We start from the raw sequence: 144179 nt of genomic DNA, 5'->3' as shown, positions 1-144179 counted from the left end.
CTGACATGAGAATCCAGGGTGAGAGCTGGGTCAAAGGTCACGCCAAGATTCCTGACAGAAGGTTTGGTGTGAGAAGCAAGCTGACCAAGAAAGTCTCTGACTTTGGGAACCAGCTTGTCTGGAGCACAGATGAGGATCTCAGTCTTATCTTCATTCAGCTGAAGAAAGCTCCCACCATCCAGGTTTTGATAAGAGTCTAAGCAGGAGGAGCTCAGGATGTGCTGAAGAGGAAGCAGATAGATGAGGAAGCGCAGAGACCCCAGCACAGAACCTTGTGGGACACCATGGGTAAGGGAGGTGGTGGAGGACCTAAATTGGAGACAGCCACAGAAAAGGAGCACTCAGAGAGATAAGAGGAGAACCACTCCAGAGCAGATCCTGATAGGCCTACCCAGTCTCTGAGCCTCTCCAGTAGCAGGTGATGGTCAGCAGTGTCAAAGGCTGCAGTCAGGTCCAGCAGGACAAGAACAGAACAGTCCCCTGCATCACTGTGAGTCAGAAGATCATTAGAGACCCTAAGAAGAGCTGCTTCAGTAGAATGAGCTCTACGAAAACCTGACTGGAAGCTATCATAGATGTTATGTTCATCAAGAGCAGCTGTGAGTTGTTTAGCCACAACCTTTTCCAAGATCTTGGAGATGAACGGAAGTTTAGAGATGGGTCTGAAGCTGCTATGGAGAGAGGGGTCGAGACTCGTTTTTGTAAGAAGCGGGAGGATTACAGCGTTCTTAAAGTAAGCAGGGACCTGACCAGAGACCAGAGAAGCATTAATTATAGAGAGCACGCTAGGACCGATGGACTGAAAAGCACTTTTAAACAAAGATGAGGGTAAGATACAGCGCCTTGTTTGGTTGTAATGCCTTGTGAATGCGCTTTATAAATAAAATTGGATTGGATTGGATTGGATAAGATGTACTGAGACCCTCAGTACTGCTGTTCCCCGTGCTACCACTAGATGCTGCTCCTACGCACAGTCACAGCTGTTCTTATGTCTAGGAACATGTTCACGCACAAGTACAAGTTGGTAAGTACCACACAATGCGTAAAATCGTGTTTACGCATGAATTTGTGCACAGTTCTGTGCGTGAGTACAGTTGATAAATGAGAGCTCTGGTTTTTCTCCACAGATGCAGTGGGAATGTGTTTCTGGGACTACGTACATTTTAAAGCCAGAGAGATGGAGAGTGACTAATTATCACCAATTTCACGACTCTTCAGTGGATTTTGTAGAGTTTTTAAACTGAAATGAGAATTGGATGATTCATATTTGAGATGATTTCTAAATGTCTGGCCTGGACTGGATGTTGTTTCATCACTGAAGTACGTGGTCGATGTTGCACTGTTAGTGAGACCTGTTGAGGCACTGACAGACTGCAGGTATCGTGTTACTCAGCAGCAGCTCACCTCAGCAGAGCTGGTCCGGGTTCATTCCACCGGCACCGACTGGATGTGTCTGCATCTCATCTGAACGGTACCAGACTTTGTCAGCCAAAGAACCAGAGGATGAGGTCAAGACTGTTGTTCTCTACTGCAAACTGAATTGGAGAGTAGCAGTTCTGGTTAGGACCCATGAGAGGACCCATTCTGAGCTGAGGACTACAGCCGAACATCTAACAGGTAAATCCAGCATTTCTGGTACTGCGCTGTGTCTCCTACAGTGGGTCGACCCAATGGCTGCTTCTTTATCCTGCAAAAAACAAAACAAAACAAAAAAACATCTAACCAGTCAGCATGTTGGCTTTCACAGGCCTGTCTGTTCTGCCAGTTTAATAGGAGCTCATCAAACCTAAAGCTATTAAAATGAGTAAAACCAACAAGATCTATTCAAGTACTGAAACAAGAACCAGAGTCTGGTCCATATTCAGACACCAGCAACTCTGACACAAAGGCTGAATCTGAATGAATCCCTAGTTGTCTTTCTTTATAATCTGAAGCAGTTACTGAACACACTCAGCTCTTCTTATAACACCAGAGCATAACTAATAAACTCTATTTGTAACACCAGAGCATAACTAATGAACTCTATTTGTAACACCAGAGCATAACTAATAAACTCTATTAGTAACACCAGAGCATAACTAATAAACTCTATTTGTAACACCAGAGCATAACTAATAAACTATTTGTAACACCAGAGCATAACTAATGAACTCTGTAACACCAGAGCATAACTAATAAACTCTATTTGTAACACCAGAGCATAACTAATGAACTCTATTTGTAACACCAGAGCATAACTAATAAACTCCATTTGTAACACCAGAGCATAACTAATAAACTCTATTTGTAACACCAGAGCATAACTAATAAACTCATTACACCAGAGCATAACTAATAAACTCTATTTGTAACACCAGAGCATAACTAATAAACTCATAAAACCAGAGCATAACTAATAAACTATATTTGTAACACCAGAGCATAACTAATAAACTCTATTTGTAACACCAGAGCATAACTAATAAACTCTATTTGTAAAACCAGAGCATAACTAATGAACTCTATTTGTAACACCAGAGCATAACTAATGAACTCTATTTGTAACACCAGAGCATAACTAATAAACTCTATTAGTAACACCAGAGCATAACTAATAAACTCTATTTGTAACACCAGAGCATAACTAATAAACTATTTGTAACACCAGAGCATAACTAATGAACTCTATTTGTAACACCAGAGCATAACTAATAAACTCTATTTGTAACACCAGAGCATAACTAATGAACTCTATTTGTAACACCAGAGCACAACTAATAAACTCTATTTGTAACACCAGAGCATAACTAATAAACTCTATTTGTAACACCAGAGCATAACAAATAAACTATTTGTAACACCAGAGCATAACTAATAAACTATTTGTAACACCAGAGCATAACTAATGAACTCTATTTGTAACACCAGAGCATAACTAATAAACTCTATTTTTAACACCAGAGCATAACTAATGAACTCTATTTGTAACACCAGAGCATAACTAATAAACTCTATTTGTAACACCAGAGCATAAATAATAAAGTCTATTTGTAACACCAGAGCATAACTAATAAACTCTATTTGTAACACCAGAGCATAAATAATAAACTCTATTTGTAACACCAGAGCATAACTAATAAAATATTTGTAACACCAGAGCATAACTAATGAACTATTTGTAACACCAGAGCATAAATAATATACTCTATTTGTAACACCAGAACATAACTAATAAACTCTATTTGTAACACCAGAGTATAACTAATAAACTCTATTTGTAACACCAGAGCATAACTAATGAACTCTATTTGTAACACCAGAGCATAACTAATAAACTCTATTTTTAACACCAGAGCATAACTAATGAACTCTATTTGTAACACCAGAGCATAACTAATAAACTCTATTTGTAACACCAGAGCATAAATAATAAACTCTATTTGTAACACCAGAGCATAACTAATAAACTCTATTTGTAACACCAGAGCATAACTAATAAACTCTATTTGTAACACCAGAGCATAACTAATAAACTCTATTTGTAACAACAGAGCATAACTAATAAACTCTATTTGTAACACCAGAGCATAAATAATATACTCTATTTGTAACACCAGAACATAACTAATAAACTCTATTTGTAACACCAGAGCATAACTAATAAACTCTATTTGTAACACCAGAGCATAACTAATAAACTCTATTTGTAACACCAGAACATAACTAATAAACTCTATTTGTAACACCAGAGCATAACTAATAAACTCTATTTGTAACACCAGAGCATAACTAATGAACTCTATTTGTAACACCAGAGCATAACTAATGAACTCTATTTGTAACACCAGAGCATAACTAATAAACTCTATTTGTAACACCAGAGCATAACTAATGAACTCTATTTGTAACACCAGAGCATAACTAATAAACTCTATTTGTAACACCAGAGCAAAACTAATAAACTCTATTTGTAACACCAGAGCATAACTAATAAACTATTTGTAACACCAGAGCATAACTAATGAACTCTATTTGTAACACCAGAGCATAACTAATAAACTATTTGTAACACCAGAGCATAACTAATAAACTCCATTTGTAACACCAGAACATAACTAATAAACTCTATTTGTTAGCCTAGTGAACTAGACCAAATTCTTGCTTTGCAAAGTTTGGTCTAGGCACGCTCCATTGGAACCTCAGCAGCTCCTACCAGGACTCTGGCTAGCCAATCACAGCTCTCTAGAGGGGTTTCAAACACATAAAGAGCTGTGATTGGTCCATAATGGTGGGCCAATCATAGTGCTCTATCTGCTTAGTGAACAAATCACAGAGCTTTATCCGCTTTGTGGGCCAATCAGGGCACTCTATGTGCCTGGTGGGTGGGATGATGCAACAGAGTGAAACAAGAGTATGTCACATTCATTGTCCAGTAGGATGCGGAGATCATTTGAAAGACAACGGTAGAACCCGCCCCACAACCGAGAGCCGTCAATGGAGCGTGGCCAGACTAAATAATACATTTATTTAGTCTGGCTTGCCAGGCTATCTATTTGTAACACCAGAGCATAACTAATAAACTATTTGTAACACCAGAGCATAACTAATAAACTATTTGTAACTCCAGAGCATAACTAATGAACTCTATTCGTAACACCAGAGCATAACTAATAAACTCTATTTGTAACACCAGAGCATAACTAATAGACTCTATTTGTAACACCAGAGCATAACTAATAAACTCTATTTGTAACACCAGAACATAACTAATAAACTCTATTTGTAACACCAGAGCATAACTAATTAACTATTTGTAACACCAGAGCATAACTAATAAACTCTATTTGTAACACCAGAGCATAACTAATAAACTCTATTTGTAACACCAGAGCATAACTAATAAACTATTTGTAACACCAGAGCATAACTAATGAACTCTATTTGTAACACCAGATCATAACTAATAAACTCTATTTGTAACACCAGAGCATAACTAATAAACTCTATTTGTAACACCAGAGCATAACTAATAAACTCTATTTGTAACACCAGAGCATGACTAATGAACTCTATTTGTAACACCAGAGCATAACTAATGAACTCTATTTGTAACACCAGAGCATAACTAATAAACTCTATTTGTAACACCAGAGCATAACTAATGAACTCTATTTGTAACACCAGAGCATAACTAATAAACTATTTGTAACACCAGAGCATAACTAATAAACTCTATTTGTAACACCAGAGCATAACTAATAAACTATTTGTAACACCAGAGCATAACTAATAAACTCCATTTGTAACACCAGAACATAACTAATAAACTCTATTTGTAACACCAGAGCATAACTAATAAACTATTTGTAACACCAGAGCATAATTAATAAACTATTTGTAACTCCAGAGCATAACTAATGAACTCTATTCGTAACACCAGAGCATAACTAATAAACTATATTTGTAACACCAGAGCATAACTAATAGACTCTATTTGTAACACCAGAGCATAACTAATAAACTCTATTTGTAACACCAGAACATAACTAATAAACTCTATTTGTAACACCAGAGCATAACTAATAAACTATTTGTAACACCAGAGCATAACTAATAAACTCTATTTGTAACACCAGAGCATAACTAATAAACTCTATTTGTAACACCAGAGCATAACTAATAAACTCTATTTGTAACACCAGAGCATAACTAATAAACTATTTGTAACACCAGAGCATAACTAATGAACTCTATTTGTAACACCAGAGCATAACTAATAAACTCTATTTGGAACACCAGAGCATAACTAATGAACTCTATTTGTAACACCAGAGCATAACTAATAAACTCTATTTGTAACACCAGAGCATAACTAATAAACTCTATTTGTAACACCAGAGCATAACTAATAAACTATTTGTAACACCAGAGCATAACTAATGAACTCTATTTGTAACACCAGAGCATAACTAATAAACTCTATTTGTAACACCAGAGCATAACTAATAAACTCTATTTGTAACACCAGAACATAACTAATAAACTCTATTTGTAACACCAGAGCATAACTAATAAACTATTTGTAACACCAGAGCATAACTAATAAACTCTATTTGTATCACCAGAGCATAACTAATAAACTCTATTTGTAACACAGGAGCATAACTAATAAACTATTTGTAACACCAGAGCATAACTAATGAACTCTATTTGTAACACCAGAGCATAACTAATAAACTCTATTTGTAACACCAGAACATAACTAATAAACTCTATTTGTAACACCAGAGCATAACTAATAAACTATTTGTAACACCAGAACATAACTAATAAACTCTATTTGTAACACCAGAACATAACTAATAATCTCTATTTGTCACACCAGAGCATAACTAATAAGCTCTATTTGTAACACCAGAGCATAACTAATAAACTATTTGTAACACCAGAGCATAACTAATAAACTCCATATGTAACACCAGAGCATAACTAATAAACTATTTGTAACACCAGAGCATAGCTATTAAACTCATAACACCAGGGCATAACTAATAAACTATTTGTAACACCAGAGCATAACTAATAAACTCTATTTGTAACACCAGAGCATAACTAATAAACTCTATTTGTAACACCAGAGCATAACTAATAAACTCTATTTGTAACACCAGAGCATAACTAATAAACTATTTGTAACACCAGAGCATAACTAATGAACTCTATTTGTAACACCAGAGCATAACTAATAAACTCTATTTGGAACACCAGAGCATAACTAATGAACTCTATTTGTAACACCAGAGCATAACTAATAAACTCTATTTGTAACACCAGAGCATAACTAATAAACTCTATTTGTAACACCAGAGCATAACTAATAAACTATTTGTAACACCAGAGCATAACTAATGAACTCTATTTGTAACACCAGAGCATAACTAATAAACTCTATTTGTAACACCAGAGCATAACTAATAAACTCTATTTGTAACACCAGAACATAACTAATAAACTCTATTTGTAACACCAGAGCATAACTAATAAACTATTTGTAACACCAGAGCATAACTAATAAACTCTATTTGTATCACCAGAGCATAACTAATAAACTCTATTTGTAACACAGGAGCATAACTAATAAACTATTTGTAACACCAGAGCATAACTAATGAACTCTATTTGTAACACCAGAGCATAACTAATAAACTCTATTTGTAACACCAGAACATAACTAATAAACTCTATTTGTAACACCAGAGCATAACTAATAAACTATTTGTAACACCAGAACATAACTAATAAACTCTATTTGTAACACCAGAACATAACTAATAATCTCTATTTGTCACACCAGAGCATAACTAATAAGCTCTATTTGTAACACCAGAGCATAACTAATAAACTATTTGTAACACCAGAGCATAACTAATAAACTCCATATGTAACACCAGAGCATAACTAATAAACTATTTGTAACACCAGAGCATAGCTATTAAACTCATAACACCAGGGCATAACTAATAAACTATTTGTAACACCAGAGCATAACTAATAAACTCTATTTTTAACACCAGAGCATAACTAATAAACTATTTGTAACACCAGAGCATAACTAATAAACTCTATTTTTAACACCAGAGCATAACTAATAAGCTCTATTTGTAACACCAGAGCATAACTAATAAACTCTATTTATAACACCGGAGCATAACTAATAAACTCTATTTATAACACCAGAGCATAACTAATAAACTCTATTTATAAGGTTGGGATCTGTCTGCTTATTTAACCTCCTCGGATGTCTCCTGTGTCCCACACCGTATCAAACCTATAAATGATCTACCAGGATCATGTCAGATAATAGCAGTTTATGTCACTCACTCACTCACTCACTCACTCACTCACTCACTCACTCACTCACTCACTCACTCACTCACTCACGTTAACCTGACATGAATAATTGTGCTTTGCATCGCCATGACCATATATGGCAGACAGAGGGCATGTAGGAGCAGCAGGATGTGATCAATAACACCTGAAAGTGTTTCTATGAAGAGTGGGATAAAGCAGGAATTGTGGGAGCAGTGTGTTATAGTTTAAACAATAGTTAGCATAAGAAGTTTTTTCTTTAGCTGACGTTTTAGTGAGAATTCTACACCAAGTTTTATAAATGAGGACCCCGGTCCTTAAACAGTTCCAATACCGTGGTGTCTTGTTGCTGAGTAACGGTAGGATCAGGGGCGGCGTTAGGCCCGGCTACTTGGGCTCAAGCCCCGAATGTTTTATGAAAAGCCCCAGATCTAAAACGTGGAAGTAACATGCAGTACCAAAGTCCAACAGAGAGGGAGCAGCTGGCAGTAGTTTGTATACAGCCTGCCTGAGCCGCCACCACTGAAGAAGCCCTTCAGCAGTCGGCTTCTTCTACAGTCTCTGTCTGAAACTCATGTGTGAAAATGGACATAAGGACGTTTTTTAGACCAAAAAAACCGCGACAGAACCCCAGCTTTGATGAGACTGTTGTTGACTCAGGTTTGTGAGTCTTATTTGAAAATATTTGTGATTTTTAATATATATGATGTTGACCAGTGCGTGTCACGTATGTGTGTGTGTGTGCGCGCGCGTGTGTTAAGCCCCGGTTCTTCTTCAGTTCTAAATCCGCCCCTGGGTAGGATGAAGGAGAGGTGGACTGATCAGGACTTCATATGCAGAATTTAAAGCATTGATGGTCTGTGGTGGTGAAAGGGGGCAGAGCTAAATCTTTGTGTATGGTCATGAGAACTTGATCTGGACCATTAGAACCAGATCCTGAGAGGGGGGTCAGAGTACAGCTGCTGCTCCTCCTCATTGAAGTTTCCTCTGAGGTTGTTCTAATCAGCATGCCCTCTGATCTCCTCCCTCCGCCACTGGGAGGAGATCCAGCAATAACTGGGGTTTATAACTTTGTGTGGCAAGGTGGAGAAACGAGGGCCCGGGTGGGATTCGATCCCCAGACTCCCGGGTGAGAGTCATACGCTCTAACCAGTCAGACAAAGGGACATCCCCTTGGCCAAGTAGCCAGGGCGCATGATCTATCGGGACACTGTGACAGGACACTCACACTGCCTCACTTGCACAGTCCAACTGCTTTGTGTTTTTTCAGGACCAGTCAGGTTGGACCATGCAGTCTTTAACTCAGGAGATCCAGAGCTTTTCTCGGTCACGGCTGAGGAAGCAGTGCACCCGTGTGACATCATTAAGTGGTCGTCGCATCATAGAGACCTGGAAAGGTTCAACCATTACTGTGATGGAGGACCCCGTACCCCCTGAGAAGATGCTGGGCTACATTCCTGATACATCCTGGGACCTGCAGGTTGGCGTGGTTAAACCCTTCCTGCTGCTGGGTGAGTAAACCACACCTCAACTTCATGATCCTCTAACATCAAAGCCAGAGAACCACACACAGCGCTCTACTGCCCCCGCTGCTCCTCTCCTGTTTCACGAGATTAGTGCACTGCTTCCTGTCCTCGTTAAAGCAGACAAGTCCCAGTCATCTAGAGGCAGAAGAGTTCATAACTGAAGAGTTGCAGGGTGGAGCCCTGCACAGTTTGTTGCAGTCATTGTGTCTTTGGGCAAGACACTTCACCCAGAAACAAATTTGTCCACTAGAGGGGGCTGTCACATGTTCCACGTTGAGTCACATTTTTACGTGACTCAAGGTGGTACAGCTTCTTAAAAGAACAGGAACGCTGCCAACCTACACGTCTTTTCATTTTTTAATTATCTAATTCATTGACATGGGAACAATGATCAGGATAAGACTCAGAAAGTTTGATAACGATAAATTTTCGATTTATTGCCCAGCCCTACAAGGAGCTATATAAATACAGGCCATGTACCACCATTAAAGTCCTTCTTATGGGATATTCAATTCAATTCAATTTTATTTGTGAAGCGCCAAATCACGACAAGAGTCGTCTCAAGGACCTTCCCACAGTAGACATTCCAATACAGGTCATTAAGCCAATCAGTAAAAAGCTTCCTATATAAGGAACCTAGCAGGTTGCGTCAAGTCACTGACTAGTGTCAGAGTCTTTACAGCAATCCTCATACTAAGCAAGCATTTAGTGACTGTGGAGAGGAAAACTCCCTTTTAACAGGAGGAAACACCCAGAGGATCCTGGCTCAGTATAAAGCTTGGTTTATGCTTGACGCATTCACTTTCCGCTTGGTGATGTGGCTCGCGGATGGAACGCGCTTCACAACTCGCAGCGTTTATGGTTCATGCGGCTTGTCTCTGCAGTGAGCCAATATTCTCCCAAACTGTAGGGGGAAGCATGGAGCTCTACGGCATGCATCCAACACTACACCGTAGTAGAAGTAGAAATTACTGTTGTTTACAACATGGCATTCCAGCATTTTTTAACAGCGTCCTCGTCTTTTCCGACAGTGTGAGCTATTTCTCTCCAAGAATTATTAACAACATGTTGATCACGGTGATCTCTGAGAGCTGAATCATACAAATGTCTGTATTTACGAACCTCTGCCATACTAGTTCTTGCCGGTCTGCTATGTTTTTCCGTGTTCGACCGTCCGCGTGGTTAGAAAATTTCCTAGGTGCGCAGTGCGGAAATTTTGGGCCGTGCGGAGGCGCGGTGGAGGGGCGTGGTTGTTAAAATGATGCAAAATGACGCAACTTTTCCGCGCGGAGCCGTGCAGACCTCGCAGAAGCTTCAAGCATAAACCAACCTTAAGTAGCCATCCACCACGACTCACTGGGAATGGAGAAGACAGAGCAGACACACACACACACACACACCAAGCAATGTGTCTATGGTTACATTGTGATTTCTTAGTAAATATTCTATTTGGCGAGAGATAAACTTTATTGTATTTATCCTAGTGAATCTATAATTAAACAGGTAAACTAGCAGTAGCACATCCAATGTCATAGAAAGTTAAATGTTATTATCAGGAGAGGGAGAATGTTTAAGTGGTTAGCAGCAGTGTGCTAGATGATGGCCCCCTCCATGAGGCCACCACAGCTCAGCAGAACATCATTGTAGCTTCTTCTGGGGAGAAAAACACTTAGAGAAAAATAAAGTTAACAGCTGAAATAGCAGGAAATAATACAGTTAAAGAGCAGATTGTAGAAGAAAGTAGTAGAGTGTGGAAAGTGGTCAGTGGGAATGGTGCTCCGAGATGACTTCTCTTGTGACCTGCTCTCTCCGAACAACACAGCAAGAATCCCTGTTAGCCCCGAAATAGTCAGGATATGAACCTGATGGAGGTGTGTGTGTGTGTGTGTGTGTTTTTTCTCACAGGTTCACAGGATGCTGCTAATGACTTTGGCACTTTGAGGAAACACAAGGTGAGTATGAGGTTGTTTAGATGTTGTTATTTATCAGACACACATGAAAGTTAAGAGTTCTTCTCCAGATAAGTTCATTTCATTTATCCGTCAGCTCCTTCTCCTTTGCCTACAGTCACACACCTCAGGGTGTGCTACTTCCTTTCTTGGTTTAAATCCAGCTGACTTCACATCCACAGCAACCCAGGAGAGCAGATGACCTGATGTTAGGAAACCTTTAGTAAATGCCAGATTTCTGCAGCCTTAGAGGAAAATAAGGCTAACTATAATGAATTCCTACAATATGACAGTGTCACATCCTGAATATTTTGTCAGTGTTTCATGTTTCCAGCGTATTTTAACCACAGCCTAAATCCTAGAAAAGCTTCATGTGCTTTGTCTCAGGTTTCTCACATTCTGAATGTGGCTTTTGGCGTGGAGAATGTGTTTCCAGACCTGTTCGTCTACAAAGTCCTCAGTATTCTGGACCATCCGGACACGGACCTGCTTGTACATATGCAGGAATGCTGTGACTTCATAGAGCAAGCTCGATGTGAGGTAAAGACGTTGTGGTGTACACAGCATTCATCTTCTACCTATTGTTCCAGTTCTGGGCCACAGGGAGATGGGCCTCTGGTCCAAGTGTCCTTTTCTATGCAAAATATCAGATTTATAAGCAGTGACCCGACTGTAGAAAGGTTCTAAACATGACATCTACTACCTGTCTGGCTTACGAACCTTTTAGACCATTGTTCTGTTGGAGACACTTAAGCTTAGTTTCTACGTCTCCATCAGCACGTTTGTACTCACACACTCACGTATGGACGGAGACGTTTTCCTGTTTCTTTCACGTGTGTATTGAGAGACGAACATACATAGAAACTAGGGACGTTACCATTACGCTTTTTTGCTCCGGATCCGACTCCGAGTCATTTGATTTTGAGTATCTGCCGCGATACCGAGTCCAGATCCCATACTTTTCAGCAAAGCATTGAAATAATAAGAAGACACATCCAAAGTGTCCTTTAAGTTTCACTTTCATGTATCAGGAAGTACACAATTAAAAACCTGTTAATGTTGTGAATAAGCAGCAGCGTTGCTCTTATTTCTCGTTGTTTACTCCCTCAATATGCAGCTGTGAGCCATGTTCACACAGGCAAGCGGAGCATAACACCTGTAGCTCTAGCACCGGGAGCACGGTCCAGCCAGCAATGGGGCGTATTAAGCACCGGTGCTGCAGAACTAGCAACCCTGATGTTCTGCAGTCTGTTGGCAATTTCTCTTTGGTTATTAGCGTAACTTTCTCTGTGGGCTGGTCCCGCGGATTAGTCTGACTTCACTGTGAACTGTGACTGTTAGAGGCAAACTGGGGATTAATGGAGACTTTATGCTTTGTTGATGCTTGAAGGGAAAAGCCGACAGTGAAAGTAGCTTGTTTGAATGCAGCGAATCAAGGAGCTGTCCTTAACCGCATGTTGAACACCTAGATTGCACACGTTACAAGTGTCTGCAGCTCTTGCTGTTCGATTTAAAACCACAAAGCTGCAGATATTTGAGCTCTCCTGAGGAAACACGTTAGCTCTGTGTTAGCAGGCTTGCTAACAGCGACACTTGGTGTCTGAGTCCTTGCCTGCTGTAAATTGTGTGTTGTTACTTTGTTTTCCTACAAGAAACAAATATTATTGATTTAGAGGGACTTATTGAAATTAAAACCAAGACATTTTTATTCTATTTGAAAATCTGTGTCTCAGGATGAATTTTAAATGCCACGTTTGTTGTTTTAAAAGGTTAAACCTTTCCTTTCAAAGACACGTGATCTAGCCTGATTTCCGATCATGGGATCAGATCGGAGCATCCTCGATAAAACACTTGACCATAGAATTGGTTCCACTTACATGTAGATTCTTTTCCTTTTCTTCCACAGCAATAAAACAAAAACATTCAATGGTAAATGGCCCGTATTTGATATAGCGCCTTCTAGAGTCCTGGAACCTCCCAAGGCGCTTTACAACACAATCAGTCATTCACCCATTCACACACACATTCACACACTGGTGGGGATGAGCTACAATGGTTCCACAGCTGCCCTGCCAGTTGCCAGGCGAGGCTGCCGAGCACAGGTGCCACTGGTCCCTCCGACTACCACTAGCAGGGCAAGGGGGGTTAATTGTCTTGCCCAAGAACACAACAACAGCGTCAATCTGAGCGGGGTTCGAACCTGCAACCTTTCGGTTACGGGGCGAGCACTCAACTCCTGTGCCACCATCACCCTACCCTACCTACGTACTTCCCTAAAGAAAATGGGGTGGAAAAGCATGTTAATTTGGCACAACACTTGGTGACCTGTAGTTATCCACAAAGGGGCTCCATGTGAGAGCAAATGTTCCAGAAGCGTCCTTTATCTGTTTTTACAAAACAATGCTGTCAGTTTTGCTCAATGCCATGGCGGCATCAGGGAGCCTTAAGTCGTTTATGAGTGGTCAGATCGTGTCTGTCATGTTGTGGCGTAGTTTCCTGGCTCAGAACATGCAGAATCACAAAACGGAGTCTAATTAACATAAGAAGAAAAGTTTTAATAAGGATAATAATCCAGATGGTTACGGTCGGAGGAGAGTTGACAGTGGGGAACCTGAGACAGCACAGGAGGTGTTATCACTGGAGAACAAGAAACTGCAGATCAGGAGGTGAGTGAGTAATTCCAAAACACCGGTAGCAAAAACACTAGCAACAAATCCTCAAGGAGAAGAGTTGCACAAGTATAACAGGCTATTGAGTTCACTAGAAACACTAGAAACTGTGTGGCTGGTACTAACCCTAACCCCCCTCAAAGGTGGTAATTCCATGATGGGCATATGTATAATCAGTGAGACCAGGAGAAAATAAATGGCTTACAGTGATGGGCATGTGAGCGGATGGGGAAGTATATTTAAACTGATTAGACTAGCTTGTTCCACAGGGTTAGTTGTAAAGCGAGGCAGATTGAGTGGCAACGAACACACTAATACCTCTAAGGAGCGCTCTAACTTACATAGCCGTTCGCAGGAATCTAAAAATTATTTTAATGTAAATCTTTCCCCCCACCTCTTCCTTTCCTCTACCCCCCTTTGCTTTCATTTCTGTCTCTGTGTCCATTGGGATTTAAAACAACCAAAAATATTTCTAATAAACAGAGGTGATGTGTCACAGCTGAAGCTTTACTGCTCTACCTGTGAGAGTAAAACTGTAAGGCTTGTCTTCAGCGCTCAGACATCAATTCTGATTGTTTTAGGCAGGACAGGACATGGGAAAAAACAAAAAAAGGAATCTAGTCAATATGATAACTTACAAATATAAGTGAACCAATAATAAAATAAAAAGTTAGGCTAGACAAGACCACCATCACGTTTCATTCCACGTAATAATGATTTTCTTACCCTGGGATGTTTCCCTTTCCACAAAAAAAAAAAAAAAAAAAAAAAAAAACTAGCTGATCTAATTGTCACTGGCATACTGGGAGGCATTGAAGCAAAAACAGCAACTGGAGCAGGACATTCATCTTGACCATATTAATTCGGCCAATTGAAGACAGAGGTAATGAAGTCCAGCTTTAGAAGTCAGTTTTGAGCTGGGTGATCAGAGGTGAGAAGTTGGATGCATGTAATGAAGACAAAATACGAGTTACACTGACTCCTAAATACTTTAATTCAGAGGGGCTACCTTTAAAAGGAATATCAGCTCGTTTGATTACAAGAGCTAAGGGATTTATTGGGAAACATTCACTCTTGGAAAGATCAATCCAGACAAAGAGCCAAACCTTTTTAACAAAGACACTATCTGTGGTGTACAGGACAGAGGATCAGAAACAAAAGCAGATCGTCTGCATATAAGGATAATTTTATTTCAAGGTCTGATCAAAAATACCACTAAAATGAAAAAGAGACTTCAAGGTCACAGAAAAGGGTTCAATAGTGACAACAAAAAGTAAAGGGGATAATAGACAACCATGCCTAGTACTGCATAGGGGTGGGAATCTTCAGGAACTTCACGATTCGATTACGATTCAGGGAGCTCCGATTATTGATTCATCTTTCTCCTCCCTCACCTGGCTGCCAAGTGATTACGTGGTACTTAAGAAAAACATTTGTAATGATGAAACATTAATTTACATCCAATGTTTTAAAGAAAAGAAGTGCTGTCATTAACAGCTTCCAAACAAAATAATGCTGGATGTCCAATTCATTTGAACATGAATAACTGTTCTTTAAAAAAAAAAACGATTAGACAACAACATTTTGAGTATAAATTCCCTTGACAAGAACTTCAATTAAATGTATAAATAAATGCATAAAACAGGAACAAAATTGCGTACAGACGCTAATCTTTCGCGATAAAACTTGCTATTGTATTTCTGTTCATCTTTTCCGAGTTTGGTGGAAATTTTAACACCTGCTCCATAGTTCCCTGGTTGGTGGCGTCAGCTGCAGCTACCGGCGTCTATTTCTCCTCCTCTGGGTGAAAATGATCAATGTGGTTTCTCATGTTTGTTGTGTTTCCAAAATATTTCAGTTTTGTTTTTACAACTTGAATACCGTATGTCTTTTGTCCAGGTCCCTTTTCCCCTCAAACTCATAAAAAACAAAGTTATTCAATGTGCTTGCTTTTAACGTTGGTGGCGCTGGCCGTATTCCTCAGTCAGCCATGTTGTCCTGTGCATACTCACATACATATTCATCTGGACAATCCCAGCTCATCAGGCTTCCTGTCACTAATGTCATCGTTTGATCTAAAATTAGTTCAAAGTCCTCCAACTCACAAAGATGGAAAAGCACTTGACCTCATTTTCACCAGAAACTGTGCCATAGACACAATCTCTGTCACACCGCTGCATCTTTTTGATCATTACTTCATCCATTTCAGCTCGACTCTACAAGGGAGGTCCACTGCTTCCTCCCCAATGGTCTCATTCTGCCGCAACCTCCGCAATCTGGCACCCAACCACTTCTTCTCTCTTGTTGCCTCCACTCTTCCATCTCCCAGCACATTCTCTGCTTATGAAGTGAATAATGCCACCGAGTCACTCTGCTCCACACTCTGCTCTTGTCTTAACAACTCATGCCCTTTAGCCATTAGACCTGCTAGATCCTCTCAGTCGCACCCTTGGCTGAATGATACCCTCTGGTCTCTACGCACCAATCTTAGAGCTGCAGAACAGAAATGACGCAAAACAAAAGATCCTGGTGATCAACTGAAATTTCATGAATTACTGTCCTCATTCTCTGCCAGCATCACTGATGCAAAGAAAGCTTTCTACACTGACAAAATTCTCAGCTCGACTGACTCAGAAACTCTTTTCAACATTCAAAACTCTGCTCAACCCTCCTTCTCCACCTCCTACCAACAATCTTTCAGCTGACACCTTTGCCTCATTCTTCACTGACATAGTGGCAGCTATAAGCAAACAGTTTACTCAACTGGCCACTCCTGAACATTCGCTACCACAAACTCCTTCTAGCCCAACCATCTCAAGCCCTACTGCTTCACTTTCCTCTTTTTCCCCTCTCACTGAGAACTGTGTGTCCAAGCTTCTCACGTGCAGCCGCCCTACTACATGTCCACTTGACCCCATTCCGACTAAGCTGCTCCAAGCTATTGCTCCTACAGTAGCCGCAGCAGTCACACATGTGATCAACGCTTCACTGACATCCGGTACATTTCCCACCTCTCTCAAGCATGCTCAGGTTAAACCGCTGCTAAAAAACCATCTCTTCCTCCAAGTCATGTGGAGAACTACCGACCTATCTCTCTCCTCCCTTTTCTGTCCAAAATCATTGAAAGGGTGGCTTTCAAGCTGATCACAGAATAACTCTCACAAAACTGTCTGCTTGACCATTACCAATCTGGGTTCAAAAAGGGCCACTCCACTGAAACTGCTCTGTCAGCAGTGATGGAATCCTTAAAAGAAGCTAGAGCGACTGCCAAATCCTCAGTGCTTATCATGCTCGACTTATCGGCTGCATTTGACACTGTCAATCATGGCTTCCTTTTGTCCACACTCTCTAGCATGGGCATCACAGAGAAAGCACACACCTAGTTTGAATCGTACCTCACAGGACGATCATTCAGTGTATCTTGGCTTGGACATCCTCTACCGTGCACCATCTTGCCACAGGAGTCCCCCAGGGCTCTGTACTAGGACCTCTTCTCTTTGCCATATACACCACCTCACTGGGTGAGATCATTCGATCACATGGCTTCTCCTACCACTGCTATGCAGATGACACCCAGCTCTATCTGTCATTTCCACCGGACGACCACACTGTCTCTGCACGAATATCAAACTGTCTCTCTGACATTTCAAAATGGATGAAGTCCCACCCTCTCCAACTCAACCTCTCTAAAACTGAACTGCTTGTCGTCCCAGCAAAACCATCCATACAGCACAATATCTCAATCCAAAATGACTTCCTATCTCTGGCTCCTTCAAAGGCAGTTCGAAATCTGGCTGTTGTGATTGATGAACACCTGACCTTTAAAGATCATGTTGCCTCTGTTGCTTGTTCATGCCGCTTTGCGCTGTATAACATACGAAACATCAGACCATACCTAACACAACATGCCACCCAGCTCCTGGTGCAATCTACTGTCATCTCCCGCCTCGACTACTGCAATGCCCTTCTAACTGGTCTTCCAGGCTGTACTGTGAGACCTCTTCAAATGGTCCAGAACGCAGCGGCGCGTCTGGTCTTCAATCAGCCAAAAAGAGCACACGTCACCCCTCGGTTCATTGAGCTCCACTGGCTACCGCTAGCAGCACGCATAAAATTCAAATTGCTAACACTAGCATACAAAGTACGAGATGGTACGGTTCCCATCTACCTGAATCCTCTTGCAAAGGCTTCCGTCTCGGCCCGGCCGCTCCGGTCATCACAGGATTGTCGGCTAGCAGTGCCTACACCACGCTCAGGACAATCCAGACTCTTCTCATGCATCGTTCCACAAATACATTCATGTTTGCATCTCAATTAATCTAAAAAACGAGTTTATCTCCCTAGTACTGCCTGACTATGTGAAATAATTGGAGAAAACACCATAGGGGCATTCACTGGCTTGGGGTGATTTATATATCGGATCCATGAAATTAAATTTTCACAAAAATCAATCTTTCGCTAAACCGTAAGGAAGTTCCATCCCGCGCAATCAAAAGCTTTTTCAGCATAGAGACAAATAACCACATCTGGAGTAGTGGTTGATGTCACACTCTGTCCTGTCTCCCCGTTCTGCTCAGTCCTGTGTCCATGTTAATTGCTCCCACCTGCCTCTCGTCTCCCAATCACCCAAGGTCCCAGCTCCTCCTGTATTTAAACCCTGCCAGTCCTTTTTGTCTTGTCGGATCATTGTTTCTATGTCCAGCGTGTTCTTAATTAAAACCTTGTTAAACCATTCCTGCCTGCCTTCTTCACCTGAGTTTGGATCCTCACCTCTGCTCACCTCACCTGCGCGCGTTGTGACAGTTGAGCATTGGGAAAGGATCCATGTTGGGAGTAACGGCATTTAAGTATAACTGCATTACTACAACGGTGTTATTTTTTTAGGTAATGGAGTAATCTAAGTACTTTTCCCATCATTGCAACACCGTTACTGTTACTGGGCATGTAACAGTACTACTCCATTACTATACTATGTACTTTATGTGGTTAAATAAAGCAAATAAAACTGAGCAAAATGTCCAGCAACACCACAATTTTTCTGCTGAGTTATGTTTCTGTGGCGCATACATGTTACCTTACACTGATTACTGATGACTTCATGTTATTTTGTCATGAGTAAAAATCACGCAAAGTAATTTGTAACTAAAATTACCTTTTTAACGTAAGATGTCCAGCACTAGAAAGGATCGCATTTAAAAGCGTATGAACATTAAAAAATAGGTGACGGTCTTTGAGGAAACCATTCTGGTCATCTGAGATGATCGCAGCAACAACCTTTTCAACACGAGTTGCCAGACTTTTAGCTAAAATTTTAACATCTACGTTGAGAAGTAAAATAGGCCCTTATGAAGAACAAAATGTAGGGTTTTCATTGTTCTTCAGAAGTGCCGGAATATGTGCTTGAGATAGTGTAGGGGGCAATAGAACACATTCAAACGATTTGTTGTACACTGATAAAAGCAATGGAGTCAATTTATCTGCAAATGCTTTGAAAAACTCAACTGTACACCCATCTGGGACCCGGGCTCTACCGTTATGCATGGTCTTCATTGCATGTATAAGTTCATCTGACCTAAGTGGCCAATCTAACTGCTCAACTACATCAGGATTAACAGTGGAAATATCAAGAGTGTCCAAAAAAAAAAAATCCACAAACCCAGAGAGGTTAGCAGTTGATTCAGAAATATACAAACCTCCTCAAAATCGGAGACCAAATTGACCTCTGTGTTTCCCACCCAAACTTGTGAGAATGTCGTTGCCATTAAATGTTATAAAGTCATTGAATGTGTATTTAATAAAGGTGACAAAACTGTCATCTCATCCATGGACATCTGAGCTTAGCACCATCCTTTCTCTGTAGTTGGGACTCTTGTAAAAACAACACAAACTCCTAAGCCAGAGACTTTGGCTGCCTCGCCTCTGTCAGTGCGCCCCAGGGCAGCTGTGACTACATCGTAGCTCATCACCACCAGTGTGTGAGTGACTGTGTTGTGAAGCGCCTTGGGGGTTTGTAGAACTCTAAGAAGGTGCTGTACAAATACTGGCCATTTAAGCGTTTTAAAATGAGAGAATGCTTTATAATTTTTTAAAGGGCCGTTCATACCCCTCACATTCCAAGTCAATAGCCACAAATTTAACTCACCTCAATAATCTCCAGGTCTGAGTCCTACTTGGCTGCGGAAAAATGAGAAAAAGAATAAACACAGACACCAACCATATCTCTATTTCGGAACCATAGTTTTGATATAATCCTCAGCATCCTTTGGTGAGATAAAATCACATTGCACTCATTGGTACACGATGCAAAGTTTATCAGTAGCTGCCATCAGTGTCTGTTAGTGTCTGTACCTCCATCCATCCATCCATCCATCCATCCATCCATCCATCCATCCGCCCACTTATCCGGAATCGAGTCGCAGGGCAGCAACCTAAGCCTAGATGCCCATACTTCCCTCTCCCCAGCTACTTGGGCCAGCTCTTCCAGGGGCATCCCAAGACATTTCCGCCGAGAGACATACATATGTACCTACATATATTGTTGTTTTACTCGCCCATACCTCTGGTGGCATCCCCAGGCATTCTTTGGCCCACATGGAGGTATAATCCAGACCAATGAGTCCTAGGTCAGCCTGGGGACATCCGGCTAGCAGGACATGCCTGAAACACCTGTCCTGTGAGGCATCCAAACCCTCTCAGCTAGCTTGTCTCCACATGCAGGAGCAGCAGCTCTACTCTGAGACTCTTCCAAATGTCCAAGCACTTCACTCTATCTCTAAGGCTAACCACCTGAGAGGTTTCAGGTACTTGTATTCATAGTCTTCTTCTTTTGGTCATTACCTACAGCTTGAGATTACAGGTGAGGGTTGGGATGAAGATCATCTGGTAAACGGAGAGCGTTGCTCTCAGTCTTGGCTTCTCTTCAACACAACGGACGGGCTTAGAGCCTGTGCCATTACAGTTTCTGCCCGATCCTCCAGTCAATCTGCTGCCCCCTCCTTCCCTCACTATTCAACAAGACTCTGAGATACTTAAACACCATATCTTGAGGTAGGAGTTGACAATCAAATCACGAAAAGTGCCATCTCACGGCACTCCACACAGTAAACATTCCAATACAGGTCAGGTCATTAAGCCTATCAGAAAAAAGTTTCCTAGATAATGAACCCAGTAGGTTGCATCGAGTCACTGACTAGTGTCAGAGTCTTTACAGCAATCCTCACACCAAGGACATAAGGGTTCCTTCCATCAGACCTGCAGCACCTGATCATCTCAACTCTAAACGGGAAGTTCTGTTTAAATTAAACATCCTGTTGGCATCAAAGTCAGAATGAGCTAACAGAACAACACAGATCAGCTCAGAGAGCTGGAAAACCTGAGCAGATCGTACAGAAACGGTTCAAAGAGTCAAACTCATGAGGATTACACATCTCCTCATTTTGTTTCCTCCTCTCTTTTTCTGCTCTAAATAATACATATTTAGTTTTGTTAATGTTTTATTGAACGGCACCTAGATCAGATCTCAGTGACATACAAGCTTTTAGCGGCGCAGCCTGCTGCTCACCTTAACATGACACCACGCACACACAGAGCGATTAGGCAGTCATTAGAGGTGTATGTTTACAGGAATTGTGTTTTCTTTTCTACCCTTTGTGTGTGTGTGTGTGTGTGTGTGTGTGTGTGTGTGTGTGTGTAGTAATTCCAGCCCTTATAATCAAACTAAAGCTTTTGCTCTGAAATGCAGGTTCAGATTACCTAGCAGGCCATCTGACCAAAAGATATTGATGTTGCCATGCCAATAGCAGACAACTCAGACACACACACACACACACACACACACACACACACACACACACACACACACACACACACACACACACACACACACACACACACACACACACACACACACACACACACAGGAAAGTTAATTAATAGCTATTTTTTCAATTCAATTCAAGATTATTTATAAAACGCCAAGTCACGACAAAAGTAATCTCAAGGCACTTCACATAATAAATATTTCAATACAGGTCAGTTCATTAAGCCAATCAGTAAAATGTTTACTATATATGGAGCCCAGCAAATTGTACACTCCACCTCTCTCTTCTCCACCACTTGTCCACATCTAGGATAACACCAGATTTTAACCATAGGCCCTATCAAATAAAAATGTTTTAAGCAGAGTCTTAAAAGTAGACAAGGTGTCTGCCTCACGGACTAAAGCTGGGAGCTGGTTCCACAGGAGAGGATCCTGATAACTACAAGATCTGCCTCTCATCCTTTTTTTAAATATTCTGGGAACCACCTGTAAACCTGCAGTCTGAGAGCAAAGTGCTCGGTTAGGAACATATGGAACAATCTGATCACTGATGTATGATGGAGCTTGATTATTAATGTATTATGGAGCTTTATGTGTGAGTTCCCTAACCCTAACCCTTAAAATCTATTCTGAATTTAACAGGTAGCCAATGTAGGGAAGCTAAGACAGGAGAGATATGATCTCTAGTTCTCATCAGAACTCTAGCTGCAGCATTTTGGACAAGCTGAAGACTTTTAACTACATTCTGTGGACTTCCTGAGAGTGAGTTCCTAAGAGTGAGTTCCAGTCCATAGATGAGAACATCAGTCTTGTCTCAATTTAAAAGCAAAAAGTTTAGAGTCATCCAATTTTTTATGTCCTCAAGACAAGCCTGTAATCTACCTAACCGATTAGGTTCATCAGGGTTAATGGATAGATATAAGTGAGTATCGTCAGCATAACAGTGGAAGTTTATCCCATGCTGTGTAATGATTTTACCAATTGGGAGCATATATATAGTAAAAATAATTGGTCCAAGCACTGAACCCTGTGGTACTCCACAAGTAACCCTGGAGTATGAAGAAGATTTGTCATGTACATTTACAAAATGAAATCTATCCGACAGATAGGTTTAAACCAGCCTAGCGCTGTTCCTTTGATCCCTACAACATGTTCAAGCCTTTCTACAAGAACATTGTGATCTACTGTGTCAAAAGCAGCACTGAGATCTAACAAGACTAAAACAGACACAAGATTCTTATCTGAGGCCATGAGAATATCATTTGTAACTCTCACTAATGCAGTTTCAGTGCTGTGATACTCTCTGAAACCAGACTGAAATTCCTCAAACAGATCATTAGTGTTTAAATGCTCACATACTTGGATGGCCGCTATTTTCTCCAGGACTTTGGATAAAAATGGAAGGTTAGATATTGGTCTATAATTCATTGGGTCATGTGGATCCAGAGAAGGCTTCTTAAGTGAAGGTTTGATTACAGCAACCTTAAAATCCTGTGGTACATATCCATTTACTAAGGATAGATTGATTATATCTAGAATGGGGGCAGTAACCAAAGGAAATGCATCTTTAAATAATTTGGTTGGGATTGGATCCAAAATGCAAGTTGAAGGTTTAGATGAAGCTAATATTTTTGCTAACTCTGAAAGCTCAACTGGATCAAAACGGTTCAAACACAGATGAGGTTCTACAGTTACCTCTGATGCTGCCTCACTTACTGAGGAAGAAGAAATCGCGTTAGGGAGGATGCAACTGGTTTTATTTCTAATATAATTTATTTAACTCGTAAAAAAAATCCCATAAAATCGTTGCTGCTGATGTTTTTTACATTTTGGAACTTCAAGCTGTTGTGTATGCATTTTAAAAATAATATTCTTAGCACCAAACATTGATTCATCGACTGAATTGTAACAAACACTTGACCATCCCTTTAGGCAGGTTCCATGATTTTATAAAATGTTATCTCTTAATATATATCTGAAGTCCGATTTTATTAAAATCAACAGACTCATTTCAACATGCATTCTTTGTTAGGTTGTTTCTTTCTGTTTCAAAATGTAGACAAATATTACACACACACACACACACACACACACACACACACACACACACACACACACACACACACACACACACACACACACACACACACACACACACACACACACACACACACACACACACACACACACACATACACACACACACACACACACACACACACAGAGGAAAGGTAACAATGGTCCATGATAGAGACACAAGCTCCTCTGCATCAGAGCAGTTATTTGAGGTGGGGAGAGGGAGGGAAGGAGAGTTTGTTTGGAGGGCAAGCAGATTGACTGGGCTGTGCATTTCAAACCAACAGCTCACAAGATGCCTTGCTATTCCAACTCCAACTGCTTTTATAGCCCATAGTAGCAGTGTAGCTGAAAAAATATGGTACTGCCTAATGTCACAGGGTACCTCTTCACCAATGGGGATGGCTGACTCAAATTCAGTGTAGGGTTTTACCCTAAAGAGGGTGCCACATTGATGACTTTAGGCTTAATTATTACATTTTAAGTAAGATGAACTAAAATCCCCAAAACAATTATTAAACACATTTTCATTAACAAACTCAACATAAAAGTGTAGCATAAACAAAAAATGGTAAGTTTAGCAGAATATATATTCCTCAAATAATGTATGCTCCCAAGAGGTCACTGAGGTGATCAAAAAACTCCTCAGTGACAAGGCTCTGGGGGTGAATGAGATCCGCCCTGATTTCCTTGAGGCTCTGTATGTTGTAGGGCTGTGTTGGCTGACACCGCTCTGCAATATTGCATGGACATCAGGGGCAGTTCCACTGGATTGAGAGACTGAGGTGGTGATCTCCCCATTTAAAAAGGGAGAGGTGTCAGAGCTTGGTCTGCATTGCTGGCAGTAAGTCGAGCTTGCTTCCTTTGAGAGTTGGCCTCTGCCAAGGCTGGCCTTGTGGACAGGATTCAAAGGCACAGCCAAGGTGTTGAGGGGATCCGTTTTTGTGGCCTGAGGATCAGGTCTTTGTGTGTTGCAGATGATGTGGCCCTGTTAGCTTCATCAGGCAGTGATCTCCAGCATTTGCTGGAACAGTTTGCAGCCGAGAGTGAAGCAGGTTAATCCAAGACCATTGCCTCGAATCAAAAAAGGGTAGAATGCCTTCTCCAGGTCAGGGATGAAGTCATGCCTCAAGTGGAGGAGTTTAAGTATCTCATGAGTTCATGAGTGAGGGAAAGATGGAGCACGAGTTTGAAAGGAGGATTGGTGCATGCGTTTGCAGTGATGCGGGAGTTGTACCGATCTTTCTTGGTGAAGAGAGAGCTGAGCTGGAAGACAAAGCTCTCGAGATACCAGTCGACCTACATTCCTACCCTCCACTAAGGTCACGGGCTTTGGGTAGTGACCAAAAGAACGAGATTGCAGACACAAGAAGCCAAAATGAGTTTTCTCTGCAGAGTGGCTGGGCTTTCCCTTAGAGATAGGGTGAGAAGCCCGGTTATCCCAGAGAGGCTCGGAATAGACCTCCTACTCCTTGTCCAGGCATGTCCAACTGGGAGGAGACCCAAGGGAAGACCCAGGACACGCTGGAGGGACTATGTCTCTCAGCTGGTTGGGGTGCGCCTTGGGGTTCCCCCAGAGAAACTGGCCCAGATGGCTGTTCCCATGACCCGATTCCGGATAAGTGGTTGCAAATGGATGGATGGATGTGTTCCAGCTACAGGAGATCACACTCCTGAGCCTCCCTGGTAAAGTCTATTCAGGTGTTTTGGAAAGGAGGGTCTATCGGATAATAAAATCCCAGATTCAGGAGGAATGACGTGATTTCCGTCCTGGCCATGGAACACTGGTCCAGCTCTATATTCTTTAGGGGGTCCTGGAGGGTGCATGGGAGTTCACCCAACCAATTTACATGTTTTGTAGATTTGGAGAAAGCATTTGACTGAGTTCCTCAGTATGGGGTACCAGGCCCTCTGATATGGGCTATAGGTCCCTATATGACCAGTGTCAGAGCTGGGTCCACGTTGCAGTAAGTCGGCTTGCTACTGGTGAGAGTTTGATTCTGCCAAGTCTGCCCTTTATCACCAATTCTGTTCATAACATTTAAGGTGTTGAGAGGATCCGTTTTAGTGGCCTGAGGATCAGGTCTCTGCTTTGTGCAGTGGTCCTTTTAGCTTCATCAGAACGTGATCTCTGGCCTTCGCTGGAGCAGTTCGGGGCTCGGAGTAGACCTGCTGCTCCTCCACACTGAGAGGAGCCAGTTGAGGTGGCTCGAGCATCTGATTAGGATGCCTCCTGTACACCCCCCTGGTGAGGTTGTCCAGGCAAGTCTAACCAGGAGGAAACATAAAGGAAGACCCAGGATATGCTGGAGGGAATGTCTCTTGGTTGGCCAGGGAATGCTTAAAGCTTGATTTATACTTTTCCATTCACGGTGGTCTGGCGACACACAATGTCATTGTCGAGAAGTCTTAAGGGAAACTGTCTTTGTCAATGCATGTACGTGACTCTGCATTGAGCTGTTGAAGAAATATCCATTAGGTTTTAGATTCCCATGGAGGAGCTGGCCCAAGGGGGTGGGGAGAGGGAAGTTTGGGCCTGTCTTCTGCTGCTGCCCCCATGATGCGACCCCAGATAAAATGGATGGATGGATTCTCCAAGAAGTTCCTAGGATCAACCAAACATATCTCCATCGCAATTGTATTTATTATTTTTGTGTGTTTTCACTCAGAAAGGCGTTGTGCTGGTCCATTGCAATTCCGGTGTGTCACGTGCACCGGCTGTGGTTATTGGCTACCTGATGTCATGTGACGGCCAGTCCTTTGATGAGGCATTGTCACTGGTTAAATCGGTTCGACCTGCCTCTGACCCAAACCATGGCTTCTTGGAACAACTGAAGAACTACAAAACAGCAATGGTGAATGGATCCAAACACTAAAGGATGAGTGTTCAGGGTGGTTAATCACAAGTTGTCCAATTTGCTCAAGAATTTATTAGAAATAACAAAAAGTTTTAGTGTAGGGTCTGATTGTGAACGGAGCAGGACAAGTGTACAGATGTGATTTTCTGATTTGTCCTCTATCACTTTCTGTCCATTTTTGTAAATTATAAGATATTATTAATCTCCTCTGTGTGTTACTTCTTCCTATTCAGCAATGTGTGTATTAGCATTTAACTTTGTGACAAAATGATGCTGACAATAAAACTAAGCAGCACCAGAAGTGATTGTGTTGTTGAAATGTCTGTAAAAATTAAGCTCCCTCATAACCGTGGTTTCAACATATGTTGGGATGGTGTGTACCTGTAAATAAAAACTGACAATCAGCAGATCGTTTGGTCTAATTGTTCTGATAACAAAGAAAAAACAAACAAGAAAACAGAAAAATGAAACAATGAGACTCAAAATGTTTAAACATATTTTAAAATATGACCCCATAATCTAAGAGCCTAATACATGCACACACAGACAGACAGACAGAGACAGAGAGACGTATTAACTAAAACAGATAATTGCTTGCACACACACACACACACACACACACACACACACGAGAGTTGGTTGAGTCGAGGTGAGTATATCCAGGAGAGGGAGCATGGGGGAAGCAGGGGAGTGGAGTGACTGGAGAGATGGAGAACACTGGGGAGCTGCATCCAGAAAGTTATGTAGAGGCGGTGAGTATCCTGACGAGTTTAGAAAATCCAGAAGAGTTCCTTCAACAGAGATTTTCCAAAATTCCTGAAGCAGGTGTGAGCATAAAAAACACAAAGCATATAAATCCAGAAGAATTACCAGAGGCTCAAGAAAACAAAGTACTAGGAGGCTGGAATCTACCGGGTAGTAGTAATCATCCCGCGTCAAGGTGTGTTCTCCAACTCCTTAAGAAGCCAGTGCTGTTGATTGCTAACCTGAAGCAGCTGGGAGCCTCCCTCTCCTGAAAAACAACTCAAAGATGGAATGTGCGACAGGAGTACTCACCCCGACTCATGACATGTGGGTTCAACTTTCATTTTGGAACAATTTTTCAAGCAAGGGAAGGGAAGCTCTGTGAAGCTGACGGACTGACCCATCTTAAACCTTTGTCGGCTGTGCTGAAGAGAAAGGTACAGAACCAAATTATTTAATTAATTAGCTGCATGTTCTCCTGTCCTCTGTCCTCCGGGCCACACACACACATGCACGCACGCACGCACGCACACACACACACACACACACACACACACACACACACACACACGGAGTTGACTGTCTCAGCTGTTATTTTCGTTAAGGAGTGTGCACGTACAGCATGCGCGCCTCGTGCACAAGCCTACTATTGAAGCTGAACAAGTGAGTCTTCAGCTGCTTTTTGAAGGAGACCACTGAGTCCACTGATCTCAGGCTCAGGGGAAGAGAGTTCCAGAGTCTGGGGGCCACAGCAGCAAATGATCTGTCACCTTTGGTCTTTAGCCTGGTGCGCTGCACAACCAGTAGACTTTGATCACTGGACCTCAGGGACCTGCTGGGGGTGTAGGGACTAAGAAGATCACCAATGTAAGATGGTGCTTGTCCATGTAAGGCCCTATAGACCAGAACCAGGATCTTGAAATGAACCCTGAAGTTGACTGGCAGCCAGTGAAGCTGGAGGAGAAACGGGGTGATGTGGGTGTGTTTGGAGGACTTGGTCAGAAGCTGAGCACAGGTATTCTGAACCATCTGTAGACGGTTCAGGGAGGTTCTGCTCAGACACGTGAAAAGAGAGTTACAGTAGTCTAAGCGTGAGGAGATGAAGGTGTGGAGAACTGTCTCAAGTTCAGAGTGAGACAGAATGGGACTCAGCTTAGTAACGTTCCTGAGATGGAAGAAGGAAGAGCGAACAAGAGAACTGACATGAGAATCCAGGGTGAGAGCTGGGTCAAAGGTCACGCCAAGATTCCTGATGGAAGGTTTGGTGTGAGAAGCAAGCTGACCAAGAGAGTCTCTGACTTTGGGAACCAGCTTGTCTGGGGCACAGATGAGGATCTCAGTCTTATCTTCATTCAGCTGTAGAAAGCTCCCAGCCATCCAGGTTTTGATAGTCTAAAGGTTGGTTTATGCTTGACGCGTCCGCGAGGTCCGCACGGCTCCGCGCGGCGAAATTGCGTCATTTTAACAACCACGCCCCTCCACCGCGTGTCCGCACGGCCCAAAATTTCCGCAACGCGCACCTCGGAAAATTTCTAACCACGCGGACGGACGGACGTGGAAAAACATGGCGGACTGGCAAGAACTAGTATGGCAGAGGTTCATAAATACAGACATTTGTATGATTCAGCTCTCAAACATCACCGTGATCAACATGTTGTTAATAATTCTTGGAGAGAAATAGCTCGCACTGTCGGAAAAGACGAGGAAGCTGTTAAAAATGCTGAAATGCCATAAAATGCTGAAATGCCATGTTGTAAACAGTAATTTCTACTTCTCCTACGGTGTAGTGTTGGATGCATGCTGTAGAGCTCCATGCTGCCCCCTACAGTTTGGGAGAATATTGGCTCACCGCAGAGACAAGCCGCACGAGCCATAAACGCTGCGAGTTGTGAAGCGCGTTCCATCCGCGAGCCGCATCACCGCGCGGAAAGTGAATGCGTCAAGCTTAAACCAAGCTTAAGCAGGTGTGTAACAGCTGCAGCTTAGACATCTCATGGGGCTTAAAGGAGATGTACATTTGGATGTCATCTGCTTAAAGATGGTAGGAGATTCCTTTGAAGGAGCTCAGGGTGTGCTGAAGAGGAAGCAGATAGAGGAGGAAGAGCAGAGGCCCCAGCACAGAACCTTGTGGGACACCATGGGTAAGAGAGGTGGTGGAGGACCTAAACTTGGAGACGGCCACAGAAAAGGAGCGCTCAGAGAGATAAGAGGAGAACCACTCCAGAGCAGATCCTGATAGGCCTACCCAGTCCCTCAGCCTCTCCAGTAGCAGGTGATAGTCAACAGTGTCAAAGGCTGCAGTCAGGTCCAGCAGGACCAGAACAGAACAGTCCCCTGCATCACTGTGGGTCAGAAGGTCATTAGAGACCCTAAGAAGAGCTGTTTCAGTAGAATGAGCTCTACGAAAACCTGACTGGAAGCTATCATAGATGTTATGTTGTATATGTATATTCATGTCTTGTAGTAATTTGTTCCATTTTGTAGACTTGTCTACCATTGTGCCATCCTTGGGGGTTCTTTGTCCAGCCATAAAACTGAAATGTACTTCTTGGCAGTCATGAGCAGAATTCTTATTAAAGAGCAAGTCACCCCCTACAAGGAACTCACTCCACTCCCAGTTCATTTTTGAAATATGCAACAAATGCTGTGGCCTGGCTACTGGAGCCACTAACAAATACGCACTGGCTAACATCATTGTGACATCATAATGTACCAGCTAACGTCAGTGTACCTCTTAAGCAATAGCGACGGTAAATTTAAATCAAGTGTAGTGCAGAGTTTTTACCTGACAGTTTTAGGCAGAATATTAAAATTTTAACAAAGATGCACTAAAGTGCCAAACTATTACTACATGTGTCTACGGCACGATTAGACACTCATTTATATAGTTTATCAGAGAAAAAAATAAATACAAGTTCATTTGGGGGTGACTTGTGCTTTAAGTATGTGCCAGTTCTGTGTGCAAGATTTTTGGCCAGCATTCCCAGTACAAACCATTTGTCATTTTGTGGTGTAAATATTTAACCCACGACATGCAGAATCAACATGGAGACTTGGATAAAAGGTTTAAATAATTTATTAAAAGGGGAACCAAGGGAGCAGCATAATCATAGCTGAGATCTTCAAAGAGGAATCCGGTGCGGGGATCTGCGGACAGATAGGAGTTAGGTCCAACTCGAGGTTGGGAACAAGGAATCAGAATTATGTGGAGGACTTGCATGGAGAGAGGGAATCGCTCGAAGGGGGAGTGGTCCGGTCTGGGTTGAAGGGGTTATCCTGAGGCTGAGATCCAGAGAGCGAGACGTGGAGGGAGCTGAGCTTTAAGACGTGTAAATCCAGGAGGGCATAGGTGAGCTACTGGAGGTGGTTCTGGCCAGGGAGAGACTGAGGGATGAGCGGGGTTGGAGTTCCAGAATGCTGCCAGTCTGAGATGAGGGTGTAAGTTTGTCTGGGAACAAGAGCAGGAAGGTAAAAATGCTAAAATCCAATATTCAAAAAAAAAAAAACACATCAAAATCTCAAAAGGTCTAAGAGCTCGAATCTAATACGCGAAGTGGCTGTTAGAAGGTACCCAGGTACCGCAATCATCCAGCGAAGTGAAGGTGTCTCTCAGCTGCTTAAATACTCCCTGGCCGGCTGATGAGCAGATAAGTCTGCAGCTTGGCCACCTCCGGACACGCCCACCTGCAGAAGGAAACTCAAAACCAAAGAGTGATGGCAGAAACAACCCAGACCGTGACAATTTTAACTTAAATTGTAATTCCACCTGTAAGGTTCTTTTAATTTCTCTTTGGACACCTTCCCAGAACAGTATGATCTTTGGGCAGTCCCAAAATATATGTGAGAAGTCTCCCACTTACCCGCATTTTCTCCAGCATTAGTTAGAAACGTGACTATATTTAGACATGATAAGTGGAGTTTTAACGTAGCACATCTTCACCTTCCATTCAAATTCCCTCCAAGACGGACTACTAGTTAGTTTATGACTTAAAGCGCTTTTCGTTTGTGAGAGTAGCACAATCGTTAAGATGACGTGACAGCACAGTTAAAATACACAAATTTATTTCAGATTTAAGAATCAGAAAAAAGTTAAAGGGTGAGCAGTTACAGTGCAGAAGGTGCGGCATAAGAAACATTCATTCAAAGAATTGATTGATTCAAAAGTTACTAGAGCACACGCCTCATAACTGGGAGGTTGTGAGATAGAGTCCCGCTCGGTGTGTGACTGCCCTCGTGTCCTTGGGCAAGACGCTTAAACCCACCTTGCCTGCTGGTAGTTGGAGGAGAGACCACCAGAGGCCTCGCCTCTATCAGTGCGCTCCAGGGCAGCTGTGGCTACCTTGCATCTCATCATCACCAGCGCCTTGGGGGGTTACAGAACCCTAAAAGGTGCTATATAAACACAGGCCATGTACCATTTGTGGGTGTGCCTGACTTTAGATTAATTATATGTATTTCTGGATTTATAAGAGCCAAACAGGCCAAAACCGCGACATCATTGTGTTTCACTGGTTTGATTTTGTTTATATGCTGGGATGTTGTGAAAACACAATGCTCCAAATCTAAACTAATAACTTCTGTTTAGTTTATTTCATCTGCTAAGTCCTTTTTCTATCAACATTCTGGATTTTCTGCAGGATCTAGTCTGTTTGCAACAGATTGTTTTTGGAAATCAGACTTTTTGCAGTGATTTTCTACACTGCAATTGTGTTTACCTTTCCCTTGTTCATACATGCATAAACAATGTCTTTGCAAACGTAAGAGATCATTAAAATGTATCCTAATAACGGTTTTTGATCTAGTAGACTAAGGTGATTTTCTCATGGAGTGATTATCTTTTCTAGGAAAAGTTTTTTAAAATTATTTCTAGATCACTCAATCAACTTTATTTATACAGCACTTAATCCTACAATGCATGCAACTCAAAGTGCTTAACAAATTTAAAAGGCCCCGCGTACCCACATTCCCTCCCATCCCCAGAATTTTAAAAACAGTCTGACAATAAATAACCCTTCACTACACTCATCCTCCAGCACACATGCACGCACAATGGACTGAGATCAGATAATCCAGACCTGCTAAGATAAGGAAACGCCATCAGGGGAGCCATCCGACCCGACAGCAGCAGATCCACAGCAGCAGCCGAGGCACCGACACAGGGCGCCCAGGGCGGGGAGGGCAGAGACCCCCACCTCCACCCAGGCACACCTGGAAAGCACCCAGGCCACCACAGCCGACCACCGCCCCCAGGGCAGAGGGCTCCCACAGAGGAAACACTGGAAAAAGGTTAAATTAAGGTTAAAATATAAAATAATAAGAGCTAAAATGAGAATTGTAATGTAAAAAGTTATATAGATATTAAAATAATGTTGATCATAAATCTATGGTAAAATACTCTGTTTAAAAATTGCACGTATAAAGAAAGAATACATAAAATAAATAAATAAATAGATAAATTACCTAATTTATTTATTTATTTTAAAAGTGATGGTAATCAGTTAAAAGCTAAGCTAAAAAGATGGGTCTTGAGCCTGTTTCTAAAAACATGAACGTTCTCTCCGGCCCTGAGGTCCCCTGGCGGCTTGTTCCAGAGGCGAGGGCCGTAGTACTGGAAGGACGCTTCGCCGTGAATATGTGTCCTCACTTTAGGGATGACCAGCAGACGGCTGCCAGAGGAGAGCAGAGACCGCGTGGGTTCATACGGTAAAAGCAGTTCTGAAAGATGAGAAGGCCCAAGATCGTTAAGACACTTAAAAACCGTCAAAAGTCTTTTAAAATCGATCCTGAAACAAACGGGATAGAAAGGGCTTGACCACATTAGAGTTCAGAGTTACTAAAGAATCATTCTGAAATTGTTTGTTTTGCATTTCTAAGCATTAAAAACTTCCTTACTGAAGTGTTTTAGAAATATCTGTTTATGTTTTTATTTTTACCGTCTGCTGGACTGCTCTTATTTATAAACAATAACGTACATTTGTTTTACTTTGATAATTTACCCAGAAGGCATGCAGAGGTTCAGTCAGATCCTCACTGAGACGAGTCCGATCAAAGATACTAAGTGATTTTTGTTTTCATCTCCTCTGCAGGTGACATCATCCCTCCTGACTCCATCCTCCACTTTGATGTCCTGCTGCTGGATGTGTGGAACCCAGATGATGGCGTCCAAATCAACACCTACCACCAGCCTTCCACCTATAAGCATGTACAGTGTTAGTGGAAAAGCAAATAGATGTTCTATGTAAATGTCCTCAAATGTTATTGAAGTGCTTTTGACAGCTCACACAATTTTTAAACTGGAGGCCAAGAAGAAAATAACACCTTTAAATGTTGGAAAAACGACTTGGAGATTTAAGAAATTAGAAAAAAAATGCTTTTAATAATGTCAGGTATAGTTGCATCTTGAACACTTTTTAATGATCTTTTTTATTTTATTTTAGGGAAGCTAGTCATCAAGCAGGAAGAAGAGGAAGGAGAAGCACATGGATAAACCTGAGACATCTGCCTAAAAGTTCTCTTTTTAGTTTTTTTAACAGCAAGATTTCTGACCAATACTGGCCGTCGGCAGCACATCACTCCAATTTTAGCAAGACTTCACTTGCTTCCTGTGCACTACCGTATACGTTTTAAAATTTTATTGTTTGGTTTTAAGGCGCTGAATGGCTTAGCACCACCCTACATATCCGAGTTACTCACTCCTTATGTGCCAGGCAGGACTCTCCGTTCAGGTGACCCACACCTACTACAGTTTCCCCGTCAACGCTGCAAAACCCGTGGTGAACGAGCTTTTTCTGTCTGCGCTCCAAAACTCTGGAATGATCTCCCGCTGAATATCAGACTCTCCCCCTCCATTGGGGTTTTTAAGTCTCACTTAAAGACTTACTTTTATTCCCTTGCTTTTACTGCCTAGCTATTTTATCGATGGTTTATTTACACTGTTCTTTTACTGATTTTATTGACTTCTCATGGTTGGTTCTTTGTGTTTTGCTCTAGTTGTTTTATTCTTTTATATTATTCTTTTAACCTTATATGTTTTTACCCCTGTACATCACTTTGGTCAGCTCACATGCTGTTTTTAAATGTGCTTTATCAAATAAATGGAATGGAATGGAAATTCAATATACATGTATTTTAGATCTGAACTTAACAGCTCTGACTGTGTTGATGTAATGACCAGTGAAGCCTCAAGATGGCGCCCACATATCTGACAGTTCCACTTGACTGGGAACTTGTGACTCTCATTTTCATGAACATTACATCATCAGTGTTTAAAGCCTACACACACACACACACACACACACACACACACACACACACACACACACACACACACACACACACACACACACACACACACACACACACACACACACACACACACACACACACACACACACACACACACAGCAAGGGTGGGGAAGGGGGCGTTTGATGTTTTCATCAGAGCTGAAACATAAAGTTATGTGCATTTGGAACTGAGAGGTGATGATGAGGAGGAAGAGGAGGAGGAGGAGGAGAAAGAGGGAGGTCTGTTGATTGCAGGATTCCATCACTCTTGGCAACCGTTGAGTTTCCACGGAAACGCTGGGCAATGTTCTCTGCTTCTTCTTTGTCCTCCACCATCACTCTGCTTTCTCGCTCACACTTTCACTCAGTCCCATCTATATCACTGGCGACCTCCCCCTTGTGTTGCCACGGCGATGCTCCGAGCCCGCCGCAGTGCAGGAGTCCAGCGCTGAACTGTGGGCTTTTCAATCAGGTCATCAGCTGATCGACTGGCTTTTCCTTGACTTTGTGTTTTGAAGTTCTGGCGAACTTTAGCCTTTCTTCTCCGTCACAAACCAAAGGCTGGGATTGGTGGAGCTCGTCTGGCGACATCACAGGAAGTTGGATTGAGTTGCAGAAATTCAAGCACTCTGTGCTGCAATCAGTGTTGATGTTTTCAAAACTCTGTGTTGCTGAGAGACATTAGGACACCTCCCAGGGAATTGATTCTGCTCCGTGAATACTTTTACAAACCTTCAACAGGATGAATGAGGAGGCGGAGGAGGCACAGCTGCCTGAGTGGGTGCCAGAAGATGAGGAGCAGCAACAGGAGGACAGACTTTGTGAGAATTTGTTTAGGAAAGAGGAGGATTCAAAGCCACTGGAAGAGGAGACAGAGGGGGTTATGCAGGAAGAAAAGAAGGAGCAACACAATGAGGAACAGGAGAAGCTGGAGGAGGTGCAGAATGGAGAGGAACTGCAGCAGGAGGATGATGAGCAGGTGCAGGGTGAGGAGATGCCACTCACAGAGGAACAGCAGATTGACAAGGAGCAAGAGGAGGTAGGAAAGATGGAAGATGTAGAGGAGAAAGAGGAGGAGGAGGAGCAAAAAGAAGTGAAGGAGGAGGTGCAGTGCGAGGAGATGTCACGGACTGAAGAACAGCAATCTAAAGAGCAGCAGCTGCAGACAGAGGAGGTGCAGCAACCTGAAGAGACACAGGACTTTGTTGACACTCAAGAGCAGAACCACAACAACCAGGTCCTGATCCGACTGAGAGGAATGTGAGTAAACACGTCAGCTGATGGCTTCTGCCTGCTGGTGATGATGATGAGGAGGAGGAGAATGGGGATCAACATGCCGCTGAGCTGGGAGACCATCAGTGTGGTTCCCTGGTTGCCGTGGTGATGTGATGGAGGGAGGAAAAATGACAGAAAATTGGTGTGTAGTGATGGGTATGTGAGAGGAGAGGGATGTGTGTGTGTGAGTGTGTGTGTGTGCATGCATGTGTGTGTGTGTGTGTGTGCTTGTGTGTGTGTATGTGCTTGTGTATATGTGTGTGTGGGTGCGTGTGTATGTGCTTATGTGTGTGTATGTATGTGTGTGTGTGTGTGTGTGCGTGCGTGTGTATGAGATTGTGTGTGTGTATGTGCTTGTGTATATGTGTGTGCGTGTGTGTGTGCTTACGTGTGTGTGTGTGTATGTGCGTGTGTGTGTGTGTCTCACAGATATTTTCACAGCGGTGTCTACTTAACATCACATCACAGCGACACATCTGCCTGCATCTCAACCTATGACAGCAGAGGCTGAGAAAAAAAACGTCTTTTTGTTCTCCTGTGTTGCCATGGTAACGACAGGGTGTTGCGATGCAGCAAAATCTATAAAGATTGACAGATCAGCAGCACGATGAGAATATGCTAATGAAGGTGGGACACAAACACAGGCTGTTAGACAAGTTGATGCTTCGACCTCAGAAACAGAAGCTCCTTCTGTTCCAGCTCTAGACACTCAAGGTCTGCTGTCTGAAACGAAGGATTTATTTGGATTTTTGGTGTAATTTTTGTTATTTGAGGGTTTCAAATTTGTTTAATTTGTGTAAGAGAAGGTATGAGAGAGAATCTGCTGCCTGGTGTTGAACAGGACTTGATGTTCCTCTACGACAGCCTAGATCCGCTCTGAGGATCTCCTGTGGCCTCTGACATGGAGATCTTTTGCAGGTTGGAGTCTCTGTAGGCCTGGAGCTCCACAGGAATGCTCAAGTAACAGCAGAATAGTTTGGATGTCAGAACCATTTAAACACAGTTTCTTCACTGAAACAAGACCTAGACATGTAGACCAAGTAGACTTCAGAAAGCAGACATCCAAGTAGAACAGCAACAACACACTATCTTGTCTCTGACTGCAGGGAGACTTATGACCCACCCCCTCCTAACGAGCACCTCATATCGTGTGGTTCACCTTGCTGCTGTGGTTTAAACAAAAACTTTTGTAACCTGGTTTAGCTGAAATCAGTTTTGAATGATTAAAATCACCATGAGTGTGTGTGGGGTCAGTAGGTAGGGCTCGCAGGCACACTCATACAACATGACAGCATCTTCAGTGAGGGGCTGGAAATATGTGGAAAGTTCACTCCGTGTTGACAGTGAGCCTTCGGGTTTTTCACATGGTGGTGAGGTGGAAATCTGGTTCAAACCAGTTCAATCAGGTGCAATTAGCACATGTAGAGAGCAGAGGCGCTGCTTTGTGACAACAGGCAGGGCAGGCGATTGCTTGGATGCCCCAGGCCACAAGGGGCTTCCAGGGGGCCAACAAACTTCCATCTCCGACTAGGAAGTGTGCTGCCGTTTCTCCATCAGTGGGGGTGCTATGGGTTCAGCTCCCTGGAAAGAGTAGATATTAACCTAATGATCCCTTTCTGGACCCATTGCACCAGAACCAGAACCACTTAAGGCAAGGCAGTTTCATTTATAAAGGACTCAGGGTTGTGAAGCTTTGCTGGTTTTGTCATGCACAACGAAACTCTTTTTTTGCTGCCCAACCGGATGCCAATGAACAATCAAGAATGTAAACTGTGCAGCAGTGATGGTGTGGCTGGAATAAACTCATGTGTCTGTCTGCTTTACGGGGATCTGATTTACTTTTGGAGTGTTTAACCCCAGTAAGGTCAAAAATAGATAAAAAATAAACAATGAAACAACTTCCTGCACCCTAGTTTCAGAACTCAGTACAGATTTAATATTTTATTTACTTGTAGCCTCCCTATAAAGGTTGGTTTATGCTTGACGCGTCCGCGAGGTTTGCACGGCTCCGCACAGCAAAACTGCGTCATTTTAACAACCACGCCCCTCCACCACGCCTCCGCACGGCCCAAACTTTCCGCACCGCGCACCTAGGAAAATTTCCAATCACGCGGACGGTCGGACGTGGGAAAACATGGCGGACTGGCAAGAACTAGTATGGCAGAGGTTCGTAAATACAGACATTTGTATGATTCAGCTCTCAGAGATCACCGTGATCAACATATTGTTAATTCTTGGAGAGAAATAGCTCGCACTGTCGGAAAAGACGAGGACGCTGTTAAAAAAATGCTGGAATGCCATGTTGTAAACAACAGTAATTTTTACTTCTACTATGGTGTAGTGTTGGATGCATGCTGTAGAGCTCCATGCTGCCCCCTACAGTTTGGGAGAATATTGGCTCACCGCAGAGACAAGCCGCATGAACCATAAACGCTGCAAGTTGTGAAGCGCGTTCCAGCCGCGAGCCGCATCACCAAGCGGAAAGTAAATGCGTCAAGCATAAACCAAGCTTTAGGAGCTGTCCACCAGATTAATGTAGATCCACATCCTCAACTTTTTGGAAGTAAGTGGCTTGTGTTTTAAAACGTAGTTCTCTTCTGCTTCATCCAACATTATAACTGGAACAGAAATCTCTCGTTTGGCTCACAATGAGTCCTACAATATTCTTCCCCAGTGAAGGTACAACAGACCTGTCCTTGAAATTTTGGGAAAATAAGAACGAGTTGGTAGTACGTTTTAAAGCTGCTATAGACCCATTGAATGTTATTGTTTACACCCGGGTAACTGCGCACACAAGATGGATAAGAGGTTTTTTTAAAGGGTAGGGCGATCCAGGTGAGGGTGGGTTCCACCCTTTTTTTCTTTTTTTTTAGCTGTTAAATAAAATTTTTATTTCATCATGTTCAGTTCATTCTGAAGTAAATATAAGATCAGATGAATGAAAATAGAAAATCTCTTCATCTTGTCAGAAAACCTTTTATCGTTAGGATGCTAAAAGAGAAGAAAGTTTAAAATAAAACATCTAAATGTGACTTTTCTTCTTCAGCCAAACATCAAACTTCTTTCTTCTCTTCACCTGTAAGAAGAAAACGGGAGTGATGAAGATGAAGATGTGACTGAAGTTTTTTTTTCCCGTGTCCTGTCTGGCTGTGAAGCAAACATAATTGATGTCTGAATGCTGGTGACAAGCCTTACAGATTTACTCTCAGGTGGAGCATCAAAGCTTCTGCTTTTAATGTCATGCCTGATATACTTTAAACTTTATTGTTTTTGAATGCTTTGTAATTCCGAACAGACAGAGACAAAAGGTGGTGGTGGGGATGGGGGTGTTCCACAAAAATAAACAATAATGAACAAGAGTCTGCTTCTAGACCTGCAGAAAGAAAGAAAACAAAAACAAAACAAACAAACAAAAAAATGGGACACAACTGCAATACAACTAGAGCAAGCTATCACTGCGTCAACTTGATGAGGAAATATATAATTGACAATGTTTTACTGAACAATCACACGATAATAAATCACAGTGCATTTAGTGCCAACCACAGCCTTAAGACATGTGTTGAATTTGCCCAAGTCCATACTTATAAGAGCACCATGTGAGCACCTGTGTGTGTACACGCGCTTGTTTATGTAAGGTTTATCTACAGGAGCGTCCAATAGAGAGTGTGAGGGGCCACAGATCTGCCCCCTAAAGATGTGCAGGAGACCGAGGGAGCTCCAAGTCCCAGAGATCCAGGAGTTGCCCCAGAACACAGGAACCCCAGGGAGACTGCGACCAGAAAAGCCCCTTTATATACTAAAGGCCCCCGGGGGGCCACAACCAGCAGCCAGCAGAGTCCCGGGAGATAACGGCGGCAAGCCCACAGGCCTGCCCGCAGCCTCCCACCCCCTAGCCGGCCGAGCCCGGGACACAGCGTCCCGGGACCCAGGGGTGACACCCCCGCCGGGGACCCAGCAGAGCCCAGGGACCCAGACCCCACCAGACAGCCACTGGGATTGATCAGGCAGAAGCCAAAAATCTTAAACTCCCTGACCCGGGAGCCATGACCCAGGAAGACCAAGGCACAGCACTCCACACCAGGTATGGCAGGGGGAGGGGAGACAAAGATCTATATCATCAAAAGAAGTCCCAGGAGAAGGGAGGAGTCAAAGTCCCCACCTGACATATATAGTCATACAAAGGTACAGTCACACACTCCCTCCCTCATGCTCACACATACACATACAACCAAAGACTTAAAAAAAATACACGCCGGACACCCATTCATACTCCCCATACACACCCTATTCACTCTGGTCCCGGTACTGCATCACATGGGGTACAACCATTACCGGTTCCCAGAGTTCAACCCTTTCTGCTGGGGTGCTGATGAGCAGGCTCCCCCGCCCGACGCTGAGCACAACAACCCACCACCCCAGACTCCAACCGGACAGCCGGATCCCCCTCCTAGCCTTCAGACCCAGGAAGCCAAGCAACAACAGAGGTGTGCTAAGACCCCTAGTCTCCCTCCGCCTGCTCCAATATGGTGTTAGTGAGTGTTGATGAGGTGTATTTCATGGCTGTGGTGAGTGGGCAGTGCGGGCATCGTCTGGCCTATGCCAGCTGTTGCCACCACACCACTCCACTTGCACCCACAGCCCTCAGTGTCTAAGTGCAGTTTAAAATTGGAAGTGGGCACTGACACTTGGGATGAGGTTGAGAAATCCCCCTGCCAAATGCCGTTGAATGTGCTCACTCCCAAGGCCCTAAATGTGTGTTTGCGTGAAATGTCATTGGTGGAAATGTTTAAGGTGCAAATAAAATTGGGGGGCAGGTTGCCACAGGAATGCAGAAATGGGGTCCATACACGCACTCCCTGACTTGTCCATCCCCCAAGGTCCTATGTGCATATTTGTGTGATAATGTGAGGGGCCAGGAGGAGAGAAATGTGTGGGGATGGGGAGGAATGGCTGGTTGGGCTTAGCCCTCCAGGGAGCCAGCTCCCCCATTGGCCCCAATAGGCACCTCTGTTGTCAAAATGCCACCCAGGGCATGGAGACCCCAGCCCATCCTGCCAGAGCCCAAAGCAGCAGCATCACAGAGCCTCACGGAGTCCGACTGCACCAACCCAGCCCCACCCCAGCAGAATATCTATGCCCATCCCTGCATTTGCACAACTTCCAGATCACATAAGACATAGGACATTTAGGTAAGGTTGGGTCCTCCCCCTCCCCTGTGATGGGACAACAGAGGAGCCAAGGTCTACCTAAGGCCCCAGAACCTGAGCTAGGCACTGCCGCATGTTCCTGCCGTCTCCCCGGCAGCATACATGTCAGGACCCGACCCCCAAGGCCCCGCCCAGATCCCCCCATGGGGCCGGCCACTCCCACACCCCGAGCCCCCAGGCCCCCACCCAGACCCGCCCAGGGGCAATGCAGCTGCCGGGCAGTGACGCATGGCCACCGCCAAGACCTCCAAGGGGCTCCACTCACAACCGCCAGTAGTCCAACCCCCGAGGCAACCTAAGCACCTCCAGAGGGGGGCAAGAGCCCCCCAGTCCCAGACACCCCCAGTGAACCCACCTCCAGGGAATGTCCGGATACTTCAAACTCAGACCCTCCATCCCCTCACCCGCATCATTCCGCAAGACAATATCAATGGTCCCCCGTCATCGCTATGTGATGGAACCGATCAATGAAGCCCAGAGAGATTGATTTGAAGTGGAAGTAGAGGCTGTATCATGTGTAATATGATCTAACAAAAGATTTCTATACTGGTTAATGCAGAGAGTTTCTCTATTTTTCCAAGTCATGAGGATAGTTTTCTTAGCGATGCATATGGCAGTCATAACCAAGTGAACCAAATATGTTTCAATCGGGACATCGTCCAGGTTTCCCAGTAAACAAAGAGAGGGGGGAAGTTGGGATATGACATTTCAGACACTTTGACAGGTCTTCACATACTCTACCCCAAAATTCCTGGACAGGTGTACAGGACCACAGTGTTTGGATGTACAGTGGGGCAAAAAAGCATTTAGTCAGCCACCGATTGTGCAAGTTCTCCCACTTAAAATGATGACAGAGGTCAGTAATTTACATCATAGGTACACTTCAACTGTGAGAGACAGAATGTGAAAAAAAATCCATGAATTCACAAGGCAGGATTTTTAAAGGCCCAATGTGTGATATTTCATCTTATAAGTTATCAAATTTCTTGTATCACATTCTCAAATTTGTTTTTTTTTTAATGATAATTCAAACAAGCATTTATTCTAAGCATTATTATTAGCTTTATATTTTAATATTTTAGACAAAAGAAGCAGACCGGTGCTCCATATGGCATGCGCCATCTTAAAATACAGTGACCTTTTAGGGACATACAACATATTAAGCTTCGCATTTGATGTTTGCGTTTTTAAATGATGTAACCTCAAAGAAACAGCAGGGGGCAGAAGTGCGCCTTGTAAGCATGCAGTCTGACAAAGTAACTAAGAAGAAGAAGAAACTAGCCACACCGTACTTCTAGGGATGGAGGATCACACATATTCTACAAGCAAACTTGAGAAACGGGATAGTTTGTCTCATCCAAGTAAAAGAAAAATGATTTTGAAAGCTCTTGAAAGCGCCGATCTTCGAGACTTTATTGCAGCTCTGCCTCTTCCTCTTGTGCATGGGACGTTGCGGCTGGTTTGAGCAAATTCGGCTCCTTCATCTTGGGATGCTTGCCCTGCTTCTGTCGCATGTCTAACACCTCTGCCTCTCTGTGCGCTGGCACACGTCTGTCCTCTCCCTCTTCCTCTCCCTCTTCCTCTCCCTCTTCCTCGCCCTCTTCCTCTCCCTCGTCCTCTGTCTGTCTCCACTGATGAACCATCGGATGATATCTGACTCTGTTTACGGAGAGAAAACAATTACAGACTACACTACCTTGTATATTTCCAAAATGGCAAATAGAAATATAACATTTCTCAAATAAAATGAACAAAATATTGTCATTTTTTGTAGTCAGAAGTCATCATTAACTAGCTGCCGTTTGCTATTAGCAAACATAACTGACATAAAAAAGTTTTTCTTATTCAAAACCTATTTAGATTAAATTAATAAAATAAGTTAGATGAAAACAACTAACCTGTTGGCTGACTTGAAAGATGGAATTAGATGATGACATGCTGCCGTTTACAGCAACACGATTTTGTATTGTATTTGTTATATTTGTTAATAAAGTTTTAAATAATGATAAAAAAAAACTTTTTGATCCTCGGGGGCTCCAATAGCTGCAAAACCGACTCTAAACTGCGTGGTGCTAAAGAGTCGGATCTTTTTACTATGATTTCTGTGAATTTCACACACGGGGCCTTTAAAGAATTTATTTGTAAATCAGGGTGGAAAACCACCAGTTAAAATACACAACTCAGAAGCAGGTGAGGACATTTTTCTACGTAGTTAAGAACTGTCCTGCGTGGCTCAAAAGTTTTTATGAACACTGAAATGAGAACCTGAATGAAATATGTTGGTTTAAGACAAACCTGGGCATTTTACAGCCCGCGGGCCACATACGGCCCTTTGGTTGACTTTGATCGGCCCGCGTAAGGTTAATTGGAAATTACAAAATAAATGTATTTTCTCATTTTACCTCATGCATGGACTAAGGCTGCATTGCTTTTATTTTGAAGTTGTTTTTTACGTGCACAATGACGCAATACGTATAGCAACAAGTGCCCGCGGTTAACATGGTGATTGTAGCCCCAGAAATGTCCGCTCATGCAAAAAAAAAAAAAAAGGAAAGATGCCGAATGCAGGATTTTCAACAAAGATTGGACTGCCAAGTATTTTTTTTACTGAAGTCGGAGGTAAAGCCATGTGTTTGGTTTGCGGGGAGGAGATTGCCGTGTTTAAGGACTACAATTTGAGTCGGCATTACGACAAGAAACACTCGGAAAAATACAAGAACTTGTCTGATGCTGAGAGGGCACGGACATCTGAAGCTTTGCTAGCAAAGTTGCAAAAGCAGCAAGGCTTTTTTACTAAGCTTCACACATCCAGGGATGCAGCAACCAGGACCAGCTTTGTGATATCCCACAAAATAGCTAAAAACAGCAAGCCGTTTTCGGAGGGAGAGTTTGTCAAAGAGTGCATGGTGGACTCTGCCGCACTAATATGCCCTGAAAAAAGGCGCATTTGAGCAAATCCCGCTGTCCAGGCGAACCGTGACCAGGAGGATCGAGGACATTGCGGGAAACCTGGAGCTTCAGCTGCAACGTGAAGTGGCAAGTTTTGACTTTTTCTCATTGGCCTTAGCTGAGAGCTTTGATGTCCGCGACACAGCCCAGCTGCTCGTATTTGTCCGGGGGATAACAGACTTCAAGCTCACAGAGGAGCTGGCAGCAATGCGGTCGATGAAAGGGACAACGACAGGGAGTGATCTTTTTACAGAGGTAAATGTGTGCACGGACACTCTGGGATTGAAATGGGAAAGACTGTCAGGTGTCACAACAGACGGTTGTCCAAATCTTACAGGGAAAAATGTCGGACTTTTGAAACGCATGCAAGATAAAGTGACAGAAATCGATGCAGATCAAAAGTTGGTGTTTTTGCATTGAATTATACACCAACATGTGTTGTGCAAGTCAGTGCTAAAAATCAACCATGTTACTGATGTTGTTACTAAAATAATAAACTTCATCAGGGCGCGGGCAATGAATCACAGACAGTTTGCCGCTCTTTTGGAGGACTCCACACAGCTGTCAGATGGCTCAGCCTGGGGAAAGTGCTGAAGAGGGTTTGGGACTTGAAAGCAGAGATTCGAGAGTTTTGCGAGAGGAAAGGCAAAGACATTCCAGAGCTCTCAGATGAGGACTGGATGGCAGATTTTGCATTTGCTGTTGATGTGACTGCACTGATGAATGAACTGAACACCAAACTGCAAGGCAAGGGCCTTTTTGTTCATGAAATGCACAGCCTCGTGAAGGCCTTCATGAGAAAGCTGCAGTTTCTTTCAAGTCAACTGGAGAGCAACACTCACTCACATGCAAACCCTGAACGAAGTCACACCATCAGCTGATCACCTCAGCAGGTACTCATCCATGTTAGGAGCATTACATGGTGAGTTTTCAAGGCGTTTTGAAGAGCTCAGAACAATCGAGGATGAAATGCACATGATTTCCTCTCCCTTTACCTGCAGTGTGGATAATGAACACAGTGATGTGCAGCTGGAACTCATTTACCTGCAGTCTGATGCAGTACTGGCAGAGCACTTTAAGTCAGGATCTCTGCTGGATTTATACTCTTCTCTTAAGGAGGAGAACTTTCCAAACCTGAGGAGACATGCTCAGAAGATGTTGGTTCTCTTCGGCTCTACCTACATTTGTGAACAAACATTTTCAATGATGAAGTTTACAAAATCCAGGTATAGATCCTCTCTTACTGATGATCATTTGTCAGCTGTGCTTCGCATCTCCACCTCAGACATTCAACCTGACTTTGATGCACTCGTTAAAGCCCAGCAGAGACTAGATTTCTCTCACTGAATAAGAAAAAAATTGCTTAAAAACACAAAATAAGGTGTTTGGACCAAAAATGTAGGCAACTAGCAGTGAACTGGGACACTTTTGTTTTAAACCTCTTTCTCAAGATCACAGTTCAGTGATTTTATTTTACAGACAATACTGTGTGTCTGTAGAATGCTAAGAACCTCTTTCCAACAATATTTGAAACTCAAAATGTGTTTTGGAGTGAATGTGACTGAAACTGTTAACTAATATAAGTCACAAATGTTTAACAAAAACCAAATGCGTACACTTTGTTTACCATTGCCTTGGGAAATTTGAATAAATCACATTTTTGTAAGCCAACCTCACTTTTTCCTCTTTGCTCATTTATAACATATAGTCTACTCTTACCAGCTTGAAAAAAAAAACAATGATATTTACTGCTTTTTATAAAGAAATACCATTAATATTATGCATAATTGACTTCAGCCTTTTGGCCTGGCCCTCCACAATATTTTCTGTTTCTCATGTGGCCCCATGGAAAAAATAATTGCCCACCCCTGCTCTAGCAGATGAAGTCGCCCCTCAAATCCCAGAAGCCATTTATCAATAGAATCTAATAATTCTAAAATGTCCTTACGGGGAGACGAGGCCTCAGGTGAGTCCTGAGGACGGCTCCTCTTAGTCCCAGGTGTTTCGGTCTCAGCTGCTGATTTCTTCGGACCCATAACAAAAAACTTAAAAACTTAGTGAATATAGTTTTGTAAAATTTCTAAATTTTCTCCACTTACCTCCAGGTTGAGTGAGTCATACTTACCAGATCATTTTTTTGCATTGTCAGTAAATAAATTAGGCGAAAATGTGTCTTAATTGTTTGTTGATGTTTGTGAATGAGCTGCTATCAGCTTCAAACGCTGCCGTGTATCCGGTGATTGGCCATCAGCGCATGCTCAGCTCAGGGTGGGTTCCACTCTTTCGGAGTCAGTTGAGGTGGAAAACTGGGTGCCGCAAGGCAGTGAAATCCTAAACATTTACCAGTAGTTCCACTTTCACACAATCATACTGTCACTCCCTCTCCAGTTACCATTAATATGAAACTTTTAAATGTCCGTTCTCTGCTGAATAAAACTTTTATTATTAATGATTTGATTTTAGATCACAACCTGGATGGTTTGTTTTTAGCAGAGACCTGGCTGAGTGCAGATGCCCCTGTTGTTCTCACAGAGGTTTCCCCACCAAATTTTAATTTTACTTATTCTACAAGGAGCAGCAAAAAGGGAGGCAGTACTGCCTTTATAATCTCAGCAACACTTACCGCCAAAGCTGTTTCTTTTGATAATTTTAGCACTTTTGAATACAATGCAGCTGTTTTTGGGACTCCTCAAGTTCTATGTGTCACAGTTTATAGACCTCTCAAAAATAGCACATCTCTTATAGAATTTTTCTTTATTCAATTCAATTCCATTCAATTTTATTTATATAGTGCCAAATCACGACAAGAGTCATCCCAAGGCACTTCACATAATAAACATTCCAATTCAAGTCAGTTCATTAAGCCAATCAGAAACAATGTTTCCTATATAAGGAACCCAGCAAATTGCATCAAGTCACTGACTAGTGTCAGTGACTTTACAGCAATCCTCATACTAAGCAAGCATATAGCGACATCAAATTTACACAACTCTTATGACCAAATAATTTTAGCTGGTGATTTTAACTTACATGTGGATAATCTTTTAGACCCTTTATCGTCAGATTTTAAAAATATTCTTAATTATATGGATTTTAGCCAACACGTCACACAGCCAACTCACAACAGAGGGCACGCCCTAGATTTGGTCATCACGTATGGCCTGTCTATCCGTGTGCTCTCTGTTGTTAACTTGGCTGTCTGACCACTATTTCGTGTTTTTAATATCACCAGTTTCACCCAGCGGGAGACCTCTGTGAGAATTGTCAGGAAACATCATCTAACCCCTGAAGTGGCTGCAGGTTTTATTGATATCTTGGAAAACATACCTCCTATTGCTTTACCTGCTCCCTGTGATTTAATAGTGAACGATTTTAACAGCAGGCTTCAGTCCACCCTTGACTGTCTGGCCCCACAAAAAAATTAAAAAGATACAGCCTAGACTGACATTCCCATGGAGGAATGAAACGTTCAGAATACAAAAGAGGAACTGCAGGTTGGCAGAGAGAAAATGGAGGAAAAACCAAATCACTATAAACTATCAGATATACAGAGAAACTCTTAAGTCATACAACAACGCAATAAGGAACTCAAGGTATGCATACTTTTCCAAACTCATCTCAGAAAATAAAATAATCCTAAAATCCTGTTTTCCTCTATCAATCAAGTTTTTAACAATACTCCTGATGTATCTCAGAAAACACCATCAAACTCTCTCTGTGAGGAGTTTGCAGACCACTTCAGAGGGAAGGTACACACAGTCAGATGCAACATTTTATCGTCTCACAGTGACATGGTTTTGTTAAAATCTGAGTGTGTACCTTTACCAGAGGAAACACTAGACAGTTTGTCCTGATTGAGGCTGGAACTCTAGATACAGTTGTCTCCTCAGTAAGGCCCACCACATGTCTTTTAGATCCAGTTCCTACTTTGTTTTTTAAGCCATTTTATGAATATTTTAGAGATGAGACTTTAACCATGATGAACTGTTCTCTTCAAACAGGGTCTTTCCTGCTGCCTTTAAAGGGGCGGTGGTGAGGCCCCTGTTGAAGAAGAGAAACTTAGATTTTAGTGATTTTAACAACTTCAGACCGATGTCTAACTTACCATTCTTAAGTAAAACTTCAGAAAAGCTTGTTAATACAGCTTAATGATTTTATTAATGCACATAATGTCCTTGAGAAATTTCAGTCTGGTTTTAGAGTAAACCACAGCACTGAGACGGCCCTCTTAAGAGTTTTAAATGACGTAAGAATAAATTATGATGCACAGAAAGTGACGGTTCTGGTTCTACTGGATTTAAGCGCAGTAGCTAAGTGCTTGCTTAGTATGAGGATTGCTGTAAAGACTCTGACACTAGTCAGTGACTTGATGCAATTTGCTGGGTTCCTTATATAGGAAACTTTTTACTGACTGGCTTAATGAACTGACCTGTATTGGAATGTTTACTGTTTGAAGTGCCTTGAGAGGACTCTTGTCATGATTTGGCGCTTTAGAAATAAACTTGAATGGAATAGAATTGAATTGATATCAATACCCACAATTTGCACCACTGACTGTTAGTGATGCAGTAAATGAGCTAAATATTTAAGAAAACAAATGTATTTTTCTGCTAAACTCTATTTGTTTAAGCCTTGAGTGTTTTCTTTTTGCCAAGTCCTTTTACAAACATTGGCAAGTGAACTGATGCTCTGTCAGCAGTGACTCAGTGAGACCCACTGGAGGTGTAAAAATAAAGATGAACTCCAACACCAAAGCTTGTCTACCATCCTGACAGATGAAGGGGATTCCGTCCTCGGCCGTAAACACAGTCCAGGATTGTTTTTTTCTCCTGCTCAGTCAGAAAACACACCATCAGCTAAAGTTGGTCATTTGGAGTTTAACACAGATCTGGTTGTGAATGAAGGGTGATGCTTTGGGTGGATTAAGGCTAGGGAGATCACATGTGCAGATCTGTTCTGGTAGGTTGGATATTTAAGTCCAACGAAGGAGAAAAAAACGTGTTTGAAACGATTACTGTTCGGAAGCTCAATCACATCAATGGGAGGAAAAACGAAGGAGCAATAGTTGGTAACAACAAAGTTTCTCATTCCACAACGAAATTTGTTATAATGGGAGTGTAACATCTGGTAAAAACGAGAAAAGTATATAGTGATATGAAACTCAAGCAGAACTATGGCGTCAGATGGGTGCCAAAATCGTCCACATTGTGTGTGTCAATGCGACTTGCGCACGGAAGTTAGAACCTCTCTGTGGAATTTCGCTACAATTACAATATGAGTCACTGGGAAAGCTCTTAGAGTGGGGGTTCGGTTGAGAGAGAGAGAGAGAGAGAGAGAGAGAGAGAGAGAGAGAGAGAGAGAGAGAGAGAGAGAGAGAGAGAGAGAGAGAGAGAGAGAGAGAGAGAGAGAGAGAGAGAGAGAGAGAGAGAGAGAGAGAGAGAGAGAGAGAGAGAGAGAGAGAGAGAGAGAGAGAGAGAGAGAGAGAGAGAGAGAGAGAGAGAGAGAGAATTTGTATTCTGTCAAAGTTGTAATATTACTTCAGCCACTCTTGAGAGGAGACTCCAGGTAAAAATAGACTTGTGGGTGTAGGTCTGTTTTAAAAGTTCTTGCCCCATTAATGTATAGTTTATTTTTTTCAGCATTTAATTGACAACTTATCCTTTCAAATAATTAATTGATGAGTTACATAATTGTCCATTTAGAATTCTTGAATGGACTGAGTCAATTTTGGTGTACTTTATTTCAAAACATGTTTTTTTTTCATTTTAATGATGCATATAAATAATTTGCATGTTAATTTGTTTAAATATTGCATCTTTGGGCATACGTATTTTGTTGTCTTGTTAATTATGAACATCTACATCAACATGGATTCCATTTCTTTAGGTTTGCATCATATGACATCCTGATTCACTTTTTGTACTTGCTTCTGAGCTCTCTACCATCCATGGTCAGTGTTTGACAGGCACATAGAGACCCCATATTTACAGGCCATATGCTGCAACCTATCAACGAGTTTTTTCTATTTTTTCATTACCTCACCCTTGTTTCCAAAAACGGGACCTTGCTGGATAATAACGTCATGAAGCAACTATTTGTTCACAGTACTTGGCTCAGTGAGGATCTGTATACCAAAGGAGGAGATACTCAGAAATCTGTCTGCAGATTGTTACATCCCAGTCTAGGAGTGGTGGGCTGTAACAAGAAAGGAGACCAAACAGAGGAGTGGGGGTTTATTAACTGAATTATTTAACCGAAGTAAGGATTTACTAAAGCAAGTTAATGAACAGAAAATGGCCAATGAGGACTCTCCAACACGCAGGAGAGACCCAGTGAAAGCAGTAAAACAGCAGGCTTTATAGGCAGCACCACACCCTGAGCCCAGGTGCCTCCAAGGCTGCTTAACGAGCTGCCTGCAACAGAAGAAAAACACAATTAAACACAAATGAAAACCCAATGAGACTGTGGGGGCGTCACAACATTTTCAGGACTACCCAAACACCAGCAATTCTTGAATGCACTGAGCTGAGGTGTCAATGGCCATCTTCCCCTCTCTTCCAGAGTCCTATGCTTTCCTCAAGTTCAGCTGCACTTCCAGCAAACATTCGGACATTTAATGACAGTTGAACGGTCATAACTGTAAAAGATATCACTGGAATAAAAGAAAATAACCTTATATGTTATTTGTTGTCCTTGCCTGGATTCGGACCTGAATCGTCCGAGTGAAAGTCATCGGCTCTACCAGCTGAGCTATAACTTTACTTACTAAGAATTTAATCAGATTTGTTCTTCAGCTACCCCCCATTGTGCTCCGAGAGGCAACCAATGGGCCAATGAGGTGGTGGGTAAGGAGCGGAAAAAACGTACCAATCAGAGGACAGAAAAGATCAGCCACAGGCCACGCCTCCAGAGTGGCAAAACTCCCTACAGCCGAGCGAGCAGAATCAGAAACCGAGCGCGCAGTGAGGCTGCCGCACGCATGTTTTCCTCTGCCGTGTGCTCGTTGGCCAACGCGAGCATGCAGGTTTGTCACTTGTCCGCTCACAGACACAGTTTTCTCCCTCTCAGTGTACAAATGACCTCTCGCCATGTATATTTTCAATTGAGAGGTTCTAACTTCCACGTGCGATGTGGACACGTGCACGCGTATTGGTTTTGACACCCATCTGACGCCATAAGACTTTCATGAACCCTCGTGTTATGACTCTGTTGCAGATGAACCTTCAGTGCAATCTCTGGTTGCAGAGGGTGTAGAGGAAGGGGACAGAGGTGTCAGAGATGCTCTAGCCTGGCAGACCCCCCCCCCCCCCCCCTGCTAGTGTCAGCGTAGAGCTAAAACTGAGTTCAGGAGGTTTTTCTAGCCTGGTTACATTTCTTTAATACATTCATTGTAAAATGTTTTTGGGTGTGTGTTTGAGCAGATTAAAGATTTCATTATGAAGTATTTGTGTTTGATTGTATGGAAAATAACTCCTCATTATTTTCTCTGGCTTCAGAACACTTGCTGTAGTAATAGTGGTGTTCAAATGGTCAACAAATTTCTGAATGAAAAATGTTTTATTAAAATATAAAAAGGCAAATGTTAAATCAGCAACTTTAGGCATCAAACAAAGTAAAAAATGAACTGTAAAGTAAATAAAGGTAAATGTGATTTTTAAAATGTGCAATATAAAAATGAGTTTAAAACATGGCAGCAGTCAGTCTTTAAATGTGCAAGTTAAGGTGTTAACAACCAGTTCAAAAAAATAATTCATTTCTGACTGACGCTGCTTGCAAGACCGCCAAGCACATCGACCAAGGCAGAAAAGTTTGATTAAATGTAGCAGTCTCATCACTGCTGCTGGCTGGTTCATGCTCCCAGTGCTGCCTTGCTCTCTCCCAATAACATCTCCTGCCGCCTCAGGACTGCTTCCTGTTCCCTGGCCTCACAGGCATCCTTCAAGAGAAGTTTCCAATTTTCACGTTGCAGTTCGTGGTCAAGGGCTCCTTCTTCCTGAATGGCCATCACCACTGTCCTCCCCGTCTCCCTACACAGAGGAAACCTACCTTCTGAAATATTAAGTAGAAAAACTGTAAAAAAAAAAGAATTTGCCATGACCAGGAAGACATGTACACACCACATGACCTCTGTTGTGTCGGCTAAACACAAACAGAAAATCTGGCATTAGTTTCACTTCCCACTTTAGACCAGTATAAGTTCCCTGTGTCTGAGACGTTATAATAGAATGGAATATACATTATTGATCCAACGGTGGGTACATTCATTTGTTTCACCAGCACCAACACATAACAGGGTCATTTTAAGTAAAATTATAAAGTTACCTGTATATACACATACAGTGAAAATAACAATTTTACTTGATATTTAAATAAATAACGAACATAACTAACTACTTAATTTGTAATCCAAATGAATATTTTGAAATGGAACATTTACAGCTTTATTAAAACAATTCACAATCATTGTACTCAGCAGTGGTGGGCAGTAAGGGCCAGCAAAGCCTTCTCTGCTGGCCTAAACATACTCAAAAGCGTAAATGTATTTTCTTTCCTTTGGTAATTATTTTTAACTAAAAAAAATGTTTACTGGTCTATTTTCTTTATATCCTATTATACCAACTTGGCTGTGCTGCTTCCAGTGTTAAAATACCAAGGCTGGGTGTTATCCAATCAGATTTAAGCTTGCTTGTGTTTTCAGGCAGATTAAGTCTGCTCTAGGCCTTCAGAATCAATCGAGAAGCCCACTGTCCGCTGTAAGTGAACGGAGACGGTCTAGTTGCGATAGCCAATCAGCTCACGAGTCAGCTTGGCCCGGGCCAGCTAGCTGGCCTCACGCAAAAGTTGACATGAACGCATCCTGTGTTTGGATAAGCAGTAGTTAGAACTTTTCTAGCGGCATGAAGCAAAATATCAAAACTAAACACGGAGATTTGTACCTATAGGCAGCTATCGGTGTATTTTTAAACACATGATGGCTGAAAGAGGAGAAGAGACAGACTTGGTTGCAGATTAACTTGCCACACCATTTTCAAGACGGACCTTTCAAGAAAAAATGGATCTTGTGAGAACAGGTCGTCTGACTCCAACGCTAGCTGGCTTGTCCCAGCAGGGGAAAGGATTTGTTCGTCATTTTCAGGCAAGCAACTATGAACGGTACCCATGGCTAACAGCTTCAGAGAACCGCTGCAGGTTATTCTGCTGGGAATGCCTGTTGCTCGCATCAGATGGATTTGGTAGCATTAAAGCGCGTTAAAATGTACGCCAGAAACACGACCGGGCAGACACGGCTTTCAGCATTAGCCTCCATGTCCGTAGAAAAGGATCCACTCATGGACCTGAAGCGCACAGATAAACTGTACAGAGCCACTGAGGTTTTCCTGAGGAAAGAAAGAAGGATGGATTTTATTTTCAAATGAGCAGGAGAGGAGGAGATCCATGCTGGACATTTATGTTGGTGAGTAGAAACATTTTATTAGTATTTTTTTAATGTTTTGTTATTTTATTTCGTTAATAATCAATAAATGGTAACGAAATAAACTGGCAAAATGAAATTATTCTGTGTTCTGTTTCTATGCAATTTATATTGTGTATAACGTGGTGTGTGCAGCTGCGCCAACATGTTCAATTGTTTCGCGGTACAATTTTCTCCAAAACAAATGCAAATAATGTGTTTGCTTTACTTATTTATTTTATTGTCTCATCTCTTAAACCCATCTTTCATTTCTGAGATTTGACGGTATCCGTGGTCAGCTTCCTACTCTCAACTGGGAATGCGAGTTTGATTTTAAAGACTCTGGAAATTATGTGTCTTGACCAGCCACTGGTGTGTGTGTGTGTGTGTGTGTGTGTGTGAGGTTTCTCCAGCTGTGATGTCCTATTGATGGTATTTTAAGGTGTATTAAATTAGATTGGACTGAATAGGAAATCACTGATGGCCCAGGGGTGGAACGCACCGCCCGCCACTGGTACTCAGTATTGTCCTTTAAACATCACAGCGCCCCTTACCCTGGTTAAGGCGAGGTGGACGTGCTAGCCTGCACGTCTGGCTGCGACGGAGTTCGTGCCGGTGTTGATGCCGCTGATGGTGATGCAACATCATCTGGGGAACTATCGTGTTCCTCAGTAGGCACATTTTCTCATATCTGCAGTGATTCTGGAACAAATAAGCACACGCACCAACCGAAGAGTGGAAAACAAGTGCAGGTTAGCCTTGTTGCTAATTAGCTCATGTCCTCACGTAAATGGCGCCAGCCTGTTTCTTTTTAATCCTTCTAATGTATGCTCAACACTGATGAGATTAGTAACTTTTGCAGATGGAACTAGTTGTTTCTACTTCTAAAAAGTCACAGCACTTATTAAATGACTGAAAAATACAAGCAAAGCATTGTTAGCGTTGATACATAGCTTTTGTCCTCTCGGAAGAGACAATAGCGCGAGCCTATTCGTTTTAATTGTTTGTTCAGCCCTTTTCCCCCACCATGATTGGAATAGTAAATTCTACAGACAGGAATAGTGATATTTAAATGTTGCGATCACTCAACGTCATCTATGGATTCTAAAATGGATGTAGCCGTGTCCAGGGTTGGGACACCCTCTCTCGACCATTGCTGGCTGGACGGTGACCATAAATTGAATCCATTTGGTCAAACCACTTCCAGGTCTTGCGGTTTGATCCACTTCTTTCATTGTGATCCTTTATCGTGTGGTAATCACTTTTCATGTTTTAACCCTCTGGAGGCAGGCGTTGCAGATTAGCAACGTTAAAACCTACCTACCTGGTTACTCCACATACGCATTTCATGAGCATGTTTTAACTCAGAAGAACCCCTGAAGGACTTAGTTGTTCGTCCTTTTATCAAAACTTGTTTTGAGCCTGAGAGGGTTAAGTTTGTCACGGCACTGCTTGCTTGTTCGCTGATGTCCCTGAGCCTGCATGAGCTCAGAAAGATCTTTAAAAACTCTTATTCCTTGTAGCTCTGTCCATCTCTGTCTGCATTTTATCCTCAGCCACCAGACACGGAAAGGTCTGCACCTCACTATTGCTCCTAGGAATAATTTTAGAGTTAGCCGTCATGAGATTACAAGCATACAAGTACCACGGTTAAAGTTTTTAAAAATGGCGGTTCGAGTCTAGGGTTTTGTGTGTGAGTCGCTGCTCAACTCATCCGACAAGTGACGCCACCCTCTAGCCAATCAGTGATCGACAGCCTTTTGAATATGCATCATGGTACCTTCTCTGAGCAAAAAGAACTCCTCGGTGAATGGTTCTGAAAATTTGAGTTAGAGCTGATACTTGGTACTAATGGAGACACAATCTTATCGCACGGATTAGAGTGGTGTCAGTCAAAGCAGGTACTAGTGGAATTGAGGCTTTAGAGGCCATACAAACATTTTTGTAATCGTCAAAATGGAAACTTCTTGGCACAGATGGAATTAATGGTGCAATTTGAACCTGTGATGAATGAACATTTCAGGAGAATTGAGCAGAACGAGACAAAGGTACATTGCCTAAGTTCCCAAATTCAAAACGAAATCATTGACTTGGTTGGAGGGAAAATTGTCGAAGTAGTCAGGAGTAAAAAAAAAGCTAAGTACTTTTCCATTATTATGGGCTGTACTGCTGACACTAGCCACATTGAGCATTGTCCTGATAGTAGCAACCTGTGAGTCATCAGTGAGTGCATCAATAGCTGAAAATTTTTTTGAGTTTATTGATGTAAAAAACACAACTGGAAAGGGTTTGAGGGACCCCCTGTTGTAGAGACTGGCCACGTTAGACTTGAACCTTGCAGATTGTTATATCTGTAAGACAATTCTAAATGTAAAGATTGTCTGTGAAAACAGGTCCAACCTGGTCTTACTGAGACCGGGTTGACGGGTCACTCTTGTGCGTAATCATATCGGCGCTTTCTGAGCTGAAGAGGATGTGAGATTCTGGGCTTCTCATCAGACGGCTCCTGGATGCGTTGCCACATTGGAAACAGGAACAAGCACAATTCAGCCAAAGTTTCATAATCAGGAAACATTTTCTAAGTGACAAGTTTCTCTGAGAGACAGGGTTTGGAAAACACTCGCTTCAGTGGGAGGAACCTTCCCGCATGCGCTCTGGTTCTGCGACGCGCTCCAAGCCCCTCTCCACATCTTCAGCTCGCTGTGCACCTTACGTACGCGCTGACAGCGAGCTGCGCTGAGCGGTGTCCAGCTCAGATGGGAATATTTTCTTGGGTGATTTAGCTACATCTGTGATGTGCGTAACGAATAAAATGTCAGTTTGTCTGCATGCGTCGGGGTAATTCTTTCTATTTTTTCTCCGTCAAAATAAACGGTCAAATACGGGAACTATCCGGTCAACACAACATAAGCCCTGCCTTTAACTGTTCTGTTTTCTTGTGAAAATTGTTGGAAAGAGATAAAATTTAACAGGAATACCACCAGAGCCCTGCACTGCGCCGTTATCTCCATGACGGTAAATGAGAGAAAGACAAATTGATCGGATCCTGCACGTCTTTTAACACATTGGTCAGGATTGACGCACTTTGTTTTCATTTAGTTTTAACCCTTTAATGCCGATGCGTCACCAGGATCACCAATGACGCCTCGGCGCATGTTATTTCAAATAACTCCTTGCTACTTAAACTATAAAATTATTTTTAAAAAACATAAAGGAGCTACTGTGTGGTGCTTAAAGGGTTAATGAAATCAAGGCCGTTTCATATTCTATTCTCCTCTGTAATCAGGCAGTGATCGAGGTCGCTTTTCTAAGAGAGACCTGAATGAGAAATATTAACACAATCGGAGAAACTCCTCCAAATGTCTGACTTGCCTTGCTTTGGTTTTTGTGTCATAAAGACCTTGTTTCAGCTTCTTTTCAACATCAGTTACCGACTCCATCATATTCATCCCGATCCCACACTGTTTCTTTTAGCCGACCATTCCCGCCCGCAGCAAAGTTCACACCGCCCGCCCCCGCAAGATTTGTGCTGGGTCCCGCGTGACCTGGCGGGACCCAATCCCGATGCAGCCCTCTAGTACCAAGTCTCTCGTTTTTATGCCGATATAATGCGTGCTCACAGACAAGGCCCACCAGGTTTGTGTCGTGGCAGCCTTCCGTGTTTTAAAAGCGAGAATTCAGTTTGTTAGCTTAACTATGGGAAAGGTGTGTGGCAATACATGCACAGTCAGGCTCGAATCAATTGACGAAACACCTGTTTCAGAGAGGCTACGTGACGTATGAGAACATTTCAAACCATGGCAGCTTTTTGGTTAACGTAAGCGTCCAAGCGTCCCTGGTCACAAGTTACCAAGCATGAGCACAAATAAAACAATATAACAATAAGCATCCACCCCTCTTTTAGAACCAAGACAATGTTAAAACTTTAACAGCTGTAGACTGGTTGGGATGTAATGAGATGAGACAGCGCTCTTGATGAAAGTCGAAGGGAGTCTCCTTCGGTTTCAGACCAGCAACGAGATTTTAAACCTCAAACTTTTAATAAAGTGTTGATTTTGGTTTTCCTCCTGGCTGGCTCGCCATTACTGTAACCATTTGTAGGTGGTTACTTTTAATAAGCTGTCAATAATTCATCATCATCATTACCTTTATTTATAAAAGCACCTTACAGACATATATCATGTCACCAAGGTGCTGCACAAGACTAAACTAAAAAGATAAAAACAAAGAATTTATAGGAACCCAATAAAAAAAATTAAAAACAGCAAAATACAAAACATCAGTTAACACACAGATTTAAAAGCCAGATTTTAACAATGGGTTTTCAGCACCTTCTTAAAAACCTCTACTGACATGGAGAGTTGCACAGATAATGGAAGATCATTCCATAATTTTGGGCCTGCTACTGAAAAAGCCCCATCTCCTCTTGTTTTGAGCCTAGTTGCTGGGACTAGAAGCATATGGTGACTCTCTGAGCGGAGCGAACGACTAGGTATATATTGCTGTAGCAAGTCAGATAAATATTCTGGTGCCATCCCATTCAATGCCTTAAAAACCAATAAAAGAATTTTAAAACGCACTCTAAAAACGACCGGTAACCAGTGCAGATCTGCCAGGATGGGTGTCACATGATCATATTTCCTTTTCCCTTCTAGGAATCTTGCCGCAGCGTTTTGCACAAGCTGCAGACGAGCTATTGTACTCTGTCTCACCCCAATTAAGACAGAGTTACAGTAGTCTAAACAAGAGGTGATAAACCTATGCACAACAGTCTCGAGGTCCTTTCTAGTTAAAAATGACTTCACTTTGGCCAGACGTCGCAAGTGATAAAAAGAGGACGATACAACCGCACCCACATGTGCATCAAAGGTGAAAGCGTTATCTAATGTCACTCCTAAGTTGACTGCCGAAGAACGTAGGTAGGCTTTCATATCCCTACAATCCAGTTTTGATCGCTCTGAATCACGATGTAACCCAAACAGCACTGCCTCAGTCTTGCTTTCATTCAGACATAAAAATTGTCCGTCAACCATGACTTAACTTCAGTTAGACAGTGCATTAAGGTAATAATGGGACAGTCGCTTCTATAATCCAAGGGTAAGTAAAGTTGGCAATCGTCAGCATACATATGAAATCGAATTCCATATTTCCTCATGATGTCCCCCAGTGGCAATATGTAAATCAAAAACAATAGTGGTCCTAATATTGAACCATGTGGGACCCTCCCATTGCAGGTGTGTGAATCCAGAACTAAACCCACCCATCCTTACACTTACAGTCCTATCCTTCAAATAAGATCTGAACCAGTCTAAGGCCAGACCAGAGATTCCGACATTATACTCCAAACGATGGAGCAACACTTCGTGGTCCACAGTGTCGAACGCAGCTGTAAGGTCCAACAAAACAAGTAGCACAGGATTTCCCCTATCAGTTTCCAACATAATGTAATTTAATACCTTTATCAGTGCTGTTTCCGTACTATGAAAAGCTTTAAAGCCAGACTGAAAGGTTTCCTTGATGTTAGACTCTTCTAGGAAATCCATTAACTGAATATAGACACATTTTCCCAGAATTTTACTCAGAAAAGGGAGCTTTGCAATTGGCCGGTAGTTGCAACGCTGCGTACCATCTAACCCCGATCTCTTTATCAGTGGGTTAATAACTGTCTTTTTAAAATCAATTGGGACATAGCCAGAGACCAAACTGCTATTAATAACTTTCAATATTAATGGTGTTATTCCATGAAAGACTTAAACAGCCAGTTCTAAAATATAAAGATATTCAATAAAATGTAATATTCCATAGAAATATGGATCATCAATATTATTGAGCCTTTAATATTAGATCGATGATGAAACTGGGTACTTTGGTTAATCCAGGGAAACAACACTTTATAATTATTTGACACACAGACAAAAATATCATTTATAAAATCTATTTATTACTATATTAATGATGAAAGGCTAATGATTATGAATGGTGATTCACAGTGATATTAAATGAATGAACTCTGATAAAACATGACCTGGTGGGTATAGGAGTTTCCTAAGTGACTCAGAAAGGTGTAATCAAATCAATCAATAATCAATCAATACTTTCTTAATCCCGGAGGGAAATTAGAGTTTCAGTACACACAATTCAGAGATCAGACATACATGGGCAAGACACATGACAAGGATTGGTGACTGTGGTCATTCACAACCCGAGTTGCGCTACCTTAATAGAGATTAGAGGGTAACATGAGGATTGGTTCAGGTGGAGGGAAAACAAGGCACTTCAGAGTTACCCTCCCACCAGGAGGGCTGCTTTGCTCTGCAAAAAAACACCTCAACAAATATGCAACAGACTTCAGACAACATAACATGAGACTCCAAGAGTGTGTGTGTGTGTGTGTGTGTGTGGGGGGGGGGGGGGGGGGACTGGGATCCTGTTTCCCCCAGAGAGAGCAGCCATCTATGGTGCTCATCTTCTGTACTGTCACAGGTGGGAGGGAGATCTTGGGAGAAGTGAAGAGCACATTGACTCCTGCAGGTTGATGACCTCGCCAGGCTGAAGTCCACCAATCCGAAGGCGGGAGGGGCTATGTTGGGTTTTCACAGTATATGTCTGCATTCCTTCGTGGGGGTTTTAGTTGCTTGCAGCTCAAGGCTACCAGGGTGTCAGATTCAGATAACAAGAATTTGTTTGGGTCAGGCTGAGATAAATTTCCTCTCTGCCTTCAGTCTTTAAACTGATCATTCCAGTCCTTCAGTGAAGCCAATTTTGGGTTTTTAAACTTGTCCATACCGTCCGGTGACTCTCTCCGAGATGACATCCATTTTGCGCACTAATATCGGTATCACAGCTAGAACATTGTCCAGCTTACGATTTACCTCGAGTAACGTCCCAGTCTGAAAAGTCTCCACACGGACGGTGCTTTCCGTGGGTGCGGGTCGCCCTCCAATCGCTCCCATCTTCCCAAATTCCAGAAAACCAGATATCCTCCCACTCCAATCAGGAGAAATCCAGTGATCATCAGGCCGAATATCCACACGTCTTCGATATCCTCAATGGACAGCTGGCTGAGGCATATGATTTTCCACTCCTTCCAGGAATCCAGCATATATCCCACCGGGTGTGTCCCCTGTGGACATGTGGGAGCCCCCTGCTCCGTTCTCATTGCTGAAAAAATCTTATTGATCGCATTGAATGACCAGTTTATCAAATCCATGGCTAAAAATAGAGTTTTTCAGAAGAAATGCAGAGAAACGCTCTGTGGGCAGACAGGACAAAGAGCCTTGGGAAAAAAAGATAAGGGAGTGAAAGAGAGTGGTTTATAACATACATCTGGCTGTTTGTTTGATGTACTTTAACAAGTTATCAGATTAATGTCAATCGTTGTTTACTCTACACACCCTGGATCATGAAGCTCTGGAGATCCGGTCTGTAGGTGAAGCCGTCTCTCGGAGCGAGTGAGTGGACTTCTGATGTATCTGAAGGTCGTAGACACCCTCAGCAAACGCACGACTGGTCAGAAGATACTTCCCAGGTGGCTTCTGGTGGACGTTTTCATGTCTGATGAGTGGGTGGTGGACTGAGTAAATAATAATAGTTGATTCATAAGGATGGTTCATGTGCTGCTGAAGTTATTCCACTGAAACATCTGGTTAGATTCCCTGTAGGATGGTCATTCAGCATGAGCTGTGTGCATTGGATGAACGCGGAGCTCTGGTGGAACTGGAGAAAACAGGAAGTGATTCACTTTTAATGAAATAGTTGTTTATAAAGTTTGACAAACCAGATCTAAGACATGTGATGTTTGCCAAGACCCTCAGACACTCCCCTTTCTGTGACGCTTAGAAATCTCTTTTCACCTAATATACGGAGTATGTCTGTTACACATTCATTTGTTTATACACTGATATCATTATGTGAATGTAACTGATGATAATTAATGAATTATTAAACCATCAAGGAGACTCATTTAGTGTATTTAAGATCTGAACTAAGTCATGAAATAATAAACGTTTGTGTTCATGAATTAATTAATCATGAAATCACTTTAGATAGAGCATTTTAAGATAGAACAGACTGATCCTCTGCATTAGACCGTGGAGCTGCAGCAGCTACCTATGGCAAGGTTAGAAGCTGTGTGTTTCCTGGTTTGGAGACCAGGCAGTTCGGATGCGGCACAACGTCTGTTGACCTCTGATGTTGCTGTGGACAAATAACTTTGTTAGACATTTCCATGGTTACAAGTTTCAGGAATCTTTAGGAACAAATGTTATTTCTGTTTTTACATCTTCACTTCAGTTCACACTATTCATAAGTTTGTGTTTTTATCACATTTAGCTTGAATTTTACTTAAAAATCTTCATCTTTATTCATGTTGTGAGGATTTTTGTGTTGCTTTGTTGGAGAATGAATCACAACACAACATAAAACTACCTGAAAGGTTTGGTTTTATTTTGATGAAGTTTTTAACGTTAAATGATCTTCAGTAACTTGTAGAAGTGTTTGTTCCGCTGAAATTCCTCTGGTATGTGAGTGTAAAACCAGACATTTTCACACAAATAAATAATAAGAAGAAAAGAGTATAGTGTGACATAGACTTTAGGACATGCGTCCCACATGAATAATAAACCAGCCTTCATCATCATGTGACTGAAGTGGGTTTTATTGTGCTCAGTCAGAGGAAGCTGACTGGAGACGAGCCTCTGATGCTTCAGACAGAAACACCGTCTGCAGGGACGAAATTTTGATTTCAGAAGTGGGGGGGACACAGCAGGCTTGTGCGGATTTGGGGTGGGGGGTGTTATGTAAATACCCCTTGACACGTCACGTGCCCATCTCAATAATTTTTCCATCCTCATATATATATATATATATCAAAGTTAAAAAATGTACAACTCTATTATTATTTTTATTTATTATCATTATTGAAGTGCAGTTTTGGCTGTTGACAATGGATAGGCCATTGTATTTATTGTTTTGGGTCTTTTTTATTGTTTTTGGTGCAACATTTTCTAACAGGGAGTGAGATTCCTTTTTTATTCAATTTTTGTTTGTTATTTTTATTCATTTAGAAGTTCTGGTTCTGGACATTTCAATGTTAAATGAAGGTTTATTTGTTGCATTTTAAAGGGTGTACTTGCATTATTATGATATATTAACATTATATTAGTGGTTATTTTGGTCTAGATAATGTTGACAATATCGTTTATCATCAACAATTTGTTGGACAAAATATCGTCCAGCAAAATTTGTTACATTCCCAGGCCTAGTCAAAAGTATAAAAATTATTTATACATAAACGGTCCCTCCTGAGATCTGGCCGTTTGTTCATTTGCTGTGTTAGAGGACATGCTGAACTAATGTTTTACACATGATCATCACCCTAACATTTGAGTGTATAAAAACATATTAAATATGTTTTTTCCCTTAAAAGTGTTTAAACAGTTGTTGCATTTCAACACACAAAAAATAAATGGAAAAAATAAGATAAATCTAATGAAAAGTGTACATCTTTGACATTAAGCTTAAAAAAATCTGTTGACGATGATACTGTTCATTTTTCAGAGCTTTTTAATGTGAACATATACATTGCAATAGATAAGTTTACAATAAAGTTAAATGATAAAAGTTTTGAAGTTACACTTCTACTACTACTACTACTAGTAATAATAATTATGATGATAATAGTAATAATAATAAAACAATAATTATAATAATACGAATAAATTGTGTCTGAGGAGTCAGTTATGTGGAGGAGATGAGTTTGTAAAAGTTAGTTTTGAGTATGTTTGTGAAGGAGGAGGTGAGTCTGAGCTTAATGCAGGTCTGTCACATGACATGTTCCAACTTACGTTTTGACTTTGAAAGAAGTCTCTTATATCCACTTTTCGTTTTCTTGACATGCTGCCTCCTGGCTGTGCCTAACTACCAAAGACTCACAAATGAACACTTATTCAAATGTTATGTAATGGAAGCTGAGCTGAGCTGATATTACACAGCGTCTAGTTGACGATGTGACTCAGTACCAGTGTTCCCTAGCGGCTCCAAACTAGCAAAACAACGTGAGCACGTTCTGACTGTTTCCAACTTGAGTGACAGCAGCAACAGCCAATAATACGTTAGCAAGTATCAGCAGAGCCAATAGATTAGCTTTTGGGCGGGTCTAATAGTAAACCGGTTTCCGTTTCGGTCCTAGTGCTCAACCAAATCCATTTAATGGAGCGTAACATTGTTTTTGGACGGAAAAAAGTGCAGGGGACCAAAACTGCCTTTTGAAAAAGTGGGGGGGACATGTCCCACCCGTCCCCCCCCCCCCCCCCCCCCCCCCCCAAAATTACGTCCCAGACCGTCTGAGAGGATTCATGAGTGGGATCAGAAATGGTGTGATGGATGAACATCTATAAATACTGTGTGTGTGTCTGGAGCATGGGGATCCTTCAAACAGATTTCACTTTCTGATCACACCAAAACACCTGGACACGTCTGGAGTTGCTGCTTCAATATAAAAGTCATGCATTCAAGGCACGATGCACGACTTTCTGCACAAGAAAAGTCCAGCAGAGGAAGCGCACTCAGGAGGAACATTGACTCTCCTGCTGGAGGCGTTAGCCTGGAGAAGTCACAGGAGTCTGATGAGTCATCACAGAAACGCTCGAGCCTTCCCTGTCGGCGTTCCTGCCACATTTCTGTTTTTCTAACCAGGAAAACAAAACCACAATCTCACCTTGTTCCTGCTCTTAACTGAGCTCAAATCTTCCTACACAGGTCAGCTCACGATCGTCATCCAAGCCTGAAATAATAGCTTCCTGCTGTCACATTTCACTGCTGTGATTAGCTGCAGCGGTCAGGCCCCAGAGCTGTGATGGGCTAATTTCAGCCAAACGGACCAGTCTTGCCGTCGTCGTTGACCCGGCATAGCAGATTTACCGTTGCTGCAGACTGCAGGTTTATGACTGCATCAGGGTCGGGCTCCGGGTCCTTATAGTCTCTATTAAAATCAGATGTTAGCAAAAGCTTTTCTGGGTTTATGTGTTAACAATGTGTCATTAGGTCTGAAGTGGAAGAAGAAAGCTGGAGCACTCAATTCAAAATGAAAATATGTCATTGGTGCAAATAAACAAACTCATGTTTTGCTATTGCTGTCTGTCAGACTTACAGCTTAAATGTTGTAACCCATTTATATGCAGGTGTTAGCAGGCTAGAACAGCAGAGAACATACAAATGCTCACTGTCTATAGCAGGGATTCCCAAAGTGTGGTGCGCGCACCCCTGGGGGTGCACGAGCTGCCGCTAGGGGGTGCGCGAGGTGAAAAGTGTAATGGCTGCGGAGCTCAGAGAAGTCTGTCATATGTCACCATTAGCGTAGAAACTCATTTGTGGTTGGGCCAAAGAAAAAGTAAGTGGGCACAATAAATGTAATTGAAAACAAGTATATTTTTGCGGGCGCGCGTGTCCTCCACATGTGCCCTAGCTTCATAATAACAATGTGCCGAGCTTCAGCCCTCTGGCCTGCGCACGCCGATATGTTCCGTATTTGATCATTTTTAACGGTGTTGGAGGAATCTGAAGGTGGTGAGTCATTCTGGCAGATTGTAATTAACACATGTCTCATGCAGGTGTTCTGACATTGTAAACCTCACACACAGAACATTGTGGATGTAACTAAATAACAAGAAATGATTCCCATTCAGGCTATTGACAGCGCGCTGAAGATCTGAAGTTCAGAGTGCGTCTGTCAGAGGTCAGACGTGTTCCGGCTGAACCACGGCTCACGGGTGCACAAGTGAGCACATCTGGGCTGGGCAGAAGTCATTTTACAACATTGGTTTAAATAGCGCGAGACGCGGTGACTTGAGCGGCTGTGCCGCGCACGCATGTGCGCACGCACACACACACACGCACACAGATTCAATAAGCGCGCACGCTGCTTTAACTCCGGCGAGCCGTCAGACTGAAGGCAGAAATGAGTGCTGCTTCCACCATGATAAAAACTTTTAAGAGGTTATTTTTCATTCAAGGTCAAATTAAGATATTAGCTTCTGGCATGAGTCGGGTCCGCTCCAGCCAGTGACTCCTCATGAACCTGACCACATCTCATGTTATTGCAGCATTTGTTATTCCAGTCGGCATGACAGCGGATCGCAGATTCAGCCACACCATAAAACAGCAATAAGTCGGTCTGAGGTAAAAGTGAACATCATGGTTATATCTTTTCTCCTATTGACATTTGATTACGCACAAGTAGGTGATCAGTTCAGGTTTACGCAGAGCAGAAGGAAGGAGAGCGCTCTGGCAGTCTCGTGTCTCCATTTTGACCAGATGTTGAATGGTCAAACTGTACCTAAAAACTGACCATTTCTGGATGTTACAGCAGGAATCCGGTAAGCCTCTCTGCACAGGAGATGATTAAGTAAGGAAGTCATGTTACCAGTGTGTGTGTGGCCCTTCTATGCTCAGAGATTCAAGGTTTTAATGCCCTTTGTTTGGCCGACGTTTGCCAGACTCAGGGGCATTTCTCACGTGTGCTGCTGAGTTAACGGACACGTTTGGATCACTCTGCAGCACCTGCCAACGTTCCACAATCATTTCTTTTATTTTCCCGGCTAATGGATGATATTCTGTAAAGAAGTTAAGTGGGGTGGAGTGTTGCACCTTTCTGTGGTGGAGAAGCTTCAAACTGAGAACCACACACCCAGCGAGATCAGAGAAGGAGTCTGGCAGGCCAGGCTATGATTAAACAAGCTATCAGTTATTAAAAAAAACAACCATCCCACGCCAGAGTCAACGCACCCTTGTGTGATGGCCCTCGTTCCAACCAGAGGTTCACGAGGTCGGTACTGATAGACAGTGTTGGGCAAGTTACTTCAAAACTGTAATACATTCATTATTACTTGTTACCCTCATTTTAAAGTAATTCATTACATTACAATATTACTGATTTTAAAATGTAAGGCATTACACTACTTTTGCATTACTCTAAGTTACTTTCAACAAAACAACTTCAGTATGAGTTTGGTAATCTGATGCCTGGTGAACTCATGACACATCCGGTGGAAGGTGATGTGGTGTCTGAGCTAGGACTGCTGTTAAAAACAATTCTTTAGAAGGATTGTTTATGTAATAAATGAAACAACAATCTGTACTCTCAACATGCTGCCATCTTAGATTAACTGAGCAGGGAGTGAGGTGGTGGGGGCTCCAAGTCTATGTAGCCTTGGTCCCCAAATGCCTTGATACGGCCCTGGATGTGGGACTGACTTCTGGGGTGATCTGATTCTATCACATGTATAAATATTGAATGCTTATATATTATTGCTTTTCACTGGTAAAAATGTGTGCTGGGGATAAATCTACCTACTTTTTTCTTTTCAAGCACTTTGTTTTGTTTTCTTGATTTTATTTGAATTATTTCCTGCCCTTTCTCTCTCTAACCTTCCTGCATGCTGCATGTTTTCTCCGTATTCCAGAAAAAACTGTTTCCTAGACTTCCTACTTTCTAACTATCAGCCAAAGGAATCTTCACATGCGCTCCAGCAGTAATGAGTTAAAATCACCGGAGCCCAGATTAACTTAGATGAGGCAAAGCACCTCAGAAAAGTACAGAATACCAGAGAATATGCGCTGATATGAACGATCGCAGGTGAATTATTTTGTTTTGGTGGAGCGATTTTGTGAATGTTGCAGCGGCCGTGTGGAGGATGCAGCTGGAGTATTTGAGCCGTTACCGCTGCACCCTCTCTGCCCGCAAAGCTGAGTCCATAAATGACGTCATATATGCAGATACTGGATTTTTCTTCGGGTTTCCCGCAATTTGAATTTTTAAGAAACGCATCTTGATTCTGGGTTTAAAATGCATTGTAATTACTGCGTTACTGACAATTGTACCGAGTAAATATTACCATTTTTTCCCCTGTAATGCCTTACATTACCATATTACAACAAAAAGCAATGCATTACAGTAATTAATTACTTCTGTACCGCATTACTCCCAACACTGCTGATAGAATGCCGGTGGCGTGGACCTCTGGGTATTGGAGTCCGTAGCTCTGATCCGAATTTGGACTCGTCTGCTCTGAGATACCCTCGAGGTGACGGCAGTAATCTGGCGGATATACTTTGTTTCTGATGAACTTGCAAAGGCCTTGTATGGAACTCAAAAGTATTCAAAATTCAATAAGTAAATAAGAAATTATGAAATAAATATCTACATGAAAAAATAGTAGACAGTCATGTAATCTGACAATGAAATGATGAAATAACAGAACGTTATGTAAAATCTAAGCTCAATATTATGAAATATTTTTCATTCTTCATTTAAAATGTTTTTATTAATATAAAGTTTTTGCCAAAAGTAATTTTTTCATAATAATCCAAAATAATATTGAGCCATTTTTATTTAATTAATTCGGTTTTTATTACATAACGTCTTTTTAACAAAGACAGCTTTTATTTCATAATAGCGTTTTTTCCCATGGCTGATTTATTTCATAATGACACTTCACAGCAGAATGTCTCAGTCCATCAGTCATGACTAAAGGGGTGGAGCCACTGGCTGCTAATTCAGTCAGACAAAAGCAATCACTCACAAAGTATGGACACGGTGCTCATGTGTCTGAATCCACGGGCAGGATGCTTATGAGTACGGGTCCTCGCCGGTCTAGCAAGGTGCTAAGACTGGAACCCAGCGGCTCTGAATTCGGACAGTCTAGCCGTCACCTCTACGGTGGCCCGTAGGTCCCGTCACAGCCGTGGCGGCAGCTACATGCAAAGGAAAAATGCTAAAGCTAGCGAAAATCAAGCAGGAATATTAAGGAGCTACAGCAGCTTCACGTCCATCAGCAGCGTTTGTTCACAACCGTTTTCAGGTAAAGTAACTTTGTTTATTCTAGAAGCTTTCAGGACTTACATGACTTACGGGGGGGGGGGGGGGGGGGGGGGAGTGCTGTCATTAAACTCATTCACTGCCAGCTGTTTCCTGATCGCTAAAGCCCTTCACTGCCAGCGTTTCTCACCGTTTTTACTGTTTTTTTCAGAGTCACAGAACGTTGCGTGCTAGGATGATGTCGACGCCAAAACAACCAAAACAAAGTGGAGACTCACCTCTTACATCAGGAAGAATCGCGTTTCGAGCGTTATCCGTTCTTTCATAATCCGTTGTTGAATTGTGATCGGCAGAAGCTTTTCCGGTTCGCGCCTCACTTTTTTTTTACAGCAGCGGCCCAAAACGATCTCCTAACACATGGATGTTCTGCTTCCTGATCACGTGACATGTGACGTATGCAGATGAAGATCGGCTTTAGAGCTGAGATGTTTGTTCTCACGGTGCGGGGGCTCGTCCGACGCCCACACAGTAAAAAAAAATCTAAATTATGATTTTAGTCGTCATTGGCAGTGAATGAGTTAACTGCTTGGTCAAACATGTTAGTGGAGCTTCTGGCTGGATAAGAAACTTGAGCGGGTGCCCGTCTCCTGTCTCCTGATGAGAATAGCAGGTGGCTGCTTGTTCACGTCTCCCGGGGCAGCCGGGCCGACCCTGAAGCAAGGCTGCAGTCATGCTGAATCCCTGAGAGAGACCACAGAAACACTGCAACTCTTGTTGTTGACGCTGCTTCACTCGCTCATCTGCATTTTTATCACTGAAGATGCCCGGAAAACTCTGTTGGCTTTGGGTTAGCATGTAGCTAATGTCCCGCTGATCTCTGGCTCCCAGAGAAGGGACTATCAACAGCGGTGGACATGCAAATCATTCACAGCGGTGGACCATGGAAGCCCGATATCCTCGGTCAGCTTACCTAATTAAAATTTCATTACTAGGAAGGCTGGAGGTGCGTTCACTTTGGTGTAGCTCTACCGTGTTTTTCTTGCTGAAAACAGTTCGCTTTAGGGTAGCATATAGCTAGTGTCCTGCTAATCTCCGACCATGGAGCAAGAGCTGATGTAGCATGACTACAGCCTCGCACGGAAGCCAGTCTGCTGAGTGGGTGGGATGCTTTACAACACAATCAGTCATTCACTCATTCACACGCTGGTGGGGATGAGCTACATTGTAGCCACAGCTGCACTGGGACGCACTGACAGAGGAGAGCCTGCTGTACACAGGCACCACCAGTATGCAGCAGCCAAGGGAGGTTAAGTGTCTTGCCCAAAGACACAACGACAGTGACCGTTGCCAAGGATTAGAGGTTTTCTAGGTTTGTACTGATGTACAGGTCCGCAGCGGCGGGAGGCAGTGTGCAAGCTGTGGAGCCTGGAGGAACGGATGAATTAAACAAAATCAAATAAAGAATTTGGAAATAGATTGGATGGGTGCAGACTGGTGCAGGACAAGTATTGCTGGTTTTTATTCTTGTTGTTAGGTACCTGTTGGAGTCGAAGCGTCCCCCAGCAACCTAAAGATAAACATTTTTTCTATTTGGGGATAATTAGTGTGGAAAAAGCCACAGTTTATCCCTGTGCTCATGCCAGCAGCCAATCACAGTGGGCGTGTCCTGGTGCAGCCCGTTAGCAGCACTACTGGAAACATCTGTCTAGGGGGAGATTAGTCATTCAAGTGTTGGTGATGTGGATCCCAGGTGGAGCCAGGACATGCTGCAGCATGGTTAAGTGGATCCATCCTAACACTGACCCATCAGAGGGGTTGCATGTGAGCAGCATGGCCTGGAGGCCTGAGATCAAAATCATTAAACGTGTTTAGAGTTTCAGGCTCGCCCGTGATATACGGGTGTTTATTCATCATCAGGATTTATTTTCCCTGAGTCAACCAGATGTGAAGGTTTGAGTGTGTGTGTGTGTGTGTGTGTGTGTGTGTGTGTGTGTGTGTGTGTGTATGTGCGTGTGTGTGTGCGTGTGTGTGTGTGTATGTGTATGTGTGTGTGTGTGTGTGTATGTGTGTGTGCGTGTGCGTGCATGTATGTGTGAGTGCGCGTGCATGTATGTGTGTGGGTGTGCGTGTGTGTATGTGTGAGTGTGCATGTGCGTGCATCTATGCGTGTGTGTGTGTGTGTGGGGGGGGGGGGGGTGACTCAGAGAGGAAGCATTTGAATGCAAATTACAGCAATCAGTCTCTAAGAGGTTTAAAGTGCCCAGAATTGCCTCCATGTGGTTGCTGATGCTGCGATCTCTGACCACGCTGATGCCCAGGAAAACTTCTCACCCCACCTCTCCTCGACATCGCCAGCTTAGCTGTAGTTTATTCTGAAAGTTGCGGTCTTAGTTTGAAAACACCTGCCACAGAGCAGTATAGCTGGGAGGTTTCATCTCACTTCAGCACTTCAGACAGCTCAGAGCGTTTTTAGACTTCTCCTTCAGAGCTACTGATGGCTGCTTCATTCTCCATCTGATGGACAAAACCACACATGTTTCTTCATTATGGTGTCTAACTGCATGTTTTTAATTAACCTGACCAAATTCAGGTCCAGTGGTCCTCCTCAGTACCAGACTGGAAGGGTTTCATCTAAACTTGTTACCAGGCAGGGGGAGTGATGTGAATATGTGTAACAGGATGTGATGTAAAAAAGATGGATGCCTGTTTCCTGATGGATTAGGGCTTCATCCATAGTTATGAAGGTGTGGATCTGGTTTGTGGGGGTGAAGAAGGAGCGGAGCTGAAATATTTATGATTGTGAGGCCTGGGTCAGGATCTGGACTAAAAGAGCCCGATCCTGGATCCGAGGATCAGAAACGCGTAAGGAGTTGAGCTGCTCCTCTTCCAGGAGTCCACCAAGATGTTTCTGACCAGGAACTTGGAGTAGATCCAATCAAAACTCATCGAAGAGAATAGATATCTTCAGGTCACAACTCCTTGCCCCTGTGGTTCCTCTCAAAACGCTCATGCTTGAAGGAAGTTTACATTTGTAGCGGTCCAGTGGAAGTAGCACCATGTTAGCATTAGGCTAACGACAAAAGCAAAGGAACAGATTGCTGATGGGCTAGCTTCTGTTTACTGAGCTGGTTATAGATCTGAGCTTCTAAATGTATGAAATATGTGTAAGATGTGTTAAAATGTGGCTTCAAACACCTCTCAGTGCTGACTGTAAATAATAAACAACACACATCCGCCTTGATGGTGCAAAATTGGTTTGTTTCTGCTTGTCTAGGTTTGTTATTGTGCCTGCTAATGCCAGACAGCCCCACACAAGTCTGAGTAGAAATGTTGGTTATTAACAGCAGCACTAAAGGTCAGATGGATTAACCTCCTTCAGTCTGAGTGAGTTAGAGCCAAACACACAGAAGAGCTGCTCCTCATCATCAACTGTTTGCCTTTGATGTTTGTTCCTATTTATGAAGCTGATGAGAAATCACCACCTGGTGTCACTAACTCATGTCTCTGTTTCTTTGCAGGCAAAAATATAAAAGTACATCACAGAGGTAAGACACACACACACACACACACACACACACACACACACACACACACACACACACACACACACACACACACACACACACGGTCCAGCAGACAGAGTGTGGAGGAAGCAGCAGACTCTGCTTTGTGGTGTGAACAGGACAGCAGCTGTGTGGGTGCAGTGTGAGGATAAGCGAGTCAGCAGGTGTCTGAGTGGGGAGAGCCTGTAACACATCATCTAATGTTCAGTTAAAATTAATAAGGAGGGGTTATGCACATATTGTGGCGCACCTGGCCATTGGCGCTTCACCTGCCCCTCCCGGCCGGGAAACGCAAACTCCAAGTAGGCAGCAGCAGAGGGGTCCTGCTTGGAGTAACCGGTAACCCCTCGACCTGCACCTTGCTCCCAGTGACTCCATCTCCCCCAGGGGCCCGTCGAGCTGGAGGCGCTCCTAGACTCGGGAGCGGCGGACTGTTTTATGGTCATGGTCCTGCTACCATGACCAGGTCCGGGTTTTCTCAAAGACTCCTACTACCACCCTGCCTCCTCATCGCCCATTTGACCTGGAGATAAAACTCCTGCCTGGAACAGTTCCACCACGGGGCCGTCTGTACTATTTGTCCCCGGCGGAGACCCAGGCCATGGAGACCTATATAACGGAGGCTCTCCAACAGGGGTTTATCCGACCTTCCACCTCGCCCGGTGCTGCAGGGTTTTTCTTCGTGAAGAAGAAGGGGGGGGGGGGGTCTCCGACCCTGCATCGACCATTGAGGATTGAACAAGATCACGGTCCGCGACCGTCACCCCTTGCCCTTGATGACCACCGCCCTGGACGTAGTGTCCCAATCCGCCATCTTCACCAAGTTGGACCTGCGCAATGCCTACAACCTGGTCAGGATAAAACAAAGCGAGGAGTGGAAGACCGCCTTCATCACCCCGACAGGTCATTGGGAGTACTTGGTCATGCCCTTTGGCTTGTGTAACAGCCCTGCGGTTTTCCAACGTCTGATCACTGACGTTCTGAGGGACATGTTGGGCTGATGGGTGTTTGTTTACCTCGACGACATCCTGATCTACTCCCGAACCCTGGAGGAGCCCATCACACACGTATGAGCCGTTCTTTCCCGGCTGCTGGAGAACGGACTCTATTGTAAATTGGAAAAATGTGCTTTCCATCAGGAGACCATCTCCTTCCTGGGGTTCGTCGTCTCATCACAAGGCTTATCAATGGACCCCCAGAAGGTCCAGGCGGTTGCCCAATGGCCGCAGCCGACATCCCTGAAGCAGCTTCAAAGCTTCCTAGGATTTTCGAACTTTTATCGCCGCTTTATTCGCGGTTTCAGCTCCATTGCAGCTCATCTCACTGCCCTAACCAAGACAACCAACCAGACCCGTCCTTTCTGTTTCACCCCTGAGGCCACACAGGCGTTCCGCACCCTGGTGCACCTTTTCACAACTGCTCCCCTCCTAGTCCATCCGGACCCAGCTAAACCTTTCGTCATAGAGGTGGATGCATCTGAGGTGGGGGCAGGGGTGGTCCTATCTCAACGCGGCTCAGACTCCAAGCTTCATCCCTGTGCCTATTTCTCCCATAAATTCACGCCGACCCAGACTAATTACGGAGTGGGGGACAGAGAGCTCCTAGCTATTAAATGGGCACTGGAGGAGTGGCGGCAGTGGCTATTGGGTGCCCCGGAACCGTTTACCATCTGGACAGATCACCAAAATCTCATCCACATCCAGAATGCTCGCCAGCTCAATCCCCGCCAAGCCCGTTGGGCTCTATTCTTCGAGTCTTTCCTCTTCCACCTGGCTTATCGCCCTGGTTCCAAGAATCTGAAGGCGGACGCCCTTTCCCGCCGTCACACCCAGTCTGCACCGGTCAGGGAACCGCCACCCATTCTGCCAGCCCAGAGGTTCGTCGCGGCCCTTCACTGGCCGGTGGAGGACGCTATCCGAGCTGCTCTGCCTGCCGAGCCCGCGCCTGCTGACACGCCCTCCAACCGACTGTATGTACCGTCCTCCTGCCGGTCCGAAGCCTTAGCATGGGGGCATGCCTCTCGCTTGGCTGGTCACCAAGGGGAGACCCGGACCCACCAGTTCCTACGACAGGCTCTGTGGTGGCCCTCCATGGCCAAGGATGTCCAGGAATACGTGGCCGCCTGTCCCACTTGTGCCCATTCCAAGACTCCCAACCAACCCCCGGCTGGAGACCTTCACCCTCTTCCTGTTCCACACTGGCCATGGTCCCACATAGGTCTGGACTTTGTTACGGGGTTGCCTCCCGTCAACCAGCTTGACACCGTCCTAACCGTCGTGGACAGATTTTCCAAAGCGGTCCACCTGGTGGCTCTTCCCGGCCTGCCCACCGCCAAGCAGACGGCTGAGATCCTCTTGGAGCAGGTTGTACGTCTCCATGGCTTCCCTCAAGACATCGTTTCCGACAGGGGGCCCCAGTTCATGTCCAGGTTCTGGAGAGCCTTCTGCCGGCTGGTCGGTGCCAGTAGCAGCCTCTCGTCTGGCTACCACCCCCAAACCAATGGACAGACCGAGAGCGCCAACCAGCAACTCGGTCGGTACCTACGCTGCTTCGCCTCTTCCCAACCAAACACATGGCCCAAACATCTCTTGTGGGCGGATATGTTCCATAACCTCCACGTCTCCTCGGCTACTGGTCACTCCCCGTTCGAGCTCTGCTATGGGTACCAGCCCCCTCTGTTTACTCACCAGGAACCGGAGACTGAAGTCCCTGCGGCACGGACCCTGGTTCGACATTGCCGCCTCGCCTAGATCCGTGCTCGGGCGGCCATCAGGCGAGCCAACACCGAGTACGCTCGCCAGCATAAACGCCGCCATCGGACTGGCCCGACTTTTCAGCCCGGTGATAACATATGGGTGTGTACCCGTAACATGCGTCCGCCCCACTGGCTCCAGGAAGCTCAGCCCACGGTTTCTGGGTCCTTACCCTGTGGAGAGGGTCATTAACCCTGTGGCATATCGCATCCGCCTGCCCAAGCCTCTCAAGTTTCACCCCGTCTTCCACGTCTCCCAGCTGAGGCCGGTACGGACGTCTCCTCTCGCTCCCCCTCCAGACCCCGAACCGCCGCTTCGTGGGGCTGGCGAGGATGGTGTTTTTGCTGTGCACCGCCTGCTGGATGCTCTTCGCCGTGGCAGGGGTTGGCCTGGTGGACTGGGCGGATTACGGGCCGGAGGAACGCTCCTGGGAGCCGCCGAGGGTGATCCTGGACCCCTCTCTCATCACAGATTTCTGGGCTCGCTGCTCTGGGACTTCTGGGGCTGTCCCTCGGGTGGGGGATCCTGTCACGCAGTCTCCCTCACAACCATTGACCTCCTCAAGGGAGGAACCGCAGAGCCGCTCAGACCATCTGAACTCCATTACCCAAAATCCCCAGCGCCAGTCTTCCGGTTCACGTCACCCGCCAAGTCTACTTAAGGAAGTGCCACACAATGCCGAATCACTCAGTCATCGTTCTCACCGAGCCAAACTCAGAGTCCAGGCCAGATCGTCTCAGATCACTCAGCCTATGCAAACCAGATCAGCCAGATCTAAGAGACCTGACAACTCTTAGAAGTCAGCGCTGTGCTGTGGGAGCCGCCATGCTCAGCTGTTTCTTCACACCGCTGCGCACCTGGCTCCTAGATTAAACAGCGTGCTCACTCCACCTGGCGTCAGTTCACTCCACGCTTGGGTTAAGAAGCCACGCCACTTCTCCAACTCTCGCTCAGCTCGAGCCAGCCATTACACTCACATCGTGCTCTAAAAGTATGGGCTTGGGCACATTCAACACATGTCTTAGGACTGTGGTGGGCACTTAGTGCACTGTGATTTATTATTGTGTGACTGTTCAGTTAAACGATGTTGATTATATATTTCTTTCTTTAAGTTGACGCAGTGATAGCTTGATCTTGTTGTATTGTTGTTGTGTCCCTTTTTTTTGTTTTGCTTTTTGCTTAATTTTTTTCTTGTCTCTGCAGGTCTAGAAGCAGACTCGTGTTCATTATTGTTTATTTTTGTGGAACCCCCCCATCCCCTTCCCCCTCTCTCCTCACTTTTTGTCTTTTCCTTTCTCTTTCACCTCTGACTCCGTGTTTGGTCGGAATTACAAAGCATTCAAAAACAATAAAGTTTTAAGTATCAGGCGTGACATTAAAAGCAGACGCTTTGATGCTCCACCTGAGAGTAAATCTGTAAGGCTTGTTACATCAATTCTGTTTGCTTCACAGCCAGACAGGACACGGTAAAAAAAAAGAAGAAAAAAAAAGTTATTTCCAACTTAGATAACTTATCACAACCACAATTGTTCAAAAAGGAACAGGAAGAAGCATAGCTTATTTCATCATCTCTTCATCAATTTACTCATAGTTAAAAAAATTAAATTATCAGAATACAACAACTTCTGAACACAACACCACAATACAACAACTCAAAAGTATCAACATCAATTGCGACAACGTTAATATCACTACAGTACATATACAGATTAGTGATCCTCTTGTCTATATCTGGAAAAAATTAATTCTTTATATAATTTCTTAAATTGCACTATATTTAAATTTTCTTTGATTCTTTCCTCAAGACTATTCCATAAAATAACTCCACTAATTGAAGTCTAATGAGCTTTGAAAGAAAAGCGTCTGGACTTCTTTGAGTTGCTTGAAGACGTTTCACCTCTCATCCGAGAGGCTTCTTCAGTTCTAAGGTCAAATGGTGGAGAGTCCTAGATTTAAACCCAGTGGGAGTTCCCCCCCGAAGAGGTAACAAAAGACCCCCTGATGATCTTCTACATAAACACATGAGCCAAGGTGTGAGGGTGGGTGTGGGTCCTATTCAGCCAGAGTTTCAGGTGAGCTCATTGTGAAGCCTAGCCCCACCCTATCATGTGAATTCCTGAGGTCAGATGGCCCAGGATATGCGTGGGCGTTGAGGCATCTCGGAAGAGATCTCAAAACTGGATTATAGATTACAGACAGTTGGTGTCGTAAACCACCGCCTCTGTTCAAAGATGGTTGCTCACAGTGGACATAAATGGCTTCCTTTACTCCTCTTTCAAACCATCTGTCCTCTCTGTCCAAAATGTGAACTTTGGCATCCTTGAAAGAGTGACCTTTGTCCTTTGGATGCAAATGAACTGCTGAGTCCTGTCCCATGGAGGTGGCTCTTCTATGTTGAGCCACCCCACATTACTGTCACCCAGTAGCACTTTTTCGACATTTCATAACATTGTAAATATTAAAAATCGCTTACTTATGTTGATACAAAAGCATTTACCTCCAAGTCAAAAATAGTTTTGTAATCTAATCACAAACACTCATACCTGATGATTTTCCTGTTGTGCCTCACTCATATGTCTTTCTTCCTCTGTCCTCTCTCTTTTCTCCTCTTTTTCTGTCTCTCTCTTCCTCACAGTGCTCCTGTCTTCTCTTCTGTCTGTACTACCAAAAATGTTGTCAATCTGTGGGACAGTGGGGGCAAGTGAGTCTGCTGTAAAAGAGATCCCACTGTTAAAGTACAACAGAAAGTAAAGCAGGATTATTTAAAAGATTACACAGTTATTGAAAGTTTGCAAAGAAGAAATATCTGCATGTTTTTGTTTGTCTCCTGTCTCCTTCCTCCTCTTGACTCCTGTTTCCTTCCTCCTCTTGCCTCCTGTCTCATTCCTCCTCTTGTCTCCTGTCTCATTCCTCCTCTTGTCTCCTGTCTCATTCCTCATCTTGTCTCCTGTCTCCTTCCTCCTCTTGACTCCTGTCTCCTTCCTCCTCTTGACTCCTGTTTCCTTCCTCCTCTTGACTCCTGTTTCCTTCCTCCTCTTGTCTCCTGTCTCCTTCCTCCTCTTGTCTCCTGTCTCCTTCCTCCTCTTGTCTCCTGTCTCCTTCCTCCTCTTGTCTCCTGTCTCCTTCCTCCTCTTGACTCCTGTCTCCTTACTCCTCTTTTTGTCTCCTCTTGTTGGTCTCCTCTCTTGCCTTCAGAAAAACTGCTTTCTATTAGTAAATTCATATACAATGTCATCAAAGTCCAGATTCCTGACAAGCTGAGATTCAGTAGCCATCAGTGACAGTGCACTGAGGCGCTGTTGAGTTAGGCCTAGTCCACACGTAGCCGTTTATTTTTTTTAAACGAATATCCACCCCTCCAAAAACTTGCATCCACACCACCTCGTTTTAAAAACAAAACTGTCCACACGTACCCGGATAAATACGTTGTTAAGGACATGACAGACCTGTAGGCGGCAGATTTTCCCCTGTTCTTAACCTCGTCCTTCGTCTGTGGTCTTCCGTAAGGAGCAGTAATTCCGCTTGCAAAAACAAACAAGCAAAAAGCGCTTGGACAATTGATGAAGCGAGCGCAGTCGGCTAGTGTAAACACAGGTCGCACACGTGATGTCAGCATTTTTTGTCGCGGAAAGTGACGTTGCGGACCTTAAAACTCCCGTTTTGTCTGTCCACACGCAGACACCCAAAACGGAGAAAATGCAGATCTTCACTTTGGCTGGAGTTTTTCAAAAGATCCGTTTTCGTGTGAAAAAAACTCAGTTTTCGTGTGGATGACAGGCCAAAATGTAGAAAAATATCTACGTTTTGGCAGATCCCCGGCTACGTGTGGACAGGGCCTTAGTGTTGTTCTCAGTTCATTTTTTATTCTTGCCATTTATGAAAATGATTGTTCCCCTTCGCTGTTTGTAACTGGTAGAGTTAGAAAAATCCGCAGGGCCACAAACACGTTAGGGAAGATGGACTGTAGACTATTTTTTTGCCCGAAAACAATCCTGGTACTGCTTGTATTAAATTATCTATGTGGACTCTCTGGGGATTATTTTGAGCTGAGAGGCGTAGAGCTCTGATCGTTGACGAGCTCCAGACAGATGCATCCTGAGCACGGCCGCAGTAACATTCTCAAAGTGTCGCCACCTCAAAAACAAATTTAACACACGATTGTTCATGTCAGCTCATATCCTTTCATGCTTTCTGTCTTTTATTTGTGTCTGATGCGTTTCGCTGCTGCGGAGCGGATAACCTGTTTTATTCGCCGGTGACTCCACTGCATTGCTGCTGGCGCGCAGTGCGCACTCCGCTATTTTTGTGGTCGGTAGATATTTTAGAACTGCAGTTCAAAGGTAACTCATGAGGTGAAAATATGAAGCCAGGTAGCAGTTTTTCTTTAGGATTGAGAGGAGATGCAGGAAGATAATAAACAGACAGGACAGAAAAATAGTCAAATAAAAAACAAGTTAGTTTTTGTACCTGGTGGTTGCAACAGACACCATTGAAGGTAATCAGAAGTGAGGAACAGAAAATGAAATGATTATTTCAATGTTTAGATCAGCAGGAACTCTGAGAGGCTGCAGTGAGTTTGCGGCCGCTGTGCAGGGGGAGGGGGGAGAGGGCTGAAGCACGCAATAAAGATGCAAAAACTACCGTTGTTAAAAGAAATGTTTGTTAACTTAGAAAATGTGGGCGCATGTTTAATTACTTGTTAACTTTTTTCTCCAACGTTAAGATTGCTGCACAAAAAAAAAAAAGACTGCTACTCTCGTTGGCCCCCTTGTGGCTGTGGGCCTGTGCCCAGTTTGCCCATACTGTAATCCGGCCTTGCGGTAGGGAAACACATTTCAAACACGGAACCGAGTCTGGCTACCGAACCGAGCAGAACTCTGATGATGTCACACCGGTTCCAACCCACAGGAGAGGAGGGAGAGAGGAGGCAAACAGTGAGTGGATCACAGGGACTGAAATGATGTTTCTGAGCAAACCTGCGGTAAAAATGGCTGTTTGTCCTCATTATCCCCCCACGGTTTAGACGCGGCGCTCATGCAGGTGTCTTTCTGTTCTGACGCTGCAACATGCAATACTTTTAATTTATTAAGCCTCTTATTTATTTTTACTCAGTAACGGATATGATTTAAAATGTAGCGAATTTCAATTCTTTAAAAAAAAAAACTTACTGAAGTAAAAGTAAAAGTACAGATTTTCAAAACGACTTAAAAAGTATAAATACACAAAAAAGCTACTCAATTACAGTAATGTGAGTAAATGTAATTCGTTACTTTCCACAACTGGGTACTATCAGTGTGCAGTACAGTATATACAATACCTATTGATTCACAAAATTACTTTCCCCAACACCCCAATACTGCAAGGTTTCCAACATAATTTGTGATCAAGGATTACTCCCAGAAATTTATTTTCATACATTTTTTTTATAATTATGTAATTTATAGTTATTGCCATTTGTGTGTTTATTTTACATTTTCCAAACAACACAACTTTAGTTTTGTTTAAGTTTAATCATAATCAATTCAAATCAAACCATAGTTTCAGTTTAGCCATTTCTGTTGTTACCAACTTACAAAGATCTTGCAAATTCGCTCCCAAAGCAAAATAAAAAAATAAAAAAAATTTTATCATCTGCAAATAAAACACATTTTAATGCTCTGGAAACCTCACACAAATCATTAATATATAAAATAAATAGCTTTTGACCCAAAACTGACCCCTGTGGTACCCCACAATTGATACTAAGCAGTTCTGGCTTATAATTACTTATTTTTACAAATTGATTTTTATTGGTTAAATGACTTCTGACCAAACTGAGAACAACTCCCATAATACCATATTTTTGAAGTTTATTAATTAATACTGTATGATCAATTGTATCAAAGGCTTTTTTTAAACAAACACTACTACACTCTACAAATACTCCAACTGCATATTTCCTCTTATCTATAGAACTAGTGATTTCTTCAACAATTTCCATTAATGCCATTGATGTAGATCTATTTGTTCTGAACCCATACTGACTATTTGATAACATATTATGATCTCTGATATGGCTATTATGCTGAATTGTTTATGTAATTGAATCAAAAATTCATTAATGTTATTAAAATTAACAGATAAACTTCTAGGGATGAGCCGGATACTCGTTTCAGACAAGTATCTGGTATGGATAAAGCATTTTTGACGAATACGAGCATGAAACGAGTAAAACTCGTGCTGAAGGAAATTCCTCATTGGGTAACTGACTGTCTTCACGCTCTGTGATTGGCCAGTCACATAGAGCGCCTGCCCCTCCCTACACACAAAACTCTGCAGCCGGGAGCTCAGTCCACGTCCGGCCCATCCACGCACGCGCGCACGCACGCACGCACGCACGCACGCACGCACGCACGCACGCACACACACACACACACACACACACACACACACACACAGTAGTGGATCTCTCTGTGCTTGCTTCACTGTTGCTCACGTTTCTTCAGTACTCCCTAGGTTTTCTTTAGCTCTCCTCTTTTTAAAGTTACTTTTTTCGTAAATTACGCGGTGCATTTGACAACACAGAGCTGAAAAAGGCTCATGTCAGTCACTGCCTCCGCTCCGGTCGGGTATTCCCCCCCCTCTCATCTTCTTCAGGATCCACTGATTTCCCTCCAAACTAGCAATTATTTTCTCATTCTATTCATTCTTCTTTTTTAATTCCTTTACTTAATTAATTTAATCCATAATCAGTTTTTGTTGTTTGGAAACAGTTGTTATCTCCACAGTCAGGAATTCAAGAGTTCTTTTAATTTCCTCCATTTCTTTATTCTTCTTTGGTGCCATTAATTCAATCTTTTAGTCACCTAAAGTGGCTGTTGCTAGCAATGCACCATATAAAAAACAGACTTACTACTTAGTAGTCCAACTGGCTGAATAAGTTCTGTTAAAAACTGGCATTTTCCTGCAGCTCGCCGCTACCTGCCTGGTGACCAGTGATGGATCCTATGCTCAGCCCGATTGCAGTGCCCGATGGTTAGCATTATGGCCTGAGATCGTCCCAATAACAAGGCCTGTGTCCAGCGTTGGAGTTCAAGCTCAGCCCTGAAGCAAGGCCTGGTAGCTGACGCTGGAGTCCGGGCCCGGCCCAACAGCAGCGTCTGATGTCCGGCACTGCAGCCCCGACTCAGCCCGGCAGCAACACCTGGTGGCCGATGCCAATGCCTGAGCTCATCCCCACAGCAAGGCCCAGTTCCCGATGCCGCCTCCCGTCTCAGCCTGACAACAAGGCCCAATGGCCAGCGCTGCAGCCCAGGCTAAACCCGGTAACTGGCGTTGATCCAACAAAAATAACAAAATAAAATAATCCAATTAATGTATTCCGCCACCAGAAAAAAAATGCGAGCACTATTCATCCAAAACATCCAAAATATCCAAAATATCTCTGACTTTTCACCCAAGTTTTATAAGCGCTTTGAGAAGCTCTTTAAGGAGCTTCCTCTAGTTTGAACTGAAGTGAAGAATTTAAAATTGAAAATAAGGTTTCTTCCTGCTTTCCAGAATCATTGAATCTTTATTATTATTATTTATTCTTATTACTCATGCCGTCAAGAGGTTCTGGTCTGGGGGCCCTACTCCCTTCTGTCTGGGCACCCTGGTTTCACCAGAACCCTTCAATTCATCCAATGGGCCTTCTGGTGGCCCACCATGGTGCAAGACAACAGGGACATGAACCCACTCCAAATCCCTCAACCGAGCTCCAGCGGGGTCCCTGCAGACCCTTCTGGTGCCCAGACGGCCCTGGTTCCACATCAGGATGGACTTTGTGACTGGCTTCCCAGCAGTCAATGGCCTGGACACCATTCTGACCTTCACGGACTGTTTCTCCAAAGCAATACACTTTGTGGCCCTCCCGGGTCTCCCCACAGCAAAGCAAACTGCAGAGCTCCTTCTGGAACTTGTTGTAGCTTACCCAATGGTCAAGTTTACCTCAAAAATGACCAGAAATTAACTTTTCCATCTGCCTGGCCTCCAAACAGGAAAGCACTGCGCAAGACCTTGTTACTGAATAAGAGAGCCATAATATCAACAAATAATGCTACAATGTGGTGCACTTCCCCATCGATGTGGTCACTGACTGCCCTAATTCGCGTCTCATTTTTGGAAGGGGTTCTGCTGCCTTGTGGGGGCCTCTTCCAGCCCCTCCTCTGGTTACCACCCACAAACTAATGGTCAAACCAAAGAGGTGAATCAGCGGCCGGGCAAATACCTCCGGTGCTACGTGTCTGCCCAGCCTACTTCCTGGTTCAAATTCCTCCTGTGGTTCGAACTGTCTCACAACCTGCACGTCTCATCTGCCACTAACCAGTCACCATTTTAGACGTGTTCTGGGTTCCAACCACCACTGTTGAGCAAAGTCAATAAGGTTAGATCTAGCATCTCTCCTTCAGCCTTATCGCTGCCTCTCCCAACTCCAACTTAAAACAACCGGGTCTTGACGCCTCTCTCCATAGCAGCTTCAGACCCATCTCTAAACCTCTATCTCCAAGATCTTGGAAAAGGTTGTGGCTAAACAACTCACATCTGCTCTTGATGAACATAACATCTATGATCTCCAAACACACCCACATCACCCCGCTTCTCCTCCAGCTTCATTGGCTTCCATGCAACTTCAGGGTTCAATTCAAGATCCTGGTTCTGGTCTATAGGGCCTTACATGGACAAGCACCATCATGCATTGGTGTTCTTCTCAGTCCCTACACCCCCAGCAGTTCCCTGAGGTCCAGTGACCAAAGCCTACTGGTTGTGCAACACCAGGCTAAAGGTCAAAGGTGACAGATCATCTGCTGCTGTGGCCCCCAGACTCTGGACCTATCTCCCCTTGGCCTGAGATCAGTGGTCTCCTTTAAACTCACCTGTTCAGGTTTTGGTGTGACCTTCAACACCACCCTCTACTTATTCTGCCTTTCAATCCATTGATTTTCCTGTCTCCTATTCATTTTCTTTCCCCCTTTCCTCCATCTGTCCATCCATTTTCAGCCGTTGGGTCGCAGGGCAGCAGCCTAAGCCAGGACGCCCAGACTTCCCTTTCCCCAGCTACTTGAGCCAGCTCTCTAAGGCGTTCCTTGGCCAGCTGAGAGGCGTAGTCCCTCCAGCATGTCCTGGGTCTCCCTTTTCTATTTCAATTTTTTTCTCTCATTTTAAACATATTTTTAATCGTCTTTTAAATTATTTTCTATACTTAAATTTTTTAATTTTGTGTGAAGTGCCTCGTGATTTTTATCTTGAGAGATGCTATATAAAAGACTATTTTCTTTCTTTTTTTATTTCCCTGCGGCTCACACACTGATCTGCCGCTGCAAACTGGCCTGGATCAAAGCTCGTGCTGCCATCTCCCGCTCCAACAGCGCATACGTCTGCCACCATCAACACTGCCATCAAGCTGGCCACTCCTACCACTCCGGCGACAAGGTCTGGCTCTCCACCACCAACCAATGCTGTGGAGAGCCCTACACCATCACCAAAGTCAATAACCCGGTGCCCTCAAGATCCGAATGGTGTTCCACGTGTCCCTGTTCAAGCCCTATGTCTCCTCCCCTTTGGCTCCCCCTCCAGGCCCAGCTCCCTCTATTCGCTTCGAGGACAGTGAACTGGTCTACACCATCTGGCGGATCCTGAATGCCCGCCGTCAGGGTCGCAGCTGGCAGTTCTTGGTCGACTGGCAGGACTACAGCCCTGAGGAGCGCTCCTAAGAACCGTCCCGCACCATCTTGGACCCTTCCCTGATCACTGACTACTGGTCCGCCCCTTGTGGAGGGGGTACTGTCACGGATTCCACCCGCCAACATCCCTCCAGATGCCAACCTCACACCTAGAACTCCAACTCCCAGCATTCCCTGCACCAGAACCTTCCTCAACACATCACCACTCTACCTTATATCAGGAGGTACCCATCACCAGCTCAGGACTCAGTCAATGGAGTTTCTTCACCTTGTCTTGAGTTTGGAGCCCTCCGGCTCCTCTATTGCCAAGTCTATCGACTTTCCAGTCTTTTAAATTTGATGGCAAGCCGTCCTGTTTTCTGTAATATTTAATCGTTAGTCATTTTCAAAGTAAGGCGGGATGGCGTGCTGGTTACTATGCATCCAGGCAAGTGACTTTCAAGTGTGTCAGGAGCTACTGGTAGCTCGGGAGCGATGTGTTGGAGACCCCTGATCTCAAGGCTCAGTAACCCATTGCATTTAGCTGATTAGAGAGTGACACTTTCAGTCTAGAAAATGTAACCTGTTCACAATATTGTAAACGTCTGAAATGTAGAATGTGGGATTTTCATAAGCTGTAAGCCATCATTTGCGCAGTTATAACAAATAAAGGCCGAAAACCTGGCATTACTTAAAATGAGCCTGTTTCAAAGATTAGTTTCATCTTTAAGATGAATCACTGACATGAATGAACTTTTGGACCAGATTCTATCTTTTCAGCTTTCACCAGTAGAACCAAGGATCCACTCTGGGTCCTCATTGTCTTTACATGTGTCATCAGAACCAGTTGGGTACAGTGATGTTCCTGACAGTGGCAGGTGGAGCTTCATCCTCAGAAAGGAGAAGCTTGGTTCTAGACTTCAGAATGTCAAACTTTAGATCTTGGAAGATGAGAGTGACTGGAATCAGATCAGATCACATTAAATCAGATGGAGTTAGATCAGTTTCGATGTTTTGTCAAAGGTGGGAACTAAAGCTCCTTCTGGCAGGAGACTCCAACAGACGTTCTCAGCAGACCCTCACAATACATTTAGGCCTGCCAGAGCATGCTCCCTCACCAGCAAAGCCAACTCATCACCAGGTAGTGCTCAGTTGACAGCTCCGCCCCTCTCTCCACCCAAGTGTCCAAGACATGCGGCCGCAGACTAGATGAGATGACAACAAAAAGCACGTATGGACACCTTTATGTCTGAACATGGTGTTCCTCATGGACAATCCATGACTGTCCAATAAAAAACACCTCTCAGATTCAAATAAGGGGGGCGTTTCTCCCAACCACAAGGTGATGTCTTGCTAGGCCAAGCGCCTTGTTTACAAGTAAATAGGTAAGTAAGAAAACTTTATTTATATAGCACTTTTTACAGAAAGTGAATCACAGACTGCTTCACATAAGTAAAAAAACAAATGACCTTAAAACAAAAATACATTTTAAACAGAAATCTAAGTAATAAACATTTAAAATGATCATAAATATCATAAAACAAATGAAAGATCGTTACAAATTTGAGTTAAAAAGTAAGAAAACAAAAAATATAGGTTAAAGCAGCTTTAAAAAAGGGTCTTTGGCAGCTTTTTTAATGGTGTCCAGGCTGTCAACACTACTTAAGGATAAGGAAGTTCATTCCAAAGTTGTGGTGCGACAGCCGAGGGCACTTGTTGGTTAAATAAAACGGTTAAGTGGGACAGGCTTAGCTCAAGTGACCGTGGCTCCTGCGGCGGTCACGTCACATCACATGACACATGATGTAAAGTTTTGTTTTATAAGTTTATGTTTCAATATAAATGTAAAAAAAAGCCTTTTACTTTTTTAATGGTGTATATTTTGGTTTAATTAAATACATCAGTGAGTTACTGTCTGCCAGCCACCGAAACTGCAACTACTGAGCAACTGATCAACTAACGACAACTGCTTTGGATCTAAAAAAAACATTTTAGATTGCTACAATTAGTTGACTTGCATTTAAACTGGAAATTTGCCCCCGAAGTAGCTGCTGACTCCTGATCCACCATCCTTTTGAAAGCACAGCGCTGTATTTCGGGAAAAGTTTGACCAAGGCCAGGTTACAAGACACCTCCCGTATATCCTTGTTCAGTTAGCTAAACGGCTAACAACCGGCACCTGAACACTGGAGCTCGTTTCCCAGTTGGGTCATACCAAAGACTTTAACAATGGGACCCAACGCCTCGCTGCTTGACACTCAGCTTTAAGAGGTTGGATCGGGGGTTAAACCACCAAATAGTTCCTGAGCACAGCCACCGCTGCAGCTCACTGCTCCCCTCCATGGGGATGGGTCAAATGTAAAGATGAATTTCACCAGTGTGTGATGATGACTATGGTACTTGAACTTTAACATTCCAGCTGAGGGAATAACCTCTAAATTCAATCACATGTTAAACATACAAACAAATCTCTTTTCTAAATGTGTTATAAACTGCTTCAGAATGAGACCAGTCACCACTGCACTCTTCTACGTCCTGGGTGACTCTACTTACCCACTGCAAGACTGGCTTCTGAAACCATTCACTGACATGGGGCAACTGATCAATCATCAATCAATCAATCAATCAATCAATCAATCAATCAATCAATCAATCAAAAAAAAACTTTAATCATCCCCGAGGGGCAATTGTTTCAGTACAGAAGAATTGGTACTGTGGTCATTTGCAACAGATAATAGATGAAGAGGGGATTACATGAGGAGAATTGGGGGAGGGAAAAAAGGCCGAGCAGAGTTACACCCAGCAGGGAGTAGCTCTACTATGCAAAAAGCGACTTCACTTCAACAAATAATTCAGCCGGACATGAGTTGTAGAGAATGCCTTTGGTAGCCATGGCTGTGATGTGAGTCTGGTGAGATCCACGGTTCTGACCTGCTGTGCTCTAATGACAATGTGTGCACAATAGCAGGAGACTGTCCTGAACCTTCTGTGACATCACTACATACACACTGCGTGACCAATCACAGGGCTACTTTTTCGGGAGGCATGAGGCGTCACTTGACCAATCAGCCGGCAGTGGGCGTGTCGGCCCTTTTCGGCTCCAGGCAGACCTACTTGGGATGACGGCTGAAAAGACGTTTGGTTGGCCGTGGGACAATTCAAGGCTACTTAAATGAGAACACTTCCAACCCGGTCCAGGCGGAGTAGAGCTGATGCTAGTGTGTAAGGGCGATATCTCTTTTTCTTATATTATGGGATGTCACATCTTGTAACATTAAATGAGGACTGAAATGAAACCAAACAAGTAGAACTAGGAAAGAGTATACATGCGTTTAGGAGAGCCTGAAGTAAAAACATGATAATGTTGAAGTCTGAAGAATTCCACTCTAATGGGACATTTTAGTCTTTCCAATGAGTGTTTAGTGTCTGCTGAGAATCTGATGGTTGTGCTGCTTTTGTCAGGCTGAAGGTGGTCCTGGAGCAGATGGACCGGGGTGTGATGGACCTGCAGGAGCTCCGCAGGAACCTGGAGCTGGCTGCAGCCATGTTGGACACCATTTACACGGATGAAACCAGGTGACAATGGGCTGGCTCAGCAGGTAAGAGTAAAGGACCTAATCCATGACTCACCCCGTTTTGCTCCACAGGCGTTTGTTGGACACGGAGGATGAGCTCAGCGACCTGCAGTCGGATTCAGTGCCGAGTGAAGTACGTGATTGGCTTGCGTGCACATTCAGCAGGAAGATGGGTGTGGCAAAGCGTCGGCCTGAGGAGAAACCTAGATTCAGGAGCATTGTGCATGCAGTGCAAGCTGGGATATTTGTGGAAAGGTAACTGATCTATGTCTGAGATTTCAGATTTAGGTGAAGATTTAAATGAATACTTTCATTCAGTCAACTCAAAATAACACGGATGAACCGGGATCTAAACACAAGTTTTCTTACTGATGTAGCATGAGTCACCATTCATTTGTTCGTTCGTTCGTTCGTTCGTTCATTCATTTGTTCATAATAAAAGTAAAGGTTGGTAACTTCTGTGTCACAGAGTGACTTGGTTTACATGGCCCCGCCCACTTCTGCTTGGGACCACAGGAAGGAGAGCACAGAGCGCATTTACAGCTAGTAGAAGCTAATCATTAGCATTAGCTACTCCAAAACAAATGCAAAGCAGTCCCTGCTAGCCAATCAGGTACCAACCTTTTACATATCATGAATATTAATGAGCAAATTTTGTAATGCATGTCCTTGCTCCCAGCAGCTGTTGGAATCAACACTGCTCCCAACAAAACCAGTAAACCTTCTTTTTGTGTCCCTTCATCTCTGCTGCTTTTTGTGATTTGCACATTTTCTGTTGTTCTACCTGCAGAAACTCGTGGTTGCATTTCACAGTTTTACTTTCATGTTTCTCGTTGCCCTGTAATGATTCTGCCAACTCTTTCCACACACTGTTTTATCATTTTATTTAGTGTGTATATCTTTGGTACGTTCTTACTGTGTTGCTTTTCTAACTGCATTGTTGGTTCTTTTTAAACACAGAACGGTTTTTCTTTACCTTGCTGACGTTTCGTTTGCTGACTGCAAAACTTCCTCAGAGCTGACGCTGATGGTGGCGTCATTTCCTACTCCGTTTATCCGCGGGCAGCAGAGGACGTTGTCGCCCTCTGCTGCCCACTTTCCCCTCTCCGATGATGCAGTCCCATGCACAATCCAATGAGTACACTCCATCTTCCCTGTTCATGGTCCCACATCCACGTCTCCTTATCTCGATTGCTTCTTTAATCCATCTTTTGTATTTCTGTTGTTCGGTGTTTATGATCCTTGTGTTGTCCCAGTCCATTACATGGTTTTCTCATGTGCAGTGATCTGTTACGGCTGACTTCTTTATTGTGCTTTCTGCTTCTTCTTTTGTTGCTCTCGTGTGTCTTCAACTTGCCTCTTTCTCACACTCCTTTCTATGTTCTATTGTTCGTGTGTTGAGTTGGTGTCCGGTTTCTCCTATGTATGTTTTATTGCAGAGTTTGCATGGGATTTCGTAAATGACTCCACATTTAAGTCCAGCTGGTATCTTGTCTTTTGGGTGTACTAGTCTGTTTCTAACTGTTGTGTATGGCTTTGTTGGTGTGTTTATGTTGTGTTTTTTCATTGTTGCTCTTATTTTTTCTGTTATGCCTTTGATGTATGGTAGGGTTATCACTGGTTTTGGTTGTTGTCTTTCTGGGTTTCTGGTTCTTTGCTTTGGCTGTTCTTTTCTTTCTGTTGTTGTTTGTTGTTTTCCTTTGTTTATTGCCCATGTTGGGTATCCGTGGGTCTTTAAAGCGTGTTGTATGTGTTTGTCCTCTTGTTTACAGTCTCTTTCTTCTGTTTTTATGTTTGCTTGGTGATATAATGCTCTGATTACTGACATTTTGTGTATGGTGGGGTGTTCTGATGTCCATAATAGATATTGGTCTGTGTGTGTTGGTTTCCTATATGTGTTTATGTTTAGGGTCCTGTCGGTCTGCCTGCTTATTTTCATGTCCATAAATGCTATGCTGCCATCTGTTTCTGACTCATAAGTGAACTTTATGCTGCCTGAGTCTTCAATGTTATTCAAGTGTTGTGTTAGTGTTTCTATTTGTCCTTTTGGTATGATTTCCAGTATGTCGTCTACGTAGCATTTCCATAGTTTTATTTTGCTGTTTGGGGGGGCGGTGGCTATGGCTTTTAGTTCTAGGTCTTCCATGAAAAACTGGCACAGGGTGGCTGATAACGGGTTACCCATGGTGAAGCCTTCCAGTTGTTTGTATATTGTGTTGTCGTATGTGAAGTAAGTGGAGTTAGCTACCAGTCCTATCAGTTGTGCTATGTCATCTGCTATGAGGTTTGTTCTTTTGTGTAAAGTTTTGTCCTGTCTGATTCTGTTAACTACTATGTCTATGGTTTTTTGGGTTGGTGTGTTTGTGAACAGGGATGTGACGTCATGTGAGATGAGTATGTCGTTGTCTTCTATTGTAATCTCCTTTAGTTCTTTTGCCAGTTCTATACTATTTTTGCAGTGTTGATCTGTGTTTCCTAATAACGGGCTGATGATTTTGCTGATTTATTTTGCCATGTTGTATGTTGGTGTACCTATGCTGTCAACTATTGGTCTAAGTGGTGTTTTGTTTGTGTATTTTTGGCGTTCCATAGATTCTTGGTGTTATGTTTGCTGTAGGAATCCAGTGTTTGTACATTTTTTCTGTTATTTTGCCTTTTTCTTGTAATGGCTTCAGTAATTTTTTCACATTTTTCTTAATGTTTTCTGTTGGGTCTTTTTTAAGTATTTTGTATGTATTTTAGTTCTCTAACATCAGTTTCATCTGTTGTTTATATTTTCTTTGTCCATAACTACTGAAGTTCGTCCTTTGTCTGCCGGTAGAATAATTATCTGTTCGTTTTTGGATAAAGCTGTCATGGCTGATTGTTCTTCTTTTGTAATATTGCTGTGTTGAATTTGGCTGTTTTTAATATCCCAACTACGTTATTTCTAAGTTCTGCTTTCTTTCCCTCATCTGTGATCTGTTGACATGCTAGTTCTGTTGCTACGATAAATTCATCATATGGTATTTTCTTTGGTGTTACCGCAAAGTTTAAACCTTTCTTTAATGCTCTTTTCTGCTTCTGTTTGTTCGTATTGTGAAAGGTTACATACCCATGAGCTTAGTGTGGTGTTATCTTGAATTTTTCTCTTTTTCTTGTTGATGAGTTTGTTTAACTTCTTTATGTGTCTTTCTTTTACTTTTATGAACTCTTTTTCCAGTTGTTCCATCATGTGTCCTTTAATTAGTTCCTCCGTTTGTTCATCTAGTTTGTAATTCCTTTTTAAGTCCAGGTGTCTTCTTTCCAGTTCGTTTTCCACTTGCTTCTTTTTGGTTGTGACGTTTCTTATCCTTTCTTTGAGCAGTGCTCTCTGTGCTCTTTCCATTATGTTCTGTGTTGTCTTGGTTCGGATCGGTGTTTTCAGCTGTAGCCTTGTGGGTGTGATGTTTTCGTCCCGGCATCTTAAATTGAAGCGAAGGTGGTTCCTTAGACGTGCGCGTTTTAGATGTAATCGTTCCAAAGTCTTTTGTCCTTGTTGTCCGTATTTTTCTTTAAACATCTTTGGTTCGTTCTTGCTGTGTCTAGTTTCTAATTCCATTTTTGGTTCTTTTTAAAACACAGGAAAGGTTTCTTTTATACCTTGCTGGTGACAGTTTCGTTCGCGGCTGCGAACTTCCTCGTAGCTGACGCAGCGCGGGCAGCAGAGGACGTTGTCGCCCTCTGCTGCCCACGAATAAACGGAGTAGGAAGTGACGCCACCATCAGTGTCAGCTCTGAGGAAGTTCGCTGCTGCGAACGAAACTGTCAGCAGCAAGGTTTTGGGTAATTTTTACTTTTCCATAACCCTTGAACCTGAAATAAACACACACACAAAAGAGGATTTCATTGTACCCTGAGTCCCCAAAATAATCCAGAGTCGACACAGGGGAAACCCCCTCCGAGGCTGGCCCCACGTCACTCCCCTGAGTCCTCAGTTTCCCAGGGGTTTTATTGACCAACAGGACGGAGAAGGCGGGCCTTCTCAAGTTACATACAGGTACACCCATCTTCTAGGGTTACCATGGTTACCACATTCCAGGGATCCGGCCTCAGGCATTACAAAGTTCACAGGAGCATGTCACTCCACACAGACAAAGATTCACAGACCAAGCAACATGAACATTTAATAAAAATACCTAACACAAGGTATAAAAGAAACCTTTTCTGTGTTTTAAAAAATAACCAACAATGCAGTTAGTGTGTATATGTTTTGCTCAATTTGAATCTTTGAAGTATTTCTGGGTTTCTTGTTTTTCACTTTTTAATCTTATTTACTCTTTATTCTTTATTTTTTTACTCTCCTCTTTGCTCCTGTTGTGACTTCAACTGCTGCTGTGACTAACATTTCCCCACTGAGGGACAGTAAGAGAATATTCTATTCTGTAATGATCTTACTGTCTGAATGAGGCCTTAAATGGCCCTCCTGTATTGGGTGTCCTGGCTCAGAGTGGGAAAAGATGAGGAGCTCCCCATAAGGAAGAGGCGCTGCAGTGTTTCCAGGGAGAAGGAGGTCCTAATTACCCTCCTCATCCTGGGTCGGGGTGGAAAATGGACTAGAAGCATCAATCAGCTGACCGATTCACGTCAGATCTCCCATACCTAGTTAGTTTAATGTAAAAAACAACCAGCATGTGTAACCAAACATTAGCCAATCTTCTGAGGTTGTCCACAAACTTTCTGTATGAAGAAAAGCATCGCCTCTGATGCCAACGAAGCAGGCAGAGATGTTCTCCAACACAAGCACGGAGGAGCATTTATCCAAGTCCACAGGAGATGCGATTAAGAGGTGAAACTGGAAGTCTAATGATATTACGCTGCATCAGGCAGAGATCTTCACGAGGACCTTATGATGTCATCAGAGTAAATGAGTCTCGTTGAAAGAAGTCTGCATCAGTTCATCTGCTGCTGCTACCTAATGATGCATGAAATCAAAAAATATCTGTTTCAGCGAGCGCTCACGTATGCATGTGTTTTGTGCCTGGTTACCATGGCAACAAACAATCCATCCTGGTATCAAAGTGTGTAGGAGGGCAACAGGAGGGGGTCTCTGTTAGGCGTGTTTAGATGCCTGCATCTAAACACCGATGTAGGTGTGAGATCTGTGTGTGATATTTTTATCTGTGTGTGTGTGTGTGTGTGTGTGTGTGTGTGTGTGTGTGTGTGTGTGTGTGTGTTTGTGTGTGACAACAGGATGTACAGACGAACTTCCAACATGGCTGGACTGAACTACCCCCCCACAGCTCTGGCAGCTCTGAAGGTAAAGCTGCACACAAACCCCGGCCACAAAAGTCTGAGACGGTTTAAACTTTCCTGACGTCGAGGTTATGGACCGGTAAGGAAAAGACTGGTAGGAAGAAAAAAGCAAACGGAGACATAAAAGAGAGATGGAAAGGAAACGCAACAATCTGATAAAAGGAGGAGAACAGCAAAGAAAGGAAAGGAGTTCAGTGTTAGCGAGAACAAGAGGAAGATGGACAAAGAGAGAGGTGAGAGAAAAGAAAAGAATAGGAGAGGGTGGAGATGGAGGAAGCTGAGATAAAGATAAACGTGGGAATAAAATAAACTAAAAAGAGAAAAGTAAGAAAAAGAAAGCAAGAGTTGCTGATGTAAAGGATGGAGCGCTGCATAAGGCAGGAATCTGGGAGGTGGTGGAGGAGGGGGTAGGTCATGATGGATGCTCTGTCCACGGAGCTTCCTGTCTCAGACTAGTATCATATTACTCATGAAGGGACCGACTTCAGATGTAAATATTCATTAGGACATGTTAACTATTATTAATGTAAGCGCTGCTGCATCTCATGAGGATGCTGCCCCCTGCTGGTAGCTCTAACACTGAACGTCATTTTCTGTTGCAGGAAGTGGATCAGTGGTCCTTTGATGTTTTTGCCTTCCATGAGGCCACAGGAGAACACGCCCTCAAGTTCTTAGTGTATGACCTGCTGACCCGCTATGACCTCATCAACAGGTTCAGGGTACACATGCTTTGAGTTGTTAGCAGCTGTGAATGCAGTGGATGAAGGTTTCTTTCAAGAACATGAAATCAAACAGGAAATGTTAACATGAGCTCAGCAGGTTAATCATCAAAGTCGAGAAGACTGTTATTGCCTGTTCTGTATGTTATTACTACTAAGAATGATTTTAAATGTTAAACAGAGAAGAAAAGACTTGAGAATAAAGAAGCATTGAAACAACAATGAAACCAGATAAAATAAACAGACTTTTAAAAAATTTGGAAATAAAAACAAAGAAAAGCAGCATCTAGCAGCACAACGAGCACACCTGCACCAACGCTCCAGCACCAGTACAGGTGAGGGGTGTGTTTGGAGGCTTTTTAGATCCTTTACCTTTCATTTTAATACCAGTGATCCTATAAAAGTTCTCACGTTCATACAGAATCCTGACATCTGCAGGAAAGCTCAGAAACAGCTGTTACAGTGCTAGCATTAGCTTTGGTACGTGATAAACTCCTGATGACTTCACATGAATTTTATTCTGATAGACCCCCATCACCCACCAGTCCACTCACCAGCTGTCACTCCATCTCTGAGCTCACCTGCAGCTTCCACCTACCTGCTTGTTGCTCCTCAGCACTCATGATCAGTCCCTCTGAAACATGAATGCAAAGGCAGCAGTGTGACCTGTAGCTGTTTACTTACTGATCTACACTTATTTATTATGCTGATATTTTATCATTAATAATCTTCATTTCTTCTTCTGTCTTCAAGTAAAGATTGTAATCCCAGCTTGAGCTCAGATGATGGATTACTGGTATTGAACAGATGCAGATGAACAGTCCTGCAGTAAATACCAACGCTGTAAAGGTTCTGATGTTCAGTCGTCCTAATCCAGCACCGGTTATCCTGGAGGACACATGGTGTTACCATGGTGATGCTGAGAGTGTAACATGCTCCAGCAGGTCACTGAAGCCAGCATCAGGTGGTTTCACTGAAAAATATAAAACTCATGTTCATGATCACATTTGACTTTACTGATGCTGCTTCCTGTCACATGACCTACATCTGTAACTATACTAGCAGCGGCGTATCAGAATCAAACCAGCTTTTCTCTAGTTGAGATGGTTTAGTAACGAGTTAGTGCGAGTTACAGAGCTGCAGGGACTTACTTAACCCTTTAGGTACCAAAGTTGCAAAATTGTGACAAGCGTCATTGCTAGGTTTAATGAGCCAAGGCTGTTAGTATGATCCCTTGTGAAGTTATAACTTTACACCAGAGGATAGTGGAGATGTGTAAGTTCACTGTTAGCAACACTTTAGGGTATGTTTCAATTTGAAATTTTCAGAGTTTTATGGACTTTGAAAACCACCTCCAGTCGGGAGGGTCCCAGTGGAGGAGAGCAGGAGATGAGCGGAGCACACAGATGGCGATTATAGAGGAAATACTTGCAATGCTGACAACGTTCTTTGACTGGTAACTCTGATTCTGAAGAGGATTGTTCACCCTGTGATGAAGAGTTTCACTCGTCCAGGGAGAAAGTGACGTTGCAGATGTGCGCAGCAGCAGAGTCTGTGTGCTTCATTTTCAAGCTACAACCTTTTGAAATTGTTGACAGAATTTAATATTTTCTCAAAGGGTTAAAGCCTCCTCTTTACACACGGAGAATTTACACAATTCTAAACATAGATTTAAAAATGCACAGAATAAAGCTGAATCCGACAGAAATAGGCCCGTTCAAACTCACTAAAGCAGGCCTCTAACAATAAACTAACCAGTAAAAACTATGACCAGCCGGTTAGCACGATAAATGAACTGAAACGAGCTACATGAAAAATCATTGTTGACTTACTTCAGTTCGAAGCAGTGAGCTAAAGCTTTGCAAAGTCAAAATGTTTAAATTTCAACAACTTACCGGAGGAACAAATTTCTGAAACACAGAACATGGTTCAGTGGTGGAACTATTGGTGTCTAAAACTATCAGGAGCTCCATGGCCAACATTACTCCCGCATTCAATTCTTTCTATTGAAGCCTATGGGAATGTCCAAACTCTGTATTTCAAAGGTTCCGTTACTTCCAATTGAAAACTTTCCAGTAGGGTGAACGGACTGCCTGTACATTGATCCATTCTTAGACCAGGGATTCAGGAGAAGAAGCAATGCATGTCTAACACTGGTGATGGCAAAGACCCCAGACTATTGGCTTACAGGAAAACCAAGAGATATGTCCAGAGAAGCTGTCCAGACTGGCGATTGTAGGTAATTTTAATATTCACATTGATGATCCCTCAGACCACTTAGCCATGACCTTCTCCAGCCTCATGGACTCCTTCAGCTTTACCCAGCATGTTTCTGGCCCCACACACACCAGGGGACATGCTCTAGACCTTGTTTTTACCCTGAGTCTAAATGCTGACAGTGTTTGTCCTGAGGACGTTTATATTTCTAATCACCATTGCGTTTTCTTTAGCTTGTCAGTTTCTGCGTTCCCACCTCCTGCTTGCCGTCTGGTTAGTTCTTGTTTTCTTAATGAGAGCACAGCTGGCACATTTTCTTCTGCTTTGATCCACCCTGGTGTAATGGTGGCCTGAAATATAAACGTCCTCAGGACAAACACTGTCAGCATTTAGACTCAGGGTAAAATCAAGGTCTAGAGTGTGCCCCCTGTGTGGGGCCAGAAACATGCTGGGTAAAGCTGAAGGAGTCCATAAGGCTGGAGAAATTCATGGCAAAGTGATCAGAGGGATCATCAACGTGGATGTTAAAGTCACCAACAATCACCAGTCTGGACAGCTTCACAGTGGAGGATAGAAAGTCACTAAACTCCTGAAGGAAAGAACCGTTTGGACCAGGTGGACGATAGACCACAGCACAGTAGAACGGGTCCTTACGCCCGACTTTAATCAGCTGCAGTTCAAAGGAAGCAAAGTGACCAGAGGTTGTAGAGCTACATGGAAACTAGAAGATCACGCCGATGTTAACTAGATAAACCACACTTTAAGAGAAGTCTTATTCTCACCTGGATTTCTGCTCGTTTACCTCTTTTCCTCCGACGTTTTCCCGGTACCGGATAAACATCACTGGAGGCACCCTGGTTGGAATTGTCGATTGGCTCCGGGCCAGTGCGCCACTCAGGTAAACAAACAGGGAGGTATGTCCTCGGTGCATCTTGGGCAATCGTGAACGAACGGAAGGACAAAAGAGTCTGGCAATAATAGGAGATGGTAGCAGGGACACTACTGAAGAGGATTGCAGACAGGAGCAAGGTGAAAAAGAGGAGGTTAGTGGAGAAAAGTTTGAAAAAGTGGCCGATGACTGCGGCTAAGCCAAGCACAGGCGCAGTCTTGTGTTTGGCGGACATCTCTGCACCTTCGGAACTACAGATTACATCCTGCCCCCATCCACTCGACTGGTAGTCCTCCAAAGCAACCTGGAACAGGAAGTCCAGCTTTGCCATTCTCTTTTGCTTACACAAGTTAAGCTTAACTAGTCAATGACTGCAGATAAAATGATGATTTGGTGTCTTGTTGACGATATTCAATTCAATTCAATTCAAGTTTATTTATGTAGCGCCAAATCACGACAAGAGTTGTCTCAAGGACCTTCACACAGTAAACATTCCAATACAGGTCAGTTCATGAAGCCAATCAGAAAAAAGTTTCCTATATAAGGAACCCAGCAGGTTGCATCGAGTCACTGACTAGAGTCAGTGTCTCAACAGCAATCCTCATATTAAGCAATCATGCAGCGACAGTGGAGAGGAGTGGCAGTGTTCAAGTCATATTATATTAAAATAAGGTTGAAGATATATCCTTGTTCTCGACCTCTTGATCAGCTGATCTGTGTCTATTCTGCCTCGGCCCCACAATGCCTTGATGCAGCCCTGGGTGTGGGAGTGAGTTTTGAAGGAGATCTGAATTGTAATAAAAATATAAATATTACATGCTTATAAATGATTCCTTTATAAAGGTAACATGTTTAGTGGGATAAATCTACCTGCATTTCCCTTTTCAAGCTCTTTGTTTTGTTTTCTTGTTTTTTATTTGACTATTTTGCTGTCCTGTCTCTCTTCTTGCTGTTCAAACCCTGTGTGCCGGGTTCATCCCCGGCAATGAATATGTGTGTTTTCACTTAAACATATTTGCCAAATGATTTGTGCAATAATCAGGTTTTTATTTTACTTCCACAAAAGTCAAATTCTGGGTTTGACGTTACAGAAAATGGGGACGGCTTGCCATCAGATTTAAGTGCCATCACTCATTATTTGAAACTAACATTATTTGCTTGAATGAATGAGACCACGATGTGAACGCAAGCAGGGACAGCAGTCATGAAGCACCTGTTTATATACAGTACAGTGCATCACCACTGTGATTGCTTGGCTGGTTGTCATGCTTCATTTCCACCAGTAGATGTCGCTATACTAACACCACTCCTGTCTTCAGATCCCAGTTCAGGCCCTGGTGCAGTTTGTTGAGGCTCTGGAGAGCGGCTACAGTAAACACAGGAACCCCTACCACAACCTGATCCACGCCGCTGATGTCACTCAGACCGCCCACTTCCTGATGCTACACACTGGACTGATGGTACCAGACACACACACACACACACACACACACACACACACACACACACACACACACACACACACACACACACACACACACACACTCACACACACACACACACACACACACACACACACACACACACACACACACACACACATTGTGAGACCTATCAGTCCCTTTAAACACAAACTAACAGAATAATGTGACTTTGGTCTCTAAAGCGATGGTGCAAAGCGATCTGATCAGATGTGTGTGTGTGTGTGTGTGTGTGTGTGTGTGTGTGTGTGTGTGTGTGTGTGTGTAGCACTGGCTCAGTGAACTGGAGATCCTAGCAATGGTTTTTGCTGCAGCGATCCATGACTTTGAGCACACAGGAACCACCAACAACTTCCACATCCACACCAGGTCAGAAGAGCCTTTATTATAACACAGATGTAATATATTATTACTTCTGCTGCCTTCAGCCCAATAAAGAAAGACAAAGGGGGAGGGCGACGGATTCCTGCTGACCTCTGATTGGGCACTGGATCTGTCTCTCAGGTCAGAAGTGGCTATTTTGTACAATGACAGGTCGGTGTTGGAGAACCACCATGTCAGCGCCGCCTATAAGCTGATGGCAGAGGAGGACATGAACATCCTGGTTAACCTGAACAAAGACGACTGGAGGTATGATGTTTATTGTGTGTGTGTTGAAACTATCTGCAACGTTTAGCTGCCTCACCTGCTGCATGGACCAGTGGTATCTGCTCCTGGGAGAAAAGCTGGAGCACAAGTTCTAGCCTGGACTGTTTCATACTTTAAAGAGCAAGTCACCCCCAAATAAACTTTTTTTTGCTGATAAACTAAATAAACGAGTGTCTAATCGTGCTGCAGACACGTGTAGTCAATAATTTGGCACTTCAGTGCATCTTAGTTAAAATTTAAACATTCTGCCTAAAACTGTCGGTGTTGTGCCGTTGTCAGGTAAAAACTCTGCACTGTATTTTAATTTAAATCTGCCACCGCTATTGGCTAAGAGGTATGCTATGATGTAAACTGGTACATTATGATGTCACAATGCTGTCGTGAGCCTGTATGTGTGTGTATTTGTTAGCAGCTCCGCCCTCTCGGTCTGCCAGGCAACAGCATTTGTTGCATTTTTCAAACATGAAGTGAGTGGAGTTAAGCCTGGTTTATGCTTCTCCGTCAGCTCCGCAAGGGACAGACACGCATGGATTGACGGAAGCGTTTTGCTCTTTTACTTCTCCGTCTCCTGGAGAGTGTTGCAAAGCAATTGCCCGGCAGGACAACAGAGGGCGTAGCGCTGTTCTGTGGTATCCTGTCATGTATCGGTCCAAGATCGTGTGTTTATATTGTGTTTTTGTATGTATAAGAGGCTTTTAACACGGACATATTTGTCTCTCATTCTCCCACCGCTTCATGCGCTCCCCACCTCTAAACCCATGTTTCCTGTCATTTCCGTCCACAAATAAAACACTTACTGCGCATCTTTTCACTCCTCCAGTCACGGGAGAATTAAACGTTCACATTTTTAGAGTTTTTTCGCGAGGTATTCTTCAAGCTTCTCCGTGTCTGCCGCTAGTTAAACTCTGCTCTCTTTGCAATGGCGGCGCTGTAAACAACAGCGGCGTCCTGACCAATCACAAGCTTGCGTAATCCGTCTCGTTCGACGGATGTTTAAAAAAGTGGGCTTGACTCCGTACGTAATTGCGCGCCTGCCGGAGCCCTACGCAAGAACGGATAATGGCGTTGCGTGTCTCCGCACTGACGCAGACGGAGAAGCATAAATCAGGCTTTAGACTCTGGTAGGGGGTGACTTGCTCTTTAAGTCACTGATCCATGAGGAGCTGATGGTTCCCATGCAGTCAGCAACAAACCCAGAGAGAACCACCCCAGAGTTCTGGTTTCCTCAAAGTGTTCTGCTTTAGTGTTTCTAGGTGTATCAGTCAGCTGTTTCCATGGTTACCATTTTTTAATTACGGCATTCTAGATGTTTCAAAGGTTTTTGTTGACTTAAAGAGTCTGTATCTCCAGCGTCGATCCACATCCTGACTAATGGAGCTCCTTCTTCATCATCATTGCTGTGTTTGTGCTTGTTCTCCTGCCTCTGGAGGATGGACTACGGGTTCTCAGTAAGATTAAGATGTTTCTTGGACTTGGACCAAGCATTTTCAGTTCCTGATTAACTTCTACCCTTCTGGTCCGGTGCTCCTTCAAGCTTGACGAGACATTGTTCACCACCAAATAGAAGAATAAACCATTTTTAGCGCATCTCAAGATAATAATCACGAGGTGCTTCACAAGAATAATAAAATAAAAGTAAAATGAATACAAATTAATTCAATAAATCACAATTAAAAAATGGGGAAAAAATGGAAAATTTTTGATAAAAAATGTGAATAATCGCTGGATCCCGAAAAAGATAAAAATGAAAGAAACAGCAGCCTGAAGAGAAGCTGAGGATGAACAGAAGGTCCCAGCAAAGCCTGAACTGGTGAGTTTAAAGGAGACCACTGAGTCCACTGATCTCAGGGGGAGAGAGGTCCAGACCAGTAGGCTTTGATCACTGGACCTCAGGGACCTGCTGGGGGTGTAGGGACTAAGAAGATCACCAATGTAAGATGGTGCTTGTCCATGTAAGGCCCTATAGACCAGAACCAGGATCTTGAAATGAACCCTGATGTTGACCCCTAGGGGTATGGCAGGGACAGGACAAATGCACTATAATTCATTTATTTGGTTTCTAACCAATAAAATCAATAACAATAATTTCAACATTAACCCTCATATGTTCTGGTGCACATGACCTTATAACACCACCAAGAGTGCTCCGCAGCACCAGCTAACCTATAATTACACTTTACCGGTTTCCACCTTCACAGGTTGTAAAAATCACTTCCCAAAATGTCTGGAATTTGGACATTCCTGTTCGTCTCCTCCAAACTCTTCCATAACTTATCACCACAAACTGAAACAACGTGTTTTAGGTTGTTCTAACCAAGCTGACCAAGAGAGTCTCTGACTTTGGGAACCAGCTTGTCTGGAGCACAGATGAGGATCTCAGTCTTATCTTCATTCAGCTGTAGAAAGCTCCCACCATTCAGGTTTTGATAGAGTCTAAGCAGGTGTGTAACAGCTGCAGCTTAGACATCTCATGGGGCTTAAAGGAGATGTACAGTTGGATGTCATCTGCATAAAGATGGTAGGAGATTCCTTTAAAGGAGTCATCACCTCTTACTACCATCAACATCTACATCATTATAGTCTCTTAGGTCATTAAAAACATGCTTTCTGACCCTTTTTTTGTAAAGGACTATTTTCTGGCAAGACCATACATGATATTTCAGCTGTGTCCTTTTTTCCCTATTAATAGCTATCTTTCTGTGGTACACGAGGCTTGGCTACTAGCATCTAGTGCTAAGTGGAGGTAGCTTGTCCGAATCCCTGTTCCGCGTACGAAGTTCTATCACCTAAGGGTTTACGTTATGTCTGTAAATACTGTTCATGCCTCGCTCTGTAAGGTTTCCTGTAAATCCCCTTGTTTAGCAGGGTTCCTACTTCAGCTGTCTTGGTGTTGTTGGCAGTTGTGTGCATGAGCCCAGTGTCCCAGCATTCACACCCAGTAGAGTATTAAGACTTCTGCCTTACCATTTGAATTACAGGCCCAGTTTCTCTGTGTTGGAGTGGGCCCTCTTTCTACACAAATCCTAGATGCCATCTTTGCCTTATATTGCCCCACATTTATAAAGCACTCTGGCTTAAAATCATTAGCACAGACACTAAGACCAGTGGGGAGGGTTTCGGGAACAGCCCCATTAAAATAAAATTACTCCACCGGTCCTTGGTAGCTTGGTCTGACTTTGGTAGAACAAAAACATTTATGTTCTCTCCATTTCAGTAATGGTGGCCCTGGAATGCATTTGAGGGGGAGAGGGGCAGTGCACGCTGTAGCAATGTTTTTCTGTGCTGTCCACATAGGCTTATACCCTGCCTTTGTAAAGGCATCTAGCCTGAGAACTCAAAATATTGTTTCATTATTTTTTGGTGCGCATGCTCTTGGGCTAGTTGAAGAAGCCAAGAGTAAACAAACGATCTAATGTGAAACTTCGGCTTCTTGCCAGTGAAAAACCATTAGGAATCCATTATATACATTTGTTCAAGTGGAAAAGTAAAAATTTCAGGTGACGATTCCTTTAAAAAAGCTCAGCATGCGCTGAAGAGGAAAGAGAGAAGGAACACTCAAACACAGAGGAGAACCACTCCAGAGCAGTTCCTGATAAGCCTACCCAGACCCTTGGAGATCCAAAGTTGGGACACTCCCAGAGGCTTCAACGTGGAAGTAACGTTGACCATGGAGCTTCAGACAGTTCCACCAATGAGCGCTGTTCATTCTCGTGTTTCAGAGCTTTTTCCTGCGGTAAGTCGATGAAATGACAACATTTGGGTGTTGTGAAGCGTTAGCTCACTGTCTCCAATCAACAGTCGTGATTTTTCTTGAAGCCAGCTTTAGTTCTTTTATCGTACTAACCAGCTGGTGGTAGTTTTAACTGCAGCTAGCTTATTGTTAGCGGCCTGTTTTAGTGGGTTAAACCACTCTATTTCTGTCTGATTCAGCTTTTAACTCATTCAGAGCAGTTTTAAATATTTTTCTTTAGAGCTGTGTAAACTATTCAGAGATGTTTGAGTTCAAAATAAATTCTATTAAGACACAATAATGTCTGTGTGTAAAGATCAGAGTGGTAGAGGAGCAGCAGCTCTGTAACTCGCTCTAACTCGATACTAAACCATCTCAACTAGAGAAAAGCTGGTTTGATTCTGAGACGCCGCTGCTAGTTTAGTTACAGAAGTAGGTCATGTGACAGGAAGCAGCATCAGTAAAGTCAAATGTGATCATGAACATGAGTTTTTACATTTTTCAGTGAAACCACCTGATGCTGGCTTCAGCGACCTGCTGGAGCATGTTACACTCTAAGCATCACCATGGTAACACCATGCGTCCGATAACCGGTGCTGGATCAGGACGTCTGAACATCAGAACCTTTACATCTGTCTCATGCAGTCCTATATGTGTAACACACACACACACACACACACACACACACACACACACACACACACACACACACACACACACACACACACACACACACACACACACACACACACACACACACACACAAGGGATGTGAGTGGATGGGGTGAGAGAAACCTGAAAAGCTTGAGCATTTTCACCAATTTCACTAATTTACGTGTGTTTCTTGGCCCTGTGGGGCATGTTTTTTTTATTGTCCTCACAATTTACTCACTGTAAGCTGCCATTTGCCGTCAGTATCTCCACTGGTGCATGTGCAGCGCTGACTTCCTTTCGGTTTCCTCTGTTGGTGCCGCCATTTTAAACGTTGTCGCGCATCAATCCTGCCCTTTTCTGCCCTCTTCTCAGGAGCACCAGAGCCTTCTCCACAGAGATCCACAAACAAAGCCAGCCTATAGAGAACTCTGCAGATGTGTGAAGTGAACCTGGTCTTTCAGTACATAATGTTGGAATGTACCACAACCTCTCCGGGACCCTTTCACAATAAAGAGAGAGAGCACCATCTAAAAATAAAATGTCCAAATAAAATGTGACTAAGTCACATGATGTGGAAGATATTGAAAATACACAGATTGACATTAATAAAACTGTTAATAACTATATGTATAATCTAACAGAACGACCCGGGGGTGCTGGTTTCTTTTCTGTGGTCTGTCAGTGAGCAGCTGTGAGCGGCAGCAACACCTACAGATGATCAGACCTGCTGCATCAGCGTCACAACCTGCTGAAACATTAGAAACCAGGATGAACATCGGTCAGAGTTACTACCTAAAACTATCTTCAGCGTAGTTTCTTCTTGCTGTTCATGGTGATGATGTAGATGTTTCAAAAACTTCTACATCTCCATATCTGTTCTGTCTCCTGTTTAGAACATCTGAGAACATAGACATTAGATTTTCAAACACTCAGGTTTATGTGAACCTGAGAGAATCAGCACCCGTGTCATCGACGAGCGGTTGTTTATTTCTAATGTTATTATTTATGTTGTCGTTTACAGCTAGCTCAACATGTTCTTGTATTGCATGTTCGCTGTCTCTATGTAACCAGTGAGTTTTGCTCTCCTTAATTAAATCTGCTGCTCAGTCTTCACTTACAGGGTTTATTAATGTTTATTAATAAGTATTGTCCTTTATGCAGTATGAGAATAACCATTAGCAATGCTACTGTGCTCTTATTCACTGTCATTTTATTAAACATGGTATTTCTTAATCCTCAATATTAATTAATTATGTATTTAACTGTCTATTATCTCAGTAATGGAAAATAGTAGAGTGAGGTGGGCTAAATAAATTGCTTTAAAAGCTATTTATTTCTATTATCATTACTTGTGACCAATAGCTGTAATCCTCTATTAATTATAGAATATCACCTTGCTTGGTCTTAGGATGATTAATTGGAAGGTTCTAGGATTATTTTAATTATTAAGGGATCGTTCACGCCTCGTTTATGATTCAAGAACCAGTCAGGGTTTACAAACAAATAAGAATTTATTTTACATACAAATAAGACTTGACAAATGGTTTAAACTGTTATCCTGTGAGTGGATGGAACTAAAAGATGGGTGTCTGAAAACTATGTGTGAATATGAGATGATGAATCAGAATCTCCGTATCTTCAGAGAGGTGCGTTCTGGATAAAAGAATTTGGTTTGCAGATAAGCTATGAGCTGTTATTTATCAAACTGCATACAGACGCTGTCTGTGTGTCTACATTACCGTAGAGGCACCCTCTTGGATCCGAAAATCAGAGTGGTCGGATGACCGCTGGCACCGAAGGGCTGTAGAGTACCGAGGTGCCGTCCTTTCAGTCCTAGAGATGTGTCTCAGGTCACGACAGATGGATGGAAACCACGCGTCTTAAAATAACTCTGAAGGGGTTTGAGTCAGCTTTGTTCTGCAGGAAAATTATCTTGTTGTTCATCTTCGAAGGTGCAAAAAGCTTTAAGGTTTTGACAGTGTGTCAAAATCTTTCTGAGCTAGAGATCTGCTAAGAGATGGCCAGTCTCCAGCTTTCTCTCCCGACTGACGAGAAAGCAGAGCGGCTGGTTTATATACCCGCTGTTATCTATGACCAAACTTACCAAGAATCTCAGAAACGCACGCTCTGAGACGCAGAGTCTCTGAGTCTAGGGACAAGGTTAGTTATGTGTCATGCAATACTTAATTTTAACCTTACTCTCTGTCTGGTGTAAAGATGACCTCATCCTGTAAACTCTACTAAAACATTGAGTACAGATTAATGAACATTTCATTGCTTAATTATACATGGCAATATGTAATGATTTTTAATCATAAAATCTTCTTTCTTCAGTGATTATTTTGAATTATAAAATGAATACTTTATTTATGAAATCTTCTTTCTTCTGGGAATAAAGATGTATCTAAAACAGTTCTCTTGTGAAGAACCTTGGGGAAAGGAATGCTACTGTTCATCTTTATTATCTGATGAAGCTGTGCTCAGCTGATGAAGTCATCTGATTAAACTGCTGAGTTGTGCAGACTCACAGACTCCCGACAAGGGAGGATACAGCAGACATGTAGTAGTCAGGGTTATTTGCTCTGGTTGCATATGACCTTTGGGATCTTTAAAATCAGTCCGTTTCGTGACATTACACTTAGTCCTTTGGGACAGATTCACCTACAGGTATGTTTGTTACCATTTTACTTTTCTGTAATTTAGTCTGACAGTTTCAGAGTTTCAACTGTTTGTTTTATATTTTAATGTTTAACACTATTTTCAGTCTCTCATCCCTCTGAAGTGGATCTATGCACTTAACACCAGAGTCCATAAAACACTCCTAATGTTCAAAGAAGTTATCACAACACCACCGGTCTTAACTGTCAGGTCAAAGGTCAAAATAAAAATACCAGCACCTGAGAAAATACAAGCCAAGACGGTCCAGTCCCCAGGAACTCCACAGACACATCACCTGAGGAAAGGATCTAGTAACACCTGTACACCTCTCGGTCACATCTCAGAACAGGTCCAGTTCTGTCACGTCCATTATGAGTTCAAACATGAAATTATGTATGACAACAAGCCTAAAACCACCGCTGAATGGTTAGTCTAATGAATAGAAACCGAACAAAAAGAAACACCTAGGGAACTAACCATGACGTCTAATAGTTTATATAGATAGACTTTGTTGTTCATAATCAATCAATCAAAGCTTTATTTATAAAGCGCCTTCCGCGACCCTGTCGGGAAGCCCACGGCGCTGAACATGGTACATGAGAAATGCGAAACATGATGAATAAGTCTAAAATAAAAGCAATTCAAATAGTGCAAAAAAGGTAAAACATTAAAGTAGAAAACAAATATGTGAAATAAGAGATAAAGAGACCAATGAAAACAGGGAATTAAAATCAACATAAGAGAAGGCCTAACTCAAACAAGTTCAGGGAACGCCATGCAGAGGAGGTGGGTTTTTAGGTGACTCTTAAAGGCTGGCAGAGACGGGGACAGCCTAAATGAGGGTGGCAGCTGGTTCCAGAGTGACAGGGCTAGGACTGAGAAAGCCCGGTCCCCGCGAGTACGACACCTAGAACGAGAGACAGCGAGCACAGATAATGGCTCCATTTACAAATAAAAGCAGCTAATTGTCAGTGATTGAGTTGTGATTTTCAAACCAAGGAGCCATTTGGCTACCTCTGGTAGAGCTGATGGGGTCAGAAAATCCTGGTAGCTCTAGTGATAAGGGGATTAAGCTTGGTTTATGCTTGACGCAACTACTTTCCGCTTGGTGATGCGGCTCGCGGATGGAACGCGCTTCACAACTTGCAGCGTTTATGGTTCATGCGGCTTGTCTCTACAGTGAGCCAATATTCTCCCAAACTGTAGGGGGCAGCATGGAGCTCTACGGCATGCATCCAACACTAAACCATAGTAGAAGTAAAAATTACTGTTGTTTACAACATGGCATTCCAGCATTTTTTAACAGCGTCCTCGTCTTTTCCGACAGTGCGAGCTATTTCTCTCCAAGAATTATTAACAACATGTTGATCACATGATCTTTGAGAGTTGAATCATACAAATGTCTGTATTTACGAACCTCTGCCATACTAGTTCTTGCCAGTCCGCCATGTTTTTCCGCATCCGACCATCCGTGTGGTTAGAAAATTTCCTAGGTGCACGGTGCGGAAAGTTTGGGCCGTGCGGAGGAGGGGCGTGGTTGTTAAAATGACGCAATTTTGCCGCGCGGAGCCGTGCGAACCTCGCAGGTGCGTCAAGCATAAACCAACCTTTAGTGTGAGCTGTTGAAGCAGATACGACTACTGTCACCAAAATGATTTACTGAGGACGATTCTCTGTTGAAAATCAGAAACCAGCATTACTCCATCTTCTTTACGAGTACTCCTTAATCCAGCAAAGCTGACAAGGCTTGACCAAATTCATGCACTGTCGCCACTGGCCTAAATTGATAATTGATAATATGATAGCAACCATATATTACTGTGCATTATTTCATTTGAGTAAGCATTACACATCCCAGCCCAATGTTTTGTTTACCAGGGCACAGGGATCGCTATCATCATCTGGGTGATGAAATATTTTTCCTGCATACCCCCTGTAATGCGCTCACGGACCACTAGGGGTACGTGTACCCCTGGTTGGAAATCATTGCACTAACTGATTAACTGACTTGTTAGATGATGGCTCGTCTAATCTGGTCATTTAATTTTGTATCTATGATTGACAGGGAGCTGAGGTCTCTGGTGATAGAGATGGTGATGTCCACAGACATGTCCTGTCACTTCCAGCAGATCAAGACGATGAGGAACACCCTGACACAGACTAACAGGTCAGTACTTCAGAATCAGAAGATTTTTTATTGCTGTTGTCATTGAACGCAGCTCACTGACTAGGAACTTGTTTCGGTGTTGAGGTGCAACATGAACACAAAAAAAAAAAACACATAGTAGGTAATAAATGATGAGTAATATGTGCAATTAGCAGCAGGATAAACAGTGCAAACATACTATTACAGTGACTAGTATGTAATGTGCATGTTAATATCACCGAGTGTTCATGAGACAGACAGCAGAGGAGTAGAAACTGTTTTTGTGACGAGAGGTTTTGGTCCTGATGGATCGTAACCTCTTGCCAGACGGAAACGTCTAGAACAGGGGTGTCAAACTGAGTGGCAGCCAACTTCAGGATGTGATTCAAGTTCTTGTGTGAGCCTTGAGTGCAGCTTTGTTTTATTTATACTCATTACAGAGAAAACTTGCTCACAATGATAAGTTTATTTTCACTCTACATTGTAAAGTATGAAAATAAAGTTTACACAACCATCTCGTGGGCCGGATTTAACCTGCTTGTGGGCCGGATCCGGCCCGCGGGCCGCATGTTTGACACCCCTGGTCTAGAATGAATAAAAACAAGATTTTGTGTCTAATTGAACCTATAAAACATTAAGTTTGTTTATCAGAAATGTACAGTCCACTCTGTCCCTTCTGCATGGACCAGGCTGCATGAAAACTGGAAATTAACCCAGTTTATCTCCGTGAATTCATTTAAAACCAGACTAAGAAACCTAGAGACGGATTCCCTGTGTTGTAACTGCCTTCTGTAACTTAGTACTTAACACGTTTGTGTAACAGAAAAATTTGTAACTTTAGCTGCCTTTAAATTAGGATTTTAATCTCAGTTGGACCTTCCTGGTGAAATAAAGAATAAATAAACAGTTAACATTGTTTACACATATGCATTTAGAACATTTACAACAAACACTGTTGTTTCAGAAGTATGGTAGCAAACATGCCAGCAGTGCATTGTAAACACTTGGTGATAATGAGGTTATTGATTCACAACAAAAGACAACAGACACCTTACCGGTCCAGAGTTTAACTGTTTGTGTCTCGTTTGGTTTGAAGTAAAATAAATAAAAAATCCTCCGACCGTTTAATCCTCATCCTCCGCAGTTCCACGTTACAGCACTGAGCTAACTGCTAACAACATTAGCACTCTACAAGCTATTTGCAGTGAGGACAAGTGAAAACAGTATCAAACTGTTTACCTGCTGTTTTTGTAGCTGCGTTACTAAGCTGTTCAATAAAACGCCATAAAAACCTTCAGTAAACCCTTACCTGTCATGCTGTGAGTATGGGGTAGGTTAGGACCCAAGAGGCAGAATCAAGGAGACACGTTGCAGGGGTTGGAATAAACGTAAAATTCTTTATTAGGAGCGATTGTCCAAAAGTAAATCCAAAAGGCAGGAAGCCAAAACCGAAAATCCAAAAATCCTAGTATGAAAAAAAAACAAAAAAACAAGAGACCTAGAGACAAAGAGCTCACTTAAAGAGCTGACCTGGAGACCTATAGTGACAACGCTGACACAATGGACCAACAACACATTGAAACGCAAACAGGGTTTTATACACGGGGGCAGGATGATTGGGAGATGAGCTGCAGGTGCATGGGAAGAGAGAAACCTGGGTAAATCAATCTACTAATCAGGGAGAGGAAACTAAGCTGAGGAGGGGAAATAAAATATGACCTATGAATAATAACCAAACCTAAAGACTAGAAGAACAAGATAAATAACTAATGATCTAAGGAGGAAAGGAGAACTAATAAACCGGTGGGGAAGGGCCAAGAAGAAAACCTGAACCTAAGAAACTAAAAGAATAAAAACTAAAAACTAAAGAATAAGTGAACATGGGAAAACCTGATGGGAGCTGGAGACCGAAAGGGGCACGGAAACCTAAGGGGAGAACCTGGAGTGGGGCTGGGGAACACAAGGAGGCACATGGAACCTAGAGGGGGGCTGGAGAACACATGAGGGGGACACAGGATGCATACCATGACATTACCTGTGATGAGGTATTCACTGCTAACTGTAGTATTTACTGTTTCTGCTCATCATGCAGCCGGAGATTATGGTCCGCTATTCCATCTTCGTTCAGTATGTTTCAGTAAGTCCTTTGTGGCGCACTACTTTCGGGACACGAAAAAAAAGTTTGTTTTTGCCAGATCGCACAGGATTTGGGTATTTTTACACCCAGTCAACCAAGTAAATAAAGCCTGGGGCAAATTGGACGAGAACGCACCTGTGATTTTGAGAAGTCAAGCGGTCACACACCGCGCGCCGCACCGCTGAGCGCTTCTTGGAAGGTCACGATTGTCACGACCTCACGCGGGACTTGAGAACAGGAAGCAGGGAGGATGGGATGTCTGATTGGCTGGGGACAGGCGAGGAGGATGCTGGGTTTGTTCCTGAACTGAACCTATTGAAGAACTTGTTCAGTTCATTGGCTCTGTCCAGGCTGCCATCTGTGCAATCCTTCCTCTGCTTGAAGCCTGTGATCTTCTTCATCCCTGACCAGACATCTCTGATATTGTTCCTCTGTAGTTTGTTCTCCAGCTTCTTCCTGTATGCCTCCTTGCTGTCTCTGATCTTGATCTTCAGTTGCTTCTGTATACTCCTCAATAATTCCCTGTCTCCCTCCTTGAAGGCTCTTTTTTTCTCATTAAGCAGATTCTTCAGTTCACTGGTGATCCAGGGTTTGTAATTAGCGAAGCATCTCACTGTTCTGGTGGGTATGATGTAGTCCACACAGAAGTTTATATAGTCAGTGACACATCCAGTCATGGCATTGATGTCCTCTTTATATCCTTGGCAGAGAGTCATCCAATCTGTGGTCTCAAAACAACCTTGCAGGGCTTCTTCAGCGTCCTGTGACCATTTTCTCACAGTTCTTCTTGTCACAGGTTGCCTCTGAACAAGTGGTTTGTATTCTGAGCAGAGAAAAACAAGATTGTGATCTGACTGTCCCAGAGGAGGTCTTGTTTTGGACATGCATGCATTCTTTACATTTGCATAACACAAATCCAATGTCTTGTTTTCTCTGGTGGTGCAGCTGACAAACTGATGAAATGTTGGAAGTGTAGCAGAGAGCGAGGCATGATTAAAATCACCAGATGTAGCCACAAATGCATTTGGGTGCTGGGTTTGTAGCTTAGTGACAATGGAAATGATGACATCACATGCATTTCCAGCAATGGCTGAAGGTGGAATATAAACGGTTGCCAAGACAACACTGGTGAACTCTCTTGGCAAATAATATGGGCGACAACTTACTGTCAAGAGTTCAACATCAGAGCTGCAGAGACTTCACTGTAACATGACATGGATGGCACCATCTGTTGTTGACAAGCACTGCCACTCCACCTCCTTTTCTTTTCCCGCTCCTCTTCAGATCTCTGTCTGCTCGTACAGTCAGGAATCCTGGCAGAGAGACGCTGGAATTGGGGATATGGTCCTGCAGCCACGTCTCAGTGAAACACATTACACTACACTGCCGATACTCTGGCTGAGTCCTTGAAAGGGCTTAGAGTTCATCCATCTTGTTGGCCAGTGATCTCACATTTCCCATTATGATTGATGGAAGAGATGGATTGAATTTCCTCTTTCTCTGTCTCTGTTTTGCTCCCGCTCTGCATCCACGCTTCTTGCGTTTTAGCTCATTTGGGATTTGTGGCTTCAGTTGAGGTATTATTTCAGCCTTTCCAATGTTAATCAGCTGCTCCCGATTGTAAACCAGCTTGTAGCCATGGTTACGCATCATAACTAATGCTCAAAAAGTGAAAAAAGGTCCGTGTGCACGTGTGTGGGAGGTCTTGTTTTGTGTGAAAACGAAGCAGTACAAGTGATAATGCTGCAGGATTTCATAATTGTGTCCTTCTCAGCAGCAGCACTGCAGGTGCTCTCCATGTCCAACATGTGCGTAAGCCAGGTCCTTAGTCAACTTAAAGTTTTCTTTCATGAATCGCAAAGTTTGCGTGGAAAGTTGCTTACGCAATTTTCCAACCCCATTTTGTGGGTAAGCAAGCTTGATAAATGAGGTCCCAGGAGTACAGCAGTACTTGAGCTTGCAAACTTCAGATGTTCTGCTGAGATGTTATCTGAGCCTGGTGCCTTGTTGTTAGACATGTGTGCTTTGGCTTGTCGCACCTCACAAGGAGTGATAATCACTGCTTCCCTGCTAGTAACATTTCCTGCCTTGTATGGCTCACCTTTGACACAGTTATACAAGTCAAAGTAGTGTTGTCTCCATAACTGCTATAATATCAGCCCCAGAGACTCCCTTTATGGCACTGGGTAGTGCAGTATTAGTCCTGTTCAGAGTCTTCACCTCATTCCAGAAGCCCCTCACATTATTAGATAAAAGCTTTTCAGCCATAGAGTCCACTCTCAAGTTCTGTTCATGTTTAACAATGAAGCAAATGGCATATTTATACCTTGCTCTGGTAAGCTTTTAATATTCCAGGACCGACCCTGCTCTGGGTCTTCCTGAAGAAGAAGAAGAAGAAGAAGAAGAAGAAGAAGAAGAAGAAGAAGAAGAAGAAGAAGAAGAAGAAGAAGAAGAAGAAGAAGAAGAAGAAGAAGAAGAAGAAGAAGAAGAAGAAGAAGAAGAAGAAGAAGAAGAAGAAGAAGAAGAAGAAGAAAATATAATTTCTATAGCGCCTCTCAAGATAAAAATCACGAGGCGCTTCACAAAACCAAAAAATGTAAAAATATAAAAAAGCATTTAGAAAATGTTTAAAAATATATTTAAAATGAGCAAAAATAGACAATTGTGATTAAAAATGTTAAGAAAGAGAGAGAGAGTGAATAGGAAAGAGGGAAATCTGTGGATCCTGAGGAAGGTGGAATAGGTGGGGAGAGCAGAATAAAGAGAGAGTGGTGAAGAAGGTCACACAAAAGCCAGCTTGAACAAGTGAGTCTTCAGCTGCTTTTTAAAGGAGACCACTGAGTCCACTGATCTCAGGCTCAGGGGAAGAGAGTTCCAGAGTCTGGGGGCCACAGCAGCAAATGATCTGTCACCTTTGACCTTTAGCCTGGTGCGCTGCACAACCAGTAGGCTTTGATCAACGGACCTCAGGGACCTGCTGGGGGTGTAGGGACTAAGAAGATCACCAATGTAAGCTGGTGCTTGTCCATGTAAGGCCCTATAGACCAGAACCAGGATCTTGAAATGAACCCTGAAGTTGACTGGCAGCCAGTGAAGCTGGAGGAGAAGCGGGGTGATGTGGGTGTGTTTGGAGGACTTGGTCAGAAGCTGAGCACAGGTGTTCTGAACCACCTGCAGACGGTTCCTGCTTGGACCTATGCCTGATGTGCTAGCTTAGCTTCTGCTTGATGTGTCGCCACATACTTGTTCCATCCTGGCTTGATGTTTTTAGTCTTCACACGTGTAAAGTATGGGCTACTGCAATCATAAATAGCATCAATAATACCTTCATATGTTGTACAGAGGTCCTTATTGTGAGCTATATCATTACAGTTGAGATCTGTACACATAATTACATGTATGGGTATATGTACATTACTCAAAGTGGTATCAGATTTCAAGCAATATGCCTCAAGATCCTTTAGTGAGAGTTTGGACCATTCCATCCTAACTTTGTAGCCCTTGTTTACTTTTGTAATTACCTCTGGAAGACCTCCCACTTCCAGCTGCATTAAAAGCGGCACATGATCAGACACAGAGTAGATGTACATGATCTGCATGGATTTAAATCCAGCATGGACGTCAGCAGTACTGGTGCAATGATCCAGCCATGACGTGGTGTTCCATGCTTCACTTATATAAGTAAATCTGTCAGGTGGTAGCAATAGCTGGCTATACTCTAAAGATAAATATTTAAAACTGCTCTGAATGAGTTAAAAGCTTAATCAGACAGAAATAGGGTGGTTTAACCCACTAAAACAGGCCGCTAACAATAAGCTAGCTGCAGTTAAAACTACCACCTGCCGGTTAGCACAATAAAATAATTAAAACTGGCTACAACAAAAACCACAACTGACTTATGTTGTTTGGAGACAGTGAGCTAACGCTTCACAACGCCCAAATGTTGTAATTTCATCGACTTACCGAAAGAAAAAAAGCTCTGAAACGTAAGAATGAGCAGCACTCAAAGGTGGAACTGTCTGAAGCTCCATGGCCAATGTTACTTCCATGTTGAAGCCTATGGGAGTGTCCCAACTCTGGATCTCCAAGGGTCTTGTGGAACCGTCTCTATGCTGCATTCATGTCAGCTGGGTTTTATGGTGACTACAGCTCATTGTGCTGTACTGAAACAGGTTTTTTCTGTTCCTTCAGTGTCGACAAAGTGAAGGTTTTGTCTCTGATGCTTCATGCTGCAGACATTAGTCACCCCGCCAAAGCCTGGCCCCTGCACTACCACTGGACTCACAGCCTGATGGAGGAGTTCTTCAGACAGGTGCGTATGTCCACCCTTCTATCTGTGCGAGGATCCTTATCGCTGCTGGAGCGTGTGCACACACACACACACACACACACACACACACACACACACACACACACACACACACACACACACACACACACACACACACACACACACACACACACACACACACACACACACACACAGCAACATGTTTCAGCCTAAGTGTTGCATGTGGCTCCAGGCCAGTCCAGTTGGATTTTGTTTTCAGCTGTTAAAGTGAACAAAGCTAACGTTCTGATGCTAACAGTAGCTGGACAATAACTAGCTTTGTAAACAAAACCGCTATGAAGCCTGATTTTACTTCTCCGTCTGCGTAGGTGCAAAGACACACAACGCTATTATGCATCGGCACAAGGGCTCTCTGACGTGACGGAGACATGCCCCAAATTTAAACATCCGTTGAAAGTGACAGAGAACGCAAGCTTGTGATTGGTCAGGATGCCGCTTTCTGTATATTCGTCACCAGCACCGTTGTAGCTCCATTTAAAAGTAAACAGATATTTAGCGGCAGACGCAGAACAGATTGAAGAACTCATCGCAGAAAAAGTTAGAAATATGAACATTTCTTTGAACATCTTAGGTGTGTTCTTACTGTGTCGTATTTGTAATTCCATGCTGTCGTTCTTTTTTAAAACACAGAACAGTTTTGTTACCCGTTTTCCCGCTACGTTTCGTCTGCGGCTGCAGAATTCCTCAGGCTGACGCTGATGGTGGCGTCACATCCTTCTCCGTTTATCCGCGGGCAGCAGAGGGCGACAACGTCTTCTGCTGCCCGCTCTCCTCTCTCCGACGATGCAGTCCCATGCGTGGTCCAACGTGTAAACTCCATCGTCCCTGTTCATGATCCCACATCCACGTCTCATTATCTCTATAGCTTCTTTTATCCATCTTTTGTATTTTTGTTGTTCTGCGTTTATGATCCTTGTGTTGTCCCAGTCCATTATACGGTTTTCTCTTGTGCAGTGATCTGTTACGGCTGACTTCTTTATTGTGCTTTCTGCTTCTTCTTTTGCTGCTCTTGTGTGTTTTTGACTTGTTTCTTTCTCACACTCCTTTCTATGTTCTATTGTTCATGTGTTGAGTTGGCGTCCGGTTTCTCCTATGTATGTTTGCATGGGATTTCGTAAACGACTCCACATTTAAGTCCAGCTGGTATTTTGTCTTTTGGGTGTACTAGTCTGTTTCTAACTGTTGTGAATGGTTTTGTTGGTGTGTTTATGTTGTTTTTTCGTTGTTGCTCTTATTTTTTCTGTTATGCCTTTGATGTATGGTAGGGTTATCACTGGTTTTGGTTCTTGTCTTTCTGGGTTTCTGGTTCTTTGCTTTGGTTGTTCTTTTCTTTCTGTTTTTGTTTGTTGTTTTCCTTTGTTTATTGCCCATGTCGGGTATCCGCAGGTCTTTAAAGCGTGTTGTATGTGTTTGTCCTCTTGTTTACGGTCTCTTTCTTCTGTTATCATGTTTGCTTGGTGATATAATGCTCTGATTACTGACATTTTGTGTATGGTGAGGTGTTCTGATGTCCATAATAGATATTGGTCTGTGTGTGTTGGTTTCCTGTATGTGTTTATGTTTAGGGTCCCGTCGGTCTGCCTGCTTATTTTCATGTCCATAAATGCTATGCTGCCTTCTGTTTCTGACATAAGTGAACTTTATGCTGCCTGTGTCGTCAATGTTATTCAAGTGTTGTGTTAGTGTTTCTGTTTGTCCTTTTGGTATGATTTCCAGTATGTCGTCTACGTAGCGTTTCCATAGTTTTATTTTGCAGTTTGGGGGGGCAGTGGCTATGGCTTTTTGCTCTAGATCTTCCATGAAAAACTCGCACAGGGTGGCTGATAACGGGTTACCCATGGCGAAGCCTTCCAGTTGTTTGTATATTGTGTTGTCGTATGTGAAGTAAGTGGAGTTAGCTACCAGTCCTATCAGTTGTGCTATGTCATCTACTGTGAGGTTTGTTCTTTTGTGTAAAGTCTTGTCCTGTCTGATTCTGTTAACTACTATGTCTATGGTTTTTTGGGTTGGTGTGTTTGTGAACAGGGATGTGACGTCATGTGAGATGAGTATGTCGTTATCTCCTATTGTAATCTCCTTTAGTTCTTTTGCCAGTTCTATACTATTTTTGCAGTGTTGATCTGTGTTTCCTAATAACGGGCTGATCATTTTGCTGATTTATTTTGCCATGTTGTATGTTGGTGTACTGATGCTGTCTACTATTGGTCTAAGTGGGGTTTTTGTTTGTGTATTTTTGGCGTTCCATATATTCTTGGTGTTATGTTTGCTGTAGGAATCCAGTGTTTGTTCATTTTTTCTGTTATTTTGCCTTTTTCTTGTAGTGGCTTCAGTAATTTTTTCATGTTTTTCCTAATGTTTTCTGTTGGGTCTTTTTAAGTATTTTGTATGTATTTTAGTTCTCTAACATCAGTTTCATCTGTTGTTTATATTTTTTCTCTGTCCATAACTACTGTGGTTCTTCCTTTGTCTGCCGGTAGAATAATTATCTGTTCGCTTTTGGATAAAGCTGTCATGGCTGACTGTTCTTCTTTTGTAATATTGCTGTGTTGAATTTGGCTGTTCTTTAATATCCCAACTACGTTATTTCTAAGTTCTGCATCTTTCTCTCATCTGTGATCTGTTGACATGCTAGTTCTGTTGCTACAATGAATTCATCATATGGTATTTCTTTTGGTGTTACTGCAAAGTTTAAACCTTTCTTTGATATGCTCTCTTCTGCTTCTGTTAGTTCGTATTGTGAAATGTTACATACCCACGAGTTTGGTGTGGAGTTACTTTGTATTTGCCTCTTTTTCTTGTTTATGAGTTTGTTTAACTTCTATATGTGTCTTTATTTTACTTTTGTGAACTCTTTTTCCTGTTTTTCCATGTCCATGTCCTTTAATTTGTTCCTCCATTTGTTTATCGAGCTTGAAATTCCGTTTTAAGTCCAGGTGTCTTCTTTCCAGTTCGTCTTCTACTTGCTTCTGTTTGGTTGTGACGTTTCTTATCCTCTCCTTGAGCAGTGCTCTCTGTGCTCTATTATATTTTGTGCTGTCTTGGTCCGGATCGGTGTTTTCAGCTGTAGGCTTGTGGGTGTGATGTTTTCGTCCCGGTCTCTTAAACAGAAGCGAAGGTGGTTTCTTAGACATGCGCGTTTCTGGTGTAATCGCTCCAAATGGCGGAAGTCCTTCGTCCTTCGATAAACGGAGAAGGAAGTGACGACACCATCAGCGTCAGCCTGAGGAAGTCTGCAGCCGCAGACGAAACGTAGCGGGAAAACAGGTAACAAAACTGTTCTGTGTTTTAAAAAAGAACGACAGCATGGAATATGAACATTTATTCACTCGTGAGTGAGCGAGTACAAAATACGGAGAAAACGTGGACGGAAACGACGGGAAACATGGGTTTAGAGGTGGCGTCTGCATGAAGAGGTGGAGGAGAATGAAGGACAAATTTGTCTGCATTACAAAGTCTCTGAAACATAAAAACACATTAGTAAATACACTATTGGGGACCGGATACACAGTTACCACAGAATAGCGCTACGCCCTCTGTTGGCCTGGTGGGGAACTGCTTTGCAACGCTCAGCCGCCTGAACTGAAGTTCGAATGTGAAAGCGTTTCCGACCCTCCGTGTGTGTCTCTTCATTGTGGAGCTCACAGAGAAGTATGAACCAGGCTCTAGCCTTTAGTCAGTTCTGGTGGTAAAGCTCAGCGTTAAAGGCACGCTCATTAATTCTCTGTGGTTAAACCAAAAGTGAAACGTTCTTTTGGTGAGCTTTTGTCTTTTTAACACTTTGATGTAACTGCTGCAATGTCTCCTCAGGCAGAAAAGGCTAAATGTTTAATACCTGACAAGCATGTGTTTATCAGATCTACGGGGAACAACAAGGAAACCAGCTCATGTTCATGTCTTCCTGTTTCACAATCAGGGAGATAAAGAGGTGGAGCTCGGCCTCCCGTTTTCTCCTCTCTGTGACCGTAAAGCTACCATGATCGCCCAATCACAGATCGGTAAGAAGGGGAGGAGCCAGAGCATTCTGTGGTGTTTGTCATGCTGTACCCCCTCTTCAGTCACTCCAACCCTCTTATTTCAGGCTTCATAGACTTCATTGTTGAGCCAACCTTCACAGTTCTGGTGGACACAACAGAGAAAGTCATTTTTCCACTGATAGAAGAGGAGAGGAAGGCCAAAGAGACCGGGAACAGGAGGTCCAGGTACTGATCCACGGGAGGAGGGACTCTTGATTGGTAACAGCAGCCTCTGGACATTTCTTCACCTCTTCTGTTTCACAGCCTAACAGGAAGTGGCTCAGTCACTGTGGAGTCAGTGCAACGGCACAGCAGCAATCGCCAAGGCAACAGTGATGATGGTCAGATTAACTTTTCTCTGACAGCCATTGACCTGCCGGCTCTGAGGCTCCACCTGTCCACTGTTATTACCAGCAACAAGGACCGCTGGAAAGAGCTGTCAGTGCATGGTATTTACACACACACACACACACACACACACACACACACACACACACACACACACACACACACACACACACACACGCACACGCGCACACACACACTCTCTCTCTCTCTCTCTCTCTCTCTCTCTCTCTCTCTCTCTCTCTCTCTCTGGGTGTGGATGGCTGGGAACGTTCTACAGCTGAATCAAGACTCAGATCCTCATCTGTGTCCCAGACAAGCTGCTTCCCAAAGTTACACTCTCCCTAAAGCCTCTTTAAGAAAACCATTCCTCCAGTTTGCCGCCATGCTGAGCCGGCATGCATCAGGGAGTCTTGGGTCATTCATAGATGTTCAGACCGTGGCGGTATAAGGGGGTTATGGGGGTCTCTGTGCTTGGGTTTAACTTGGACATAACTTGCATTTTATTGCGATCAAAGCCACACTCATTAGGTTTTTTTGTATCAAGTCACTCCTAAAAAGTGTCTGTCCTCCATGGCCCTCATGCAGTCTCTGGTGATCTGACCTCCAGCTCTAACGGATAAAAGCTACAGGATGTCTGCATCACTCCAGTTTATCATCTCAGAATCAGAAGGTTTTATTGCCACGTGTGAGAACCACAGCACTAGGAAGTTGCTGCGGTACTTGGTGCAAAAAAGGAAGATAAAAATAAAAGATGAGAAAAAATAGGAAGTAAGAGTATAATCATGATAAAATAATAACATTAAGTGGCGATACTTAGAGAAACTGCTGCTGTGTAGGTACTAATCAGAGCGGATCAGTTCAGGTACAAACACAACACAGGGTCATGTGACTGGAACCAAGCGACTGGAGTGGGCAGCCCTAGGACTGTCGTCCAACAGCAGAGGAGAAGAAACTGTTCTTGTGGTGAGAAGTTCTGGTCCAAATGGATCTGAGCCTCCTGCCAGATAGAAGCGAGTCAAAAAGACCGTGTCCAGGGTGACACGGGTCAGCTGTTATCTGACCTGCACTCCTCCATGTCCTGGAGGTGTACAGGTCCTGTATGGAGGGGAGTTTGCAGCCAATGACCTTCTCAGCAACACGCTGCAGCTTCTTCTCGTCCCTGGTGGTAGCTCCAGCGTACCACACAGTGACTGAAGAGGTGAAGATGACTCGATGACTGTGGTGTAGAACTGCTTCATCGACTGTACTGATCGGTATAATTTCTTCAGCTGCCTCAGGAAGTACTGTACATCCTCTGCTGGGTCTTTTTATAATGGAGGTGATGGTGGGCTCCCACTTGAGGTCCTGGGTGATGGTGGTGTCCAGGAGGCGACATGAGTCCACCATCGTGATGGGACTGTCAGACAGGGTTATGGGAGGAGGGGGGCTGTGTGCTTCCTAAAGTCCACAACAACCTCCGCTGTCTTCTGGGTGTTTAGCACCAGGTTGTTGTGGCTGAACCAGGACACCAGCCGTTCCACCTCCATTCTGTAGGCCAGTGGTACTCACTTTAGGTCCTGGAGAGCCGGTATCCAGCATGTTTTCTTTGTTTCTCTAGCCCAACACACCCAATTTAGTGGCTGAGTCACCTGTGCAGCAGCTCTTCAGGCTCTTCAGAAGCCTGTTAATCACCTGCTGATTGAAATCAGGTGTGAGGAAGCTGAGGTAAGACTAAAACAAGCTGGATACCGGCTCTCCAAGACCAGGAGTGAGTACCACCGCTGTAGGCAGACTCATCCCCATCAGAGATGAGTCCGATGACGGTGGTGTCGTCTGCAAACTAGATAAGCTTAACAGACTCGTGGTTGGAGGTGCTTTCGTTGGTGTACAGAGAGAAGAGCAGAGGGGAGAGGACACAGCCCTGAGGGTAACTGCTGCTGATGGTCTGTGGGTCTGAGATATTCTTCCCCAATCTGACTTGCTGCTTCCTGTCCATCAGGAAGTCAGTGATCCACCGGTAGATGGGGTCAGGCATGTTCATGAGGGACAGCTTGTCTGGGAGGATTGTTTGTTTGTTTGTTTGTTTGTTTATTAAGATCCCCATTAGCCACTGTTAAAACAGTTGCTATTCTTCCTGGGGACATGACTTCATCCAAAAAATACATTATTCATGCATCAACACTGGGCTCACAAACAAACAATCCATTTCACCGTACAATATAAATCTCCACTATAAGAGCACACCACATTCCACCCAATACAGCACCAAAATAACATACATTTCCCGTAACATAAAACGCAAATTACTCCACACATACTGGACAACAAAACATAAAATCAAAAAATCATAAAACTCATCTTCCTCACACTCATGTAAAAAGGATAAATAAATATCCGCAACCTCCTACAAAAATCACTCCTTTGTAGCTGACCCCTCAAGAATTGTGGTAAACTATTCCATTCCACCGTAGCTCTATACAATACTGACCTATGTAGAAAATTAGTTCGACTAACTAGTTCGTAGCATGTTGGTTAACATCTCTAAAAAATGTCAACTGATTTAAAAAAATGTCTGGTGTCTGTGTATTTATAACATTCCTAATAAATTTTATAAGTACTTTATTCTACTCTTTACACCCATCCATGCTAGAGCAGTATGCATGTCCTCACAACTCCTTCTAAAACACAGTTTGACTAATCTAGCAGCCTTATTTTGTGCGACCTGTAACTTATTTAAATTCGCTTCCGTAGTAGCAGCCCAAATTACTGCACAATAGTCGAAGTGACACAAAACAAGAGCTTCAACTAATACTTTTCTACTTAAATATGGAATACATTTTCTACCATTCCTCACCATTGCCATGTTCTTTCCCATTTTGATTCAAATCTGTTTCACTTGACTATTCCAACTTAGCGTTTCATCAGTTGTTAAACCCAGAAACCTAACTTCTCTAACCTGCTCTATTGGCATTTCCCTTATACATAAATTCAATACAGGTTCTCTCAACAAATGAGGTGATCCCATCACCATACATTTAGTCCTCTCCACATTAATAGCTTACTTATTTTCATTAATCCACCGTTCTGCTAACCTCAGTTCCTTTTCCAAAATAGAATTTAATTCCTCCAGATTCCTTTCCGCTACATATAAAGTCAAATCATCCGCATATAATACAATCGTGGCACATTCTAACATAAATGGAAGGTCACTAGTAAAAATTGAAAATAACAATGTTCCAAGAAAAGAAGATTCTTCCTTCGAGAATAACTGCCATTAAACAATACCATAAACCCCCTTCCAGTTAAGTAACTTTCCACCCATTTAATAGCTGATTCATGATAACCATATAACGATAATTTCATCAATAATAGATTATGATCCACTAGATCAAATGCCACACTCATATCCAATAATACCATCCTAGTTAGTTTTCTATTATCCATATTAGTCATCCAATCATTAGTCATCTGTGCTAGTGCCGTGATTGTGTTGAATGCAGAGCTGAAGTCCACGTACAGGATCCTGGCATAGGTACCTGGGGAGTCTAGATGCTGCAGGATGAAGCGTAGACCCATGTTGATGGCATCATCTACAGACCTGTTGGCTCTGTAGAAAAACAGCAGGGGGTCCAGGAAGAGGGCTGTGTGGGTCTTGAGGTCGGGAGAACCAGGTGCTCAAATTACTTCATGACCACAGATGTCAGAGCTACAGGAGTGTAGTTACCGAGTCCAGTGACCCTTGGTTTCTTGGGGACAGGGACTATGGTGAAGATCTTGAAGGAGGCGGGCTCATGAGATGCCTCCAGTGTCCGTAAAGACTGGGACCAGATCTTCAGCACGGTGCTTTAGAGTGGCAGGAGATATACCATCAGGGGCCGGGGCTTGTTGTGCATTTAGTCGAACTGCTTCCTCACATCTGCCTCACAGATGTGCAGGGGCCCATTGGAATGTGGAGGAATGTTGGGGACCTTGAAAATTCTGTTATTTAGGTTGGCCTCATTTTGTTTGCCTCTTTAGCCTTTTAGCCCTGGTAGAAAATGACTCACAAGCCCTCTTTACAAGACACACTGTGCCGGCAAATCAGCGTAACATTACTGCAACAGTGCGATTTATAAACAAGCCATGCCAACATCGCGTTGTGCAAATTTTGCTGCATTTGTTGCACCTCGCTTGGTAGTACTTGTTGTGGTTATTAGCCAACAAATAATTTGTAAGCTTTACTTACTCTTTGGATTCATCAATAAAATTCATAAATATGGAAATATTTACCGATTTATTACGTAATTAGGATATCCGTGGGTATGCCTCGGGGCACCACCCCTTCTTACAGGGGAAAAATGAATCCAAACCTCTATCAATCTGTCTAAAGTTCGTAAGATTCTTTTAACGAGCAGCGGTCATATTCTATCCAACACAGACAAATTCACTTGAGACAAAACTTAATTGGCAATAACATTTATTGACTAATATAATCACCTTAGCTCCTTCAAAGCGCTAGCCAATCAATATCAACCAACTGATTTTATCAAACAAACAACAAGCAATGAAACCATGGAATGATAATGTGAAGTAACAATCTAATCAGACCGGTGGGGTGAGATGTTGATGTGATCAGGCAATGGTGAGGCTGCTTGATGTTGTAAACAGGCAGAGATTGGCTGATTACCAAACTGGAGGGAGTTTTGAAAACAAAATGGCGGATCCTTTGTTTGGCTGACCAAAGGATCGAACTGTGTGTGTGTGTGTGTGTAATTTAGCTTGTCTTCCCAAACACGCACAATCAGTGGCGGTGTGAGCAAACGTTCACAGTAAACTTAATCAAAGGTCTGGACAATCAGACAGGAAGTGGTCCAACCAAAAACAGCGGCAGGCAGGTCGGAGCAATGGAAGGTTTAAGGAGCGCCGCCCGCAGGTAGGTCCCGAACACGAGACCGCGGGTGGGTCTCTGACCAAAGCCGAACTCCAGCACGAGTTTCCTTAACTAGTTTACATTTTTGATCTGATTTAATGTACAGGTCAACCCCACCACCTCTTTTATTTTTTCTATTTACAAAATAAAGTTCATACCCTTCCATTTGTACTTCATCCATCATATCATCTTTGAGCCAAGTCTCTGTTATGGCAATATCAATAATCAATAGAATCTGTCATTGAACCATTCACTTACATTTGTAATCTATCACTTTCTACTGGAAATTTTTCTGATGCAATGAAAACAGTGAAAGTCATTCCTTTGTACAAGAGTGGCGATAAACATAGTTTCAATAATTACAGGCCGGTGTCACTGCTTCCACAGTTTTCTAAAATATTGGAAAAAGTATTTGCATCAAGGTTGGATAAATTCATCGAAAAAATAATATTTTAAACAATGAACATATGAGTTAAGAACTAAACATTCCACAGCAATGGCAATAATGGAATTAACGGATAAAATATCAACAGCAATTGACAATAAAAATGACTTTGTTAGTGTTTTCATTGATTTGAAAAAAGCATTTGACGTCATTGATCACTCAAGGTTACTTCGAAAATTAAGTCAGTATGGAATAAGAGGTGTGGCTCATCAATGGGTTAAAACTTATTTAGAAAAAAGGATACAGTTTGTTCAGATAAAGGACCATAAATCAAAACTAAGTGAAATTAATTGTGGAATGCCACAAGGGTCGGTCCTTGGACTAAAACTGTTCATTTTGTTTATTAACGACTTGGTAAATGTATCTAAGACACTCGGTACCATTCTATTTGCAGATGATACAACACTGTTTTATTCAGGATCAAATATTGAGGAGGTGGCTAAAGTGATGAATGATGAACTGATTAAAATTAAAAACTAGTTTGATATAAATAGATTGACACTGAATCTTAATAAAACAAATTTTATACTGTTTAATGATAAAAAAGAACAGTGATGTGTCATCTCCTTAGGAGTATTACATAGAGTCAAGTTTTTACTGACTAATTCTGGTTTGTTGGCATTGTACAATTCACTGATTGTTCCATACGTGACTTATTGTGTAGAAATCTGGGGAGCAACATACAAAAACTATACACAACTCTTATTTATTTTACAGAAAAGAGCTCTGAGAATCATCAATTATAGTGGCTGTAGAGATCCATCGAACCCATTGTTTATTAAATATAAATTTCTGAAATTTCATGATTTAAAAGACTGGAAAATCTTACAAACCATGTATAAAGCCAATTTAGGTAGTCTGCCAACAAACATTGAGGGGACATTTGAAAAGAACTAGTAATTACATGCTGAAAGAAACTGATGTGTTTACAAAACCTAGATCTAGAACTAAAATTAAGGAGTGGAATTTATCTGTAAATGGTGTTAAATTATGGATTAACCTTAAAAGGGAAATAAAAAATACTCTGTTATTTAATATATTCAAAAAATATACAAAATTGAGTGTAATAAATTATTTTGAAAATGTAAATTAAATCAATGATCATGATTGCACTGTAATTTAGAACAGGAAAAAGTTTAAAATGAATCTGTATGTGTGTCTGACGAATGGAAAAGGGGGCAGAAATGATAAGATGTTGTTCTTCATTCTGCTCCTTTTTGTTCAAATTTGAATTTTTGTTATACATTTCTTATTGTTATTGTTTATATGTTTTATTTGTTTTTATTTTGAATGAAATAAAAAAGAGAAAAAATATATTAATAATGATATTATATTGTTTCCTACCAACAGATCAATTCTAATTAAATTCAATTCACGTTTATTTATAAAGCGCCAAATCAGGACAAGAGTCGTCTCAAGGACCTTCACACAGTAAACATTCCAATACAGGTCAGGTCATTACAAATCAAATCACATTGATCATGTCTTCCTCTACCTAACCCTTTTAAGCTGCGGAACGCAAGGTTCACCTCATGAAGCAGAGAAGGAAATTTAGAAATTTGAATGCCTCATAATACAACCACAAACACTGTTGGGTCTTTATTATTATTATTATTATTATTATTATTATTATTATTATTTATTTATTTATTTTTCTGTTATTTATTAACATATTATTTTATACATTTAAGTACTTATTCCATTTTATTCACATGAAGGTGTCATATTTTAGCTACTCACAAACACACACACATCTATGGGTGCACTAAAGTTTGTCTCATTGAACATACATGGAGCTGGCTCCAGACAGAAAAGATTAAAGATTTTTGATCAGTTAAAAAGAGTGCAAGCAGACATAATATTATTACAAGAGACTCATAGATCTGCCACATCTGCAGATTAACTTAAAACACCTGAGTTTCCCAGCATGTTCTCTGCCTGCTATAACTCTAGTCAAAGAGGTGTAGCTATTTTAATACACAAAAACATCAATTTCACAGTATTGGACACAGTTTCTGATGCAGAGGGTAGATTTATGTTAAAAATATCTATACAGAACCAAAACTTATGTATCATCAGCATATACTGTCCAAATATTGATGACCCTTCATTCTTTCATAATTTTTTCTCTGTACTCTCCGAACACTTAGACTGTCCACTTATACTTGGAGGCGATTTATATTTTTGGATGGACACTTTAACAGACAGACTCAGTACAGCTGGGACTCAGCACAACTGACAATTCACTAATATAGTTAAACAGTACATGAGTGATTATGGGCTTTGTGATGCATGGCGATATTTTCATCCTAACCGTAGAGTATACTTTTTTCTCACATGTCCATCACTCTCATTCACGTTTGGTTCAGACATTGAGATACACTCTTTAGTTGTCAGCGACCATGCTTCGGTTTCTTTAACTCTGGTAAATAAGAAGATAATCCCACTAAGCAAAAACTGGAGGCTTAATACATCACTGCTTAAAGACAAAGGTTTTATAGATTTTTTTTTAAAGGAGTGGGCTTTATATTTAGAACATAATGACCTGCCTGGAAAATCAGCATCTATTTTCTGGGAGGCAGGAAAGGCAGTGATGAGAGGTAAAATAATCTCTTTCTCATCACATAAGAAAAAAACAGAAAACAAACGTATTCAGGAGTTAGAAGAAATCATTAAGTCTTTAGAAACATCCACAGAAGATGAGTTACTGAGCAAATTACGTGAAGCTAAATTAGAATTTCATGGAATTATTGACAAAAAGACACATTTTAACACAAAGACTACGAATAGAAAACTTTGAACATAGTAATAAATCAGGTAAATTTTTAGCTATCCAGTTAAAAATTGATAAAGAGAAAACTACCATATCTGCTGTTAAAGACTCAACCGGGGATATAGTTTATGATCCTGAAAGAAAAAACAACACTTTCAAAGACTTTTACCAAACTTTGTACTCACCTCAGATAAATCCATCAGATGATGTGATCAATGAGTTCCTTGACAGGATAACACTTCCTAAATTATCAGACAGCCAAGCTACAGTCCTGGACTTGCCACAAACATCAGCTGAGCTCCAGGAAGCCCTTAAATCCATGCCTAATAGGAAGGCTCCAGGTCCAGATGGGTTTCCAGCAGAGTTCTACAAATAATTCTGGATCATTCTGGCTCCAACATTCTTCAGAATGGTGAGGGGAAATCGAAGAGGGCGGCAGATTACAGCCAAACATGAATTCAGCCAATATAAGTATCTTGTTAAAACCAGGCAAAGACCCTGCATTTCCTACCAGCTGTCGCCCAATTTCTCTTATTAAGGTTGATCTCAAAATTAGTTGTAAAGCCCGGAGAAACAGATTAGAGAAGGTAACCCCTTTCATAATACACCCTGACCAAACTGGTTTCATTAAGGGTAGACAGTCATCCACAAACTCACGTAGATTACTTAATTTGATAGATGTCTCTTACAGTAAAAACATGTCAACTAGTATATTGTCTCTAGATGCAGAAAAGGCATTTGATAGAGTTAACTGGAAGTTCTTATTTGCAATTTTACATAAGTTTGGTTTTGGAAACTTCTTCATAAACTGGCTACAAACATTATACAGTTCACCAACAGCACGTGTCAGGACAAACCACCAAATATCAGCTAGCTTCTGTCTTCAGAGGGGGGCCAGGCAGGGATGCTCACTCTCCTCCTAACTGTTTGCTATCATTATCGAACCACTAGCAGCAGCAATTAGGCAAACAACAGGTATTAAAGACAAAAAATGTAAGAAAATAGAACATAAGATCAGTCTTTGTGCAGATGATGTTTTGCTCTTTCTCCAGAATTCTCAATCCTCTCTCTCCCAAGAGTTTCAGATTACTCTATAAACTGGTTAAAATTCACAGTTTTACCAATTAATTTCTCTTTTGTCAATTTGCTTAATACACAATTGGAGTCAGGGAATATCACATACCTGGGGACTAATGTCTCTCCGAAGTTGGCAGATGTAACCAAACTAAACTACATCCCACTTTTAAAGAAAATGGAAGATGATTTTGCAAGATGGAAATCCTTACCGATATCACTCATGGGGAGGGTTGCTACAGTTTAGATGAAGGTCTTACCCAGAATAAATTACTTATTTTCAATGATCCCAAACAAACCACCAGCTGACTGGTTTAGATCTCTGGACTCCTCAATCACTAAATTCCTTTGGCTGGATAAACCTCTATGAATTAGCTTAAAAACGCTTCAGAAGACCAAAGACAAAGGAGGACAGGATCTACCCAACTTTTATTATTATTTTTTAGCCAACAGGCTGCAATATATACCAAGATGGTTGCAAGATAACCCACTAGATGATTCCTGGTCAGATATAGAACAGACACTTTGCAATACGATAGAGCTTTCAGCCATACCATTTATTAGCTCAAGCGTAAGAAAACATGAAGGCTTCAAAAGTATTAGTATCAGCACCACTCTGACAGCATGGTGGGAGTATCTAAAAATGACAGCGTCTTCACTAATACCATGCAGATGCACACCTATCTGGAAAAATCCTGATATTTTGCAACATGACTAAATGATGAACCTTCCGGACTGGAAAAGTAAAGGAATCCTATACCTGGAACACTTGTATGAAGGATTGGACTTCATCCCATTTAATCGAATAGTCTCCCAATTTGGAATAGATAAGAATAGCTTTTTCAAGGTTCAAGGTTGTCTTTATTAATCCCCAAGGGGGAAATTGAATTGCCTTGGACAAGTAAACACAACATGCACATCCACACAATAAAACATTCACTGGTCCTGATAAAATATAAAAATATCAAATAAACAATCATACGAAATGCTCATTGTAAAAACGCACTGCAGCTGGAATAAAAGAGTTCCTAAAACATTCAGTGGAGCACCGGGGCATTAACATTCGCCCACTGAAAGAGCTCCCGAGATCCTTAAAAATGTGGTGAAGGGGGTGATCCTCCAGAGACATAACTGTCTTAAGTTTACTCTTCATCCTTTTGTCGATGATCATGTCAAATGAGTCCAAGCGTTGCCCAACCACTGAGCCAGATTTCTTGATCATTTTGTTGATCCTGTTTTTGTCCTCAGCAGTGAGGCTCCTGCCCCAACACAACACAGCATAAAACAACACACTAGCCACAGTTCCCTGATAAAACACATCCAAGAGCCTCCTACTTATATCAAAGGATCTTAGCTTCCTAAGAAAAAACAATCTGGACTGGGCCTTTTTAACAACAGCATCACTGTTCGTTTTCCAGTTTAACTTATCGTCGAGGTACACCCCTAGATATTTATATGTCTCCACAGTTTCTACAGGTTGGCCTTTGATGACCACTGGAGAGAATGTTTGTTTTTTCTTTCTAAAATCAATAACCAGCTCTTGTGTTTTGCCAACATTGAGCTGTAGAAAATTTGCATCACACCATCCAACAAAGGAGTTAACTTCCTCCCTGTAAGCCAGGTCGTCACCCCGGGAGATCAGGCCCAGTAGGGCAGTGTCATCAGAGAACTTCTGTAAGTGACAAGATGGTAAACTGTGCCTATAGTCAGCTGTGTACAGTGTAAATAAAAAAGGAGATAAAACTGTCCCCTGTGGTGCACCAACCCTCTCTCTTGGGAGAGAGAGGATTGAGAATTCTGGAGAAAGAGCAAAACATCATCTGCATAAAGACTGGGGGCGCGACCAACCCGGATCTGTCAGATCTATCAGTTCGGTCACGCCCACCTCCGCTGGGTCAGGGAGGCAATAGAAATAAGGAAACTTGAACATTGGAACATGAACAGAGACAAGGGGGGCTATCAGCCATCTCACACCTGGGATTCCCTTCTCCAAAGACCAGCCAGCGGAGGTGGGCGTGACCGACCCGGTAGATCTGACAGGTCCGGGTTGGTCGCGCCCACCAGAAAAATAGCTGATAAAGACTCATCACACAAACACCTGTGACATTTCTGATGAAGACCGCAGACGACGGTCGAAACATGTCAAGGTAACTCGAAACACTTCCACTACCTTAAGTTTGGGGACGTTGTGACTTTTATCATCTCCTTATATCCATGGTGTCTCTGAGGAGAAGAAACAAGCAAACAAGAAGAAAACATCTAACTCAAAAAGTAGATTAACATTCCCGCCCAGCGTTGTTAAAGTAGAATTTAACATAAATTTAAGTCACCCTGGTTCATGAAACAATAAAGTTAACAAGAACTTCCTTTTTGTGTATTAACAAGAACTTCTACAGGCTGACACAGCAGCACAATATTAACATTTTCTTTAACTCTTCTGAGCTCTCATCTCCTGTGCCACTTCCCCACCCCCACCCGCAGCAGTGCCCAACCAGAACCAAAGACTGAAACCAAAATGACCTGACGTACTTTAAGCCCCAACCCGGCTCGCCAGAGACAACGTAGCCTACTTTTTAGCGTCTTTAATGATAATGCTTCCACGTCTGAGGTGCCTCCTCATTTCCCCACATCTCTCTCAGCTGTCCTAGCATAACTCATTGTGCTCAGATAGTTAATAGACCCAAGTCCGATCCGACCCGTGCTCCGTTCGGGCTCAGGTAATACAAGCAGGGAAGAGCTGTCTGGAGGTCTACGCAGGAGATAAATCTGATGAATTTGTGCGGGTCTTTCATCACCAGTTCCATCGGATTTCTTTTATCTACTGTCGGTGGTGGTGTTAAGGACATCTTAAAAATCCTCTCCAATATTTCCCCCCAAACTGTAAATGTCGGCCTTGCTGTATTTAATCAGATCTGTGGTGTTCTAACTGGGAAATGTCTTTAAATGGAAATAAAGCAACAACGACAATGCTAATGCTAACTAGGGTGACCAGATGTCCCGCTTGGTGCGGGAGAGTCCCACATTTTCATCACTTTTCACGTGTCCCACAAACTGACTCGTGTACCGCATTATTGACAGTTTCCCATTTCGAGTTTCAATCTCATAGAAGTAACTGTGGAAAAATCTGCCTGTTGCTGATCTGGAGTGTGCGTGGAGCGCGCCCGAACCACCAAAACAAGCGTGAGTGAGCACGGAGGAGAAAATGCTGTAAACTCGTGAATTAAACATGTTCAGAGATACTCGGTCTTTGTTGTTGCTGAGTCATTCTTCATGTCTCGGTGCGGAGTCTGATATGAAGAGGTCAAAAGCAGGTTTTCCAGTTATTAGACAGGTCCGTGATAAACACAATGGAGACTCTAACTCAGACACGGTGCTGCGGTTTCAGATACCTGCTTACACGCTGAGCCCCTTAAAGCACAGTGAAGACATAATGAGAATAAATGGAAGCTTTGATCACTTATTCTCAGAATAAAGTAACTCTAAGAAACTATTATTAGATTAGATCTGAATTTTTTAGAGATTATGATCTGATGTTTGTCATTAAGTCTTATTAAATTCCCTTAGATAACATTCATTGGTCTATGATTGTAATTAATCTGTAAAGTGAGAAAATCTTTGTATAAAACAGAACATGATTATATGAAAAAGTTTTCTACAGGAGACTTTCAGCTGTAGCGTACCAAAAAGCCGAGCATTTCATCCAAATGACCAGAAGTTACAGTTTAACTAAAGGCCAGCTCCTTCACACGGGTCACTCTGACTCCGTGGTGCTGACATGTAGAGATGAACTTGAGCCAACATTCTAACAAGTCCTGCATCAAGGCTGCAAGATGCAGGACTTCTTATCTTCTCTCTGAATAACGTCTATCTTCCCTGACAAAAACCACTTTAAAACTTAATATAATCACATTTTGTTGAATGAACAATATGTTTAAATCCAGTGTTTTAATAATCTGTGCAATACTTTACATTTTGGGTTAAAGTTAATAATTTTCCTGTAATGATTCATTTCAGATCTTAAATTACACCAGATCAGTGTTTGTTGATTTAAAGCTAATCTATCAGTATATTCACACCTCATAATGTTATTATTATTAACTATGCACTATATACTAGTATATATTAATATTAAAACATTAAGTCTGAGCTTTCTCAGGTCAAAGGTCATCCACAGAGGTAAACAAAATTGCAACACAAAATTATTGTTTGATATTCCTTCATGCTTAGACACTGTGTGTGTGTGTGTGTGTGTGTGTGTGTGTGTGTGTGCGTGTGTGTGTGCGCGTGTGTGTGCGCGTGTGTGTGTGTGTGTGTGTGCGCGCGTGTATGTGTGTGTGTGTCTGTTTGTGTGTGTGCGTGTGTGTCTGTGTATGTGTGTGTGTGTGTGTGTGTGTGTGTGTGTGTGTGTGTGTGTGTGTGTGTGTGTGTGTGTCTGTGTCTGTGTGTCATTGACAGAGCTGGCTAAGAAGGAGCAAGAGGAAAAGGAGGATGCTGAGGTGAACATCAGCACACACACCCAGTCCCAGGCCTGTCCTGAACACAGCGTTCCTGATGGACCCGACCAGGATCAGTCACAGAACTCGGACAGCTCCACACCTGGGGACCAGCATGACGGCAAGTCATCTGACCTTGCAGATCATGTGACCTGTAATGGTATGAGCTTAACATCATGACAGAAGTTTGTGGACTGATCTTCTGGACAAGCTTATCTCTTTCTGTGGTAACAATTACAGGAGCAGAGGAGGACAACAAAGAGCCTGCAGATGCCTGATTACGGCGTGCCCCCTCTGTGTGTGATTGTGGCAGATCACCATGGCAACTGGTAGCTAGTTGCAGTACCTTGGAAGATTCAGATACTACTGTGTGCAGCTGACTCAGCGGCCCCACATGGCTCAAGTGACTCATTCAGAATGACGTCTTCTCATCAGAGTCCAGCTTGTTAGCAGTTTCCTGGTTCTTTTCTAGTGGTGAAAGTGTGATTTCATTTCCCCTCAGTGGGATGCTCTGTGTGAAACCAAAGAGCATGCAACGGCTGGAGGAACCGAGCTGTTGTTGTAGAAGCTCAGCTCTTCAGAAATCTGTTGCTGTGCTCTTTCTTCCTCTTCAGATAGTCCATCAGGTGGCTGTCCATCCCACTGTGCCTGTCTTCATCAGTAGGAAACTGGATCAGATCATCAGGGTCACATTAGGGTAGAACTTGGTCCAAAGGAGGAGTTTATTTGTTTGGACTCAGATTATTTATTCAGTTATGGATTAGAACCTGTCCTGTCCTGTTTACACACACACACACACACACACACACACACACACACACACACACACACACACACACACACACACACACACACACACACACACACACACACACACACACACACACACACACACACACACACACACACACACACACACACACACACACACACACACACACCAAAATGTCCCCCCAGTTATCTCTGATGTGACCCAAATCAACCAATTAACTATAAGTCTGGACTAAACGATTAATCGAAAAGAACGTATCTGTGTGAGAATGAATATGGAGTCTTCCCTGTGGTGGGGTTCTGATCCTTGTTCTGGTCCAGTCAGCTGAAGCATCTCTTATTGGACGATTTAAACTGACTGATGTTCAGAAGCAGAGCATCAGTACCACTTTTTAACAGCATATTACAATATAACACTGTCAGCTACAGTTGTTGTATAAAGCGTTCGCTCCAGATGAACACATTAATGACAGCAACTCAGTGGCGGTCAAGATGAATCCTTTAAATAACTGTTCTACTTGACTGTGAGTAAAGATGCGAGTGCCACAGGATCACTATGGTGACGAGGCCAGCAGATGTGCATTTGTATATGTGTGTGTTTGTAAATGTGTGTGTGTGCGTGTGTGTGTGTTTGTATACATGTGTGTGTCTATATGAGTATGAGTGTGTAAGTGTGTGTGCGTGCGCGTGTGTGTGTTTGTATACATGTGTGTGTCTATATGTGTGTGTGTGTGTGCTGTACAGGTTTATATTGTAATAAATGTTCTGAACTCCACTCATCTGCTGTGCTTATTGAGCTTAAGTATTGTTTCTGTGCAGTTCCATGACTCTTAAGCCTAGTTCATGCTTCTGCATGTGCTTCGGTACGGAGACGCCATATCCGTCCTTGCAAGGGCTCTCCAGAAGGCTTGCAAGGATAGACGGAGTCGAGCCCACTTTTCTAAACATCCGTTTAATGAGACAGAGAAGGCAAGCCTGTGATTGGTCAGGACGCCGCTGTCGTCAACAGCCACCACTGCGGTCTCAGAAACATAAAGAGATCTGAGGATATCTAGCGGCAGACATGGAGCAGCTTGACAAATACCTCATGGAAAAACTCTGAATATATGAAAGTGTTATACACCCGCGACTGGAGGGGTGAACAATGCCCTGCGATGGACTGGCTCTCTGTCCAGGGTGTACCCCGCCTGATTGCCCGTTGACCGCTGGAGATAGGCACCAGCCCCTTCCCCCCGTGACCCGGCGTAGACAAGCGGGTTCAGAAAACGGATGGATGGATGGATGGATGGAGGGGTGAATAACAGAACAGCAAGTGTTTAACTCGTGGATGAAAATGAAGGGAAGCATGGTATACAGGCGGCGAGTGCATGAAGACGTGGAGGAGACTTAGGGACAAATTCGTCCATGTTAAAAATTCAGCAGCCGGCCTCGGAAACGAGGTGAATGGGAGGGAATGGCACCTCTGACACAAACCAAGTGTGCTGGAAAAGACAAGCGCTTATGTATTCAGCGGAGAATTCAAGTTTATTTATATAGCACCAAATCACGACAAGCGTCATCTCAAGGCACTTTACATAATAAACATTCCAATCCAGGTCAGTTCATTAAGCCAATCAGTAAAAAGCTTCCTATATAAGGAACCCAGCAGGTTGCATCAAGTCAGTGACACTAGTCAGTGACTCGATCCAACCTAATGGAAATATGGTAGATTACTGTTGTGCCCCAGGATGCCAGAACAGACGCAAACGACATAAGGGATGAGTCATCTACAGAATTCCCCAAGATCCGGAGCGCCGCAAACGTGTGATCATTGTAGTAAAACGCACTAGTGACCGGGCTAAAATGAAACTGTGGGATCCCGAGAGTAAAGGGTATCGCTTATGCAGCGACCACTTCATATCAGGTACTTAAACCAACGTTTCCTCAACTGTGTATGGTATTTATTTTAAATGTTTTTATTACGATTCTTAGTGGGCTTCCAAAACTTATTTTGGAGTGGCTTTTTCTGTCTTATTACTTATAGCAACAAGTAAACGTCACGTAAAACGTTGCCTCGTGAGTTCTGCGTGCTGCCGTTTACGTATTTTATGATCACAGAAGTTAACCGGCTAAGCCGGGGGTCGGCAACCCGCGGCTCTGGAGCCGCATGCGGCTCTTCCATCCATCTGATGCGGCTTTCTGTGCTTGTAAAATAATGAATGGATATTTAAATAAAATTTTTTATATTTTACTGCATTAATTTTACATCTGTATGCCAATTCTAAATGTAAAGATTGTCTGCGTAAACCTGAACAGTTCCAACCCGGTCTGACTGTGAGACCGGGTTGACGCTTCACGCTTGTGCGTAATCATATGTGCTTCTGAGCTGAAGAGGATGTGAGATTGTGGGATTCTCCTCAGACAGGCTCCTGGATGTGTCGCCACATTGGAGACAGGAACAAGTGCTATTCAGCCAAAGTTTCATAATCAGGAAACATTTTCTAAGTGACAAGTCTCTCTGAAAGACAGGGTTTGGAAAACACTCGCTTCAGTCGGAGGAATCTTCCTGCATGCGCTCTGGTTCTGCGACGCGCTCCAAGCCCCTCTCCACGTCTTCAGCTCGCTGTGCGCCGTACGTACGCGCTGACAGCGAGCTGCACTGAGCAGTGTCCAGCTCAGATGTTCAGATGGGAATCTTTTCTTGAGTGATTTAGCTACATCTGCGATGTGCATAACGAATAAAATGTCAGTTCGTCTGCATGCGTCGGCGTAATTCTTTCTATTCTTTCTCTGTCAAAATAAAAGGTCGAATATGGGAACTATCCGGTCAACACAACACAAGCCCTGCTTTTAACTGTTCTGTTTTCTTGTGAAAATAGATAAAATTAAACTTGATTAACACCAGAGCCAGGCGCACTGCGCCGTTATCTCCGTCACTGTAAATGAGGGAAAAACAAACTGATCAGATCCTTTTCTGACCATCCCCACCTACAAAGTTTAATTACAACAAGTAAACGTGACAGAGCCTGGATTTGTATTCTGAACAGTCTAAACATGTTTTAAAAAAAAAACCTATGACAAAAGTGGCACCTGCTCAGTAAAACCACCAACAGGGTGAAAAATATCAAAATATTGTAGGCAGAGACGGGCTACAACTTCTGGATCCATTTTATATAAATCGTTTTATTGATTATCGTCTTATGAAAGATAACTTTGACGTACATGAGCAACCGGTACTGGCTGCTGTCACCTGTTGTGAGCAGCTCACTGCTGTCTGAGGGTAGGCTCCGCCCACAACGCCGCGGCTGCTGTGGCTCCCAGTGTTTTCTTTACTGTGGGAAACGGGTAATAATGGCTCTTTGATGGGAACAGGTTGCCGACCCCTGGGCTAAGCTGTATTTCATTTTTAAGCAATGGTTGATCAACTGTCAGATCACACATGAAAAGCACTTTGGATTGATGTTTGCTGCATTTGTGTTTCAATTTTTTTTAATGAATTCGATTAAAAATAAAGGCACCCGGCCCGGCCCGTGTCCGAGGTAACTGCACAGTCGTTGGCCCGAAGCCCGGCCCGAGGGTCGTCGGGCCGACCCGACCCGAGGGCCTAGGGCTTCAGTGCAGGGCTCTAGTTCTGACTGCCATATGCATCGCTAAGGAAACTATCCTGTTGAATTGGAAAAATAGAGAAACTCTCTGCATTAACCAGTATAGAAATCTTTTGTTAGATCATATTACACTTGATTTAGCCTCTGCTTCCACTTCAGATAAATCTCTCTGGGCTCCTTTGATCGGTTCCATCACATAGCGAGGGTGGGGGGCCGTTGATGTTGTCCTGCGGGATGGTGTGGGTGGGGGGGTGGGGGGTCTGAGTTTGGAGTATCCGGATGTTCCCTGGAGGTGGGTTCACTGGGGGTGTCTGGGACTGGGGGGCCGTTGCCCCCCTCTGGAGGTGCTTGGGTTGCCTCGGGGGGTGGACTACTGGCGGTTGTGAGTGGGGCCCCTTGGGGATCTTGGCGGCAACCATGGGTCACTGCCTGGCAGCTGCATTGCCCCTGGGCGGGTATGGGTGGGGGCCTGGGGGCTCGGGGTTTGCGGGTGGCCGGCCCCGTGTGGGGATCTGGGCGGGGCCTTGGGGGTCGGGTCCTAACATGTATGCTGCTGGGAAGAAGGCAGGAATGTGCAGCAGTGCCTGGCCTGGGTTAGGGGGCCTCAGGTAGACCTTGGCTCCTCTGCCGTTCCATCACAGGGGAGGGGGAGGTCCAGGAGGGGGAGGACCCAACCTTACCTGGATGTCCCATGTCTTATATATTCTGGAAGTGGTGCAAATGCAGGGATGGGCATAGATATTCTGCTGGGGTGGGGCTGGGGTGGTGCCCTCGGACTCCGTGAGGCTCTGTAATGCTGCTGCTTTGGGCCCTGGCAGGATGGGCTGGGGTCTCCATGCCCTGAGTGGCAGTTTGACAACAGAGGTGCCTATTGGGGCCAGTAGGAGAGCTGGCTCCCTGGAGGGCTAAGCCCAACCAGCCATTCCTCCCCATCCCCGCATATTTCTCTCCTCCTGCTCCCTCACATCATCACACAAACATACACATTGGACTTTGGGGGGTGGGCAAGTCAGGAAGTGCGGGTATGGACCCCATTTCTGCATTCCTGTGGCAACCTGCCCCCAATTTTATTTGCACCTTATATGTGTTTGTTTGTGACCTTTTGGTGGCAATTTGGACCAGTGAGGTCTCAGCTCCTAGGGAACTCTAATCACTGGTGTTTGAGTGAGACAGCACTGAAAAACTGTTGTGGTAACTTCCGCTTCTACCTTTTCAGGTGGGAAGTTCTTACCTGTGCATCCACAAGAGTGTGCTGTTATTTTCTCACTTCAAAGGTCAATTCTCTACTTTATTTATAAAGTTAGTTCCACATTCATTCATTACCCTCTTATCTGCGGCTTATAGTGGTGTACCGCTCAATGCAACTATTTCCTACTCTGCTGTTCTTTGTGTATTTTGTATATTTATGTGCTTTTGTACTTTTATCAGTTACTTGGTACCTTTAAATGCCCAAAAATGTTGTTTCTAGTTCAAAGAGGCATACACTACTCCCAGAGTTTATTATGCCCCCTTATTGTGTAATCCAAGTTATTTAGTCAGCTCTATCTGTTTTACCGACAGAATTGACTGAAGCTCGGCATTCATACAGATTGTGTTTAACTAAATCATATTCCTCATATACTCGTCTCTTTTAAGGAAAATGTAATTTTGTCAGGTCCCAGACCTTAAGTGGAATTTAGGGGTCCCCAGTCCCCAGGGCCTCCAACCCTGCTTAAATATAACCCGTAATTTTGTCAGGTCCCAGACCTTGAGTGGAATTTAGGGGTCCCCAGTCCCAGGGCCTCCAACCCTGCTTAAATATAACCCGGTTATATTTTATCCATCCGTCGATGAATATTTGGCAAGCAAAACCTGAGACAATCTTCTCGTTTATATTAGGTCCCAGACCTTTTTCTATATACCTATGATTTTTTCCAACATAAACTCTAGCAAAATTTAGGACCTTAGCTACTAGGAATTCAAGACACAAATGCTTTTGAATAAGTCCAATGAGCAGAGTTAAAAGGTCTGCTTACATTTTTGAGCCGCGGCTGGTTGTGTCTCAATCCTTTTCACCAGGTCAGAGTCGAATGGTCTCCAATTGCCCCTTTTCTCGGAGGAAAAATCCTGTTCGTGACGCCAAATTGTTGGTCCTGAAATGACCAAGACAGGTTCGGAGCGATTGGAGAAAAAGATGTCTGCATCTGAGTTGATGTTGGAGTCAAAAAACCAGTCAAAATCAGATTCACCGCTGCAGAGGGAGAACACAGCTCTCATGCAAGGTTTGCCTACTTGCTTCAGCAGCTGCCAGAAGTGTTCTGATCTCTCAGTTTGAGACGGCTAGATTTATTCACTCAAAGCAGGGAGGGGTCACATGTTGGTACAAGGTTAAATTTGAACAATCCTCTAAACAGCAGACTTGCAGCCTTGAGATATAATTACACAGGATGGGCTACTATCTCAACAGAAAACAAGAACCTATTCAGTTTGAGCCATCTTCTGAACAGCAGACTTGTAGCCTTGAGATGCAGGATGGGCTACTATCTCAACACAAAACAGGATCCTATTCTCACGCTGTGTGCAGAGAAACACCCAAGAGGAGGGGTGAGCAGCAGATAACAGGACATCTGGATGAACTGCAGAGTCAGGTTTCTCATCATACACATTACCAATGATTATATGTTCATTTAGCAGTAACTATTATTAACACAGCACAAAAATTCAGGTATATTCTCTTTTTCAAAAATTTAATTGATTAAATTATCATTTTCTTTTGTAGTGCTGCAGTTTTCCAAATTTGTAATCCAGGCCGTATCAGTGGGTTGGGACGGTTCTGCAGATGTGCCTCAGTAATTACATTTTAGCAATGAAAAAGCACAAGTCGTTGTTTACTTGATTATTTTTTACTTAATATTGTGTTAAATCACAGTGTTAAGTAAACTGTATGTGTCCCTATGGTACATGGGTCAATCATTGGCATTAAGAACTTGCGTTAACATTTTTGATCCTGCAAGTTTAGTTTTGTAATGTGTTGGTTTATTTTTTTTCTGTAATTATATATGACTTTCCATGTTTTTTCTGTTGAGTTATACTTTTTTTATTCTGTGTGTTTTTTGGTGGTGCAGCCCTATTGGCTTTGGGACTGGGTAAATTAGAGCAATAGTGAATTGTGATTACTATAGACGATTTAATACAGTACTCAAAGCCAGTGCTATTCAAAATAAGGTAATGACATGTACTTGTTAGGGTCCCTGGGTCGTTGAGCCATAGTGTTAATTTCTCATTACTGTTGTACTTAGATTTTTGCTTTTGTTTACCGTATCTAGTCTTTTGGTTTCTTTGTCATAATTGTACCTTTTTGTTTCTTTTCTGTGTTCCATAGTTGCTGTCTACCCTTTCTGCTATATCGACGTGTCAAGTCTGCGTCTATGTGTTATTTTTCATGATTTAATTAGAAAGTCTATGTCTCATGTTAAAGTGTCTGTTTTTGCTTCCTTTGTCTCGTTAGGCCTGAGTTGCCACAGCTGTAGTTCCATCCTGTTTCCCATTCTCTGCTCGCTCCCTCTGTGTTTTTCAGCCCTGTGTTTTCATCTATACATCTCACGATCTACTGTCTACTATGCTGTGTGTTGTGCCTGCCAGCCACCGTGCCGAGCTGGTTCATTTTGTGTTCTAGTTCAGAACAGTTGTCTGTTTGCCGTCCAGCATTATTGCTGTAGTTAAGTTCAACATTTGTTTCCGCGAGTCTGCATTTTGGATACTTTGCCTGCCTGCACATGGCCCTCACATGACAGATGAGGGGCTCCGTAGTACACGTAGAGGTGCCCTAAGTGTGGAGGTGAACATAGATATGAGGAATGTGGAGAACATGAACAAGACAAATGCTGTAACTGTGGGGGGCAGCACAGGGTGAGTTATAGGGGCTGTGAAGTCAGAAAGAAGGCAGTGCACAGGGAGTTCTTCAAAATGAGGCGTACTGCAATCAACAAGACTGACTGGGGGGATATCAAGTTAAAAGGAGGTGTTTTGAAACACCCAGTACAGAAGGACACAAATAGCTGCGGTGTGATTGTCATCTTGGTAAAGTAACACAGACATGTTTCAAAACATTTTTGTGTTGATGGTGCATTATAAAATTGAGTCTGCTATAGAAAACCAATATGACTAAATTATTTTTTGAGTATTTTGCCATTTCCATAGATGGCTAAGGTATTCATGGAGTCCTTTCCCAAAAAACCAGACATGACATTTAAAACAACAGCTAAAGCAATGGTACAGCAGCGTGAAGCAATTGCTTTACACATACTGGGAGCCTCAGGTTTGTGAAGTGTTATAGCACAAAGAGATTACTTGTATTTAAATATATTCATTGTCAATCACAAATTTTACTATATTTGTAATAGTGTTCGAGGCAGAAATCAATTGCGCCATGTGTTCAACCCCAAAACCACCTATTCCAGGGCCTTCTATCACCAAATGGGTAAGACAGATTTGTAATCGAGGATATTATTTAACAAAATGTATTGTGTACAGTTGCTTTTGTTATTTAGTTTTTGTATTGAGGAAGAGGGGAAATTTAGCCTAAACTTGCATTAAATTTTTTTTGGCTTGGTGTGTTAGTTATTTTGAATAATTGATATGTAAAGAAAATATGCAATACATAGTAATGGCAGATTAATAAAGATATTCATGTTAAATCACGTGATAAAATATTTTTTTTAATTTTTGGTTTGTTGAACATTCACAGATCCAGTGTGACAGCTGTCCAAGGTGGTTTCACAAACAGTGCCTGCAGATGAACACTGAGCTTTATCAGAAGGCAGAGGCTGCAGAATGGGAGTGCGCACTATGTGAAAAATAAATACTCTTATTTAATTTGTAAAATGTATATATGTCATGGTCTGTGTCTGCATCTCCCCTCATGTGTCTTCTTGTGTCCTCCATTCGTTCTCTAGGTGCTCCTTTTGTGTCCTCTAGCGCCCTCATGTGTCATGTCTGCGTCTTCCTAATTTGTCTCCTGGTTTTCCCCATTTGCCCCTAGAACTCCAGCTCTCTAGGTTTCTCAAGTCATTTCCTTTAGTTACAGCCTTTCATTAATTAGTATGTTTTTCTTATCAGTGTTTATTATTTTTCTCCTCCCTCCCGTTGAATTGTAGTTATGTTTCCCGCTCTTTTGTATTAGGTTTTATTCTTGGGTCAAGTTAGCTTCTCCCCTGATTAGTCATTGCCTTCACCTGGTCCTCCTCCCACACCCCACACCCCACACACCTGCAGCTCATCTCCCTCTCATCCTCCCTGTGTATTTAAGCCCTGTCTTGTCTCAGTGTCTTGTCTGGCTTCCGGAGCTGAAGAGGGTGAGTTCAACAGCAGGAGGCGGAAGAAAAACGAGTGGAGCGAAATTTGACAGATTACGTTTTGTTTCTGGATTTTGAAGAAGGATTTCGAATCACGGACTTTGGAGGTTGGCATAAGCTGGTGTGTGAATGGCTGGAATGGCGTCTCAGGAAGGGGATGAGGACGAAATGGATTTTGGTGAATGGACCCAAGTTTCTAATGGGGGAAGATCAGGTAGAGGGAGAAACAGGAGAGATGGGGAAAGTGTGTTTGGATTACAGACCAGTAAACAGAGTTTAGAGGAGATCAGTTCTGATGAAGGTACAAGTGTTATCCGGAAAAAAGATAGTTAGAGAAGGATTCAAAATAATCGTGAGGTTCAGAAAGGAAGATGAGAAAGTTCAGTTAAGCCCAATTGCTTTATCGAGAGAATTGAATAAAAAGTTTGGGGAGGTTCAACTGGCTAAAATTCTAAGGGATGGAAACTTGCTGATAGAAGTGAAGACTGAAGAACAGAAGAAGAAAGTACTAATTGAAAGTATTTGTAAGAAGATAGTGAGTGACAAAAGGGTACTTGGAGAAAATAAAGTGACACGGGGGGTGATTACTGGAATACCAGTGGAGGAAGATCTGGACAAACTTAAGCTGGGTATTCGTGGTGGTGAAGTGAGCCGGGTGAAAAAACTGTTAAAAACAATAGATGGAGGGAAGGTTGGAAGTTTATCCATACTTTTGGAGTTTCAGGAGGATGTCCTTCCGGAGAGGGTTAGAATAGGGTGCATGAGCTTCCCTGTTAGAGCTTATATCCCTCCACCCATCAGATGTTATAAATGCCAGAGGTATGGACATATTGCAGCAGTTTGCAAAGGGAAACAGAGGTGTACGGAGCCCCTCTGATGACATGGTACACGTAGAGTACACGTAGAGGTGCCCTAAGTGTGGAGGTTAACATAGATATGAGGAATGTGGAGAACATGTACAAGACAAATGCTGTAACTGTGGGGGGCAGCACAGGGTGAGTTATGGGGGCTGTGAAGTCAGAAAGAAGGCAGTGCAGGTTGAACAAATAAAAGTGGTTCATAACATCAACTATGCAGAGGCTCTAAAAAGGGCACAGAATGGAAAGGATGAGGCAAGAAAAGTTGACACTTGACAGTGGAGAAGATGATTTTGTTTATGGCGTATGCCATAAACTGTACAGATCAAGTGACACACAGAACAGAGAAAATAAAAATAATTGTGAAAGGAGCAGAGAGATTTTTTGGCATTAAAGACATTTCATGGGAACATATCAATAAAAGACTTGGGGAGGAAGGGAAAGCAGGAGGTCGTGGTGACAGGACAGCATGATTATATTACAATGGAATGCCAGAAGTTTGATTGCAAATGGACAGGAATTTAAGGGATTTATCAATAAATGCAAATAAAACCAGAAATAGTATGTATTCAGGAAACATGGCTAAAACCTAATTTAGATTTTGTTGTTACAGGTTATGATAGTATCCACAGAGACAGAAAGGAAGGTAATG

The 144179-nt window shown here is 42.9% G+C and overlaps 2 protein-coding genes across 5 annotated transcripts; both read left to right on the top strand.

Annotated features, from left to right (window-relative positions):
• The first annotated feature begins 1429 nt into the window (after positions 1–1429).
• Positions 1430–27123, top strand: dusp19a (dual specificity phosphatase 19a). Its single transcript, XM_015965552.3, has 5 exons — positions 1430–1617; positions 9119–9359; positions 11280–11326; positions 11711–11863; positions 26557–27123. The coding sequence occupies exons 2-5, from the start codon at positions 9137–9139 to the stop codon at positions 26761–26763; spliced, it is 630 nt and encodes a 209-aa protein (XP_015821038.1). The 5' UTR covers positions 1430–1617; positions 9119–9136; the 3' UTR covers positions 26764–27123.
• Positions 27124–35377: 8254 nt separating this feature from the next.
• pde1a (phosphodiesterase 1A, calmodulin-dependent) lies at positions 35378–133401 on the top strand. 4 transcript variants are annotated; one of them, XM_054746541.2, is made up of 16 exons: positions 35378–36033; positions 71992–72018; positions 87932–88045; positions 88117–88299; positions 93256–93322; positions 93921–94037; positions 98463–98603; positions 98893–98993; positions 99159–99254; positions 108380–108481; positions 114789–114909; positions 118862–118943; positions 119027–119147; positions 119226–119410; positions 132945–133142; positions 133223–133401. In XM_054746541.2, the coding sequence occupies exons 1-16, from the start codon at positions 35516–35518 to the stop codon at positions 133258–133260; spliced, it is 2211 nt and encodes a 736-aa protein (XP_054602516.1). In that variant the 5' UTR covers positions 35378–35515; the 3' UTR covers positions 133261–133401. The 4 variants fall into 4 exon arrangements, with proteins under 4 accessions (XP_054602516.1, XP_054602517.1, XP_054602515.1 ...); XM_054746542.2 differs by having other exon boundaries at positions 99129–99254; positions 132945–133103; XM_054746540.2 differs by having other exon boundaries at positions 99129–99254.
• The last annotated feature ends 10778 nt before the right edge of the window (positions 133402–144179 follow it).

Source organism: Nothobranchius furzeri, chromosome 14, assembly GCF_043380555.1.
Source record: "Nothobranchius furzeri strain GRZ-AD chromosome 14, NfurGRZ-RIMD1, whole genome shotgun sequence".
NCBI lineage: Eukaryota > Metazoa > Chordata > Actinopteri > Cyprinodontiformes > Nothobranchiidae > Nothobranchius > Nothobranchius furzeri.
Note: the sequence above shows the minus strand (reverse complement) of the source record. Positions and strands in the feature narration are given on the sequence as shown.

Bases quoted from the DNA above. Each gene is read 5' to 3' on its own strand.
- dusp19a (XM_015965552.3), top strand. From the start codon at position 9,137: ATGCAGTCTTTAACTCAGGAGATCCAGAGCTTTTCTCGGTCACGGCTG. The intron at 9,360-11,279 runs GTGAGTAAACCA...TTTTTCTCACAG, and splicing joins TAAACCCTTCCTGCTGCTGG to GTTCACAGGATGCTGCTAAT. The intron at 11,864-26,556 runs GTAAAGACGTTG...GTTTTCACTCAG, and splicing joins TAGAGCAAGCTCGATGTGAG to AAAGGCGTTGTGCTGGTCCA.
- pde1a (XM_054746540.2), top strand. From the start codon at position 35,516: ATGAATGAGGAGGCGGAGGAGGCACAGCTGCCTGAGTGGGTGCCAGAA. The intron at 36,034-71,991 runs GTGAGTAAACAC...GTTTCTTTGCAG, and splicing joins CTGATCCGACTGAGAGGAAT to GCAAAAATATAAAAGTACAT. The intron at 72,019-87,931 runs GTAAGACACACA...TGCTTTTGTCAG, and splicing joins TATAAAAGTACATCACAGAG to GCTGAAGGTGGTCCTGGAGC.